At 38.4% G+C, this 119,881-nt stretch overlaps 1 long non-coding RNA gene across 1 annotated transcript; it reads left to right on the forward strand.

The window, feature by feature from the left end:
- The first annotated feature begins 14,533 nt into the window (after window positions 1–14,533).
- LOC140515693 (uncharacterized) lies at window positions 14,534–92,091 on the forward strand. The gene is made up of 13 exons (XR_011971156.1): window positions 14,534–14,991; window positions 38,607–38,768; window positions 44,057–44,433; window positions 58,475–58,749; window positions 59,678–59,738; window positions 61,158–61,290; window positions 62,083–62,170; window positions 74,398–76,616; window positions 82,265–82,319; window positions 82,797–82,912; window positions 83,863–83,917; window positions 86,480–86,529; window positions 87,480–92,091. It is a non-coding gene; the product is annotated as an uncharacterized lncRNA (long non-coding RNA).
- The last annotated feature ends 27,790 nt before the right edge of the window (window positions 92,092–119,881 follow it).

Below are 119,881 nucleotides of genomic sequence, written 5' to 3' on the forward strand. Positions count from 1 at the left end.
TAAAATCTATGACATTTTCACATGTATTTAAAGGAGAATAGAATTGCCATCTTCTCCAATGCGTAACTTTTCAAAGCCTTAGTAGCTTGTCTCTCAATTATCTTATTGTTCTCTGTAGTATACTAATTGCTCTCTGGATCTATTGGCCCTGCTCACTCTGAACAAGAAGGGGGATATTGGGATACATGTAGCCACAGTGATGGATCACTCTCCTGTCCTGCAGCCTGGAACTCTGCATTCAATTCAGTAAGCCCTCCTTAAGCACTTGGAGAGCAATGCACTCCAAAGGAGCTCCCTCACCTAGACTTTCCTCAGCTTTCTCTCACCTCCTCATGATTGGAGTATTCCAAGGTACCTGAGGTCCTCTTATTTTATATTGGTTGTAAGAGGCTCCAGCTCCCTTTGTCTACCCCAGTATAAAACTCCACTCCCACTGATGCCTGCGGACTATCTGGTAGCACAGCCTCATCTGGACAAGGTGGACTTCCTGGGAGCACCTCTGAATTGTGGTTTGTATGTTATTCAGTAGAGTTTATAATTAGAACAATTCAGTGTGAAAACATGTTCCTTAGAATCACTGATTTAACTAGCCCAAATGAACTTGGAAAGTCTCAGAGATCCTTGGTTACCATGGTTATTCCCATTCATGGGCCCCTTCAAAAGGCAAGATTTCAATGTGACTTTATTGTATTAGATGATGTCACTGTATGTTAGTGAATGGGGTATGGATTGGGGAGTCCATTGCCACAGGAAACTCCTTATACCAATACAGGTCGACACCTGCACCCCAGAGCAGGGGCTCACAGAACCAATGTGGGGCAAGAGGAGGACTGAATTAGACCTTGTTTTCAAGGCTGGCTCTCTCTCCACTACTCTATGTTGCCTTTCAGTTCCCTGTTAGGACATTAAAAATGAATTAATTATACCTTCCTTGTCCTGAATTCAGGAGCCATTCTTAAGCAAACCTGGTTTATCAATGACATTTTCAACCTGAGTATTTAAAAGCTGATATGACACAAGGAAGGCTATCCTTCCTTTCGTGTTCCCTGGCTTTTGTCATACTTAGGATACCCACTTTTTGGCCATTCATGGTCCTTGCACAGGCTTCCTCTTAATTCCCTCTCTCTTTTTTCTCTCCTATTTTCAGGATGGAGATTTTTTGTGATGACAGTGATAATGATAGAACAACTAGTATTTCTGTAACTCTCTGAAGTGGACAAAAGGCTTTTTCCACATCAAACTTCTGTAAGGTAGAGAATGCCTGCATTATTCCTGTTTTAGGTCACATAATTGTGACAATTTCTCTTAGCCCAGATTATCTGTTTTTCATGTATCCATTCTCCCCCCCCCCCCTGCCCCCCGCAATGTGTAGCATTTCTTGGCTGTTCCAGCAATGTCACTTACTTTCAGGGTCCCTTCTACTGCCCAGTGGACATGCTGTGGTTCAGCAGACTCCCCCCTGCAGATGAGGGCCATGACTCTTTCTTCTCAGGACAGGGAGCTGAGCCTGGGTTCCTGAAGCCTGTGCCAACAAGGCACAAGCCATGGTGAGGGAAGAGCTCTGAGTGTGGGCCTGATGGTGGGGGGAGGGGTAGTATCTATTGCATAAAAGATGGTAAAGGTTGGCTACCTGGGCATGAAGGTTTGTGTGCAGGGGTGAGAATCTGTGTCAGAAGATGGAGTTCCCTTCTAGGTGAGTCCCAGCTAGTCAGAGTTGGAAGGTACCCCAGAGGTCAACGGGCCCCCCCGAATCTGGATGGGAATCCCCTCAGCAACAGATCCAACAGAGGGTTACCTAGAACAGCCATTTCTTAAGCTTGGTGGAAGACACAAAGCTGGGGGCCAATGCAGGCAGAAGCTGGGGAAGTTCAAATCTGAAAATAGGGTTCCTGCCCTCAAGAAGAAGACTGTTTAATTAGATCTAAGACAAAAAAAAATACAAATACTGGGTTTAGAGTGAGCAAATCTAAGTTCAAATCTGAGCTCAATCACTTACTATCTATGTACCCTAAATCATTGCCCCTCTCTGCAACTCGGCCTCCTTCCCTAGTATGATAATTTTCTGGTAGATCAACTTGAGCGTCACTATATACCTCTAGACTTCAGAAGATAGCCACTTTCTCCCATGTGGTCATTCCATCCAGTGGGTCATAGGAGACCCATTCTCGTAACTTGCTTTGCTCCAAGAAATCTATTTCATAGTGGTCAATCTGGTGATGAACCTCCCAAAGCTTAGCTCAGCTCATCATCAACTCTCACACACACACACACAGACGTGCGCACGCCATTGGAAGAGGACATAAGTAGAGGCTGCTAAACCTACATAAAAAGTGGTTAAAAAGAAGCAAAGGAAATTCCAAGATCATTTTTAGTTGAAGAGCAATTATTTCAGTTGATAGGAAGTCCCTTCCTAAGTAATTAACATATTCAGCTTTATTAGACACAGGAGTTATTATTGGATTTCATTTTTTTCTGGTTCTCCCTTGCCTAGTCTCTTCCATTGTTCCCTTTCTCTATTTTTTTAAGCAGTAGCAATAAATTTTGAAGACTACTGCTTTCTAATGCATTTTAGGGTCTAGAAGTGTTATTCTCCTTTCCTGTTTTTTTTAATCATTTCCTTTGAATTCTATATCTTTTCTTTCCCCCCAAAATTTGGTTATTATTTTGTAGAGTTCCATATAGTATCCCTTTGAGAGTTTGGTTGGTATAACATTAAAATTGTAAATCAACTTTGGTAATATTGTCATTTTTGTTATATTGACATAGCTTGCTTCTGCTTACTGAATATTCCTTCAGGTAATTAAATTGTTGTGTTGTTTTTTTTTTTTTTAATATCCTTAAGGAACTGTTTGTAATTGATTCTATACAAGTGTTTTCTTTTTTAAATTTTTTCAGTCTATTAATTTATTTTTAATTTTCAACATTCACTTCCATGAGTTTTAGATTTTCTCCCCACTCCCTCCCCAAGACAGCATGCAATCTCTACACATACATTCCTATTAAATACATTTTCCCATTAGTTATATCACATAGAAGAATTATAATGAATGGGAGAAACCATGGGAAAGAAAAACAAAATAAAACAAAAAAAAATAGTCTGCTTCGCTCTGCATTCTGATTCTATAGTTCTTTCTCTGGATGTAGATGGCATTTTCCATTCATGAGTCCTTTGGAATTGTTTTAGGTCCTTGCATTACTGAGAAGGGCTAAATCTATCAAAATCAGTCATCACACACTGTGCCTTTTACTGTGTACAATATTCTCCTGGTTCTGCTCATTTCACTCAGCATCAGTTCATATAAATCTTTCCAGGTTTTTCTGAAGTCTGCCTGTTCATCATTTCTTATAGCACAATAGTATTCCATTACATTCATATACCACAACTTGTTCAGTCATTCTCCAGCTGATGGGCATCCCCTCAATTTCCAGTTCTTGGCCACTACAAAAAGAGGTGTCATACGTATTTTTGTGCATGTGGATCCTTTTCTCATTTTTATGATTTTTGGAATATAGCCCTAGAAGCAGTATAGAGTATGCACATTTTTATAGCCCTTTGGGCACAGTTCCAAATTGCTCTCCAGAATGGTTGGATCAGCTCACAGCTCCACCAACAATGCATTAGTGTTCCAACTTTCCCACACCTTCTCCAACATTTATCATTTTCTTGTTTTGTCATGTTAGCCAATCTGATAGGTATGATGTGGTACTTCAGAGTAGTTTTCATTTGCATCTCTCTAATCAATAGTGTTTTAGAGCATTTTTCATATGACTATAGATAGCTTTAATTTCTTCCTCTGAAAACTGCCTGTTCATATCCTTTGACAGTTTATCAATTGGGGAATGACTTGTATTCTTGTAAATTTGACTCAGTTCTCTATATATTTTAGAAATGAGTCCATTATCAGAGATACTAGTTGTAAAAATTCCTTCCCAGTTTTCTGCTTCTCTCCTAATCTTGGTTGCATTGGCTTTGTTTGTGCAAAACCTTTTCAATTTAATGTAATCAAAATTATCCATTTTGCATTTCATAATGTTCTCTATCTCTTGTTTGGTCATATTTTCCTCCATTCTCTACAAATTTGACAGATAAACTATTCCTTGCTCCCCTAATTTGTTTATAGTATCAGCCTTTGTATCTAAATTGTGCACCCATTTGGACTTTATTTTGATATACGGTGGCAGTCTGTGACATATTATTTTCCAGTTTTCCCAGTAGTTTTTGTCAAATTGTGAGTTCTTATCCCAGAAGCTGGGGTCTTTGGGTTTATCAAATAGTAGATTGCTATGATCACTGACTACTGTGTCTTGTGTACCTAACCTATTCCCTCTATTTCTTAACCAGTACCAAGTAGTTTTGATGATTGCTGCTTTGTAATACAATTTAAGATCTGGTATGGCTAGGTCACCTTCCCTAGCATTTCTTTTCATTAATTTCCTTGATATTCTGGACCTTTTAAACAAGTGTTTTCTGTGCTTCAGTAGATTGATGCCCAAATATTGTGTGTATTTTGTAGTTATTTTGAATGGTATAGCGGCCACCATGTCTAAACCAGGCCCCCTGCTCCTTTCTAATTCCCATTTATATGTAAGAATTCAAATATCCTCTGTTTTCTATGCAACTATCTCAAGATACTCTCTCCCTTAGTCCCAAATCCAATCAACTGCCAAATTTTGTCATTACTAATTCCACAATAACTTTTGCATCCATCTCATTCTCTCAACTTCTACAACCATCTCTTTATACTTGGACTATTGCCATAATGTTATCTTGCCTGGAACGAAGCCTCCACCTCACATCCCAGTCAATAGCCCTAAACCATGTTCCCTTCCCCCTCTTTCAAGATCCCCTTTATGTGTTGTCTTTCCCAGCTGGGATATAAGCTCTTTGAGGCCTGGGATTTTCTTGCTTGTATCTGTATCCTCAGGGGTCATGACATTACGTAACAAAGATTTAGCAATGATTTAGTGGTCCATCTCTCCTATCTCCTTCTTTTTTCCCCCCATCTATTATGTCTTCCTTTTTTATTCTGCCTTTTGGTGAGGTCTAGTCAAAAATAACCTTGAAGAATAGTATAGTACAATATTTGGATGAAATATAGTGATCCAGAAAGATAGTGAAGAATATTATATTGCACATTCTTTTGGTGACGTGCAGTGAACAAAAATGATACCAAGGCAGGTATTAAATTTTTAGTCTTTCATTTTGGGTCCAGATCTTAGCATTACACTCTAACTCATTGCTAACTGTACTTCTGGATTTTTGCTCATGTGGCAGCTCCTTCCTGATGAGAACAAAGAGGAATGAAATCCTTGATTTATGAAGTGAAATAAGTAATGAATTCCTTCAGTGTAAATAGAAATATAGACTCAGTCATCAACATCAAAGTAATCTGGTATTTTCTCCATCTTATCAAAAGTCCTCTGATATAAGATAAGTCTATATAGGAATGGAGACATCATTGAGCTGATTTGAAGCAATCAATCAATAAATATCTGGTAAATACCAGTTTTCTACATACTGAGGATACAAAAGAGGCAAAAGACAGTCCCTGTCCTCAAGGGACAATCTAATTGGGGAGATATATTCAAACAAATAGGTACAGATAAGCTATATATGGGATAAATAGGAAATAATTAATGGAGGAAAGGCACTGTAATTAAGGAGGGCTTGGGGAAGGCTTCCTGTAGAAGGTGGGGTGTTAGCTGGAACTTAAAGGAAGCCAGGGAGGTTATTGGTCGAAGTGGAAGAGGGAGAAGGTTCCAGGCATGGGGTGCATCCCAAGAGAATGTCCAGAGCAGAGGGATGGAGTGTCTTCCTGGTGGAACTGCCAGGATGCCTGTGTCACAGGATTGAAGAGTACTTGTTAGGGAAGGGAGTGAGGTATAAGAAGACCTGGAAAGATAGGAAGTGGCTAGGTTATGAAGGGTTTTGAATATCCAACAGAGCATTTCATATTTGATCATGGAATCAATAGGGAACTGTTGGAATTTATTGAGTAGGGGTAACATGATAGGACCTGGGCTTTTGAGAAATCACTTTAGTGATTGAATGAAGGATGGATTGGCATGGGGAGAGGCTTTAGGCGGGCAGACCAAGCAGCAGGCTATTTGATAATCCAGGCTATTGGTGATGAGGTCCTGTACTAGAAAGGTAACATCTGAGCAGAAAAGGGGGCATATATGAGCCATGATATAAAGGTGAAATCAACAGGATTTGGCAACAGCTTGAATATGGGAGAGAGGCAAGAGAATGAGGAATCTAGACTGCTAAGTTTTCACCCTGGGGCCTTGGTAGTATGGTGTTGCCCTTTATAGTAACAGGGAAGGTGGAGGAGAGGAGACAGTTTGGGGTAGGGTATAATGAGTTCCGTTTTGGGTATCTTTGTCTTTAAGATGTCTACTGGACATCCTGTGTCAGATGTCTGTTTGAAATGCAAGATTAAAGGTCAGTATTGTGTATTAAAGTTGTAGTATTTAAGTCCAAAATTTAAGAAAGGAAAAAAGACAAAATAATAATTTAAAAAGTGTATTTAATTAAAAAAAAAAACCCTTCCAGTCCTTTCAGACTCAATCACTAAGCATCCCTGCTGTACATTTTCATCAAATCACTATAAATATCAGCCTAGCAACCCAAATTTTCAGTTAATATGGTTACCTGGGAGTTTTCTATTTCTTTTTTTTTAGATACAATGTTGTGGTCACCTGGTCAGCTGGTTTTGTGTAGCTATTATTCTGTGTTTCCAGGGAGCACTCGTTTGTCAGTGGAGATGAGGACATTATGTGCAGAAATGACTGCTGTACATACATAAGATATCCATAAAGCTTCTGTGTAAAAGTAGAGGAAAAACAGATTAAATGAGGTGATCTCTAAGGCGGGGCTCCCCAGTCTAGGAGCCCAGTTTTGTTGTAGGGGGTTCTTTTTCAGTAAATAAGAAAAAAAAGACTGTTTAATGAAGGAAAGTGCTTTGTTGTGCACAGCTCAGACAGTTTATTTCTTTGTGTAACACTGGCACATCGCATGTAGCTATTTTGTGGATATAATTTATATAAAATGGCTTTGGACAAACCTAAAGAGATGAGTTTTGTGGAACTAGCAGATCCTGCTACGTGATTTCATCTCCGCCAGTTCTCAGAAAGAAGCATTTAGAAAAGTTTGCTGTCAGAGTAGATTCCTTGTGCTGGAAAAAGTTTGAATTGTGAATTGGTCATTTCCTCTCTAGATAAGAATATCTTGGGCCTTTGAACAGAGGGCATTCACTATAAACCCTATCTGGTATTAACTATCTCCCAGCATTCATCATTTCTTAAAATACAGTTTAAAAATTATTATGCGGGGAGTTAAAACCTCGAAAGGGAAAGAAAGCACTGAAGAGTTGGGGGGCATGGTGGGCACCTGGCCCAATGGGTATAGGAAGGGTCTTTAACATATTTTTCAAAGTAAAAGATGCAGCAACACATGTGCTCATTATCTTTTTGAACACTCCCAGAACTCACTTAGCCTCAGCTACACGTGAAAGCAACTGAGTACTTTATTTTCACTATTAGCAAATAAATGGGGTTGGGGGGAACTCTTCTCTAAACTGTAGTAACTTTGTCATCTTTAAAATCTATGACATTTTCACATGTTCTTAAAGGAGTATAGATAGATAGCCATCTTCAATGTGGAACTTTGCAAATTCTCAGTACCTTGTCTCTGTAGTATTTTATTGTTCTCTGAATCTGAAGTATATTAATTGCTCTGTGGCCCAATTGGCCCTGCTCACTCTGAACAAGAAGGGGGATGCTGGGACACATGCAGCCACAGTGATGGATTAACTCTCCTGTCCTACAGTCTGGGACTCTGCATTCAGTTCAATAAGCCCTCCTTAAGCTCTTAGAGGGCAAGGCACTCCAAAGGAGCTCCTTCTACCCAGCCTTTCCTCGACTTTCTCTCACCTCCTCATGATTGGGGTATTCCAAGGTACCTGAGGTCCTCTTATTTTATATTGGTTGTAAGAGGCTCCAGCTCCCTTTGTCTACCCCAGTATAAAACTCCACTCCCACTGATGCCTGCAGGCTGTCTGGTGGCACAGCCTCGTCTGGACAAGGTGGACTTCCTGGGAGCACCTCTGAATTGTGGTTTGTATGTTATTCAGTAGAGTTTATAATTAGAACAATTCAGTGTGAAAACGTGTTTCTTAGAATCACTGATTTAACTAGCCCAAATGAACTTGGAAAGTCTCAGAGATCCTTGGTTACCATGGTTATTCCCATTCATGGGCCTCTTCAAAGGCAAGATTTCAATGTGACTTTATTGTATTAGATGATGTCACTGTATGTTAGTGAATGGGGTATGGATTGGGGAGTCCATTGCCACAGGAAACTCCTTATACCAATACAGGTCGACACCTGCACCCCAGAGCAGGGGTTCACAGAACCATTGTGGGGCAAGAGGAGGACTGAATTAGATCTTGTTTTCAAGGCTGGCTCTCTCTCCACTACTCTATGTTGCCTTTCAGTTGCCTGTTAGGGACATTAAAAATGAATTAATTATATCTTCCTTGTCCTGAATTCAGGAGCCATTCTTAAGCAAACCTAACTTATCAATGATATTTTCATCTTGAGTATTTAAAAGTTGATATGACACAAGGAAGGCAGTGAGACACAGTGCCATCCTCAAGTGGGGAAGACCTGGGTTCAAGGCCTTGCTCAGACACTACTGGCTATGTGATCCTGGGCTAGGCCCTTAAACCTCTCAGTGTTCTCTGGTAACTCTATGATCCTGAAGTTGCAAACTTGTTGCCGAGTTATCCTTGCTTACTTACCTGGTCTGCCCTCTACTTTTCAGTCTTTATTTTTCACCTGGACTAAAATTTAATGATATTCTAAATCAGTTAGTATTGCTTAGTATGCCTTTACTGGATAAAGAAATGACTACTGTAAGGTAATTTTAATCTCAAAAACTGCTCTAGAAATTCAACTTATTGTTCTATACAAATACACAGTGGGTTAAAACTATTAATATGGTTTCATTTTCTCTTCCCATCCACCCATACTGCACACATTTTCCTTCTTTCTGTTCTTCGCTTTCTGCCCTTTCCCACAATTGTAGTCTGGAATTGTCTTTGAAGGAATGAGGTTTTTTTTTAAGTTCCCACAAAGTCAGATATCAGCAGGGTCTGTGAGAATTAGACAGTGAAGACCCTGAGAAGACTCTTTAAGTCATCACCTGCTCAGTGCTGGGGAAAATATCTTCAAATTATTTTGCCTGTAACATAACTGCCATGAAAGTCACTTCGTAACAGATGTTGATCAAGTGCCCAATCTTCATGCGTCAAATATTTTACCAATTTTGTAGATATTATTTCCTTTTTATTTTTTATAATATGCATTATAGAGAAATACTGTTGATTTTTGTGTTTATTTGGTAGTATTGGTCCATAGCAAGCAGTATAAGGAAATAAAAAGATATATGCGGTTCTTGCTACCATATAGTCTTTATTCTAGCAGAAACATATAATGTGCACATATTTTTTTTTATCAACTGTAGAATTGACTGTAAAAACAGCAAAGGGATAAATGAAGTTAGTGACAGGCAGGATCCAGGAGGGCTTCCATGAAGGATGACATTAAGGGCCAGGCCTTGAAGATTAAGTACAATCTCAGAGACAAGGGGAAGGCATGTTTCTCTGAAAATCAAACATTAATCTTGTGTTTTCTGTGACCTTATTCTATATTTCATATAACAACCTAAGCGTCTTCTTTGTCTCTCAAGAAGCTCATGGGTTAAAAAATTCAATTTTTCTCTCTCAAGATAGATGCCAAAATTTTGCCTTCCTATTGTTTTTTTAATTAAAGAAAAATTCTGAGCTAGGTTTAAGGTTCTCATAAACCACTTTAATTCCAGGTGAATATTATCTCAGCAACACCTGCAATGCACTGTGTACCAAGGAAACTTATCTCTCATCATTTTAGCTCCTGAGAAACTCTGTGATATGTCTGCTATCCTTGAGACCATATAAGCTGATCTAGTCCCATCTTTGCTTATCCTTGCCCAATAAAAGGTCATTTTAGCTCATTCTCAGGAGTAGTGGGCCTGGTCCTCTATCCATGGCCTCGGGATGCAACTGGGTCCCATAAACCAATAAAGAGAGAGGTGGTCTTGGTCCCACATGTGTGTAAACCTTTTTTATTTAATGTAACAAATCATAAATCCTCACACCCATGATGCTACCAGCTCTATAACCAATTTTGTTATTTCCTAACCTACCCTGTTCTGTTCTTTGTTCTATGCTTTAAAAAAGGAGCTAAGTCTCCATCTTGGAGTCTTTGACTTAACTGAGGCAGCCATTTATTTACTTTATTACTGGTTCATACTCTGCTAATAAACCATTATATTACCTGAAGAAAATGTGCCTTAGTCTACCTTTGTGGGACTTTCATTTGTTATACTCCGGAGACCTAAGGAAAAGAAAACTGGTTCTGAGAATATATCCCCCATCCTTATAAAATCTTGATACTGTGTAGGTTAGCAATGATTTTATATCTCTCCTCTCCTTCTCACCTTAACCCTTTGAAAAAGCCCCATACAGTTTTACTCTAACTCCCTTGTAAATTCTCTGTAATATGAATTTTCACCTTATCACTCAACTGAGACCACTGTTTCCAAAGTTAGCAATAGTGTTTTTCTTTTTAACATATATTATGATTACTTTTTATATCTCTAAAATTTCTTTCCATATCTGCCATCCTCTCCCAGAAGGCCATCCTATATAATATTAAAAAAACAGGAAGACAAACAGAAATTAATAAAACCAATCAAAACATCAAAAAAATCTATAAAAATATGCAATGTTCCATACTCATGGACCTTCTTCCCCCTACAAGAAGAATCGGTGATGGTGTCTTCTCAAATCTCTTCTTTTAAGGGTCATGTTTGTCCTATGCAAATTTGCCACATTAAGTTTTGATTTTTTGGTGTTTCTTTCCATTTATATTGCTGTAGTCATTATGTATATTGTTTTCTTTGCTTATATATTATATACCCAGCTGAATGTAGAATTTTAGAGAAGAGCAAGGAGAGATGAGAAGTTTTTCTTAAATGAGCAACACAATGAAATAGGAGAGAATAGAATGTGAAAGACAAGAGATCTCTTTAAGAACATTAGAGATATCAAGGGGACATTTCATGCAAAAATAGGCATGATAAAAGACAAAAATGTCAAAGACTTAACAGAAGTAGAAGAAATTAATAAGTGGCAAGAATATACAGATGAACTCTACAAGAACAATGTACACATCACTGATAACCACAATTGTGTAGAGTCAGACATCCTGGAGAATGAAGTCAAATGAGTTTTAGGAAACATTGCTAACAATAAGACTAGTGGAGGTGATAGAATTCCAGCTACGCTATTTAAAATTCTAAAAGATTATTCTGTTAAAGTGCTGCACTCAATATGCCAGCAAATTTGGAAAAACTCAAAAGTGGGCAGTAGGTTGGAAAAGATCAATTTATATACCAATCCTAAAGAAGGGCAATGCTAAGAAATTTTTAAATTACCAAACAAAAATACAAACCAAAAAATATGCTCATACTAGGATCTATGCCAGCAAGATAAGCTTAAGATTCTTCAACCTAGGTTTCAGCAATATATGGACCAAGAATTACCAGAAGAGTACACTGGTTTTTGAAGATGCAGAGGAAATAGAGAACAAACTGCCAACATTTGCTGGATTATGGAGAAAGCAAGGGAGTTCCTGAAAAACATCTACTTCTGCCTCATTCATTACACTAAAGCCTTTGTGTGGATCACAACAAAACGTGGCAAGTCCTCAAAGTGACGGGAGTACCAGATCATCTTACCTGTCTCCTGATGAACCTGTATTTTGGGCCAAGAAGCAACAGTTGGAACCAAACATGGAACAACTGATTGGCTTAAGATTGGAAAAGGGGTATGACAAGGCTGTATATTGTAACCTTACTCATTTAAGTTATGTGCAGGGTACATTATACAAAATACCAGCCTGTGTTAATCAAAAACCAGAAAGAGGGCTCCTGGGGGAAATATCAACAATCTCCGATAAGCTTAACATAAAAGAAAAAAAAACAACTAAGATCTTGGCAAATGGTCCCATTGTTAGTTCCTGACAAATAGAAGAAGACACTGAAGCAGTGTCAGGATTTATATTCCTGGACTCAAAGGTCACTGTAAAGGGTGACTACAGCCATGAAATGAAAAGATGTTCCATGGAAGGAAAGCTGTGGCAAATCTGGACAGCATACTAAAAAGCAGAGACATCACCTTCCCAACAATGATTCATATAGTCAAAGTTGTAGTTTTCCCAGTAATAATGCATGGCTCTGAGAGTTGGACTTTAAGCAAAGTCAAATTCCGTAGAATCAATGCTTTCAAAATGTGGTTATAGAAAAGACTTTTGAAAGTCTCTTGGATAGCAAGAACATCAAATGAATCAATTCTTCAAGAAACCAACTCAGACTATTCACTGTAAAGTCAAATACTGAAGCCGAAGCTTATATACTCTGGCCGTATGAGAAGACAGGACTCATTGGAAAAAATCCTGCTATTGGGATAGCTTGAAGGCAAAAGGAAAAGGGGATGACAGAGGATGAGATAAACAGTGTCAGGGGAACAACAAACATCAGGTTAGACAGACTTTAGGAGACAGTAGAGGATAGAATGTCCTAGCATGCTATGTATGGTCCATGGGGTCATGAAGAGTTTAACATGACTGAATGACTGAACAACTATTTTCTATAAGAAATGACAAGAGGGATGCTTTCAAAAAAAAAATGGGAAAAACTATATGACTGATGCATAGTGTGGGAAACAAAGGAAAAAGTTTTGTTTCCACAAGGTCAAAACTTACAGTGTGGAAACTTAGTCAGAACTGTGACCCAGTAGTCAGGTGAAGAAGGTCAGAAACTTGTGTGCAGGCTCGATGACCTGTTGGAGGGAAAGCCTATCAGAAAGGAGAACATGAAGTCGTTGTAAGGAGTCAACTAAAAATCCAATTGCGCCTGTTAATGATGTATGGTTGGTATGTAAAAAGATTGTGACCTGAAAGAGAACGGACTAATCCATCCTCTGATGGGGGGATCTGCCCTGCAAGAACTTTATAAAAATGCCCTCACTTGCGTATCTCTCTCCATCTCCCTCCCTCTCTCAAGTTTACCTTGGCCAAGTTCAATTCCTCTGAACTCTACTTAATTTCCTTGATACCTTTTTCTGTATGAAGTGTGTTTTTAACAATTGTGAAGTGAGAAGAACCAGGAGATTAATGAACAGAGTAAAAAGAAAGTTGCAATGATGGTCAACTGTGCAAGACTTGGCTACTCTGATCAATCCAACGACTAAGACAATTCCAAAGCATTCTAAAAAAGGCTAATCACCTCCAAAAAGAGAATGGTACCTGAAGAAAACTCCTTTTTTCCTGTTAGGAAGGAAATTCTTGTTCAGTCAAATCCAACTCTTTGTGACCCCACAAACCATACTATCAATGGAGTTTTCTTAGCAAAGACACAGGAGTGGCATACCATTTCCTTCTCCAGTGGATTAAGGCAAAGGATAAATGACATTCCCCGGATCAAGCAGCTAGTAAGTATCTGAGGAAGATTTTGAATTTGGGGTTTGCTGATTCCAGCGTTCTATTCACTGAACCATCTAGCTCCAGTTGTTATTCAGTTAGGTCCGACTCTTCATGACCCGATTTGGGGTTTTCCTGGAAAAGATACTGGAGTAATTTACCATTTCGTTCTCCAGCTCACTTGATAACTGAGGAAACTGAGGGAAACAGGGTCAAGTGACTTGCCCAGGGTCACATAGCTAGTAAATACGTGTCTGAGGTCATATCTGAACACAAGATGACTCTTCCTGATTCTAGGCATAGCACGCTATCTACTGCGAAATAAAGGCAAGACAATTCAAATGGGGGGGGGGGGGAGGGAGCCGAGGAGGGTGTTAGTGAGTGTACGCCCAGGCTTCAGGACACTTACCTCAATTCCCCACCCCACCTTCCCAGAAGTGCTGGAGATTTACTGTCGCGTGAGGTGGAGGGACCTCTGGGTCTTAGCCTACGGAGGGTAACGTTTGCAGTTTCAACTTTCCAGTCCCAGGAGCACTACTAATCACCCAGCTGAGTCCCGGCCGCCCGAGCCACCTCCGCTTTCGTGCAGTTCGCCCCATTTTCCGTATCCTGTCCACTTCCGGTCCCGCCCCGCTTGTGCCGCCGCACATCCTGTTTCCGGCGAGGGTGTTTCCGCATCCGTTTCCTGCGCGTTTCCGAGGCCTCCTGACATGTCCTTCCCCCATTAGGCCATGGGCCTGGTGGAGGAACTGGTGGCTGGACAGGTAAAGAGCTTCCCGTAGCTGCCTTAGAGTTGGAAAGGTCTGAGGAGCTGCTGCGGGGGAGGGGGCGGAGCGGGAGTGTGAGGCCCGGGGGAGGGTGGGGAAGGCCAGCTGCCTCCTGCTCCTAGAGCTGCTTCCAGAGGCCAGGGTCCAAGGCTCCTGCACCGGGTCTGCCCCTGCCCTTCCCCTCCCCCTCCCCCTCCCTCTCCCTCCCCCTCCCCTTCCTTTCCCTCCCCTCCTCCTCCCCTTCCTTTCCCTCCCCTCCTCCTCCCCTTCCTCCCACTCCCCTCCCCTCCCCTCCCCCTTCCCTCCCGTCCCATCCTCCCCCCAGTTCCTGGCTTGGAGAACTGCGTGACGTCAGCCGCCGCCTAGAAAGCAGGAAGCCCGCTGCGTGAGCACCGCCAGCGCTGCTCGACCGACTTTTGGGTCGCAGGCTGTCCGCCTGTCAGCCTCTGTCCCTTGCCGAAGGGATGAGGGGCCCCCCGGAGAGCTAGGCTGGGAATGCCGCGTGGCAGGAAAAGGCTCCCCCGGCCCGGAAAGGAGCCGAGAAGGGCCCGGCCGCCCGGTGGGGAAAGTAATCTGTAGCCTTGAGAGAGAAGGTAGCATTGGACTGCTGCAAGGGAGTGCCCCCGAAACATGGATGGTGAGGCAATGGCGAAATGCTGGGGAGTGGCGGCGGTGATCTGTGTTGCAAGAGGGGGAGGGTGTGGAAGCAGAGTGGGGAGGGCTCTGGAGCCCCAGGGATCTTCGGGCCTTATCTTTATCAGGCTTAGCTTTCCTCAGTGAGAGACAGTGCTGGCTCCGCTCGGACGACGGAGTTGGCCCTTGTTCAGGAAATGAAAGCAGCCGAGGACGTTCTGAGGGCTCCAGATCCCACTGAGCTTATGATCCTGAGATGGGCCAGGGAGGAGGGAAGGCCTGGGGTTGGGGGGGGGGGGGGTGTCGGAGGGCATGCATTGGGGGAAGGTGCAGTAGAGGTGGAGGAGGCCTTGACGTCTGTGCTGAGCACAGAGGCTGCAGGCTCCTCCTCAGGAACCCGGCTGCCCACTTTCAGTGTGAGCGTTGACCCCCAGGAAAGACGACAGATCAGGGCTTGATTTGCTGTTTTGTTGGTTGTGTAGACTGAAGAACTTAAGGTCAGCTGCTGATCAGTACAGATGAAACTAAAAGTGTGTCATGGGTACATTTTTCGGTACCTGGAGAGCTGGGTTGTTAGACCTTTGCCAGAACACCACTGACTCCATGAGGGGATCGTTCCTGTTACTGGCTTGTTTTCTTCGTTTATTCTCATCGCAAACTTGAAAGCAGCAAAGGGCTATCTAGGTTCTCAAATTAATTTCCAAAATGGCAGCATCTTCCCCATCAATTCGGCATTTAACTGCATCCCTACCCATACTTATTGTGGCATATTCTCATTGACCAAATTTGAGAAAGATCTTTTTCCATTATGGTTTGCTCACACCTGCTGATTTCCTAAGCTTAAATAAACACCAAGGTTTTTGTTGTTGTTTTTTGCCTTTGCCCGAGAGTGTGTTAGGCAGTAAAACAAAGGCAAAAATCATTCTTGACAGTTGATCAGCTGTCAGAAATATAGCCAAAGTCATTTTAACCATCATTACAACTTGAGGCCTCTCCGTTCTGGACACATAATCCCACCATTGGTCTCTTTTGGGATCCCAATTAAAAGTCTTTTCTCAAGAATTCTCTTTGTGTTTCTTTGTAAGATAAAGGTTGAACCCAGTTCTCTTAGGAAGTAATTTCTTAATCCCTTTTTTTTTTTTTTTTGCCTCTCCTCAGCCATTACAGCTCACAGTGCCTCCAAAGTGACAGTTGAACTCTGCCTCCTCAGAAAGTCCTCATGGAATGACAGTGAAAAAGCTAGTGGTCCATATTGCCTCATGAAGACAGGGTAATAGTAGCTTGACATCTCCCTTTGGAGGTTGAGCCCTAGACAGGGCTTGTGAGCTGGATCAGGGAGAATACATGGAACACCTTCTTCACGGCCAGATGTGGCTAGTACCTGTTAAACTTACACATATGTACACCTTGTCTCCCCCAGTTACAGTGTCAGCTGCTGAAGGGCAGAGCTGGTTTCCTTTTTTCAATTTTGTAATCTCATCACTTAGCTCATTGCCTGGCACATAGTTGGGGGAGCTAGGAAGTGAATCGGGTTGATTGGGGGGGCATCAAGGACTTACCTGGTTTGTGACCCTGGGCAAGTCATTCAAGTTCATTTTGCCTCAGTTTCCTCCACTGTAAAGTGGGTACAGTCACAGAACAGCACCTGCATCCATGGATTGTTGTCAGCATCAAATGGGAAGCTTGCAAAGCAGTTGGCCTGTACAGTTCCTGGCACATAGTAGGGGCCATCTGCCTAGTCAGTGTTTAATAAATGTCCATTGCTGGTATCTGTGGCGGAGGCTATTGAAGATTGTACCAGAAAGAAATGGGGAAAAAACTCCTTACTTTATTCGACTCAGCAGGTGATGAGTTTATTAGGGATGTTTCTGCTTGCTTTCACTAGCTTTTCCCTCCCAACAGGTGAGGTAAGTAGTAGCAGTGTCCTCATTTTGCTCCAAAGGTAAGTCTCCAACTCCCACTGGTAGCCATGGCATCTCAGGAGCCTGTGATGAGGTGTTTAGCAGCCAGGCAGCTTATGGACAGTTACCCTTGATTTCTCCTTACACACACACCTTCCCTCCAACTTGTGAAGGATTCATCTCTCTTTTCATGACAACTGACCATCACTGCTAGTGGAATAGGGGTGTGGTGAGCTGCCCCCTGAGTGCTTGTGATTGAGAAAACTGACAGCAGGCAGCACTTGGAAGGTGTGAACAGAGTAGGTGCGGTACTGGGTGAGTCCAGGTCTGTGAGTGTGTGACTGAGTAGTACAAAGGAGAATGTGAATTGGGCTGTTTGCACTTCAGGACTACAGGTAAGCATCCTGGAAGGGTTTTGAGATGGGGAACGCCTGGGTGCTGGGGCTAGTGGGCCTCCGATTCCAGTAAAGACTTCAGAGCCTCAAGCTTTCAAACTTCAGAGTTTGAATCTTGGGGCTTGAGCCCCAGACAGGGGTCTTGTGCTGGCTCAGGGAGAGGAGTGCTATGTCATGTCTGCCAAGGTGAGGCTTAGCCAGTCTCTGTTTGATTTATTATATGTGTACATCTCCCTTGATTACAGTGTAAGCCCTTGGAGGGCATTGTTGGTTTCTTTTTCTCTGCTAATCTATCAGTGCAGTGTTCAGCACATAGTCAGTGCTTCATAAATGATTGTGGATTGTGATTGATGGATTGAAGCCACTGCCCATAGCCACACTGCTAGGAATTGTGTTCCAATTGCGATCTCACACTGGGAAAGGCATGGTAGGTAATGGAAGCTGACTGGGGCGGAAGTAGGAGTCCCCCTTACAGTGTCCCCACCAGGGGCTCAGTAGGGCAGGCATTCTTATCCTTGTTTTTATAAGAACTAATGAGGGTTCCATCAGCTGTTTCTCTTTTTCTAAGCAGATCAGATAGCATTAGCTTTTGTGCTTTTAAACCTAATGACCACCCCTTCCTCTGGGCCCCTTCTTCTCTATACTTCCTTCCTTCCAGAGGAAGGGAAAAGATCTGAAATACGTCTGGGTGTTTGAGTGGACTGCAAGCTCCCCTTGAAGCAGCAGCTCCCAGTGGCAAACAAAAACCCTGTTGTGGTTGTGTTCTTCCTTGAGAATCATGGTTTCCAGTAATGGTAAGGGGATAGCAGCCAGTGGTCTTCCCTACTCAGACCTCACCTGTTGTGTTATATTCCAAAAGAGCTATCGAATGTCCAGGGTACTGCCTCCGGGATATACTCTATCCTGGATACTCTAAGCCTGGAACTTCTATTAAAGTAACCAGAGATGTTTAGCCTGAAAAAGGAAAACTTGTTATAGGCAACAGTGGGGCCTTAAACACTGAACAACTGTGTGCTCTTGGCTAAAGCACTTTGAACCTCAGATTTGCAAAAGACTTGCCTACTGTATAGACTCAAGTTTCACCTCTCATTCCAGCTCCATTGTATATAGTCTCGTCTACACAATGTAAACTTACTAAGACAAAGGACAATCTAAATTGTTTCAGATTTGTATAGCACACTGTTTCTTAGCAAACAGTAAATATGTTCTCTTCTTTCACACAAGCATATAATCCAGTGTAGCTGTGCAGTGACACTTATTCTCTTTTTGTCCCCAAATCTAAAAAGTTACCAAGTTTTATATTTATTCTCTTCACAGTGTTGCTGGCATGCCCTTTTCTGCTGTCATATACTCACTTCTTATCTGGATTATTATAGTAGCCTCTTAATTTGACCTCCTGACTCGAGTTCCCTTGCCCAATATGCCATCTATTTAGATACCAAGCAGATATTCCTGAAGCACTGGTTGATAGATGTACTCAGCAAAATCAGTTGCTTCTTACCGTGTCTAGAATGAAATATAGGCAACTTGCTTCCAAACCCTTTTTATCCTAGCTAGGACCTGCCTTGCTAGCCTTCTACATAATTCCTTTTACACACTGTGTGGTCTAGACAGATTTCAATTATGACACTTCATTTCCTATAGGCCTTTGTAAAGTATGTTTCTCATGCCTAGAAGGTATTCCATCCTCTCTTAATGTTAATAAAATCCCAGCTTTCCAGCATATCTCTTCAAATGCCAAATCTTACATGACGCAGGTCCTGGTTCCCCCTCAACTCTCTTTTGTTTCCCCTAATTACCTGGTCTATTCTTTTTTTGTATATGGTGAATTAAGGAGTGATATTCTTCACCCATTTGAGGAAAATGCCTGAGTTTATTTTTTTTTTGGTGGTCCAACACTTAGGACATGGAGAGACGCACCTATCTTTGTTAATGGCCTTTAAACATTCCCCCCTCCCCCCACATGAAAGAAAACAAGATGGTCTTTGCTGACATCTTTTGACCAAAATGGATATTGCACCATGTTGAAATTTGAATTTTAAAGGAAAGCTTTCACAGCTTATTTTAACATAAGACTTGGATATATCATACAGTTTTCCTCCACCATCTCATGTATTCCTTTCACCACCTATGATTACACTTACTTAATCCAGATTGTACTTTGGTTGAATTTTAGGTAGCTGGAAACCTTGTTTTGGGTAATCATAATAGGTATGGAATCCATTTTAACCTGTAATGAAAAGGGAGAGCCCTCAAATAATTTTAATTGCCAAGTTTGAACATTTCTACTTGTACAACATCTCTCCCCACACTTATTCTAAGGGTCAAGGAAATTAGCCTTCTTCTTGACCTTACTTCTCTTCCTTTGCAAACCTTTGATTCCTTCTGTTCCATGCCATGAATGCATTCCATTCTCATTTGTGACTTTTAGAAACTCCCACATTCCTAAAAAGCTGAGCTCAAATGTTAACTCTCCCATGACGAAGATTCTTTCTTTGGTGATAGTGTGAACTTTTTCCACTGACCTAACTTGCCAGTACATCCAACATAAACATAGCCATCTTATTCACAATTAGAAGAAAAGGTGACTCTGTTACCTTGTGATTGATTAGCTAATGGAGGTATTCTTATCTCAGACATGAAAATACCTTGCCTTCTCTTGGTCCTCTGCCTCTCCTGGGAGAATGGGGATGTGTGCTGCTCCATCTCTTACCTAATTGTCTCAGGTAACAGCTGTGACAGCAGCTCAGTAATGGTGGTATTTCTGCTCTACTTATGTCTGTAGTCCACAGTGGAGAAGGTCTGATGCCTGCTTAGGCTGAATATGGCAAGTGTCCTGTACCCAGCCCCTGCTCAATCTTTGCAATGAAATTTTTCTTGGATTTTCAGGAAATTCAGTGTCTATCAGTAAGAGTCTTTGCACAATTTACTCAACCCTGAGGAGGTACTCAGTAGGATTTTCCCTTTTGTCCTGTACAAAACTGGAAACAAAATTAGATTAGATCCTTTCAAACACATCAGCTGAAGTTTGTATACATTCCTGCCAGATAGTATCTGGCCTTGCCTCTGTGAGGGCATCCCGTGCCTTTGCAGCAGTCGTCCTTAGGCCATTTGACAGTCTTCTCCCTTTGTCTGACTCCAGGCCTTCTCTATTATCTAAGGAAGTCTCTTGCCTCTCCAACCCAAGTCTCCCAGGGTTGTTCTTCTGGGGGACATGGTTCCTGTCCAGAGAAAATACCAGTTTGAGCCCTATGGAATATAGATCCCACAGAGGGTAAAACTACTGCCTTACTCACAGATGAAATAGTGTCCTTGGACCAAACTGTAACAGTTTCTATAGGGATGCTTTTTGTGATTAGAATGGCACCTGCTTCTTTAAGCTTCTCATCCTCAGAGGATGGATAAGTCTGAAATTCCCAGGAATAACTTCCTAATCTCAATTCTTCAAGTTTATCTTCATCACCAAAATTCTCAGGCTGGAGATTCTTGCTCAACCCATTTTTTTCTTTTTTATTCCACAGTTATAGATGTAGGTCATGAGGAACACAATTTCTAAAGGTATTTTAGTTTCCTACCCAGGGACCAGTGTTAAAAAGTAACATCCGAAATTATCTGTAGCCTTACTGATCAGTACCAAAAGTACTATTTTGATCACTACAGAATCTGTTGAATCCTCAATCCCTGCAAATAAATGTCAAGGCTGTTTTTAATCTACCTCACTATTTTGTTGTTTATTCATTTTCATTTATGTCTCCTCTTTTTGACCTCATTAGGGGTTTTCTTAGCAAAGATAGTGGAATAATTTGCCATTTTCTTCTCCAGCTTCTTTTACAGATGAGGAAACTGAGGCAAACAGGGTTAAGTAACTTGCCCTAGGTCACACAGTTAATCAGTGTCTGAACCTTAATTTGAATGCAGGTCCTCCTGACTTCAGGCTTGGTTCTCAATTTGCTTTGCCATCTAGCTGTCTACTTCACCATTTTATAGGATTTAGCCTCTTGTCAAAGGCCCCTACACTTGCTCTATTTTATTACTCTCCAACTTCTTAGGGGAGTGTATTGTGGGGCATTGGGAGCATGACTCTACTTCTTGCCTGCATAAACTGGTATGATTTAAAGCCATTTGTTGAGCAGCCTGGTTTTCAGTTTTAGGGCAGAAGTTTTTGTTCTCAGGGGGTGCCCAAATGTGCCGGTAAGACATTTTGTAAAGGTATTTTCTAATGCCAATCCAGATAGTGTGTTAAAATCAAAGGATCCTTCTTGGGATCTGTGATATTTATCTTCTGATTTTAGTCCTGTCCAAACATTTTCACAAAGATTTTTAAACTGGGCCTTAGTTTATTTGGTTTCTTTGGAGGCCATCTTTTTCAAATTAGACAAAAGGCAACCCATAGAAATGTGTTGAGAAGAAATGGACTGACTAGATCTCATACTTTAGAGTAAAAAAAAAATTTAGCAGGAATAGTTGAACCAGAATCTGGAAGAAGTGCCAAAAGAAGAATGAATTTGGAACCAAATTTCTCCTCCAAATCAGAATTACTGAGACCAATTCAATGAAACAAGTTAAATGAAACCAATTCACTTTACTCAAAATGATTTTTTAATATTTCTCTTCAAAGCTTTGGTTTGATGGCAGCACTGTTAAATAATTAGGACAGTAAATGGAAAGAATGAGATCCCCAGATGATTTCTCACCTATCAATATGACACAAATTTGTTTTTACAACCAGAACTGCTCAGTGATCAATTTTAACCAGACCAGAAAAGGCATCTCTTAATAACCACTGCAGTGTTTTTTTTTAATCACATCAGAGCCACTGAGACATTTCCAAAATGTTTGACCAACTCCAAATGGCCATTTAGGCCATTCCAAATGATCTCATTTTAAACCATTCAATAATTGACCTTGATCACTCAGTGGTCAGCTTGAATTTCAGAGACAACAGTTGCAATTCTCAGACAAGTCTTTTGCTTATGTGCTTGCAGAAGAAAGGGGGGGAAATTGTATAAGATATTGAGGCAAAAAGGGGAAAAGGGCCTTGTTCTTTTAAAACCTAGAGTTTCTTCATTTGACCCTTGTTTTAGAAACCTGAATCATAGAGCCTTGTTCATCAGATATCTAAGCAACTGCTCGACTAAGTTTCCCCAAAGTTTCAACAGCCTAATTATTCAAATGTAAGAGCCAAATAATGAAAAAAAAAAAATTCAGAACAATACATAGGAATGCTGATGTGTCAGAGAACAACACCTGGAACTGAAATAATTTGAGAAGTATATTACATCATTAAGCAGAGGAGGAGATCCAGAAAAGGAGTGCCCCCCCCCCCCCCCCCCCAGTTTCTCTAAGTTACACATATAGGCTTCAAACAAAGGAACAAGAAAACAGTATCTGATTGGTCAGCACAGAGCTACTTTTCAGACAAGACACTCGAGTTACTTGAAATGTGTAGCTTGAGGATGCTCCTTGAATTCCTTACATCAATCCAGATCTGACTGGGTTTCAGGTCAACATAACCTAAGTCTTGCGTTAAGCATTAAAGAAATCTGGTCTCTAAGCAACAGGTCTGGTTTGTCAACCAGAAAGGGCTAGGTTCAAACAGTACAATAAAGTTTTCACACAGTACTCAGGGCACACAAAGAAGACAGATGCCTTTTTTTTCCTGTGATGCTGGACAACAGTCTTTATGGCTCAGCTGGGTTTTTCTCTGCAGTATCTAAGGTAAACACATTTTCCACATAAGAGAGCTTCTGAAATTGAAGCCTCAGTCTAGGGGTAGGGAACCTGTGGCCTCAAGGCTACATGTGGCCCTCTAGATCAAGTGTGGCCCTTTGACTGAATCCAAGCTTCACAGAACAAATCCCCGTAAAAGGATTTGTTCTGTAAAACTTGGACTCAGTGAACAGGCTGTACCTAAGGACCTAGAAGGCCACAGGTTCCTTACCCCTGCCCTGATTTTTATTACTGCCTATCTGCTTATGGTTTGCTAAATTTGTTATGGGAGAGTTCATGTGGTAGGTAACAGCTACTAAAAAGAGTTCTACCGCAGTGCAGAAATTATAGGAATAAAAGCCTAAATTTTTTTATGCTTAAGCATAAGTTCAGGAGGCAAAAAAATAATCTTGGGCTCCAAATGGGGTTTCTGAAAAGATTTTACAGAAAAAATTTATGTCAGACAGAGAAACTTTTTTTCTACATATTGCAATCTTATGTGTTCTTTTAGGCTATACAATTTAAAAGACAGATTTATAATACCAGGCTATTTTCAGTGTCATAAATATTGAAGAAACAGTTAAGCAGAGTCATAATCTCATACATCCCTTAAGGGAACAAACCTTGTTAAACAGACCATATAGGTCACTCATGTTACCAGAAGGATATCTTTGAGTTCCCCGGATGGGTAACTGTTTCCAAATATGTATTTACCACAACACAGAAATTATGGAGGTGAAAACTTAGGCTTTAATATTATGCTCAAGCATAGATTTAGACCTCAGAGGAAACTTGAACAGTTATTAGCATTCTGGCATGACTTTTTATATGTAGGCAAAATTATGTCAGAGAAATTATTTATATATGGTAATCTTGTACATTGCTCTTAGGCCGTAAAAGTCAAAGAGGAGACAAATCTATAATCCCATATTGAAGTATCCTTCAATATCATAAAAGTTCAACAAATTTAGTTAAACGGTCCTAATTTTCTATATCTCCTAAGGAAGCAAAATTTGTCAAAACTATAGGTAAACTAAGGTTACAGGTTGAACAGCATTACAACTCCAGGTAGTGAGGGACTGTTAGAGATTCTTCCCCAGGTTTCTTGTCTAAGAAATTAGTTTTAAGCTCTTAAGTAAATTTTCACATGCTGGTGGACAGGTTTTGTTCTGGTGAGGAAAAACAAACTTTCAATTAACTAAAAATTGCAGCAGAAGTGTCCCTGAGTCTAGAATAATAAAAGGAAAAATAAATTCCTATGACACAGATTAAACTAAATTGATAGGGTTGATTTGAGGGGAGGTTTACTTAGGAATCCTTGATGACCTTTTTGTCTTCTGATCTGAGGAATGTTTGAGACATTAAATAAATTTTCCCATCCCCTGAGACAGGGGCAGGTTTTAGCCAGGTCAGTAATTTCCCAACTAGGAAAAATGGTTCTTTCCTCCCCCCAAATAATAAAAATTAATAGAAGGAAATCAAAGATGAAAAAATATAACAAAGCCAAGCCAGGATAAACCTGTTGCACCTCAAAAATTTTAATAAAAATTTACATTAAAAAGTCCAGAATGTAACTGGGAAGAAACAAAATAGTGTCTCTAATTTTTTTCCTTAGGAAAAGAAAAATAATAGAATGCAACCAAAGTGTTTTGTAGAATAGTGAGGAAAAAAAAAAAAAAACTTCTGAAGTCAACCTGACCACAGAAACTGAATTACCAGACACTTTCCAAGTCTGGGAAGTAACCCCATGACTCAAGTGTCCTTGCCTGAGGTATTGTCCATTTGATCTTGAAGGCTAGGTAATATTTGAGAGAAAAAGAGATGGATGATCTTAGGATTCACCATACAAAACAAAGACAAAATGCCAAATAACAAAAAAAAAAATGGAGGTAAAGATCCTCCCTTCAAATTTTTCCAGGAAAAATTGTTAGCTTGTAAATACAAAATGTAAGCCAGGCTATGCAGAGAACAATTCCTATTTAAACTCCATTCCAAGCCATGACAAATATAGACAAACCTAAAAAAACAAGCCTTATAGAATTCAATCTATTAATAAACATTTATTAAGTACCTACTATGTGTCAGGCACTGTGCTACGCACTCTGGATTAAAAAAGGCAAAAGATAATTCTTGCCCTCAAGGAACTCACTCTCTAATGGGAGAGATATTTGTCATTCACTCACATCTGATTTCCTGACCCCATGGTTCATAGCATAGCCAGGCTCTTCTATATATCTTATATCTTCTATCCACCATCTCTTGAAGTCTGTCCAAGTTCACATTCATTGATTCTATGGCACTATCTATCCATCTCATCCTCTGCTGACCCCTATTCCTTTTCCCTTCAGTTTTTGTCAACATCAGGTTCTTTTCCAACGAATCCCATCTTCTCATTATGTGGCCCAAATATTTCAGCTTCAGTGTTTGACCTTCCAGTGAATAACCTGAATTAAATTCTTGAAGTATTGACTGATTTTATTTCCTTGCTGTCTAAAGGATGCTCAGAAGTCATCTCCAATTTGAAAGCATTGATTCTGCAGCACTCAGCTTTTCTTAAAGTTCAGCTCTCACAGCCATGTAATGCTACTGGCAAAGCTTTGACTATATGGACTTTTGTTGGCAAGGTAATGTTACTGATTTTAGTATGCTGTCTAGATTGAGAGAGACAACTTGCAGACAGATATATATACAAGATGAGCTATATGCAGAGTAATTAAGAAATAATTAATAGAAGGAAAGCAGTGAAATTAAGAGGGGTTAGGTAAATCTTGTAGAAGGTAGAATTTTAGTTGAGATTTAAAGGAAGTCAGGGAGGTCAGTAGTCCAAATGGAGGAAGAGCATATTCCAGGCAGAGGGGAAAGCCAGGGAAAATGCCCAGAGCTGAGAGATGGAGTGTCCTATTTATGATATAGCCAGGAGGCCAGTATCACTGGATTGAAGAGTATGTGGTGGGGACGAAGGTGTTAAAAAAGACTGAAAAGGTAGGAAGGGCTAGGTTATGAAGGACTTTGAATGCCAAACAAAGCATTTTGTATTTGCTCATAGAGGCAATAGGAAGTTAAAGGAGTTTATGGAGTAGTTGATGAAAGGTGACATGATTGGACCTGATCTTTAGAAAATCATTTTAATGGCCAAAAGGAGGATGGATTGGAGTGGGGAGAAACTCGAGGCTTGCAGATCCATCAGCAGGCTATTGCTGTAATTAAGGCATGAGGGTTAGTAAAACTTTAAAGTTAACATATCCACTTCATCTCAAAGTTATCAGAAACATTTGGTGTTCTGCTGGTCTTCTAGCACTTGTCTGAGATTTATATATCATAAGACCGAAAGGCCCTCACAACAAAGCCTAGGTGGCTTCCCCTGACTCAGTACACATTGTTAGGATGTGATTTTTGGTTAATATATACTACAATTTGTAAATTACGCCCCTTTGATCTTTGAGATGGTTGGTACACAACTTCTAGGTTCCCCCTTGGCAGTCTTACTTCCTGGCTACTTATAAACTTACTACACTGAAGGGGGGCTGGCAAAAAGAGTATAACAAGGTAGTTTTAACACACAGCCCCATTGATTACAATGATTTTTTTCTTCATTCGGCCTCTTTCCTTCTTATCCTAGATGCGTTAATGGTTTCTGTGCAAAAACTTTTCACTTTCAAGTAATGAGTTATCAATTTTATCCTTTATAATCACCTCTGTCTCTTATTTGGCTAAGAATACATTTTCTAACCACAATTGTGATAAGTATATCCTCCATTTCTCTTCTAATTTTTTTTATAGTATGATCTTTTATTTTTAAGGTCATGCATCTTTTTTAGAATGTATTGTGGAATGTGATGTAATATGTTGATCTAACCTTAGTTTTCTCCAGATTGTTTTTCAGTTTTCCTAGCAGTTTTTATTCATTAGGGAGTATTTCCCTAGTTAATTTGTTTTCCACTTTATCAAATACTAGGTAATTGAGTTCTGTTGTTTCTGAATCTCCCTTGTCTAGGCTGTTCCACTGATCTCTGGTCTTTATCCAGTACCAAATGATTTTGATGATGGCTGCTTTACAATATACTTCAAAATCAGGAAGCACTATTCCCTCTTTTTCCCTACCTTTTTTCATCATTTGCCTTGATATTTTAGATTTTTTGTTTCTTCAAATGAATTTTGTTATTATTTTATCTTGTTCTGTAAAGTATGCCCTTGGTAATGTGATTGTTATAGCATTAAAAGTACAAGGTAATGTTGGTAGTGTTGTCATTTTTATTATACTGCATGACCTCATTTTCTCTATTTCCTCTATTTCTTTAAGGAGCCCTTTGAGATTGAATCTGTACAACCTTTTTGTGTGTTTTGGAAGGTTGATCCTCAAACATTTTAAGCGTTTTGTAGTTTTTTGAAATATTTCCCATTTTATTATTACTTCTTGTGTTTTGTTGTTATTATATATAAATCCTTTTGATTTTTGAGGATTTATTTTATAGCCTGCAACCTTGATTAAGCTATTGTCTCAATTAGAATCTTTGATATTTCCTTGAGAGTTTCCAAGTATACCATGTCATCAGCAAACACAGACAACTTTGTTTCTTCTTTATCTAATTCTTTAAATTCCTATCTCTTGTCTTATTGCTGTTGTTAGCATTTCCAGAACCATATCAAATAGTAGTGGGGAGGGTGGACATTTTGCTTCATTCCCCTGTTTATTGGAAAATGTTCTCGTGTGTCTACATTGCATATGATGTTTGGTTTTGGTTTTAGATAGATGAATTTTATGATAAAAAAAGACCCCTCTGTGCCTATATCTTGTAATGTTATTAGCTTGAAGGAGTGTTATACTTTGTCAAAAGATTTTCCTGTATAGTTTGCTCCCTGACTCAATTGGCCCTGCTCACTCTGAATAAGAAAGAGGATGTTGGGATACATGCAGCCACATTGATGGATAATTCTCCTGTCCTGCAGCCTGGGACTCTGCATTCAGTTCAGTAAGCCCTCCTTAAGCACTTAGAAGGCAAGGCACTTCAAAGGAGCTCCCTCAACCTTTCCTCATCTTTCTCTCACCTCCTCATGATTGGAGTATTCCAAGGTACCTGAGGTCCTCTTATTTTATATTGGTTGTAAGAGGCTCCAGCTCCCTTTGTCTACCCCAGTATAAAACTCCACTCCCACTGATGCCTGCAGGCCGTCTGGTGGCACAGCCTCATCTGGACAAAGTGAACTTCCTGGGAGCACCTCTGAATTGTGGTTTGTATATTATTCAATAGAGTTTATAATTAGAACAATTCAATGTGAAAATGTGTTCCTTAGATTCACTGATTTAACTAGCCCAAATGAACTTGGAAAGTCTCAGAGATCCTTGGTTACCATGGTTATTCCCATTCATGGGCATCTTCAAAAGACATGATTTCAGTGTAATTTTGATGAAAGCATCAGTTTAGGCTAAAAGGAAAAGAAAGCTCCAATCCCCCAAACCTTTCAGTCTTTATTTTTCACCTGGATTAATATTTAATGATATTCTGTAATCAGCATTACCTCATGCCATAACTAGATAAAGGAATGAATTTGTTGTTATTATTCAGTCATGTCCAACTCCTTATGACCCCATTTGAGGTTTTCTTGGCAGATATAATGAAATGGTTTGCCATTTCCTTCTCTAGCTCATTTTACAAATGACAAACTGAGGCAGAATTAAGTGACTTGCCCAGGATCACACAGCTAATAAGTGTTTAAAGCCAGATTTGAGCTCAGGAAAATACATCTTCCTGTTGGTGGAGTTATGAACTAATCCAACCATCCTGGAGAGCAGTCCCCAAAGGGCTATTAAAATGTGCATACCCTTTGACCCAGCAATACCACTTCTAGGTCTTTATCCCAAAGAGATCATAAAAATGGGAAAAGGACCCACATGTACAAAAATATAAAAATATATGATATATAATATATACAAAAATAGCAGCTCTTTTTGTGATGACAGAATTGGAAATTGAAGAGATGCGCATCAATTAGGGAATGACTGAACAAGTTGTGGTATGTGACTGTAATGGAATACTATTGTGCTATAAGAAATGATGAGCAGACAGACCAGAAAAACTTGGAAAGACATATATGAACTGATGCTGAGTGAAGTGAGCAGAACCAAGAGAACATTGCACACAGTAATAGACACAGTGTGCGATGACTAATTTTGATAAACTTAGCCCTTCTCAGCAATGCAAGGATCTAGGACAACTCCAGAAGACTCATAATGGAAACTGCTCTCCACATCCAGAGAAAGAACTGTGGAGTCTGCAGATGGAGGCAGACTATCTGCTCTTTCTCTTTTTTTTTTGTTTTGTTTTGTTTCTTCTTTCTTATGGTTCCTCCCATTGATTCCAATTCTTCTTTACAAGGTGACTAATGTGAAAATATATTTAATAAGAATATATCTGTATTATATTCTGTATTATATATATAAAATGAGAATATATCTGTAGCCTAGATCAGTTTTTATACCATCTTGGAGAGGGGGGAGGGAAAGAAAGGGGAGAAAACTTAGAACTTAAAATCTTATGGAAGTGAATGTTGAAAATCAAAAATAAACAAATATATATTTTTTAAAAAAGATGCGTCTTCCTGATTTCAGGCCCAGCATTCTATCTACTGTGTCACTTAGCTGCCCATGAAGGGATGACTACTAAATGGTTATTTCGATCTAGAAAACTCCCATAGAAATGCAGTGCTTATGGTTCTATTTAAATATTCAGTGTGCAGAAACTGACTTAAAGTGGTTTTATTTTATCTTTCTACCCATCCATTCTGTAGGCATTTCTTGTGGTTCAATCCTTGGCACTGTGCCCATTTTTAACAGATGGAATCCCAATTTTGAAGCAAAGTGACTTTTTTTTACTTCCTAAAAGGTCAGATATCACCAGGGTTTGGGAGACTTATTGTCAGTGAAGATCCTGAATGATAATCTTCAAGACACCACCCCCTCTATGCTGAGGGAAAAAAAATCTACAAGTCATTTTATCCATCATATATGCCTTTAAAGCCATTTATTCAACAACAGATACTGATAAAGTACTCACTTAGTGCCTGAAATATTTTGCCCATTTTGTAGTTATTTTGAATGAAATTTCCACTATCGTTATTACCTCTTGCATTTTACTATAATATATGCAGTATGTAGAAATGGTGTTGATTTGTGTGGATTTATTTGGTATTTCCCTCATAGCAAGTAGTATAAGGAAATAAAAGATAAAACATGGATCTTGCTCTCTTGTACTCTTTAATCTAATAAAGGTATGATGTGTGTATATAACTTTATAAATCAAATGTAGAATTGTCTATGTGGAATGCTACATGAAGTTGGTGACAGTTAAGATCAGGGAAGGCTTCCATGAAGAGGTAACATTAAGGACCAGGTCTTGGAGGATGGGTAGAATTTCAGAGATAAGATGAAGGCATGCTTCAGAGACCTAAGAAAAGAACAAGTGATTCAGAGAGGATACAACCCTTTGTCTTGTATCCTTCATTTTCCAGTCCCCTGTATCCCAATGCTGATGACTTTTATAGCTTTCTTCTCAGCCCTCTTAGATTGTGAACTCCTTGAGGGCAAGAGCTGTTTTTTTTTTCCTTTATAGTTCTTGTGCTTAGCATAGTGAGTGACACATAGTAGGCACTTAATAAATATTGACTGATTACTGTAGCCTACTCTAAAGAAGCCTTTTCAAGTCCCAAGCCCAGGTACCAGAGCCCAAATGGATAGACAGAATTGTAAACTCCAGAGTGAAGGACATGGTAAGATTATTTATAATTGAATAGTGTTTTAAAGTTTAGAAAGCATTTTTCTAACAATCCTGCAATGGAGGAAGTATTATTAGCCACATTTACAGTTTAGGAAACTGACACTTATGGTCATAAAAGCAGTGTGTAATTTCTCCAAACAATAGTTACTCTACGTAACTGGCTGGTTTGTGTGGTACACTAAGACTTCCTCACCAGAAAATAGACCATTTACTGAGAGCTCATTCCTTCCCTACCCCATCTAACGTCCCTCCTTTCTAGTGTCTGATGAGTTACTAGCCCATATGCTTTCTAAGGCCAACCCTCTACATGTGTTTGACCCCATCTCTTCTGTCTTCCCCAACAGATTGCTCTCCACCATAATAATTTATTCTCATTCTCCCCATATACTATTCCTTTGCTACTATTTATAAACATGTTGAAGTATCCATCTTTATAAATTTTTTTTATAGAGACTGTCCTATGTCTTTCCTTCCCTTCTGAAGGAATATTTCATATCCCTTGAATAAAGTAAGTTCACTCTGTCCTTTTGGTGACCTCTCAAGGAACATAACATGCGCGAGTTGGCCATGTATTAATGTTTTGGGAACTAGCCACCCCGGGAACACATAGATAAAACTTGGAAGATTTGGCTAGTCTTCCTAGTATGTGATTAATTAACTTATATCTTGTGGCCCCCGTATGATATCTCCTTGATGGACAAAACCTGTATTCCCATGGCCATGTGCCTGACCAGCTTGGAACAGTGTGAGGAGCCGTTGGCAAAAAGCCTTCTTTGTCTAGGTCCCTACAAAGTCCTCCCCCTAGTGTAAGTCCTCGGAATCTCACCCATGGAGAGCCTGGACCCTTGTGCTCCCAATTCGGACCCTGAACGCTGTATCCCGGGATTCCCCAGCTGATGTAATTCAGGTGTTGGTGCCTCCCCGAACTGGTGATGTTTTCTTTTTCTGCTATACTGATTATTATTATACTTATTACTCTGTGCTTATTGTGTATTATCTGTTGTATTGGATGTAATTATAGACAGTCTATAATTAAACGACTTTCATTTTTAAAGCAGTGTGAGAGTGTTATTTACAGGAACGAATCTGAACCCCTAAAAATCACAAAACACCTTCTCAGCTAAACTTTTTGAAAAAGCCACTATACTTTTGCTTTCACTCCCTTGTAAAACCTCTACAATTTGACTTTTGACCTCATCATTTGACTGAGACCACTCCAAAGTTACCAGTGGTGTTTTTCTTTTAAAAATATATCTTATTTTTTAAATGTCACCACAATTTCTCCCAGGATCTTTCCATTTTTTCTCCCAGAATGCCATCCTATATAGCATAGTATTTTTTTAAAGAACAAAAATTAGTAAATTAGTAAAACTCAACCAAAACATCAAAAAAATCTATAAATATATGCAATGCTCTACACCCATGGGTCTTCTGCCCCTACAAAGGAGTAGGGGTTAGTGTCTTCTCAAATCTCTTCTTCATGGCCATGCTTACATAATTTCGCATTGTAACTAACTTGATTTTTGATGTTTCCATTTATTTTGTTCTAGTCGTTGTGTATATTGGGAATTTTGTGGAGGCTCTGCTTTTTAAAACTTTGTATCCATTAATTTAGATCTTTCCAGGTTTCTACATATTTATCACTTCTTACAGCACAGTAATATTCCATTCCATTTATGGATCCCAATTTGCTTAGCCATTCCCCAACTGACGAGCATATTTTGATGTGCATTTATTACTAATTTGCATCATCCTTTTTATGATTGTAGTTCATAAATTTTCAGGGAACTGTTCATATCCTTTAGCCATCTATCTATTGGGAAATAGCTTTTGGTTGTCTGTACAAACCCAAGTGAATTGGGCATGCAGTTACACTACTACAAGTGCACACACATGCACTCAAGTGTACAGAAATATCCGTCTATCTATATTTGCCCTACCTATTCACAGGGGACCCCATTCCCTTCCCTACACATCTGTGCATGCATGTATGTGTTTGTGTGTATATATGTCTTGATAATAGATGGCCATAGATAGATAATAGATCTTGAAAACCAAACTGTTACCTGAGAAATTTGATACAGATTTTTCCCTATTCAGCTTCTTCCCTTCTTATCCTAAGTACATTAAATCTGTGTGCAGAAAATTTTCAGTTTCATGTAATTAAACTTGTCTCTTATCTTTTGTAGTTGTGTCTATGTCTCATTTGCTTAAGAGTCAATCTACTACCCATAAATGTGAGAGGTATATGATTGATCTACTTCACTTCAGATTTTCTTTCTGTGGTATAATCTTTAATATTAAAGTTGTATCCATTTGGAGTTGATCATTGAATATAAAGTGAGACGTTGGTCTAAGCCTTACTTCAGCCAGAATGCTCTCCAATTTTCCTAGCAGTTTTTAATCGATTAGTAAATTCTGTTTCTTAATTATTTTTGTTTTTGAGTTTATCGATAAATTGGAAAGCAGGGAATGTAATTTTATCACTTAACATTGAATGTCATTCCTTTTTGTTCATACTTACTAAATTTTCAGTATGCACCAATTAGCTGCTGTTCCTTACTGGTTTGCTTTGAAAGAATTCTTAGGCAGCTTTATGCTACACAGCTGTACCGAACTGTCACAAACAAATAGAACTGCAGCCCCAGTGTGCTAATGAATTGTGCCCCTTCCAGATTTTTAGAGAAATTCAAAGTCTGCCAGAAGTTTTTGTTGGACTACCAAGGTGGGTTTTATGGAACTGCATTTCATAAAATGATCCTGGGGTCTCTGGGTGGAGGTGGGAGTAGAGTAAAGGACTATATGGGAAACAACCAGAAAAGATCTAAATTCATTTCACTAAATCATGCTGTAACTATATATGAGGTAACAACACCCACCCACCTACATCTGCACACATACACACATACACACACACACACACAGGAGGTTTCAGTTGTGTTGATTTTTTTTCTTTTTGTCTTTCCTTGGATAGTAAATATATGTATATAATATATGATATATATTTGTGTGTATATAATATGCACATATACATAAATATTTTTTCTAATATGAGAAGTCCAGAAGCAGAGTGAAGAGGTTTCTGTGGCATGGTAGAGAAAGGCTGGGGAGGAATGTGGCTTGAGGAGGAATAGATGTCCTCCTTAAAATGGAAGTTCTGGAAAGAACTGGCCAGCCAAAGGGAGAGACAGAGGGAACTCTCACTATGAGAAATCTGGTGGTGAAAGTAAGATGAAAACTTATAAGAGGTACACTAGCCAGGAAGGAAAATATTCTGAAGCCGAAACATTTTCACTGTTACAATTTGTATAAGCCTTTGACAAATCAAAGGTGGTGCAGTGGATAGAGCACTGGGCCTGGAGTCAGGAAGACTTATCTTTGTGAGTTCAAATATGGCCTTAGACACGAGTTCTGTGACCCTGGGCAAGTCACTTAAACCTGTTTGCCTCTATTTTCTCATCTATAGAAGGAGCTGGAGAAGGAAATGACAAACCATTCCAGTATCTTTGCCCAGAAAACTCCAAATGAGGTCACAAAGAGTCAGACATGACTGAAAAATGACTGAACAACTAAGAGATCAATTCATTTCTTTCTCCAGCCTATATTCTGTGAGTAGTAATAGCTATCCCACTGGGAACTCAACTGTCCAGTTCCAGTTGAGCAATGCCTCTTCTTTCTTTCCTCCCTCCCTCCCTCCCTCCCTTCCTTCCTCCCATACTTTCATTTATGATTTCTTGAAATATAACTCAAAACACAAACAATGATCAAATGAGGCTTGGGCTGTGACATGTTATTGACCAATCAGTGAAAACCAGAGTAATTCAAGTTGAAGGCATTGTCAAGTAGCTCCACGTGAATCTCATGGTTAAACCTTGTTATCTCTACCTTCACAAGATTTCATACATTCCCTTCTCTTCCCTCACACAACCATGTTCCTAGTTCAGGCCCTTGACTACTACAATAGCTTCCAGATAGGTCTCACTGCCTCAGGTTTCCTCTTTTCAATCTATCCTCCACACAGATGCCAAAGTAATTTTCCTAAAGTGTTGGTTTGATCATATTCACCTAGAATAATGAAGGACTATGAGAGCTTGCCATATGAGGATCACTTAAAAGTTCTGGAGGTATTTAGCCTGCAGAATATAAGACCAGGGGAGACAAAATAGCTCTGTTAAGGTTCTGTGCCAATAGTAGATTTTGGGAAGAGAACTTATTCTGTTGTGTCTGTTACGCTTTTTTGCCTTTCTTAGTGATGCCTCATTGATGAATACCAAATATCTCCTTTAATACCTCCCTTTACCCTGTTACAAAAGTCATAGGCTTTGGAATAGTTCCAGGAACTCACCCCTTTCTCTTTATCCTATCTAACAAGGCAGTAATAGGTGCTTGACAGATGTTAATTAAGATACAGTAGAACCTCGGTTTACAAATTTAATTCATTCTGAGATTCTGTTCATCATGCAATTTGTATTGCAAAATGAATATATTATAAAGAAAATAATGTAAAGTCAGATGATTGGTACCACATCCCCTAAATATTCATATAAAATAATTATTTATAATTTTAAGTAAGATTTTTATCCCTGAAATACAATAGTAATGATTAGTACATAATATAAACTAAAAATAAAGTAAATTAACCTGCACTTTATCTGAGAAAAGGCATGGCTGGCATGAGGGAGATGAGAGGGAGGAGGAGAAGGAAGGTTATTGCTGGGAAGGAGAATCTCCTTCTAAGAGAACAGTGGAGATTTCACTAAAAGTAAGACTAACACTACTGCCTTCACTTCTTTATGTTTTAGAATCCCTTTCATGTTTTGACTCACTGATTTTTTTTCTTTATATTTGCTTCTGACAAGGAATCTATCTAACGACTCTTGTTTTTGACCTTTTTTAAAAAAATTAATTTGTTTTCAATTTTCAACAATCACTTCCATAAGTTTTAAATTTTCTCCCCCTCCCTCCCTGAGATGGCATGCAATCTTATATGGGGTTAAAAAAAACCTCATTGCCCTAGTTGAGCCTCATTTCTTTGAGATTCCTTTGAGAGCCATTCAAGTCCAAACATGATGTTTGTACTGTGAATTTTTATTCGTCCTGCAAGACAAATTTTGCAAAAAATTTTTCTTCATACAGTGAAGCATACACAAACCAGGTTACTCATAAACTGAGGTTCTACTGTACTATTGTTGGTCTTTGGTTACTTAGAGAGAGCAATGATCATCAATTTATTGATTATTTCCTGGCTTAGTTGATGTCCAAAATGACACCACTATATTAGAGTCAAGTTTCAGTGTGTCCAATTGTGGCTGATCAGATCAATACAAGCTTGGAATGTTCTACCACAGGTTAGGCACAAATAGTCCATGTGAACATTTGGGGTGGATACTCTAAATTTGCACATCCTACATTTCCTTTGAGCTATTTCAATTTTGCTTTGCTCACGGAGCACAGCACCTTCTCTGATGTGGGCACGCCATGCAGAGCAGTCTTGTGCCAGCGACTCCTATGTCACACAAGCAATTCCAAAGTTCTTTTTTTTTTTTTTAGAATTAATGTATCATTAGTTTTCAACATTCACTTCCATAAGAGTTTTAGTTTTAAATTGTCTTCCCCTTCCTCTCCTTGCCCCCTCCCCAAGATGGTGTGCAAACTGATATTGGCTCTACTTAGACATTCATATTAAACATATTTTCACATTAGTCATGATGTAAAGAACTAATGTGAGCAGCCACAAGAAAGAAGAAACAAAACAAAAGGAGAGCAAATAGTATGCTTCCATCTGCATTCACATTTCAAAGTTCTTCAATACCAAAGTTCTTAAGAGAGACAATGAGTGTGAACCTGTATCACTTCTGACCACCATGTCAATGCTTGCCCCGTGTGAGTTCTCCATAAAATACTTTGAAACACTTTTTGGCAAATATATGTTTTGCATTCGAACAACATGGCCACCCATTGGAGTTGCGCTCTCTGAAGCAGGGTTTGAGTGCTTGGCAGAAAAAGAAAATGTCAATAGAGTAAGGTTTATTATATTCTATTGCACAAGATTCCCTCATGCTGGCTATGGGGATATATTGAGATAATTTGTACATACAAGATTATTGAAGTACCACCTAGGAAGCTCAGGGTAATTTGAGGGTGTCTGCCTGTGTACCTCAGTCTATGTCATACAGTGTGTCCTGAAAAGTTTTTTTCAGATAGAGTTTCAAAATCAAAGCCAAGGCATTTCTGTGAGAGTATAAATTCTGTAGAAGTTATGATTCTTGCTGTCAGGTTTTCAGGGAGACATATCAGATTAAGCTGTGTGTGTAAAGGATTTCCTTAAGTAGAGGAAGTAATCAGATATTTTTATTCTAAGGGGAAAAAATTGCTGCGAGTAGAGTAAGAAGCTAGGTAAGATAAACAAAGAGATGTAATTTTTATCTCATCTTTAATCTCTGCTCACTAAGACTCTGTATTCTCACCTGGGTTTAATGTCTTTTTGTCTGTGTAGGATTTGCAAGATTACCCTGTATTTTCTAGGTAGAAGAGCTGAGAAGCAGAGTGAGGTCTTAACCAGCCAGGACAACAAGACTTAGCTTAAAGGCACTACTTTTGTTGTGTTGTCTGTGTTTAAAGTTTAAAGGATAATTTAAGAAAAAGACTAATAAAAAATTTTTTTGTCCTTTGATTGTGGTCAGAATCAAGAGACACACAGGGAAGGGGTGGGGGCTTTCCCCCAGTTTATAAAAGTTTGCAGATTTGAAAGTAGAATCAAAGGAGGAATTTTTCTTTTGAACACTTCTTGAAGTCGTAACCCCTATCACTTTTTTTTGATGTGGTACTGCAACTGCTTGTCATAAGAGATAAGATCTCAGACCAAGCTCAGCACAAAATCTAGCTTTTTTAAAAAAATATTTATTTATTTTTGTTTTCAACGTTCATTTTCATAAGATTTCTGAGTTCCAAATTTTCTCCCCCTCCTTTTCCTTCCCCTTCCACAAGATGGCATACAATCTGATATAGGCTCTACTTAGACATTCATATTAAACATATTTTCACATTAGTCATGTTGTAAAGAATTAGAACCAATGGGAGGAACAAAGAAAGAAGAAACAAGCAAAAAGAGAGAGCAAATAGTCTGCTTTGATCTGCAGACTCCATAGTTCTTTCTCTGGAGGTGGACAGCATTTTCCATCATGAGTCTTTTGGAATTGTCTTAGATCCTTACATTACTAAGAAAAGCTAAGTATAATGAAGTTAGTCATTTCACAGTGTTGCTGTTACTGTGTACAATATTCTCCTGGTTCTGCTCATTTCATTCAGCATCAGTTCATCACTTCAAACCAGACAGTTTCTGGTCTGTCTACTCATCATTTCTTATGGCACAATAATATTCCATTACACAGAATCTAGCTTTTAAAGAGTGTACTTCAATCTGCACTCAGAGTTTGTTAGTTCTCTCTCTCTGGAGAGAGTCTTAGTGTGCAAGGGAGACTTTTAGGTCAGTTTAAGAATTCTTATACCTTATGAGGATTAAAAATAATAAAAACAGGATATGTAGCCAAAGAGGTTCCCTCACATGAGTCAGAGAAAGTATTGAAAGAAAAGGCAAATGTGATTTCTATTAGATGATACAAACCTTTCTCTCCCTCTGATCTCTCCACCTGGAGAAATGATGTCCCTAGGTTTGATGAGAATTCAGGAGCAGGGGGCGGAGCCAAGATGGCAGAGTAAAAAGACACACATACGCTAGCTCCAAACCCACAGCCCATAAAATATCTGTAAAGAAGAACTCCCAACAAATTCTGGAGCAGCAGAAGACACAGAACAACAGAGCGGACAAAATTTCTGTTCCAGAGAGCCCTGCAAACCTCTCACAAAAGGTCCGTCATGCCCTGGACCCGGAGGCAAGCCCAGCCTTGCCTTGGCCACGTGGCGCCGAGAGGAGCAGATCTGAGCAGGCTTCAGGGACCGAATCTCCAGCGGCCGTGCAGGTCCCTCCACCCACGGGCCCCAAAGGTTGGTGAGAGGGTCTTCTCGGCTTGCCGAGAGGGGAGTGGGGTCCCCCCATAACTCAGGCCCCCTCGGGAGGCAGCAGCGGAGGCGGCAGCAGACCGGGGCTCCCCAAGCAGGCAGGAGCTCAGATCCATTGTTGAAGGTCTCCACGTAACCCCCCCCCCCCCCCCGAGGGATCTGAGCCCTGTGTGGTGGCCTTGCCCTGACCTGAGCACCTGAACTTAATCTCACACTGAATAGCAGCCCCGCCCCTGTCGAAGCCCTGAGGCTGGGAAGCAGCTTTTGAATCTCAGACCCCAAGTGCTGGCTGGGTGGATCTGGAGGCAAAGTGGGTGTGAAGAGAATACTCAGAAGTCAAGTCACTGGCTGGGAGAATGCCCAGAAAAGGGAAAAAAAAATAAGACTATAGAAGGTTACTTTCTTAGTGAACAGGTATTTCCTCCCTTCCTTTCTGATGAGGAAGAACAATGCTTACCATCAGGGAGAATTCAGGAGCAGTAATACATCATTTTAGAGCAATATTTATGGGTTAATAATCCAGTCTGGAAAGATGAAACTAATTTGACGGTGATATTGCTCTCCCCAAGTGAATGATAAGCAGTCATAAAGGCAGCTAACAAGTTAACCTCAATAGAAGGGGGAATTCCCAATTGACCTTTACAAGATTCACAATGGGACCCCAATAATCCTGATGATTACAGCAGATTACAGCAGACCAGATGATTTTTACTTGAGGGTATGGATATTTGTGCAGCTTCCCCAGAAAACTAGATTAGGTTTCAGTAGATAGGACAAGTGGAGGATGAGAATCCTACTCATTTTTATAACAGGTTATGCAAAAGTGCTAAATTATATGGGAGACTAGACCCCTCTATTCTGAGAGATGCTTGGATCATTTACACTCATTTTGTTAATCAATCCCTATCTGAGATGTGAAAGTATTTCTATGAAAGGTGCCCAGCTTGGCATGAAATGGCCATAAAGTAGATTAAGGGAATTGCTCTCTATGTCTATGAAGCAAAGGCAACTGTGCAAAGGGACTAGATTGTTATGTAGCCTGTTTCAGCCCAAACAATTCTTTCAGGAGTAACTATACAAGTTATTCGAAAGGCTGTGTTGGAGATTATGTCTAAACTACCTTTCTTTTTCCTCAACATACTTTTAAAATGAACCCTTCTTTGTTGTGTTTGGCATGAGAGCATCTTGAGTTAGTACAGTCAAATTCTGCCTTAAAGACCCTTTTCTAATAACAAATTTTTGTTTCATAGGCTGAGGTCACACAAGATTTCTTGACAGATATATAGACAACTTTGATCAGTATAATTCAATGCAGGGAAATTGATATTCATTACTGTCACAGAATGACAGGATTTTAAAGTTGAAAGGTAATTAAGTGGCCACCTAATCCATTTCACACCCCAGAATGAAGTTCCATCACAACACACTTGGTAAGTGGTCATCTGGCCTCTGCTTGAAGCCCTCCAATAAATGGGAGAGAGCCAACAACTTACTGTGGAAGTCCATTGGAACCTTGAATGCAATACTCAACTTGGAGACAAAAAGATTTGAGTTTGAATCCTGCCCCAGACACTTACTAGCTATGACCCTGACCACATCTCTCAGCCTCAGTTTCTTCATCTCTAAAATGGGAATAATAGCACCTACCTTCCCAGATTGTTAGGATTAAAGGAAGTTTATATACACATACACACACATATATGTATATATATATGTACATACATGCACAACTTTGCAAACCTTAATGTGATATATAAATCCTAGCTACTATTATAATCACTTTTGGATAGCCTTAATTTTTCCATCATCCTTTTATTTATTTATTTTTAATGTTCATTAAATTTTTTAAATTCCAAATTCTCTCCCTCCTTCCTGTCTTTCCACCACCCACTGAAAAGGCAAGGAATATGATATTATACATGTGAAGTCATGTAAAACATTTCCATATTAGCCATGTTGTAAAAAAAGAAGGAAAACAACAAAAAGCAAGAAAACAGAGAAGGTGAAAAGAATATAATCTGCACTCAGAGTTCATTAGTTCTCTCTCTAGAGAGAGATAGCCTTTCTCATCATGGGTCCTTTGGAATTGTGTTATATCATTGCATTAATTACAGTTGCTGGGTCTTTCACAGTTGATCATTGTTACGATATTGTTGTAACTGTGTACAATGTTCTCCTGGTTCTGTTCACTTTATATAAATCATATTAAGTTTTCCCAGGTTTTCTGAAATTATCCTGCTAATCACTTCTTATGACACAAAAATATTCCATCACAATCATATGCCACAACTTGTTCAGCAACATTCTCCATTTGATGGGACAGTCTTAATTTTTAGAGAGATTATTCTTACATCAAGGTAAGTTTGCATCTTTGTAAGTTCTCATTCTTTCTAGTTCTGCCCTCTTGGGCTACATGAAATAAGCCTAATTCAATTCAAAGAATGAGAAGGTAGGGCTCATGGGAAGGAAAAGAAACCTATTAAGATGCTAAAATTGTTACAGTAAGGCAAGAAAGTATCCTTTAACATAGTCATTTACAATGGACCAAAAACTAGCATCATTTTTTCTGGATAATTAATGATTGATTTATTAATTAGGCTAGCAAATAATAGATTGATGATCAGTGGTCTATTTCAATAGCCAAAGATAAAACCATGGAGATCATCAAATGCTTAAATAACTTTTGGAAAGTGGGTGCTTGGACAGGTGGAGATCAACCCTGATTAGCGAGCAGTTAATGAGGAAGGGGATGGACAAGGAGGTGGACTAAAAGCCTTCAGCTCCTCCTGCTGAGAGCGTGGCTTGATCATGAGACTCAGCTACCTCCAGGTATCTGAACAAAGGCATCTAACTCCATGCAGACCACTCAAGACCACACATTGAACAATGGGGGGGAGATTTCAAGGGTATGACCCTAATGCTTTTAGGGCTGGAGTTCACCTAGATTAGATTCTCTTTACACTTTAATCAGAAGTAAGCTCTCCCAGTTGGGTGATGTTCCAGCCAATATTGAGGAGAATATCCCCAAAGATGAGGCCAATCTCTTCGTAAGCCCTGTCCTTCAGAGACTGAGGGACCTGCAGGGACTTTGAATGAAAAAATAGTAAGGAGAAAACTTTAATCCTAATTTTGTTAGTAATATAATAGAAAATATTTTCTCTCATTCCCCTCTTTGACTAGTTTGAGAGATGCAGTCTCCTCAGTGAAGCACTAACTGATATGACAAACCCTTCATCAAGGGTTTTAAACTATGGAGCTTATGATGGGAAATAGTGTGAAGGGAAGATGGAGAGATTGACCTAAGCATTGACAGAAGTCATGCAGGGGGGTGGCAGTCTCCATTGGCAAGGAGACCTTACAGATGAAAGGCACATAAGGAAAAAGTCTATAGTAAAAAAAATAAAAATTATCCATTTCATAGATCCATCAAATCTTAAGGCACAGACTCCCATGTAACTATCTGATCCTCTGGTGCTACCTTCTCATAGGTATGCTGGAATTGGTGCAACTTCAGAACAGCTTCTAGAAGTGTAGGTCACTTGTCGAGATCCCCTTTTCTGCTAAAATCTTTTACAAAATAGATCTTAATACATTTAAAGTTTGTTTTGCCAATAACCAGGTCAAGTAGTAAGAGTTAGCTCAAAACTTATTTTTGTACTATTAGAAAATTCTGGACCCAATTTTTATATTTGGTATGTATAATTACCTAATCTTAAAATTATTATTTTTTAAAAACAATTTTATGAAAATTCACATGTTCAATTTAGCTATTTATTTCATTCTCCTCTCAGGAGAATGAGACTCTGCTAAGGTTGAAATTCTTTTCATTAACACAAAACAGAAGAGTTATGATATTAATGGCATTAAATAATATAATTATATCCTGATTTCACAAGTCTTTATATCATTAACTAATTATCCTTATATCATTGTGAGAAAATTAAAGGATCTTATCTTATATAGTAATATATAAATTGTAACCCACAGATGACAAGGCTAAATACCCATTAACTTAGTTGTTTAACAATATAGAAAGGATTAAAATTCTAGGATAAATAGTGCAAATTATATATATGCATCTTCTTATAATTGCTCAGATGTATTGCAGTATTAGCTTATGTAATAAAGATCTAATATTGTGTTTCTGCTGATAACCTAAAATGATTATAGAAATTTGATATAAAAGAATAAAGACATAGTTACGCAGTAAGTAAAAATGTTAACATACCTTGAGGTCAGTTCTAGGCTAGAGTCATATAGAGATCATATTGCATTGAGCCATGGCTATATAGATAGATGGACCAGCATTTTTAAGGATCAAATGATGGTCTGAGAGAGTGACAGGGAGAGAGATAGATCCACTTTGTGGAGAATGCCAAAAGGGCCAGGCCATTGCCCAGGGATGAGGATGTAGAGGAATGTAAGATATAGAGTTACTGCTTTTCTTCATCCCATGTCATTGAGAGACCCCATGTTTTTGATCATGGTCCAGTTTGGGAAATGGTAGACTTTGATTGGTCAGTGTTAGCCCCTTTAAAGAATTTCTTTTGTGCTGAAAGTATTGATCTCGAGATGGAAAGATCAGATAGATACATGGACCAGCATTTTGGGGGATGGAATAATAGTCTGAGAAAATGACAAGGAGAGACCCAACTTCTAGAGCATGCATTAAGGGCAAAAATTTGCTGAGTGCTGATGATGGAGAGGCCTATAAGATACAGAGTTACCACTCTTCTTTAGGAGATTGCTCTGTGAATGATCAGAGAGGTGGATTCTTACAAGTGGCAAGGCTGTCTTTCAAAATCCCTGTAAGACTCAAAGGAGCAGTGGGACCAAGTCAGAGGCTCCTGGGACATTTCCCTGGATGAATTTCCTTTGAGTTGTGATCTCTTTCACTAACAAGAATCGGATGTTCTCAGGCAAAAGATGAAAAGAGAGGGAATCAGAGAACTTCTTCCAGAAGGACCAGGAGATGTCCACGAAGAAGGGAATAGTGATCAGATGAAGAATCAAGGGTGTCTTCTGATTCAAGCTCAATATCAAGGGAATCTCACTTAGGCCCAAAATACTTTGCATGTTGGGCAGGATGGAGTTGTCTTGTTGGTCACTCTATATGTCAGGTACCCTCCAATTCAAAATCAGGTTGCTAAGGAGTAGAAGGGAAATGATAGGTTGGTTTGGAGATCAGAGATGTTCTTAATTAAGTGAGGGATTTCAGTAAATTGGCCTTTCAGTGGGTGACTGTTGTTTTTCTTTTCTCCCTTCTTTTTCAGAATGTTGTTCTTTCCATTTTGGTTGCAAGATGTCAACAAAGACCATGATACTATATTTTTAAGTTTAAAAGTTGAAAGGAAATTGGATTTTTGAGCCAAGAACTTGGAAGATGAACATTCCCTTGGTTGTGAGGCCCTAAGTGGGGCCTTGCCCTCGATTGAGTCAGCTGGAATGGCAGAAGACAACCAGCACCCAAGGGGGACAAGTAGCCACTTCAGTAAATGACCATGTAACAATACCAAATTGTTCCTGGCTTGCAAATCAGAGTATCCCAGGGGTGTAATGTCCCATTGTGGGGACAGAAGACACATGAAGAAAGAATTGAAGAAGAGTAGTGTGGTGCCCTGAGACCTATATGTGGGGATCACCTTCCTGGGTAATGCAGATAGAAGGGCAAAGAAGGGTCATGAGTAGGGGCAGCTAGGTTAGTGCAGTGGATAGAACATTGGCATAGGAATCAGGAAGCCATGAGTTCCAATCTGTCTTCAGATAATTACTAGCTGTGTGACCCTGGGCAAGTCACTTAACTCCGATTGCCTCCAATAAACAAATGAATAAATAAAAATGAAGGGCCATGAAAAAAAATGTAGAAGTAGGCCAGTTGGATGGAGGCTTAAAATAAAGGCTGGTATCCAAGGTTATACTGATACCCATGGTCCACTTTGGCCAATGGTCAGATTGGGTAGGCCAGGCTGAGGCCCTTTGAAGTATTTGTTTTGTTCTGAAAATATTGATCTGGAAATGGAAAAATCAGTGTCTAGATAGATAGATGCAACAGCATTTTGGGGGAAGGAATAATGGTCTGCTAGAATAACAAGGAGAGAGAGATCTAATGCCTGTAGAATGCTTCAGGGGCCAGGGCTGAGGATGGAGAGACTTGTAGGATACAGAGTTACCACTCTTCTATAGGAGATTCCTCTGTGAATGATTAGAAAGTTGCATTCTTACAGGTGGCAAAGCTGGCTTTAGAAATCCTGTGAGCAGCACCCCAGAGCCACTGTGGAAAAAGCAGAGGCTCCTGGGATATTTCCCTAGATGGATTTCCTTTGATTTGGGATGTCTTTCATAAACTTGGATTTTTTTTTCCATTCAAAGCTACCTGTTCATCAGTTTGACTATCTATTGGGAAATTGCGTTTGGTGTTACAAACTGGAATCAGATCCTCATATATATTGAATGGAAGACCTTTATCAGAGAAACTGCCTACAAAGTTTGTTTTTTTTTTCTTGGTTAACACTCCCCTTCTAATTTCATCTACGTTAGGTAAAATGTACCAGATCTTTTAAGAATTTTACATAGTCATCATTGTCCATTTTATACTATGTGATCCTATTTATTTTTTGATTAGTCATTAATACTTCAATTCTTTGATCTGAAAAGTCATTTATTCCTAACTGCTGTTTTTTGGGTTAAGATGTGACCTTTTATATAGGGGTCATTTATCGATTTGGAGCTTATATTAGTATATTGTGAGATGTGCATCTAACTCTAATTTCTGACACATTTTCATCTAACTTTCTCATCACTTTTTGGCAAATAGTCTTTCCCTTGTAACTGTGATCAGCAGTATGCTATTGTGATTGTTTTCTGCTGCATGTTGTATAGCTAATCTGTTTGAATTACTGACCTCTCAATTTCTTCACTAGCACCAAGTCATTTTAATGATTTGTAGTGCAGTTTGAGATCTGGTACTGCTATGTTGTTTTCATTATACATGAAATTCTTGACTTTTTTCTTTCATGTGAAATTCATTATTGTTTTTCCTAGCTCTTTATAGTATTCCTCTGGTAGTTTGATTGTACGACAATGGATAAATAAATTAATTCAGGTACTATTGCTATTTTAAATTTATTTTTATTTTATATTTATTTTGTTATATTGACTGAACCTATTCATGAGCAATTACTATTTCTCCACTATGTAGCAATCTTTCTTTCTGCCAAGAGGATTTGTTAGTTGGATTCATATAGTTAAAGCTTGCGTCTTGGAGATTATACTCATAAATATTTTATACCTTTTGTAACAATTTCCAATACATCTTCTCTTTTTTGTTCTTCCTGCTAGATTTTTTGCAACAAAAAATATGCTGATAATTTATGTGGATTTATTTTATATTCTACAAATTTGCTAGTTTTATTTTTTCATTAATTTTTGGTTGACTTCTTGTGATTTTTATGTAAATTATCATATCATCTGCAAAAAGGGATACTTTTCTTTCCTCTTTGCCTATGCTCACCCCCACGATTCCTCTCTCTCTTTTCTTACCATACCACCTAGCATTTCCAGCCCTCGTTAAATAGTAGTAGTAAGAAAGGTCATCTTTGCTTTATTTATCATTTGATTGGGAAGATCCCTAGCTTTTTTCCAGTACAAGCCATTTTTGTTCTTGAATTAAGATAGACATCATTTTCTTTATTTAAAAAGGGCCTGTTTTTTACTGTGCTTTCTAGAAGATTGAGTAGAAATCGAGGATGGGAATTTTTCAAAAGACTTCTAATTGTCTAATAATAATAAAAAAAATTAGGGATAAAGGAGGAATATAAAGCAAGGGAATTCATTAATCCAGTGTTTAATAAATAGCAACACACAAGTTGGTTAGGAGAGAACTTTCTGCTTAATAAAAACTACTAGGAAAGTAGAAAACAGTCTGGGGGAAGTTAGGCTTAGATGAAGAATCTCTACCATCTTCAGCAAGAAATCATAAAAAGATATGTGACCTTAATAGTGAAGATTATTCAATAAAAATTACAAGAAGGAAAATTTATATGCCTTCACAGCTATAGGTAAATGAAGTAGTCTTAACTAAACAAGGGATAGAGGCAATTATAAATGACAAAATAGATGGCTTTTATTACATGAAACTGAAATGCTTCTGTACAAACAAAACCAATGCTTCTCAGATAAGAAGGAAAGTGATCAAAGAGGGGGAAACCCCTTACATAAAATTTCTCAGATAAGTGTTTTTTTAGGATATACAACCAACAGTTATAGCTATACATATAGATTATATATGTATTATATATATACACACATGTGTGCATGTGTGTTGTGTGTAAAAATAACAAGGAGGTTACTTGTGAGAATTCCCAGTATACACTAAAATATTTATAATAGAAAAACCAAGTCTTTCCCCACCATTTTCAGAATGGCTAAATAGATTGTAAGATGTCTATTTCACGCAATATACTATGTGGATACATCAAGGAAATTGGTGAATATATAGAAACATAGAAAGATTTCTAGTATCAGATGAAACCTGAAGTGAAAACAATAAAATAAAAAGTGACATAAAGAAAGCAACTCCAGTAAAGTAAAAAGAAAGAACAGCCATAAAACAATCAAAATCAAATTCTGCAGTTGTGGCATGGTTCCAAAGAAAAGATACCAGAAGACATCCTCCCCCTCCTCTTTTGCAGACATATCAGGTCCACTATTGTGGTACAGGGCATATATTTTTAGACATTTTGGATGTATTGTTGAATATTGTGAAATTTTCTTCTTTCTATTTTAGAACATATTGTTATATGGAAAGTCTCCCATGTCAGGTCCTGTTCAGGCACTGGATTGGTGCAGCTCACTACAATTCAGAACTTTTGAACCCAAGTGACCCACCAGCCTCAACTTTCCTTGCATCAAGGACTATGGGGGGTGGAGGGTGGGATGGAGCACCAGGCCTGGGCAACTTTACAAAGATATTATAAACAATAGTTGAATAGGGGAATATGACAAAATGACTGATATTAAACTTTTTTTAAAGGAAAAGGAAAGAAATAGTATGCTAGAGTTGAAAGAGTGATGGATATGGTCATGAGGTCTGAGGAAATATAGGTTTCAATCCCATCTCTCACACTTATCAGCTGGGAAATCAGGGTTATGTTACTGGACATTTCTGAGCCTCAGTTTCCTCAGCTTTAAACTAGAAATACATTCCAGGGAGGTTGCCAAGAGTCGATTGAGTTATGCCTAGACTTGAAGCTGTTAGTCCCACCCTCACTCACACTGGGGCAGGGCAGATCCCTGGGGACATCTGCATAAATCTCCCCTTTAATATATTAGACACAACCCTAAAGTCTTGGGGCAATGTCATGATTCAGGAGCTTTCGCTAGTGTGTTTTCCCCATGAACATCAGTTGATGTCATTTAGTTAACCTGATCTTCTTAATGTTCAGAGAAGTGTATTTAATGATATGGTAGAATTGGCACAAAGTTAATTCCAACCCTCAGAGTCACTCTCTTGTCCTCACAGAGTCCAGGAGAAAGTGGGCTCAAGAGCCAAAGGGTTAACAATCCTTGAAGTCCTTTTGCTGGATTCTCAAGATATTCTCTTTACTTAGGGTGTTAACTTTTCGGCTGGGCTCCTTGTAAAGCCTTTGCTCTGCTTGTGCTCGTGGGTTAATCTGCCCTCTCCTCCTGATGCAGAGTCTCACTGCTGCCTGCTGGGACGTTGTTAGGATGTTGTGAAAAGTCCAAATCCTCTGGTCCTATAGAGTGCACAAGGTCCTACTTTGCATAAGAGGAGGAGAAAGAGGAGACTGAGAGAATGCACCGCCTTACCCCTTCCCCAGGTGTTCCCTGTTGAAAGACTTGGCTGGAGGCTTCTACCAATGAACTGCTGGAAACTGAAACGCCCTGATCCCAAAGTAGCTCTGGGTTTCTCAAACCTGCCAGGGACTTGACTGCATTCCTCAACCCATCTGCATGAACTTCCTGTCACAGTAAAAATGCCAGAGATGATGCCCAGGTCTGGTCCACATCTAGTTCATACTTCTGGATTTCTCACTCAATTTCTATAGAGTCTTACTTGATAGAGGAAAGACTATGGTAAGGATAGACTGTAGATGGTGGGGAGATTGATTGACATAATCCACACCCAGTGTTACACATAGAGGAGGCTTTACTAGCTTTAAAGTGCTGGGTGACATCTACTGGTATCCTAGGGCTGTAAGGATTGGGAGCCACTTGTCTCAGACAGCCTTTGAAAGGAGGGAGGGCACTTATCCTTAGCCCATTTTACAGTCCAGAAGGTGGAGAGATGAAGTGACTTCTGAGGTGTACTGGTAAATATTTATCAACTGGCTCTCTAGGGGAAAAACTATCAAGCATGCTTAAGTTTAATCTTCTTTATTAACATTTCTATACTACTCTCTTAAGTCTAGACCATCAACAAAACAGTAAAGGTAGCCCACAATTTTAGCATTTCCTGTGCTTTCTTAGGTGGCAGAGAAGTATGAAAGGATCTCAGGAGAAAGGTCCTAAGCTTTGTCTGATATACTGCCAGGGAAGATGGCAAGGTGATGGCCTAGCTGTCTGCCTGGAGAGGAAGGAAAGCACAGCTTGGCATGGGGCTGGCTAAATGTATTGGGCTAGGTGACTTTGTGCTTGTTTACTCACCAAGGAGACTGGGCAGGGAGGATTCCAGCAGGGTAAAGATGAAGTCCCCAAAGGGATTTTCTCTGGAGGTTAGGGGAGTGAGTGCTGAGATGGGTGAAGGAAAGCACTTAGAGGTTGTGTGACTTAACCTTACCCCCATGGCCAGCCCCAAACCAACTCCCTTTCCAGGTTGGTCATTTCCCTTCTCTGGGACTGTTTTCCTCCCTCTGGGCAATAGGCATCATAATACTTGAATTTTCCAATTTGGAGTTAGGATGAGAGCTCTTACAGGGGTCTTGTGAAGGTCATAAGGGGCATGTGAAAGATTCTTTGTAATCCTTAAAGCACATGTGATCTGCTCAGCATTCCTTAACATTCAGAGATCATCTCGGGAAATTCAAGGTTTCCCTCATGCATTTGGCCTAGGGACAGACTTATGGGCACCTGGCTAGGAGGGGATCATTGAGTCATTGCATGAAATGATGGATTACATGTTTGTTGCTTTTCCTGAGTCAATTCTTGTAGCCATAGGTGGTTTGCATATCTTCTTTTATATATTCTTATGCAATTAGCTTCCATGTTTCTCTCTCTCTCTCTCTCTCTCTCTCTCTTTCTCTCTCTCTCCCTCTCCCTCTCCCTCTCTCTCCCCCTCCCTCTGTCTCTCATACCTATATATATATAGGTATGAGAGAGATACATATATACGCATATAAGTATGCATGTATGAGATTTGGGAAATGTCTGATATAGCCTGTAGTACCTAGGGATTTAGGTCTGTGACCAGTTCGCTGCACAGAGCAAAGAGGGAAAGAAGCCCCCTCCTCCTCCTGACTGATAGATTGTCATTGTACCAGTTTAATAAAGAGCTAGCATCAGAGCCAGCAACTCAGGATAAGATTTCCTTGGTAACAGAGAAGTCACCATGACAACCAGAGATAGGGCTCCACAGATACAGCTTCAACAACACAATTCTTCCTCAGCAGGGCCTCACTGCTGAAGGGTGGGGCTGCAGCCTAGAGCCCACACTGGGATCCAAACCTCCTCCAAAGACTTTGTCAGTATTCCCATGTCCTCCATTCTCACAAAACAAAGAAAAAAGAACTAGGATGTGGTGAAATCCACATGATTTGACACAGGAAGAGCACATTTAGCACTCCTCCCCCACCAGCCTCCGCATTTCCAGGAGAAGGGATGTACCATCTGACCTTTGGCTTCCTGACTGAGTCCTATGTTGGCTTTCCCTCTGCTGTAGAAATGTTGTCACATCTCCCTTCAATTGGTAGTAGGCATAGCTTCTGTATAGTCACTTCAGAAGGAAGAGAATGGGAGGTCGGCATTGAAAACAAGTTATTTTCTGTCTGGAGCAGCCCTAGGTGAGGGAGGCCCAAGATTGCAGAGACTGCTCAGATTGCCCTCTAGAATCTCACTTCTCTGAGCTGAGAATGACCATAAAATATGGTATGTGCTAATCCAGCCAAGACACTAAAGGAAAGTAGGATTAAGGGAAAAACTGGGCAGTAGGCTGTTGGGGGTGTAAACTCAGTTTTCACGTGGACAGTCTCGGGCAGGTAAAAGTGAGGACCTCTAAATCTCAGAGTTCTCACGAGGCCCCCTAGGGAACAGCTGGGGATTGAGGCGTGAAACACGGGCTATCTCATGCATTTCCACCTCTTCTCAGTGGGAAACTTGCTGGGGAGAGCATCCCACCCTTGAGATTGGTCTGTGGTCTGAGCACACCTGTTGTTAATTAGCTAGGGGCTGAGAGCACGCACGGTATTCATGTGTAAACTATGCGGCAGGAGATCTTAAGTAGGGACAGGAAAGCCTGAAGGCATTCTTCTTGCTGCCGGGGCCCTTGGAGGGAAGAGGGTCCCTCCCCTCTTCCGCTCCCATCCTCTTGCTGTATGATCCTTGCCCCTTGGGAGGAGGAGGATTCCTCTCTCCTGAGGAAGAATTTCACCCTGCATATGGATACGTAACTAAGACCCTGAATAAAGCCTAACCCTTGTTTGACTCTGGAAAGTCTCTTCTCTCAATACGTTTATCCGGTTGGCCACTGAAGACCAGTGAAAAGGTAAGAAGACTCAGGTAGCCCATCAGCCTCTAGGCCAAACAGTAGGCCATGTGTGCTGCCTCCCAATTCTAGCTTTTGGAACAGTTTCTGGCACATAGTAGGTGCTTAATAAATGTTTTTGATTCTTTGAAATCCAAAAGCAAAATTCTTCCCCCTTTATCAAGTGAATGGGTAGAATTTACAGGTAGAAAGATCTGGTGATGAGGGTAAGTGCTATTTCTGTGTCCCTCAAGTCACATGTCCCAAGCAGTCACCTATTGTGCCAACATCAACAGTCAACCTTGTGGACCAGCTTCACTGTTTCCTAAATCAGGACCCCTCTAGTTTCAAGGCATTTAGTTTCTTAGGAAATTAATAGGTCACCAACTGATTATAATTTCTTCTAACATGTGGGAATGACTATGAGAACATCCCAGTGAAGGAGGAAGTCCTAGACCTTCATTGAGTCATCCCCACTTATGGTCCCAACTTCTTGGTTCAGATCAATGCTATCCATTTCTCTCAGGGAAGGAAATCCCAGAAACACTTAAGAAATATCTGTTGGATTTTGTGATGAGGGATTGTTTTATCTATTTTATCTATATACCCAGAGCCTAGAACAGGTCCTCGACCAAGGCAGGTGATAAACGTGTGCTGACTGGTTTGAATTGAAATACATTACTCTAGTAATTAGCAGTACTTATCCTGAAGAGGTGGAGCCTTGTGGCCACTACATGACAGTATGGCCTGACTTAACAGAAGTTGCTCAAGCTCCCTTTGGAAGCATGCCAAAATTTGCTTTGGGGGCTCACCAATGAATCATTTTCTTTTCTTTTTTCTGTATTAGATATGCTGATTAAAAAAATCAAGAAAAATAAAGAATTAAAAATATGATGTTTCAAGGTTTTTCAGTTCTCTTTGGGTGTGGATAGTATTTTTCATCATGAATCCTTTGAAACTGTCTTGGCTCATTGTCTTGATTAGAGTAGCTAAGTCTTTCACAGTTAATCATCATTAAAATATTGCTGTTACTGCATATGTTGTTCTTCTAGTTCTGCCCATTTCAATTTGTATCAGTTCATATAAATCTCAGTTTTTTTCTGAAATCATCACCTTTGTCATTTCTTACAGCACAACAATATTCTATCACAATCATATACTATCTTCCTTAAAACTGATGGGCATCCCCAAATTTCCTATGCTTTGCCACCACAAAAAGAACTAATATATATATATACATATGTGTGTGTGTGTGTGTGTGTGTATATAATATATACATGTATGTATGTATGTATGTATGTACATAGCATATATGTCCTTTCCCTTTTTCTTTGATCTCTTTGTGATATAGACGTCCAGGTGATACTGCTGAGTCAAAGTGTATGCAGTTTTAAAGCCCTTTGACTACAATTCCAAATTGTTCTCCTAAATGGTTGGACAAGTTCACAAATCTATCAAGAATGCATTTCCAAATTCCCAGCAGCATTTGTCATTTTTCTTTTCTGTCACATTATGTAATCTGATAGGCTTGATGTGATACCTGAGGGTTTTTTTTTATTTTGATAATTGAAATAAGTCCTTCAAGCAAATGCCAAATGATCCTGGACAAGACCAACCTTTCTTAGGAAATGGGCCTTGTTCTCATAGTACGTATAGGGGAGCACACCACTCTTTCTTCAACATAGGCAAACTCCATATGGAGACCCATCCCTCCACTCCCTTACAAAAGGAAGGAAGAAATGGATGCCTGACATTTTGAGAAGGATGTCCCATAGGCATCTCAAAATCTACATGTTCATAAGAGAAGTCATTATCTTTTCTCTCAAACACATGCCTCTTCTGAACTTCTCTATTATCATCAGGGACAGCATAACCATTCAAGTCAACCAGGGCTGAAACCTCAGAGTCATCTCTAATAGGTGACCTTATAACTTATCTTTCTTGGAACCAAGACTGTACCTCATTTTATGGTCACCTTTCACTTTCCCTTTCTTTCCAATTTCAGGTCCCTTGGTTTTGACAATATAGGTACCTTACATTTTCTTTTGCTTTTTGAAATCTTTTCACTTTATTTTAATATTTGTTGTTGCATGAAATCACTGCTTTCTCTGTCTCCTTCACCTTGAACAGGTACTTGGGCAAATCATTTCCCTTGGGGGGGAGGGGCTCAGTTTGCTCATATTTGAAAATAGGATAGTGGTATTTACACTAACAACTTTACATAAATGTCTTGAAGCTAGTGCTTTAGAAATGTGAAAGTGCTAAAACAATGGGAACTGTTTTGGTTTTGTATGTGGTTGAACCAGACCTATGATTTCTACTGAGGCAGTTTGACTCTTGTGCTGAAACCTGCAGTCTTTTTTTAAAAATTCTAATTTACTTATTTATTTTTAGTTTTCAACATTCATTTCCACAAGATTTTGAGTTCCAAATTTTCTCCCCATCTCTCTCCTCCGTCTACCCCAAGATAGTATGCATTCTGATTACCACTTCCCCCAGTCTGTCCTTCCTTCTATAATAGTCATCCCTTCTCTTATCCCCATCCCCTCTATTTTCTTGGAGGACAAGATAGATTTCTATACCCCATTGCCTATATATCTTATTTCCCAGTAAAAACAATTTTTAACATTCATTTTTAAAACTTTGAGTTTTAACTTCTCTCCCTTCCTCAACCATCCCCACTGAGAAGACAGGAAATTTGATAGATGTTATACATGTGTAGTTATGCAAAAGACTTCTGTAAAAGTCATGCTGTGGAAGACTAACTCTATTTCCCTCCATCCTATCCTGCCACCCCCATTTATTCTATTCCCTCTTTTGATCCTATCTCTCCTCAAAAGTTTTTACTTCTAATTACACCCTCCTTTCCATTTGCACTTCCTTCTATCATCCTGACATCCCCCACTTATCCCCTTCTCTCCTACTTTCCTGTAATGTAAGATAGATTTTCATAGCAATTGAGTAAGCATATTATTCCCTCCTTAAACCAAATGTAATAAGAGTAAGGTTCATTTTTTCCCTCTCACCTTCTCTTCCTTCCCTTCCATTGAAAAAGCTTTATCATGTCTCTTTTATGTGAGAGAGGATTTGCCCCATTCTATTTTTCCCTTTCTCCTCCCAATATATTCCTCTCTCACATCTTAATTTTTTTTTAAGATATCATCCCTTTCTATTCAACTCAGCCTGTGCCCTCTGTCTATATGTATATAATTCCTCCAGTTGCCCTAGTACTGAGAAAAGTCTCAAGAGTTATAAATATTATCTTTCCATGTAGGAATGTAAACAGTTCAACTTTAGTAAGTCCCTTATGATTTCTCTTTCCTGTTTACCTTTTCATGCTTCTCTTGATTCTTGTGTTTGAAAGTCAAATTTTCTATTCAACTCTGGTCTTTTCATCAAGAATACTTGAAAGTCCTCTATTTCATTGAATGACCATTTTCCCCCTGAAGTATTATACTTAGTTTTGCTGGGTAGATGATTCTTGGTTTTAATCCTAGTTCCTTTGACTTCTGGAATACCATATTCCAAGCCCTTTGATCCCTTAATATAGAAGCTGCTAGATCTTGTGTCATCCTGATTGTATTTCCACAATACTCAAATTGTTCCTTTCTAGTTGCTTGCAATATTCTCTCCTTGACCTGGGAACTCTGGAATTTGGCTATAATATTCCTAGGAGTTTATCTTTTTGTATCTCTTTCAGGAGGTGATCGGCGGATCCTTTCAATATTTATTTTGCCCTCTGGTTCTAGAATATCAGGGCAGTTTTCCCTGACAATTTCTTGAAAGATGATGTCTAGGCTCTTTTTTTGATCATGGCTTTCAGGTAGTCCCATAGTTTTAAAATTTTCTCTCCTGGATGTATTTTCCAGGTCAGTTGTTTTTCCCATGAGATATTTCACATTGCTATTTTTTCATTCCTTTGGTTTTGTTTTATAATTTCTTGATTTTTTATAAAGTCATTAGCTTCCATCTGCTCCATTCTAATCTTTAAGGAATTATTTTCTTCAGTGAGCTTTTGGACCTCCTTTTCCATCTGGCCAATTCTGCTTTCTAGGGTACTGTTCTCTTCATTGGCTTTTTGGATCTCATTGTCATTTAGGTTAGTCTATTTTTACAGTGTTATTTTCTTCAGCATTTTTGGGTTTCCTTTAGCAAGCAGTTGACTCATTTTTCATAATTTTCTTACATCACTCTCATTTCTCTTCCCAAGTTTTGCTCTACTTCTCTTACTTGATTTTCAAAATCCTTTTTGAGCTCTTCCATGGCCTGAGACCAATTCATGTTTTCCTTTGAGGCTTTAGATGGAGGAGCTTTGACTTTGTTGTCTTGTGTTTGCATGTTTTGGTCTTCCTTGTCACCAAAGTAAGATTCTATAGTCTGATTCTTTTTCTGGTTTTTGCTCATTTCCCTAGATATTTACTTGACTTTTGAGCTCTTTGTCAAGGTAGATCTCTGCTTCCAGTGAGAGTGGGGGTGTACTTTCAGCCACTCGATTCACCCACAATCTGTGGGCCTAGGGCTCTAGAAACAGTTGCTGTCTCTGCCCCTGCTGCTGCTGTGGCTGCTGTGGGTTCCTCCACCCTCTTCCCCCTCTGCTGCCCTGGGACTGGGGCTGGACCACTCCACTCTCCTACAGTGGTTCCACAGGCTTTTTCCACTGTCCTTCCAATTTGTCCTCGGCGTTTTGGGATCCTGACGTCCGTAAACTGCCACAGGTATGAGATTCAGTCTCCCCAAAGCCTGCTCAGGTCCTGTCTGTGCTGGTGAGACCCATGCTGGACTGTGCCTTGCCTCCTGTGTGGCACAATAGATACTTCCCTGTGACCTTCCAGGCTGTCTTGGGCTGGAGATTTGCTTCACTCCATCCTTCTGCGGGTTCTACAGCTCCAGAATTTGTTTAGAGCCATTTTTTTTTTACAGTTATTTGGCTGGACTTGGGGGCAGCACCCTGGAAAGTGTGTGCTGTTACTCATGAAACCTGCAGTCCTACAGAGATGTTTGAAACACTGGAGTATGCGCTATAACTTCTTTTGTTAGGAAGATTAGAAAAGAAAAGCAAAGATACAGAATAGAAAACATTGAGACCAGTTGTTCAGTGAGGCCCATAAGGAAGTTAGAATATTAGGGCTAGGGGCAGCTTTTTGTCACTTTTATGTTAAAAAAATTAGAAAGTATAGGAATAAAGGATGATTCCTTTCCATTAATAGAGTTAACAGTATTTATCTAAAATCAAGATAGACAAAGCATCTATTGATATAATTATGTATTTTTCTTGTTTTTTGTTATTTATATGCCTTATATTATTTTGATAATTGTTGTTTTGTAAGATAATTTGAGATCTGATGTGGCTACCCCACTTCCTTCCTTCCCCCAACCCCCTCTACTTTCCCCAGAGCTTTTTGATCATGTGTATCTCCAGGTGAATTTTAGTAGACCTTTAATAGTTTGGTATGGTACTAAATCTGCAACTTATTTATGTCATTTTTATTAGATGAGCTTGACTCATGAGAAGCCACAATCTTTAATGAATAAAGAGCTAACTTTTCAGCTCTGAAGATTTAGCTAGTTTCAAGTCCTTTCTCTGATACACATTGACTATGTGACCATGAACAAGTCATTGAAACTCTTCGTGCCTTAGGCAACTCATTCCAGAGAAGGTATCAGATCTACATGAGTAGAAGGAGCTTCCTTCTTAGGGCTTTCCCTATAACAATGAAATCACAGGTCCAGTCTTTAGCCTATCCCTAGCACAGCACATCCTTGAACAATTAATTTGTCTAAAATTATTTGAGTCATCCTTTATTTTTGTAGAGCATGTTTTGTGGTTGTGTTCACATAATTCTTCAGCGTGGCTTTGCAGCAGACTCATATCTTTTATAAATTCTGTGGTTGTTTTGAATGTAATTGCTTGTTCCATCTCTGCTGGGTTTTGTTGTTAATATATGGATTTACTATTTTTTGTGGGTTTCTTTTATATACTGTTATCTTACTAAAATTTTACTTATTTCTTTTACTATTTTAGTTGACTCTTAGGTTCCCTAAAATATCACATCAACTATAAAATATGATAATTTTGTTTCTTCTTTACCTCTTTTCCCTCTTTTTTTCTCATGTCTTGTAATTTTTCCTAATCCAGTGGCTCCCTATTGCTTCCAGGATCAAACATGTGTTTGATCCTATCCTCTGTTTGGCACCCCTCTCCAATTCCCATGTCATGACCTGTGTTCCATTGACTCAATCAAGCCTTGCATCCAAATATGACATCACAGGTCTCATTCCCACTTTCCTTATGCCTTAGTCTCCTCCATCTACTCTTCAGTCCAGTGACACTGGCCTTTGGCTTTGGGCATTTTCTCTAACTGTCCTCTCTACCTGGAATGCCCTCCCCCCTCATCTCTGCTTCTTGGCTTCCCTTGCTTCCTTCAAGTCCCAACTAAAATTCCATCTTTTACAGGAAACTTTTCCAAAACCTTTTGAATTCTAATAACTTCCCTCTGTTCATTGTTTCCTACCTGTAGGAAGCTTGTTTGTACATATTTGTTTGCTTGTTATCTCCCCACTTAGATTGCAAACTCCTTAAGTACAGGGACTATCTTTTGCCTCCTTTTTCATCCCCAGTGCTTAGCATAATATCTGGCACATAGTATGTACTTAATAGATATTAATTGACTGATCTTCATCCTTTCTGTTATTAAAGAAAACCTGGTAATTTAGTTTTCCTTTAAAAAGCAATTAATTAATTGTTGGTTACGCCCAAATTTTATTAATTTCTTCTTTTATTATCAAAATTTTTATTTATATGCAGTTTTCCCCCTATTTGTTTCTTTTCCAGGTTTTTTCTTTTGGTCTTTTCATTGTCTCTTTTCTTAATTGTACCTAAGGATTGCTTTGTTTGAATCCTGCAAATTTTGGTATGTTGTGTCACTCTGTCAATTTATTTGATTAGATGATCTCCTCTTTTTCTGATTTGTCCTATGTCCTTCCTGATTTCCAGCTCTGTTCCAGTGCTTACCAAATATTGATTGACTGCTTGACTGCTTGGTTCTAAGGGGGCGCACCTTCCACATGTCACGACCTGTGTTTCATTGGCTGATCCAGTCTCGCCTCCCCTCGTGACGTCACAGGTCTCCTCCTTTCTGCGGTTTTCACCTAGGCTGGTGTTCTGAAGGCAGAAAAGGGACTGCGGGCAGCACCACCTCTGTCTGTCTCCTGCCACCTGACTCCTCCGCAGAGGCCTGCTTGATCCCCTGTGGGAGGTGTGTGTGGGAGGTAAGGCCCTGTGGGGCATCCCTTTTACTACCTCTTCAGAACTCCTAGAGTGGTGTACGTGTGCCGGGGTGGGGGGACTCCACCCAACCCTTAGACCAGAACTTTTTGAACTTCACCGTGCATGGATCGGTAAATGAATAAGCCCCAGCTTGTGCTAGTTTGTTGTGAGAGTTGGAGATCCTCCAGGAACGGCTCTAATGATTGGTCCCCCTCCCACCTTTGGTGCTCCCCTCCCCACCGCCACTGCACCTTTCCCACTTTGCCTCCACCACCACCCCCAGCCCCTTTATGGAGCGGAACCCAAAAGGTGTGACTATTGGGGTAGGGGAAAGAAGAGGCAGTCTGCAGAACACCTATTTATTATTATTTTTTACTTTTTTCATTGTCGTTCACTCTTTCATTCATTTATTATTATCCTGGACTCACCAAAAGCCCAATGAGATAAACATTTCCATATACATCATAAAACAGAAAAATGGGGTTGTCCATGCACCTGTTGATTTCTGTCATCTATAGCTTAGTTTAAAAAAAAATGTGCGTGCGTGTGTGTGTGTGTGCGTGTGTGTATTTAATCCGTATGTTTCAAAGCTCTTGCCAATGCTTCTTTCTGGCCTTCTTGCTCATCTGTGCATTTTTTTAGATATGCCTTAGCGACTGTCTTTTTTTGGTTGTTATTTTCTTTTTTTCCTTTCCCTCATCTCTGTCTTCCCTACCTCTCACATCCCACCTCATTAAAAAAAAAAAGGATAAGCCTTCATAACAAATATGCATAGTCAAGCAAAACAAATCCCCACTTTGGCTGTATCTGAAAATGTGTTTTATATATAGATTTCCTCATCTATCAAGATGTGGGTCCTGTGCTTCATCATCAGTCTTCTAGGATCTTAATTGGTCATTGAATTAATTAGAATTCTGACATCTTTCCAAGGGCAAACTTCACCTCTCACTGAACTGGATGCAGAGCTAATATGGCTTTGAGAGGCCAACAGGTATGGATAACTCCGCATCTTAAATACTTAAAAATGCACCAAAGTATGGTTATATATAGGACATCTAACCAATTTAAATGGACTGGGAAGAGTAATTGTCTTATTTTAAAGGTCTTTTTAAGAAAAGACTTCTTTTTTTACAAAGCATTTATTATCATTTCCTCTCGGTGGCACTCTCCCCACCCCTGCAGCAACAACGACAGCCAACAAAACCCTCACAATACATATGCACATTCTAGCAAAACCTATTCCCATCTTGACCTTGTCCAAATAGGCAGGTGTTTTTCTGGATTTTCAGTCTATCACCTCTCTGGCAGAAGATGGGTAGAATGATTCACCTATAGTCCTCTGGACTGCTTTAATTAGGACTCTAAAAACTTTTAAATTTTTTTCTCCATATATTGTTGTTGTCATTGTGTAAGTTGTTCTAGTTATGCTCATTTGTCTGTATCAGATCTTAAGAATTCTTCCCAGTTTTCTCTGACTCTGTTCATTTCTTATGGCACAAGAAAATATTAGCTGTCATTACAGTCATAGACCACAATTTGTTTAGTTATTTCACCATAGGTGAATATGTCCTTAGTTTCCAGTTTGGGGCTACTTCAAAAAGTGCTTCTATAAATATTTTTGTATGTGTGGGTCCTTTCCCTTTTCCTTTGTTCCCCATGTGGTCAAAGACCAGTAGTGGTACAGTTGGGCCACAATTAGTAACTTTTGGGACCCAATTATGACATGCTTCCAAGTATGTCTGGACCAATTTGCATCTCTACTAACAATGATTTCAGTGTGCCTATTTTCCTGCAGCTTCTGCAGCATTTGTCATTTTGTTCATTAATAGTCAATAAATGTTTATTAAGCACCTACTATGTGCCATCCATTGTGCTAAGCACTAGGGATATAAATATCAAAAAGAAAGACAGTCCCTGTCTCAGGGGTTTATAATCTAATGGAGGAAGATAACACACAAAATAAAACTGGGAAGTGTGTATGTGTGGGGGGGGGGGGCGGAGACAGAGAGAGGCAGACAGACAGACAGAGACAGAGAGAGAGAAAGAGGTTTTTCTTTTACTTGCCAGCCAGTCTGATGGGTGGGAGGTGAAACCTCAAATTTGCTTTAATTAGTTTTTGCTAATTGTTAATAACTTGGAGCATTTTATCATATGGTTATTGATTGCTAGGATGCTGCCCTTCTCTTGGCAGAGAAATCCAAGTTTAGTTACCCTTTCCAATAACAAAAAATGTCAGAGTCTCCTGGCAAAGCTCTTACCACTGATAGCTTAGATGTAAACCAGATTAAAGGAGTTTAGATGGCTCTCCCTGTTGGTGATCACACCAATTTGACCAATTTAGCTCCACTAATCACCATAGACAGATGACCAATATCAATCTTGATGAAATCTGTAATTTGCCAATCTCTAGAACAATATAAATGGTACTGATGAGGGCTGCAAGCAGGAGTGCAGGAGCTTCAAGACTGGAATTCCCTTCATGGTCCAAGAAGAATTCACAGACTCAAGCGATTGAAGTTGAAGTTTACCTTGTTGAAGTCAAGGTAAAGATTTATTACTCTTTTCATCAGGCAAGAGTTCTTAGGGAAACTGCAACCTTAGAGGGGTACAGGTAAAGTTTATATAGGATATTCCATAGTAAAACATGTGCTAAATATGCTAATTAGGTGATTCAGGGTGGGATTAGGGAGTGGTTAAGGAGCGGTTACTTCTGAAAGGAACATGCACTTTTGGTATCTACTGCACAGAGATTTTACCCAGAGTTCACTGGAAAATAACCCAAGGAGGGGAGGCTACATGGAGGTGTGGTTTTAGGCCTGAAACATCCCTAAGTCACCTAATGGTCAGGGCTGACTAAGGAATACCAGGCTGCTCTCATCAATGTCTTGTTAGACAAGATAATGTAAGGGAGTCTACGTATGCCTAAGTCTAGGATACACATGATTGATCAGTGAGTAGTAAATGTTTTGACCCAGTGCACAGCCCATTCAGCCAGTACACAGCTGGTTCAGACTAATAAATTCTATGGGTGCAGCTGGTTACTGTATCGGGAAGAGAGATAATGGTTGTTGCTGGGGCAGGCTGTCCTTGGGCTGGGGAGAAACTGCCTGTGATAGCATTTTGAGGCTAGGGAGAAATGTTATTTTTAAAGAGAAATGTGATTTTAGAATTGGGGCCCAAGCACATGCACCCAAGCACCCCATCAGTATCATTTATTTTGATGAGTGAATCTGGATAGTGGATGGTGCAAGCATCTTGTGTTACCAGATGGGGAATGGCTTTGATCACCAAAAAGATATTTTTCATTTTGCACAATTTGTACTTTGCCTCTTCAGTTGTGATGCAATGAACAGTAAAGTCACAGGCCAGATGAAAATGTTCACTAACCTATTCAATGCTGGTGACATCTTTGAAGCCAGCAGGGTAAGTCATGTCTGTGTGGACCTTGCAATCAGTCTTGATAAACCACTGGATGCGATTCTTCTTAGCCTGTTCTGTTAACCTTCTTAACCTGTTGGGGCATACTTGAGGTGGCTGCAGAAGATGATGAGTGGGAGGCACTCCCTCAGCTTGTTGGGAAACTATAAATGTTCTTAGATAAAACATGCCAGTCAACTTGTCCAGCATCTAGTTCTTGGGAGTGACCATGTACTTCAGGTGCTTCTTGGGCCCATGAGATATAACGGCAGCAACGTGAGGAAAAGTTTTGTCGTTATTTTTAATGAATTTATTGATTATTGCTATGATTTGTTCTTTGACACACACACGTATGTATAATAAAAATATTAATAATAATAGATAATTAGTTTCCAGTTAATTTTTAATCTATTATTCCTTTATTGAATTGAATTTGTATTGTATTTTATCTGAAAAGGATGCATTCAATATTTCTGCTTTTCTACACTTGTTTGTAAGGTTTTTATGTCCTAATGCATGGTCAGTTTTTGTGAAGGTGTCATGTACAGCTGAGAAAAATAGATACTCCTTTCTGTTCTCATTCTGTTTTCTCCAGAGGTCTATCATATTTAACTTTTCTAAAATTTTATTCATCTCCTTAATTTCTTTCTTCTTTATTTCATGGTTAGATTTATCTAGTTATCTCCTCTCCTCTCCTCCTCGCTCTTCTCCTCTCCTCTCCTCCCCTCCCCTCTCCTCTCCTCTCCTTTCATTTAACTTTTCCTTTAAAACTTTGGACACTATGCCTTTGGTACATATATGTTTAGTATTGATATTGCTTCATTGTCTATGGTGCCTTTTAACAAGACGTAGGTTACCTGATTAGCTCTTTTAGGTTAGGTCTTTTTTTTCTTTTTCTGAGATCATGATTGCTACCTGTGCTTTTTTTTTTTTTTACTTCAGCTGAAGCATAATATATTCTGCTCCAACCTCTTATTTTAAACTCTGTGTGGGTGTCCTTCAGTTCATGTAGCTCTTTCCATGTTTTTCTCTATTCATTACATTCATCACTTCTGACATCATAGTAATAGTCACATAGCACAATTTGTTTAGTCATTCCTCAGTTGATGGGCATCTACTTTGTTATCAATTCTTTGCTATCTCCAAAAGTGATACTATAAAAATTTTGGTTTATGTGGCAACTTTTGTTCTTAATTGAGGGTATGAGCCCAGTAACAGAATCTCTGAATCAAAGGATATGGATATTTTAATCACATGGGAGAAAGACAGAGAGAAAAATACAGAGTCAGAGGGAAATAAAGAAGAATGGAGAGGAAGAAGGTATAAACAGAAAGGAGGGAAAAGGGGGGGAGAGAAGGATGGAGCTGGAGAAAGATAGAAACATAAGGATGGAAAGGAAAAAGAAGAGAGAAAGACAGAGGGGAGAGAGAGACAGAGAAGGCTGAAGAAAGGAGAGAGAGTATAGAGGCAGGAAGGATAGAGAAGTAGAGAAAAATGGAGAGTAAGAGAGAGGGGACAGGGAGGAAAAGGACAGAAAGAAGGATGGAGGAAGAGAAAGAGGAAGTGGGAGAGAGATTGATAAAAGGACAGAGACAGACAGAAGGTGATGGAGATGGAGGGAGAAAGAAAGAAAAAGAGGAAAGAATGAGAGAAGTATGGAAAAGGAAGGAGATAGGGAAGGAGAGACAGAGAGAGAAAAAGAGGGAGGAAAAAGTGACAGGAAAACAGAGATAGAAGAAGGGAGGGAGAAGGAGAAGGAGAGGAAGAGAGAGAGAGTGAGAGAGAGAAATGGATACTAGAGAAAAGTAGAGAAAAGAGAGAAATACAGATGCTAATGGAGAGAAAAAGACAGAGAGATACCTTCAGAAGGATGGAGGGAGATTATGACAGACAGAAAAAAGAGATACAGGGAGAATGAAAAAGAAAGAGGTAGGGAAGGAGAAAGAGGGAGAGTGGGGAGGAGAGTCAGAGACAAGATTGGAGAGAGAGGCAATAAGATGCAGAAAGAAAGAATGAGACAGAAGTAGTAGGAGAAAGACAGAATGTTAAAGGGAAGGGAGAGAAAAAGGGAAGGAGAAAAGAATGGAGAGGGAGAGAAAGGAAAATGGAGAGAGAGACAGGAGAGAAAGAGCAAGATGGAGAGGGATAGACAGGACAGAGAGACTGAACAAGGATGGAAAAGGAAGGGAGAGGGGAGAGAGAGTGGGGAAAGGAGGTACACTTGTTTCTCAGTAGTTATTTCATTAAAATTATTTTTCAGAATTTACTTCAATACAACTGTTTTTCAAAACTGTCATCCCTTTATTTCTTCCTTGGTAACTTTATGGTGACTTAGGGGCATCAATAACATAGGCATACAATTATCTGCTCAAATACTATGTTACAATTTAACCTCTGTAGGTGGGTGCTATTTTAATCCCTTTCTGATGTTTATATTTGCAACTTTGTTAAAACTATTGTCTGCACTAGTGTCTTTGCTGATTTTCTATTATACCATCATACCATCGGCAAAAAGATCATTTGATCTCTTTACTACTCTTTATCTTTTATTTTTCTTTCTCGTCTTGTTTCTAGCATTTCCAGAACTCTGTATCAAATAATAGTGGGAAAAGTGAGCATCCTTACTTTGCTCCTGTTATTACAGAACAGGTTCTAGTGTATCCCATTGTACATGATACTTGCTTTAATTTTAGTTAGATACTTTTTTAGGATATTTAAAAAATATTTTTCAATCCATACTTTGTATGGTTAATATCAATGAACGTTGTACTTTGTCACAAACTTTTACTGAAACTCTTGAGATAATTATATGGTTTTGGATGTTTGTTTTTAATATGATTATGTTAATTTTTTATAATGTTGAACCATCCTAGCTTTGCTGATATAAATCCAAATTGGTCATAATGAATGATTTCTCAGATAACATCACTGTAGTTTGATTGGGTTTTTATTTAAAATTTTTGAATCAATATGCATTAATAACATTGGTCTGTAGATGGCTTGTGTTTTATTCTTCTCTTGTTTAGATATTGGGATCATATTTTTCTCATAAAAGGATTCTGGTATAGGATGCTTTCTTTCTCAGTTTGTGAGAAGAATTTGTTTAGTCTGGGCACTAATTGTTCTTTAAAAGTTTATGAGAATTCTCCTGTGAATCATTAAGGATCGAGTTGTCTCTCCACCTCCCTGCCCATTGCCTTCAGTAGTTCCTTTACAGCTAGCTTTATTGCCTTTTGGGGCAGCTAGGTGGTGCAGTGGATAGAGCACCAGTGCAGGAGTTAAGAGGATCTGAGTTCAAATCTCACCTCAGACATTTGACACTCACTAGCTGTGTGACCTTGGGCAAGTCACTTAATCCCAATTGCCTCATCCTGGATCATCTCCAGTCATCTTGATGAATATCTGGTCACTGGGTTCAGATGGCTCTGGAGGAGAAGTGAGGCTGGTGACCTGCACAGCCCTCCCTCACTCTGATGGCATGATCTTCTTTGGCAATGAAAGACGAACACATATACGCACACACACACATACTCACCTATTGCCTTTTCAGAGATTTGATTATTTAAAAACTCTGTTTGATCTTCTGATACTTAAGTATTAAATATTTTAGAAAGTATTCCTCTGTTTCTTTTTTCTTCTGTTTTGTTAGCATATAACTGTGAATAATAAATTTTGATTAATCTTTCAGTTTCTTCTGATTTTATTGTGATTTCCCTTGATTCTTTCCTAATTTGTTGAGTTGATGCCTGAAGGTATATTGATGAATGTATAGATTTACTAATTTTATAGCTTTTACAAGAAAAAAAAGTTTAAAAAAAAGTTTTAGTTTCATTTATAATTTCTAATTTTTTTGTTTCCAGTCTTTCTGTTTCTCTTCTAGTTTTAAATATCTCCTAGTTTCTGTTTAAGTTTCTTTATCTGTTGACTTTTTAATTTTTAAATGTATACTTACTTCATTAATTCTCTTTTTCTGTTTTCTGAATTTATATTTATAGTGATACGGCTTCTTTTTCCTAAAGGACTGCTTTGGATGCATACTAGAAATTTTCATATGCTGTTTTAGACAATATCATTTTATTTCACAGAATGATTTGTTTCTATGATTGTTTTCATCAACCCACTTATTGTTTAGGATTTCGTGATTAAGTCTATGTGTTTTTGTATTTGCTTTGTATCTGCTTCCTAAAGCAGTGGTTATTTTTATTATGTATAATCAGTAAAGGATATATTGACTATTTCTGCATTTCTATTTGTTTGTAATATCTCTGTTACCTAACACATGGTCAATTTTTATAATAATTTCATATGGTCCTGAAAAATGTTTCAATTCTTTTGTAGTCACATTTAGAGAAAATACTGTGTTTCTGTTCTAGTTTCCCCAGCAATTTGTTTAGTTCTTTATTTTATCTTTCGTGTATTTCTCTTTTAGACTCATAGAAAACTGGGAGAGGGATATTGAAGTATTCTGTCTCTGCTGTGTCACTGTCTGTGTTTTCTCATAGTTTATTTAATCTTTCCCTTATGAATTTGAATGCTAAGACATTTAAACATATAACTGTGCAATTTATTTTGATTTGTTGTCTATGGGTAATAGGTAAATTAATTAAAAGTGTCACAAGTTTAACTATACAGCTGAAAAAATAAGATCATTGGGTAAAAGCAAAGTCATTGGGATTGTTTAACAGTTATATGTGCTAAAATTATAAAAGGAAATATTCAATGGAATGAATACAGTCTGAGATATGTGGTTGAACAAGTAAAATTGTGTAGTCTGAGTAATTGGTTTGGAAGATTTCAAAAGAGAAATAAAGGCTAGAGAGAAAATATGAAAGGTAGATAAGAAAGTTTGGGGTCAAATCCTGTTCCTGAACAGTTGCTCTGGGTGCCCTTGTTCTGGTTTCAGACAATTTAAGCATGTTGAGAAGGTTTGGGGATGTTGAGAAAATTTTGACTTTATTTGAAAGTCAGTAGAAAAAAGTTATAGAAAACTATGAATAAATTGATAAGCTGTGGGTTCTTTCTAAGACTGCAGAATCCATATTTGAACTACATTAAATTATGTTCTTAAGTAAGATAATTGAGGTATATTAAAATTTAATATCAGACTGTCATTTTTATAATCTTTGGCAGTGGATTGGTTGGAAATACTGGACCCCATAATATGAAATGTTTGGAATGAATAGCCCTTGTGTAAAATACATTAACATTGTAAATTGAGATTCTAGGTAATACCATTTGGAAAATAGATCCAGGAATAATTGAATTTATTATGTTCTCATTTTAAGTGAAATGTGTTTCTCCTACTATAATGTTTATGTATGATATATCAGAATTTATTATACTATTTGGCATTAAGATAAATTGGGAAAATGAATGAATATAAAATTTTTGTTAACTGGGTGACCCCTAGGCAAATTACTTATGTCTGCTTGCTTCAGACTTAGTAATCTGTAAGGGAATAATAATAGCACCCACCTCCAAGAGTTGTGGTGAGAATCACACGATTGTAAAGTGCTTAACACAATGTCTGACGTAAGGTAAGCACTATATAAATGGTAACTATTATTATTTCTTTAATTAGGTATATTTGCTTCATACTTGGTAACTCTATACAGGTTTTGGATGTGATCAAAATAATATTCTATGTAAGGTATTTTGAAAATTTATTCAACTTAATAAGGTCACCTGATTGTTAATGGGATTGTTTCAAGTTTCAAATTGTTGTTTTGTTTTGTTTATGATATTGTTGTTTTTCAGTTTTTTTATATTGTGAAAACTGGTAAACATTTGTATCAGTTTTGTCAAGTAACTTTTCATAACCTGGATGTAATTAGAATATGAACTGAACAACTAAAAGAAGGTGGAAATTATTTGAAAACTATTATTTACAATTACAATTTAGGAAACTGGATATTTCTCACTTTTCCTATAGTTCTGACAAAGTTACAACTAAAAGTATTTGGCTATCACTTATGAAAGTTGTATGATTATTAACTAAGTTATTTGGGGTTATTGTCATAATGTTAAAACCTAAAATTGACTATTGATTACTGTGTGAGAAAATGTACAAAGAAAAGACTTTGTAGATTCCCCTTATTTTGTATACTTGCCAGGTTCTTAGAAACCATCTGTATGGGCAAGGTCATCAGTCCTAGTAAAATTTTATTGCTTATCGCATCTTCATGAGAGTGAAAATAACCATTTAGCCTCACACTGTGATTGGTGGAACTTTTTGTCATTTGAGGTAAAAGTTCTTGGACTGTAACTGATACCATTTGGAGTTTTGAATTCAGGTATGATAATCTGATGGATCGTTGAGTCAGTTATGCACCATCCAAGAGAAATGCCACAAGCTACTCAGAGAGAATGTGATCCTGAACTATGACAGGTCTGTGTCTGGGGATAACCTAAAGCTTGGCATAACCTAAAGTAGGATCCTTCTGGCTCAGTTTCCCCATTGTGTTACTTCCTTTTGAACAGGAATGTTTCCTGTCTGGCTATTGCTGAGTCTGGCTATGAGATGGAATTGTTACTATATGACTGGCTGTCAGTTCTGATTCTTACCTGAAGTCAAACAGAGCTAATGATACTTTATCTTGCTGTATGTGTATTGTCATTAAGGATCAGGTTTGATGCTGTTAGAATCATGTTCCTGTTTTTTTCTTTTGTAGCAAATTTCTATAATCAGAGCAAATGGTCAGTGGAAGATAGGAGTACAATGCAAGTATGTAAGATTTTACTGTTTTCAGTTTAAATGTGTAGTCATTCCATACCCCAAACAACTAAGTAACTTAGGGCTTGAACTTGTCATCTCTGCATGCTAATACATAGTCATGTGTAAGATTAAGACCCTGGGACAGCTCATTCTTTCTGAATGCTGTGGGAATAATTAGACAAAGGTAAAAGAAGCTTGTGAAACAAAGATACAAACACAATATTAAATCATTATTCCATAGACTAAGACTGGAATACATCTGATCTATTATAATAAAATGCATGTATGTAAGACCTGAGTTATTCAGCCTAGAATTATTGTCTTTTCTACATACTAAACAACTTAGCAAATGAATATTTGGCCTCATCATCTGCCTGTTACTAGATATATATTTCATAAAATAAGATCCTTAAATGTTTAAAATCATTTAAGAATAAATGGATATTGATGCAACACTTTATGGGAACAAGCTGCTATTCTATTAATTATTAAAACAAAATAAGAAACATCTTCAGTTTGGTTTGAAGAAAACAATTTCAGTGTAGTGTTTTTTGGAGCAAAATAACTTATAGGATATTTTGTGTTACATCAATGGAAAAATCTATTTTATTTAAGATTATTATTTAATGTGGAAATAACACATTTTTTGTAGAGTATGTTCTATGGTCCAAACATGCTCTATTATAAACAACCTATTTGACATGCACTATTTTGAAATTGATTAATTATGTGTATCTACACATCCCATCTGAAATCTTTTGCTACAATTGAATTTAACTTGGTAACTTTTATGTAAATTCATTTGTTTTTCATGGGTTATTTTCTTTTAAAAAAGTTTTTGTAAAATAGGTTTTTATGTGAGGATTAGATCCTTATCTGTCTCTGTTCCTCCTAAGGGGGCAATTGGATAATTGAATTGGAATTAATTTTAATTAAGTAATATTTAAATTTGGAGTTCTAAAATAACTAACAGTTAAAATAAAAATTGTAAAGTAAAAAAAATTTGAGTAAAATTTTGAGAAAACAAAATCAAATGAATATATATGTAATATGGAAGGGTTTAAGAGTTCTGCATTCTGTCATATTTAAATAGTTTATATTTGAATGTCTTATATCTATCGATGTAACAGTAACCCTTTAGCTTGTTGTTAGCTATGTTTATGTCGGGTACTGAGTTTAGATAAATATGTAAACAACATTTGTAGTATTTATAACTTAAATTCTCTGAAGTTTCAAGTGAACTATGGGCTTCTAATCTGATGTTCCCCTTATAGCTCTATCATTAATAAGATCAGAACTATAAAGGTTTGAACTGGTTTTCACAACATGTACTAGTTGTTGGAGAAGTAAATTTTGAGAGTCTGTGCCAACTCCTATTGAGATCTGTTTTTTAAGAGTAATATCTGAGGAGCCTCTACAAGTAACTTGAAACCAGAAAGGAAAATCCAATGAAGTGATGCCCTTGAGGACACAATATTCTCCATACTGCCCCAAGGAAAGATCTGCCAGGGACTGGATGACTGCATGGGACATCTGAGATCCAGGATGAAATGTGTTGAATGAATTGATATTGGAAAGGAGTACTTAATTGCAGGGTGACAATGTTAATTTTGTTAATATTGATATCCATTATTGATGGTCAATTATTATATTATAATTATTATGTTTATATTTTACTGATTGTTATATAATGTTATATTTAGTATATTGTAATTGTGTTATCATATAATATTGATTATTAATTATTGTTGTCCATGATATACAAAGTCCCTTTGGCTTTTATTTTCTGTATCTGTATACTATATCTATATCTGTATCTGTATATTTTCTTGATGTTGTATAAATTTTCCTTTTGCACTAGTCTCTGATCTTGAACATTCTTACTATGACTTATATTGTGCTTGGTTAATGATCCTAATCCCATTTTGTTATTGATTCTATTCTGTGTCATTCCAGAGATGCAACAGTGGCCAAGGTCCCTTGTTAGCTTTATATCTGTTGACCTTTAACCCTGTGAAGTGTTTCTCTCTGTTGGCCTTTGAAGACCTTTCCCAGATAGTATCCATGGTAATGTTTTACTGCGTGTATTCTCTGTGGTCATCAGCGTACTCAGGGATTGCCTTTGACTGACAAAAGGAATGTTAAGGGTCTCTTGAACTTGTCCTTTCGAATTGCCATACTTTCCAGAAACACTGGAAGCGGAGCATGCAAGAGTCCCTGAATGTGTCAAGGATGAAGCCCTGTCCTCCCTCCTCCAAGTTGACATAATTTGTTGTTTAAACCCCAAGCTGGACTCCCTGTGTGTCCTTGGGAGGCACCAGTCAGTCTGCATTAGACTGAGAAACTGCTTGTGCAGCTGGAACCCTTGTAGATAAGCAGACCATCCTATCTTCACAGTCTAGCAGTTCCCAAGGGAAAACGATGCCACTTTTGCCATCTCAGTTATTCATTATTTCTCTTCCCCTGCCAGTCCCATTTAGGAGGAGATTTTTGTTTCCTCTGTCTTCCTTTGTTGTAGTTTCATAAATTAAGCTTCTATTTGGATTGTGAACTCTTTGCACTTGCTGAGAGTTTTACATGCATATTCGTTTCTCTTGTAATAAATCTAGTTGTGATGCAATGTCTCATGGACTTGTGATACAGTTTTGGTTAACATTTCCAAACCTGGAGGACTGAGAGAAGTCCTATCTTTTCTAGCCAGGATGAAGCCACCAATGTCCTTCAAAACTTGGAGAATTGAAGGGGTCTGGTGAAATATTATTATTTGGGCCCCTTTCCAGGTTGGGAAATAATTAAAAGGGGAGCAAATTGATTTCCATCCCACTGTTGGCATAAGAAAGGCTTTTTCTTTTTATGTGTATGAGTGTATGTGCATGAGTTAGCGTAAAGCAAGCTGCTCTTTCCCCTCATGGTTTGATCAGCTGGGAGAGTGTGGTAATAGCAGCATGCTTATTTTTATTCTTATTAGTGGCAGTCAATGACAGTACCTCTTCAGTTTGTTTAGGGAAGGAGTGATGGAGGGAGGGAGGGAGGAGAGAGAGAGAGAGAGAGAGAGAGAGAGAGAGAGAGAGAGAGAGAGAGAGAGAGAGAGAACACTAGAATAAGCAAAAGTAATGTGCTAAAGGAAATTCCTTTGGGGAGAAGCTCCTTGAAGCATGGGATAAGGAAGTACTTCTAACTAAGGCAGGGATGAAAAAGATAAGCCAACCAATTAGGTTTTGTAATATCTGGTGTAAAACGGGAAAATTTAGCTGGTCAATTATTCTGGCCTGAGTTCAGAACTTTTGATTATTGTAAGGTGAAAGATTTACTTCCAGCTCTGTAAGGAAATTCTTTGTTAGTTTTATTGACATGTCAGAGAGTCAACAAATAAATTTAGGTTGTTTTGTCATGTCTATTATATAGGCTTTGCTAACCCAGGAGCAATTAATATTCCCCCAACTGCTTAGATCTGTGTTTCTGAGATTAGGGTTTGTAATTGTATTCATATAGTTCATGAATGTCTCTTGATAGGTAGATTCCCATATCTTTTATAAGGTGTGCAGTTATTTTGAATGTCCTCTCTCTATCCACCTCTTCCTGCTGTGTTTTAATGACAATAAATTTCTTTTGGGGTCTATGTTTTAAATCCAGATATTGTTTTATGTTAGTATCAGGCTTATAATTTCTTATATTGTGATTTTGGGAACCATCATATTGGAAATGCTGTCAATTTGAAATATGGTACCTAGAGTGTAATACATTTGTTGGATGTTGGCTCATCTTTTGATTTGAATGCTCTCATTTTATAACTTTGAACTATTTCTTATTAGAAACTTTTTTTTTTTTTGGAACACGGAGTGCCATTCTGGGTGGCGATTGTTTTAATATTTAAATAAATATGTTCTGTTTTGTCAAAGTTAACTGGATTGCTTAAGAAATCTCTTTTTGTGGATTTTCTACCCTGATAAGGATCCTAAATCCTACTCTGTGAAAGGAAGAGCCATGGGAATTAGTATGCTATTGAGTGCTTTATAAAATGTCCCCTGTGACTAGAAGTGACATGGGACATTATCTTGCAGAGGGGCAATGCCCTTCCTGCCTTAGTAGCCTAGTTAATATCAACTCATAGCCTCCTTAATACCAATAGATGCTGCTTTCAAAGGGTTTTGCTTTTTAATCTATACAATGCTGTAAGACATCCAGTATAATAATGTTGATTTTTTAAAAAATTTCTGGGTTATGAGTGAACTGCTATGTATTTTCTTTGTATACAATATTTCATAATGTGAATATTCTCCTTATTCTTAATTGATCTTTGCATCAGTATATGTTTAAACTAGAAAAGTAAAATGATGAACATGTGCTTTTGGATAGATCTTGTATGTATTTAATAAGTAATAAAGATAAATGTTTTATTCTTATTTGTTGTAAACCAACTGTTACTGTAACAGGAAAAACAACAACTGTATTCTGTTCTAAGCTTTAAGCAGTGAATGTAAAAGACTGGTGGTTTGGAAAGGTAATGGCAAGAGCATCTTGACTCAGTTTTCCCACTGTTATTTCCTTTTTGAATAGGAATATTTTCCACCTAGTTGGTTCTGGACTTGGCTGTGATACCCTTTGAATAATGTGGAACTCTGTTCCTTGATTGGCTGTTCCAAAAAGTATCTATGACTTTTATCTGAAATCAAACAGCAAAGGGAATTTTCTTCTGACTCACCTATGATAGTTGAGTGTGTATCTTACCTTTGCCTTGTTTAGGTATTAGAACTATATTTGTCTCATAAGAAGATTCATGTTTAGTGCTTTTTTTCCTCTCAGTTTTTGAGAAGGATTTGTGAATTTTTTTCTTTTCCCTAAAATATAATTTTTCTTGTTTTGTTTAATAATTCAATGGTTGTTTTTACTTTCAGTTTTATTTCACCTTTAATGTTCAGAATTTCTATTTTGATTTTTAATTTATATTGTAAAATTTTTGGTTTGGGGTATTTTTTTTAGTTGACTACTTTCTTGATCTGCTCTTTTCTCATAAAAAAAGAATAAATGAGTCTTTAGAAGTAGAAAATTTATCCTAAGCACTATGTTGGCTGTCTCCTACAAATTTTGTTTTGTTGTCATTATCTTTAATGAAATTATTATTTCTATGATGCGTTATTTCACCCATCCAGGATTATATTATTCAGTTTGCAGTTAATTTTTAATCTATGGTTTAAAGACCAGTTATTGATTTTATTGCATTATGGTCAGAAAAATATTCATTTAATTATATCTGCTTTTCTGCAATTATTTATGATGTTTATATGCCCAAATACATGATTACTTTTTGAAAGTGCCATGCACACCTGAGAAATAGGTATAATCTTTTCTCATCCCATTCTGTCTCTGAAGAGATAGAACCATATCTAAGTTTTCCAATATTTTATTCATCTCTGTAACTTCTTTCTTTTTTATTTTATGATTATTTTATTTTATTTTATGGTTAGCTTGATCTAGTTCTAACAGATTCTCCATCTTTTTGGCAAACTCTTTGAGACAGGTACCATATGTTTACCAGTAGGGGTAATCTATATCATCGACCCTTGGCAATGAGTCACTTAACCCACCATCTAGTAAGTCACTCTTTTCTCTTCCTGATTGCTTTTCTAGTGTTATACTTCAGAGCTACTTGGTTTAGAGTTTCTAGTAACACTTAGTTCATCTGTTTAATTTTCTCAACCTGTTCTTTATTTTTGTTGGAAGAGATTAATTTTCTCTTTCAGTATCAATACTGTTCTTTTCCCCTTATTTCTTAAGTAACAATTCCTCTAAATCTCACAAGAGTATGTTTTTAATTTCCTCCTTTGGTGGCTCTGGCTTCAAGAAAGTCAGAGATCCTCTAGTCATTTGAAGCATGGGGTTTAAATTTTGGTCCTTGCCCCCTTTGGTGGAAGCAGTAGGTGACCAGCCAGGTGGTATGACATAACCCTGCTAGAGAAGACGCAACTACCAAGAGTTCTAGTCCCAGTCATGGTCAGTAGCTCATGAATCTAATGAAGAAAGTAGGATTTCCTGTTTCTTGTTCACATTCCTTAGCCCTGGTCAGTGATTTACGGACCAAGGAGCCAAGAGGTTCCCTACCACTGAAATGTGAAGTTTAATGACCCAGCTGTGACTTTCTCCAGAGCAGACAGCAGTGGCAGCAGAGCTTTCTATACCATTCAGGAGACTTAGTCTTAGTGTTTGTTATTGGCTTAAAAATACAGATTGATTGATTGATTCTTAGCCTAGTCTCTCTCTACTCCTTCCTGATCATATTCCAATGTGACACTTTTAACAGGAATCCATAAGCATTGTCACTTGTAGCATGTAATGCATCCACTAAAATGATTTGCTGCTACATATGCTAAGTAGAGTGGCCACAATACTAATTGGACTTGCACTTTCCAATTCTAGCAATCAAACATGCTTTCTCAACAGTGGGCAAATGTTAGTTTCTACTTTCTATTACAATAATAACCTTAACCCCAGTAAGAATAAACTACTAATCTAATTTTCTCTAGTTTCTCAGTAAGCATGTCTTGCAGTGGTACTCAGTGACAAGGTTCAATCTCTGCCCAGCCAGAGGCCATGTGTCTCCCTGTAAGGTATTTGCCAGGTAAGTAAGCAGATTTCCTGTAGTCAATCAGCAGTGCCCTCATTGAATCCAGAGGATGCTGGAGTCTTGAGTACTGGGAATGCAGGAGCCCAACTTAGTGGGAAGCCAAGGGTATGTTAAAGGCTGGGAACATTGGTGGCCTTCTTAGAGTTGTAACTATGGGCACTAGCTGATTACACCCAAATTCTGCTTGGTGGCCAAGGACCTAATTTGGTTATCAGTTAATTTGATTGATACCTGACAAAATAAGCTCATGACAAGGTTATTTTAAAAATATCTATCCATGACCTGTCCTTCCTGGAGTGGGAGAGTCCCATATCTTTAACTGTAGCTTATGCACACAGGCATGTTCTTTGCCAACTATACATACTTATATATGTATGCCAACTATATATGTTTATATTACTGGAGCAAAAACAAACACCTGAAAGCTTCACCCCAAAATGATGGTCTAATGCAAAATGATGTCACTTATGTCAAGGCCAAAAAACTGACTGTGGTCCCTGACTTCATTTCTATAGAGTCATTCAATGATAGATACAATTGGGGCTTCATAATTCATACAGCTATAGCTCCAAGGTCTTTTAATATAAATTAAGTAGATAATGTCTGAAATCTTAATGGGGAACCTCTAGGTCTGCTGAGAACAGAATTAGAGTTATAACCACTGTATTTAATTTTTCTCCAACTTGTTTTTTTTGTTCTTTGTGCCCTTCCCCTCATTCTTGTATGTGTTGAAAGTAAGAAGGCAAAATAGACATTGCAATGGAAAAGGATGTCCTAGGTCATTGGAGTCAAAGGTCAACCATGGACCAATTTCTCTTTTTTTTTTCCTATGAGTCCCTTAAGGTTAAAGTTATGCCTTCACTTCTTTGTCCTCAGGAGCACTCCCAGGAAAAGCTTAGCTATCTAACTCCTATGTACAAATGTCCTGTCAAAGCCAGCACTGTTACCTTTGAAAAGTGAGTTCCCTTCAGGTTCTCCATGTTTATGCCTGTGGATCTCTTAAAGTTAACATGATTTCTACATTTATGAGTTTAGGATTATTCCAGTGAAGAGCTGTGCAATCTCCTTTTTCTGGACAAATGCCATTTTGAAAAGCTCACTGTTATTTCAGAAAGGTAAGTTTCCAGAATTGAATTTGCTTAAGAGATTTATAGAGGTGGGGGGTGGGGGCATCAGTCAGGGCAACCCAAAGCTGGTGTCTCCTGATGGGCCAATGAAATGTTTCCACTGCACTCCTGACACATCTTTCTTTGCAATTATTCTTATGTATCTGTACCAGTGTAAATAATAACTCATTTGTATAAAGAAATCTGTACATTTTGGGTCACTTTTGAGCCTCTGAGTAAACTGTGAGATTAGAATTTTTTTTATCCCGATGTTGCAGGGAGAGACCAGCAGATAACATGGGATAAGTAATGTGGTTACTTTGATAGGTCTGGTAAGTGGAGGAGTTGGGAGGTAAAATCCAGGCTTCCTGACCTTACAGGCCAGGTTGTGACCACCAAGAAAATTGGAACACTGGATGCCAAGCATAATTTTTCCTCCCCCACCGCATATATGTATATTCATTCTTGCCGTGCTTGACTTCTCTAAAAATTCATGATCCCCATAAGTAGAACTATGGGTCTTTTCAAAGGCCTTCTATTTGGAATACCCTTATTGAACAAATGAGAAAAGTGAGGCCTTTGGGTTTTCCAATGCCTCACCCATAGAATGTGAGTGAAGTGCAAATTAGACCTTCCAGGTCAGCTGACCTCTGATGTAGGCCTCTGGATGCTGCCATGAGTGTGCCTCTACTTAGACAGGTTTGATTCTTTGTTATAATTTTCATTGTCTTGACTCCATTAAAAGGAGACAGCAGGAAACTAAACTACAATTAGTTGAGATGTCATTGAGCTGGGACAATGCGCAGGGCAACCCATACAGTCTTGTCATCTCTTTTCCACTAAATGCTGAAAACTACAATTCATTTATGGATTTTCCATTCCAAAGACTACACTAACCTGGAAAATTTAAGTAGTCTTCATCATGTTTAATATTGTAATCATATTGCTTAGCCTTTGAAAGGTAAGACTTTTCCCTTTCTTTTTCTCTTGAGGAAAGTGGATAATGATTGCTCTTGGGGCTGGAATTTGGCACAGCCTATGAATTCTCCTTTAATGTGATAAACAAATTACATTCTTATACTCCAGGCATGCCAGGTCTTTTCCTTTCTGTTCATGATGAATCACAGTAACAAATACAAGTAAAATACCAGTAGTAATACTTCTAAATACAGAAACAGAAACAGCCACCAAAAATATCTTTTCTGGAATACAGGGTATGTATGTTATCTCCTTTGATTCAACAACAGACCTCTGATTCCCGTGCTTTTGATAGTCAAATTGACAGAGGAGTTGTGTTGCTAATTGATGGATTTGGGTGTGTGTATATATGTATAATATATGTATGCATTTTTCCCCTCTTTTTTGTATTTTCTTTATACCATTTTATTTTCCTCCATACTACTTGTATTCAAAAATGGCAAAATAAATACAATTACCAGGGGCAGAAGTTCTTGCTGTCTTGCTTCAGATTCTGGAGCCTCTCTCAAATGTCACTTCATCCTTCTTTTTACCTCTATTGAGAGGTAAAAGGCATTGGCCTTAAGGTCAACTTTATTTCCCTGTTTATTGGTTGTAGGACTATTCACTGGAAGAGATAAGGAGTATTTTTCTTGTGGACAAATATCATTTTGACAAGCTCACTGTTTCTTTTCAAAGGTGGATTTCCAGATTTGCATTTGTTTCATAAATTTGAGTAGGTTAGGTCTGGGGGCCGAAGCCAGGGAAAGACAGAGTTATCTTCTGATGGACCTTTGAAATAGTTCCCCTGGACTTTTGACATCTTCCCCTGAAAGTGCTCATGGGCATCTGTAATAAGAAAAAGAGGATCTTCATTGTATGCAGCAAGCTCTATATTTTGTGTGCCTGTTGAACCTCAGAGCAAACTATGAGATTGGTCGTTGTTTTGCTCTAGTTTTTTAAGTCAAAGAGCTGAGGAGGACTAAGGCCACATGACTTGACCTCTGGTTCACATGTTGTTGACATGTCTGGTAAGTGGATGAATAGAGATATGAAGTCCAGGTTTCTTGACCATGAAGGTCAGGATGGGGCTTCTTAGCAATTTGGGGCCCTGCTAGGTCAGCCATTTATTTTTCCTCCACTGCCATCCTTTACTTCCCTAAATATTCAGAATCAACATAGGGAGAACTATTGGTCTTTTAAGGGTCCATTTGCTTGAAAACCCTTTATCAGATGAATGAGGGAAGTGAGGCCCTCAGAGTTTTCACAGGTCTCATCAGTAGAATCTGTCTTGCATATACTCATTTGCTTGGCTGACTCTATTTGGAGCCCACTAGACAATACTTTAAGTATGCCTCTACCTCAGTCATATTTTATTCTTGTCATTTGTCTTCTTCTGGCCCTACCAAATGGAGTCAGCAGGACAAAAAATTGCAAGTAGTTGGACTACCAGACAGCTAGGATGATGCATGGGGCCACCCCTGCAGTCAATCTTGCCATCTCTTTTCCTCTAATTTCCCAAGGTTTAACACCATTTCTGATCTTTCCTTTCTAGGATCGAGATACGCTGAAAGATCTGAGAATTGGTCTTCTTGTTCACAAATGTTCAACCATCTTTCCTTCAAAATATAAGTCTCTTCAATTCTTCCTTAGTTTGAGAAAATTGAATGATTGAATGCCTTTGGAGATGGCATTTGGCCTTTCCAGTGAGGTCTGCCATAACGTGATAGACAGATTCCATTCTTCTCATTACCAGCTCTTTTCCTTTCTGTTCAGAATTAATCACAATGACAACAACAAAAACAGCCCTAATAAGAATTTCAACTATCCGATCACAAATGAGCACAGCAAATGTCATTGAAGAAGGTAGCAGACCTTTGATTCTGGTGCTCTTTTTAGTGCAATTGATGGAGAAATTAAGTGATGCTTAAACATGGCAAGTTGCTCAGGCCAGGATGACACACTTCATATGTGCCTAAGGAAGGATTGTTCTTCAGACCTTCCTGGCAGCAAGTCCAAGACTTAAAGGTGTTTGGCTGTTTGCCATCATTTTTATTCCCATGTTTCATTTCCTTTCACCACCATCATCCTTGGCTTGCTTGGGTGTTGATCTTCCCCAAGATCTCAGGTCTTGATCTGTTGATACCAAAGTGATGGAAATGGGAGTATATTCCCCCCTCCTTTTTGTATTTTCCTTCTGCCATTTCCTTTTCCTTTATCCTATAGGTATTCAAGGGTGGCAAAATAAGTGCACATTTCCTAGGGCAAAGTTCCTACTGGTTAGGATCAGATATTGGGGCCTCCCCACGAAGTTAGATTCTCCTTTTGGCCTTTAAATGCCTTAAGGTTAACCTTATTTCTCTGTTGATTGATTCTAGGTTTCTTTCCAGGAAGAACTGAGCAATCTTCCTCTTTTGGGCAAATTTCATTTTGACAAACTCATTGTTTTTTTTTGGAAGTGAGTTTCCAGATTTGTATTTGTTTCAGGGTATTTACCTTCTGATGAACCTTTGAAATAGTTTCCCTGAACTCCTAACACATCTTTCCTTGGAAGTGCTCATGCACATCTCTAATAAGAAAAAGAAGTGCTCACTTGTGTTAGCAATGAACTTGACTCACAAAAAGGTATCAAGTAAAATTTATTAAAATGGAGTTCAGAGGAATTGAATGCCTTCGCCAAGGTGAACTCCACCCTTCTTCAGAAAGGTGGAGCGAGAGGGCAAGATATGGAAGTGAAGGCATTTTTATAAAGTTCATGCAGGATAGATCATCCCATCAGAGGACGGATTGTTCCATTCTCTTTCAGGTCACAACCTTGGACATGCCTATTTATATCATTAACAAATGCAGTTGGATTTTCTCCTTTCTGATAGGCTTTCCCTCAAACTTGTCAGGCTTTCTTTTTAGTTTCTGATCTTCTTCATCTGACTCTGCTAGGTCACAAGTCAACTTTCCCTTTTGGAAGTTTTGACCTTGTGGAAATGAAACTTCCTTTGTTTCCCACACTTGTAAGCAACAAGGTTTACATTTTCTGTTACTTTTGAGCCTCAGAGAAAACTGTGAGATTGGTGGTTTTCTTGCTCTGATTTTGTAGGTCGTCAACCTGATGATGAATCTGGTCACATGCATTGATGCTTTTGACATGACTGATAAGTGGAGGAGTTGAGATGTAAAGTCCAGGCTTCCTTACTATGTAGGTCAGGATGGAGCCTTTTAGCGATTGGGGCCCTGCTGGCCAGCCATTCATTCCCTCCTCCCCACTATATATATTTATTCTTGTCAGGCCTCACTTCCCTGTAAATTCAGTGTCCATGTAGCTAGAAGGCCTCTTCAAAGGTCTTCTATTTGACAGCCCCTTAGTAGACAAGTGAGGAGAATGAGGCCCTCAGGCTTGGTCAAGGCCTAATTAAATGAATGTGAGGGACATGCACATTGGCCCCTCTGCTTGGCAGAGCCCAGATGGAGGCCACAGGACAGAGCCATTCCTCTACACCGGTCACTTTGTTATTCCTTATAATTTCTGTTCTCCAGGCTCTGTAGAATGGGGTCAGCAGGACAATAAATTACAAGTAAGTGGGATGCCAGATAGCTTGAAGATGTGCAGGGCCTCCCACACATTCAGTCTTGTCATCTCTTTTCCTCTAATTCCCCAAGGCTTAAAATCATTTCTTTACTTATCCTTTATGAGATGGAGATCCCTGGAAAATATGAGAATTTATGGTTCACAAATGTCCTCAGACAACCATCCCTCTTCCCTTTTATACATGAGTCTCTTAGATTTCTGTGTTTTTTAGCAAAGATGGATGATGGTTGCCCTTGGGGTTGACACTGGGTCTTGTCTAAGGGGTCTGCTATAATGTGATGCACAGATTCTATTCTTCTTCCCACTCCAGGTGTGCCAGATGTTTTTCTTTTTGTTCAGGATTAATCACAATAACAACAACAACAAAAACAGCTATAATAATAACTTCCCCTACCAAATCAGAAACAAAGATGGCAAATATTGAAGGAGTACAGTGTGTGAATGTTATCTCCTTTGAGCCAACAACAGACCTCTGACTCCAATACTCTTGGTAGTCCAGTTGACTGAGGAATTAAATGATGCTTAGTGACAAGTCTCGGGCATATATATTTTTCCTTCCTTTTTATATTTCTGTTTTGATATTTCATTTTCCTTCATTGTACATGTATTCAAGGGTGGCAAAGAAACATACATTGCTAGTGACAAAAGTTCTTGCAGGCTTGGTTCAGACTCTGGGGCCTTCTTCAAATGTCACTTTTGCCTTTCTTTTGACTCTCAGTATCTTAGGATTAATCTTATTTCTCTCTTGATTGGTTCTAGAGTTATTCCCAGGAAAAGCTCAGTAGTCTTCCTCCTATGGAGGAATTTCTTTTTGACAAGCTCACTGTTTCTTTCCAAAGGTGAGTTTCCAGATGGACATTTATTTCAGGCATTTAAGTAGGTTAGGTCTAGAGGCTCATGTCAGGGAAAGTCAGGGAGTTTACCTCTTGATGGATCTGTGAAACAGTTCCCCTAGCCTTTTGACATCTTCCCCTGAAAGGGCTCATGGACATTTGTAACAACAAAAAAGAAAAGAAGTAGAAAGAGAACTTCTTTTGTGAAGAAGCTCTATAATTTGTGCTTTTTGATTCCCAGAACAAACTGTGAGATTGGTGATTTTCTTTCTCTGATTTTGCAGATCAGATAGCTGAGGAAGAGTGAGATCACATGACTTGGCACTCTTGACATGACTGGTAAGTGGCTGAGTTGAGATGTGAAGTCCAGGCTTCCTGACTATGCAGGTCAGGATGGAGCCTTTTAGTGGTTGGGCCCCTGCTCGTCGGTCATTCATTTTTCCTCCTCTGCCACCTTTGTATTCATTTTTGCCATCCTTGACTTCCTTAAAAATTCATTGTTCACATATGTAGAACTATAGAATTTTTCAGGGACCCTTTCCTTGAAAACCCCTTCTCTGTCAAATGAGGGAAGTGAGGCTCACAAGATTTTCAAAGACACAGTTGATAAAATGTGTCTGACATATGCATTTGGTCCTGTGCTTTTACTGCTTTTAGTGTGCAGTCAGATTTCATTCTTCCTTATCATTTCCATTGTTTTGACTTCATGGAATGAAAACATCAAGAAAACAAATTGCAAGTAGCTGGGATGTTACAGAGTTCGGACAATGTACAGGGCTACCCACACGGTCAGTCTTGCCATTTCTTTTCCTCTAGGTCCTGGAGGCTTCACTTCATTTTTGGACTTCCCACCCTTAAGACTGTGTTAACCTGGAAGATTTCAGAAGTCACCCTCATGTTCTTACTTTAGCCATCCCACTTGACTTTGGAAGGTAAGTCTCTCCAGTTTCTTTTTTTTTTTGAGAAAGAATGATCATTGCCTTTGGGGCTGGAATTTGGCCCAGTCGTTGTGCTGTGCCTTAATGGGATGGACAAATAATGTTCTTTCACTCCAGACATATCAGGTATTTTGCTTTCTCTTCATGATTAATCACAATAGTAAATACAACAAAAAGAATAATAATCATATATTTATATACAAAAACAGAAACAACCACCAAAAATATCTTTTATGGAATACAGTGTATGTGTACTCTCGTGTCTGACCCAACAAGGGACCTCTGATTCCCATGCTCTTGGTGATCCAGTTGACAGAGGAATTAAACAATGCTAAGTGATAGACTTTGGTATACACACATGTTCCTTCCTTTTTGTATTTTTCTGATGTCATTTTATTTTCTTTCATCCTACTTATATTCAAGGGTGGCATAATATATGTTGCTGGTGATTAAAGTTCTTGCAGGCTTGGTTCAGATTCTGAGTCCTCCCCCAAATGTCACTTTCTCCTTCTTGCCACCTCTCCACTTACCTCTTGAGAAATAAAAACCTCTCAATGCCTTAAGGTTAACCTTATTTCTCTGTTGATTGGTTCTAGGGTTATTCCCAGGAAGAGCTAAGCAACCTTCCCCTTGTGGACAAATTCTATTTTGACAAAGTCACTGTTTCTTTTCAAAGGTGACTTTCCAGATTTGCTATTGTTTCAGAAATTTGAGTAGGTTAGGTCTGGGGTCTAAGTCAGGGAAAGCCAAATAGTTTATCTCCTGATGGACCTTTGAAGTAGTTCCCCTGCGCTCCTGGCACATCTTTCCTTGGAAGTGCTCGTGAACATCAGTAATAATAAAAAGAAGTACTTCCTTGTATGCAGCAAACTCTACAATGTGTGTATCTGTTGAGCCTTAGAGCAAAATGGGAGATTGGTGGTTTTCTTGCTCTGATTTTGCAGGTCAGAGAGCTGAGGAGGAGTGTGGTCACGTGACTTGGCCTTCTTGATATGTCTGGTAAGTGGATGAGTTCAGATGTAAAGTCCATGCTTCTTGACCCTGCATGTCAGGATGGGGCCTCTTAGCATTTGGAGCACCTGCAGTTCAGCCATTTCTTTTTTCATCCCCTGACATATATGTATCCATTCTTGCCATCCTATACTACCCTAAAAGTTCAGAGTCCACATAGTTAAAACTCTAGGCCTTTTCAGGGGCCTTTTACTTAAAAGCCCTTTATCAGATGAGTGAGGCTCACAGGGTTTTTAAAGACATAATCCAAAGAATGTGTCTGACATATACACTACATCTCCTGATATATACACTAGATGCAGGCCAATAGACACTGCCTTGAGCGTGCCTCTACCTGGGTCATTCTTTATTCTTTACTTTCATTTCCATTCTCCTGGTTCCATCCAGTGAAATCTGCCAGAGAAGAAGTTACAAGAGTTGGGATGCCAGAGAGCTAGGAGATGTGCAGGACCACCCATACAGCTTGTTTTTCCAACTCTTTTCCTCTTATTCCCACTCAGTCTTGCCTTATCTTTTCCTCTACCCTTCCAGTGGCATCACATCCTTCTGCATTTCTTATTCCTAGGATTGTACTGCCCTAAATGATTTGAGGAGTCACCCTCTTGTTTACAAATTTCCTCATGTAATCATCCCTCTTCTTTTTCAAAGGTCAGTCTCTTCAGATCCTTTTGCTTTTGGGAGAAACGGAGGAAGGTTGCCATTGGGGGTGGTGTTTGGCTTTGACTAAATGCTCCTCCATAATGTAATGGACAGATTCTATCCTTGCACTCCAGGTGTTTCAGGACTATTCCTTTCTGTTCAGGATCAGTCACAAGAAAAAAAAGCAATGAAAACCACAAAAATATCTCCAACTAAAAAAAACAGAAACAACTACAAGAAATATCTCCTTTGACCCAGCAGCAGACTTCTGATTTTGATGCTCTTTGTAGTCCAGATGGCAGAAGAATTAAGTGATGCTAAGACATGGAATGGGACTTTGCCAGGATGACACATCTTAGCTAGGATTCCTGATTGACTTTTCCATTTCTATGTCCAAATCTCTAAGACATTTTGCTGTTGACCATCACTGTTCCTCCTACGGTTCATTTTGTTCTTGGTTTTTGAAAAGAAAATTTATTTAGGCATTAAAAAAAGGTTTTTGTTCTGAATTCTCTCTCACTTTTTCCCCATCCATTTTGGTCACAAGGAATATGTTACCAGTTATACATGTGAAATCATGCAAAACATATTTCTCTATTAGTCATGTTGCAAAAATAAAGCAAGAAAAATAATGAAAGTCAGAATATTATGATTCCATACTCATTCAGACTCCATCCATTGTTTCTCTGAAGGTGGAAAGCATTTTTTATCATGAGTTCTTTGGACTTGTTTTGTATTATTGTATTACTGAGAATAGTTAAGTCATTCACAGTCAATCATCATACAGTGTTGCTGTTACTATGTACAGTGTTCCCCTGGTTTAGCTCATTTCACTTTGCACCAGTTCATGTAAGTATTTCAAAGTTTTTATAAAAGCATCCTATTTTAGATTTCTTGTAGCACAGTAGTATTCTGTTACATTCATATACCACCACTTGTTCAGCCTTCCATGGTTGATAGACATCCCCTCAATTTCCAATGCTTTGCCACCACAAAAAGAGCTGCTCTGAATATTTTTGTACAAATAGTTCCTTACCCCCCTCTTTTTTGAAAAAAATCTCTTTGGGATACAGAGTATCCCAAATACAAGTAGTGGTATTTTTCTATGTCATATTTCCAAATTGCTTTCCAGAATGGTTAAATCAGTTTACAACTCTACCAACACTGCTTTAGTGTTCCTCTTTCCCACATCCCCTCTAACATTTGTCCTTTTCCTTTTCTGTAATATCAGCTGATCTGATAGATGTGAAGTGGTACCTCAGAGTTGTTTTAATTTGCTTTTTCCTAATCAACAGTGATTTAGAGGATTTTTCATATGACTAGTCCTGCTTGTCAGTCACTGTTGGGGGAGGCTTCATCCAGTCTGCAGCTTTTGTGTTTCCTGCTGTTTCTCAAGTACTAAAGTCATCTACTACCTGTTAGCTAGCATCTACTATCAGTTGGAGAGTAACTGAGATGCTATGTCCCATCTCCTTTTGCTGATCACTTATCTTTAGCTCATTATGAAAGTTATCTTTATCTCATTCGAGTTATCTCATTATGAAGGTTATCAATAAAAGTTGGTTCCATCTCTAGTGCTCAGCCTCTCAATGTGTTGCTACTTTTATGTACTTTTAATAAACTCCTTTTTATTATCTTTTTCCTGAATTTTACCTTGTTAATATGGGGATAAACCCAAATAATTTTCTTTTTTACCAAATAGAGAGCCATAACTAAACATAACTATCACTGTGGGTGGTCCTACTCCACCCCCATGTCCCAACCTGCAGCCACACATTGCCTGATAGTGGATGCATCCTGGCAGTTAGTTAAGCTGTGAAGTGGCAGAGAATTAAGCTCCCCAAAACCTAGCACATAAAAAGGAGAAATAGGTTCCCAAATCTAAATTTCAATTTTTTTTCCTTTGTGCAGAAAGCAGGGAAGGCAGAAGAAAAAGTCAAAGGTCCACCAGGAAGAGGCTGGTAAATAAAAATGTCATGCCTGCATTTGCATGGGAATACTAGTACTCATAAAGGAATGGGAGGAGTGAGCTTTCTGGGGACTTCAGGGTAGCCAAGTTATAACAGCTCAGGAAACACCTTGCCAGATATACCCACAATAGAGCGAGGTATAGATAGGTAGGGACTGGGGGAAATTATGGGAAAAAAAGAAAAAAAGTATTTTAGTCAGATAAAGGATGGGACCTTAGGTATTGAACTCAGTCAGATGGGCATTCTAAATAGGATTAGAAGATCTCTAGGCTAGACAAACCAGGGATTTCCAGTGCTGTTGAGAGAGGCCTTGATACAGCAATTGGGAGAGATGACTATGTAAGTACTAGGAATACCTTTTGGGAAGGCTAAAGTAGAACTTTCAAGTCTTTTAAACATGAACATAAAAAAGAACAATCCTTGTCTCCCTTTCTGACTATTGCCAAGTTGGAGGGGCAAACAAGAGAAAGAAGAAAAAATATTCAGCAAAGTGATGATTATTTCTATAGATAGTCTAGGATAGGATTGGCAAGGGAAGTTTCTGGTTACGAGTATGAAAGAAACAAGATAGGTGCAGTTGTGAAGGGCTTTAATCTCAGCTTGAAAGAATGAAGACATAAAGTTTAATCAAATTAGGAATAAGAGGAAATGGGTAGGAAATTAAGAAAAGTTATAGTCTCATTCGCACTGATTGTATGAATAAAAGGAAAGGGTTGTGGAAATTTGGGAGGAAGGGTTGATCTCATTCAGAGAAGAAGGATGTGAGAAACTATTTGATTACTCTTCATGATATGGAAAATATAGAAATATATTTGCATCATTGAACTACTTAGGGATATCAAACGATTAGCAGGGTATATTTTAGTCCTTATGTGAGTAAAATTCATTGATTATGTCATTACTACATAATAGAGGTTATGTTTGTAATTTCTGTGTTTCAGAAAAGTCTCGCGAATCCTAAAAGAAGGATGAAAATACAAGACTGTCGCTTCAAATCTTTGGCAGTAGCTAGCCCTATAATTTGAAGAGCTAGCAGTAAATGACACCTGGACAAATTGCTATTTACACATTACCATTAGTGATTATAAATCCAGATTTGATTTGTTCCTGAAACTAAATCATCCTCTGGTCTCATTTATAGTGAAAATGTGTTACCCTATCAGGATAATTGTGATAAATCAGAAAGTAATTGGCAAAAAAAGCAACTGTTCTTTGGCATTAAGGGAAAAGAAAAAAATGCTAGAAAATACGTGGATCAGGAAAACTTGAGTCCAAAAAATCCAGTCTCAGCAATTAATCCAGTCTCAGAAATGTATTGATTGTGTGTCTTCACCTCTCTTTACCTTAGTTTCCCCATCTGTAAAGGGGCAAATGAAATAATAGAAATCATATCCCAGGGTTGCTACAAGGACCATGATTGTAAAGTGTTTACCACTGTGCCTGGCATATGGCAAGCACTATATAAATTGTAATGATTGTTTATCGATCCATTCTTGATAACTTTTTACCAGGTTTTAGATATAATCAGTATAAAATGCTAAAAAATCCACAGTGAAATGAAGTGATTTTTATGTGAAAGGATTCAGAGATGCATTCCAATTCATATTATTTGGCATCCTATAAAATGGTATCTGCAAATTCTGTTATGTTTTAAAAATCCCTAATATTGTTTATATTGTTATTGTGTTTCTAAATTTCTTTGTATTGTGGAAGCTTGGAAACTATTGTATAAGATATGCTGACAATTTCTTGTCATCTGGCTCCTTTGAAATCATTACTTAAGTCATAAGTGGTTATTGTTATAATGTAAAAACCTGCCAAGTATTTAATTGGGTATATTTTGAAAGGGAAAATTGATAATTACTGTATGGGAAAAGGTACAAAGAAAAGACCTTTAAAATTTCCTTATTTTAAACTTCAGGGACTTCTTGAGATCATCTGCTTTGGCAAGCTCATAAAATCTTAGCAAAGAGCTTGCTAGTATTGTGAAATTCCTAAACAATCAACTGTTTTTCTGAGAAAATGGGATCCCCTCTTCTCCTTGTAAAAATGGGTGAGAAATGTTCAAGCCTGATTATAATAAAGAGTGAGTTTCATCTAAGGTTAGTTGCCTCTCACTTGTGAAGATTATGAAATTATGACTGGAATAGTACATATTGAAGTTAGATCTTTAGCTGAATTATTCTTAACAAACTCCAATCTTAAAGATTTATTTTTGCCTCAAGGGGTGAATGTTGAATATATTAAGGGATGGATCTCCAGGGTTAGTCTGGAGATTGACAGCAATTGACCAGTATTTTCCTGGAGTTTTGAGTGAATTTTCATATATTCACTGTCTCTGAAATTCCAGAATCTAATTATTTTCTTGGTTTCTAAAGATTGATGGTTATACCAGGATGAGTTTAAATTGGAGAGGAAAAAGAAAAGGAAGGAAAGGTTGCTGAATAAATTTTTAAAGGCCTGGTAATCTTTTTATTATTGTAACACCATGAGAGAAATAATAGCAACTGTATCTAACCCTAAACTGTGATTAATGAAACTTGCTATTTGAAGTGAAATCTCATGGGATTTAATCTGATATAATCCTAAATTTACATTTCAGTTATGATTGTCTGCACTGTCATGAGGCCAATAGACCATCATTTTCAAGGAGGATGCAATGTGATGCCCAAAGGGAGTGCAGTCTGGGAACTACTATAAATATATATATATATATATATATATATATATATATATATATATATATATATATATATATATATATATATATATATATATATATATATACACACACACACACACATATATATATATACATGTATATATATACGTATATATATATGTATATATATATGTGTATATATATATATATGTATGTATATATACACTATACACTATATATTAAGGGAATAACATTGGTATGCACCAAGGGACAGTCCTCTTGACTTATTTTCCCCATGGTTCTATTCCTTTTTTAAACAGACATATTTTCTATCTGGTTAATGTTGAGCCTAACTAGGACTTTGTTATATTGAGAGAAATGATTCTTTGTCTCATATTAATAGCCAAGTATTAAAATTGGAGAAACCTCAGCTTTTTTTCCCTGTCCTACTTCCTTGTCCAATCTCTCAAAGACAGGGCTAATGGAAGATGGGATTAACATTCTCCTCATTCTGGGTATTACAGCTCCATCCAACTATATCAGGCTTAGGTGGGGGATATAAATTATTCATCTTGATTGTCCAAAGGCTAGGGGTGGTCTAAGTATAGGAATAGTCTCTATAGGGATAATCTCTCTATCCAACAGTGAAATGATGTCACTCTTTGCTCCTCACTGGAGTGAGCTCACTTCTCTTTGTAAAGTCCACATCTCATTAATTGTTAACCAATCAGAGTTGATTGCTACCCTCAGGAACACTATTTTTCCAAGGGCATATAAACTGTGAGCCCCTGCCTTGCTTGTATTTGGCAGTCCAGAGTGCCACTCACCTTTTATTAAAATGCTGGCATTATTAATAAAATGACTAAGTACCCAGAAATTAGGTCTCTTGAACTTTTTAAACATCACAGTATGATTGGCTGTTCTTAAAACCTAATTATGACCTATTTGAAATCAAATAGAGCTAAGAATGCTCTATCCTGGTTGTATTTGTCCTTCCTTCTTGAAGAGGACCATGACATCAGTGAGATGATGACATGACTTGCAGTTGACTTAGATTTGAGTGAGTGAGGGCTGAATATCCTGGTATACCTTTGGTGAGGCTTAGGCCTAGAGGACCCATTTTGATGCTGGTATAACTCTTTCCCTCCTTGTCATAGAAAGTTTCTATTTGGACAGGCAAGCAGTGGAAATTTGTAATTGCAATACTAAATCTCTTAATTATTTGATGAATACTAAAATATCTGATTGTTTATAATAAGCTGCAAGTGGGAAATATCTTAATGTTTTTTTAAATCTGAATTTGTAGTCATTCTGTATCCTAAGCAACTATGCAAATTGTTACTTGAACTTGTCATCTACCTACTAATACTTATATATTTATGTATGACATTAACTCTCTCATTCTTTCAGAATCCTATGGGAATAATTAGACAAAGATAAAGAAGAAACAAAGATATGAATATGTTAATTTGTGTGGTTAAATTTGGAAATCTCTGCTTTTTTTTGGTTTAAGGAAGAGAATTTCATTGTAATCAGATACCTTAATAGAGAGTAACTTATGAAATATTTTGTGTTATCTCAGTGGGAAATCTGATTTTCCTTATGTTTGTTATTTATTTAAACCTGCAACATTCTATTTTTTTAAAATTGAATCATTTTATTTGATTTCAGTGTTCGACAATCACTTCCATTATCTTAGATTTTTTTCCTACTCTCTCCCTTTATTGCCCCCTCCCTCTCCACTCCCTCCCCGAGACAGTGTACAATCTTATACAGGTTCTACACATACATTACTATTAAATGCATGTTGCACAGAAAAATTACAATGAATGGGGGAAACCATAAAACAAAACAGAACATAACATAATACAAAAGAAAATGGTCTCTTTCTGTCTGCGATCCAATTCCATAGTTCTTTCTTTGGATGTGAAAGGTGTTTTGCCTCGAGTCCACTGGAAATTTTTAAGTTCATGCATTTCAATGAAGTACTAAGTCTACCAGAAAAATTCCTCTCACACTGTGTGTACAAAGTTCTCCTGGTTCTGCTCCTTTCACTCAGTATAAGTTCATACAATTCTTTCCAGGCTTCTCTGAAGTGTTCCTGTTCATTGTTTCTCATAGCAAAATAGTATTCCATTACATTCATATACCACAACTTGTTCAGCCATTCCCCAATTGATGGGCATCCCCTTGATTTCCAGTTTTTGGGCACCACAAAAAGAGCTGCTATAAATATTTTTGTACAAGTGGGACCCTTTCCCATTTTTATGATCTCTTTGGGATAGAGTCCCAGAAGCCACGTTGCTGGGTCAAAGGGTATGCACATTTTTGTAGCCCTTTGGGCATAGTTCCAAATTGCACTCCACAATGGTTGGATCAGCTCACAGCTCCACCAACAATGAATTAATGTTCCAACTCTCCCACATCTTCTCCACCATTTATCATCTTCCTGTTTTGTCATGTTAGCCAATCTGATAGGTGTGATGTGGTACCTCAGAGTTGTTTTTATTTGCATCTCTCTAGTCAGTAGTGATTTAGAGCATTTTTTCATATGACTATAGATAGCTTTAATTTCTTCCTCTGAAAATTCCCTGTTCATATCCTTTGACCATTTATCAAATGGGGAATGACTTGTATTCTTGTACATTTGACTCAGTTCTCTAAATATTTTAGAAATGAGGCCTTTATCTCAGACAGTAGTTGCAAAAATTCTTTCCCAGTTTTCTGCTTCCCTCCTAATCTTGATTGCATTGGGTTTGTTTGTGCAAAAACTTTTCAATGTAATGTAATCAAAATCATTTTCACTTCATAATGTTCTCTATCTCTTGTTGGGTCAAAAATGTCTCCATTCTCCATAAATCTGACAAATACACTGTTTCTTGCTCCCCTGATTTGTTTATAGTATCAGTTTTTATACCTAGACCCTGTACACATTTGAACTTTATTCTTGTGTACAGTGTCAGGCATTGGTCTATGCCTAGTTTCTGCCATACTGTTATCCAGTTTTCCCAGCAATTTTTGTCAAACAGTGAGTTCTTATCCCAGAACCTGGGGTCCTTGGGTTTATCAAACAGTAGATTGCTATATTCATTGCCCACTGTGTTTTGAGTATCTAACTTACTCCACTCGTCTACCACTCTGTTTCTTAGCCAATACCAAGTAGTTTTGATGATTGTTGCTTTATAATACAATTTGAGATCTGGTAGGGTTAGGCCACCTTCCCTAGCATTTCTTTTCATCAGTTCCCTTGATATTCTGGACCTTTAGCTCTTCCAGATGAATTCTGATATTCTTTTTTCTAGCTTTAGAAAATAATTTTCTGGTAGTTTGATTGGTATGGCACTGAATAAGAAAATTAATTTTGGTAGAATTGTCATATTTATTATATTAGTTCGGCCTACCCACAAGTAACTGACGTTTTTCCACTTACTTAGATCTGACTTTATTTGTTCAAATAGTGTTTTGTAATTGTATTCATATAGTCCCCGGGTTTGTTTTGGTAGGTAGACTCCCAGATATTTTATAGTGTCTATCTTAGCTTTAAATGGGATTTCTCCTTCTATCTCTTCCTGTTTGGCTTTGTTAGTAATATATAGAAATGCAGATGATTTATGTGAGTTTATTTTGTAACCTGCAACTTTGCCAAAGTTGCTTAATATTTAAAATAGTTTTTTACTTGTATCTCTGGGATCCTCTAAGTATATCATCATATCGTCTGCAAAGAGTGATAACTTAGTTTCTTCTTTGCCTGTTCTAATTCCTTCAATTTCTTTTTCTTCTCTTATTGCTACAGCTAACATGTCTAATACCATATTGAATAATGGTGGTGATAATGGACATCCTTGTTTCACTTCTGATCTTATTGTAAATGCATCTAGCTTCTCCCCATTACGTATAATGCTTGATGATGGTTTTACATAGATACTGCTTATTATTTTATGGAAAGTTCCATTTATTCCTATGCTTTCCAGTGTTTTCAGTAGGAATGGGTGTTGTATTTTGTCAAAAGCTTTTTCTGCATCTATTGAGATAATCATGTGGTTTCTGTTAGTTTTGTTGTTGATATGATCAATAATGCTTATAGTTTTTCTAATATTGAACCAGCCCTGCATTCCTGGTATAAATCCTACCTGATCATAATGTATTCTTCTTGTTTTAAGTGGCTGTATTCTTTTTGCTAATATCTTATTTAAATTTTTTGCATTTATATTCATTAGAGAAATTGGTCTATAATTTTTTTCCTCTGTTTTGACTCTTCCTTTTCTCTGTTTTGGCTTTTCCTGTGACATTTTATTTTAAAAAATTCACAGCTAGCAGTTGTAATGTAATAATTTTTCCAAAAAATGCCAAAAAGACCAGTGTAAAGCATCATTTCATTAAACACAAACTTTATTTTCATGATGCATTGCACCAATGTTTTTGCAATGATCTTGATGCACAAAGAATTTTACATTGCATCTTTGAACATAGAAATTGTATACACTAAAATAAGATGACTACCACAAAGTAATGGCTTAAATTCCAACAGAGATTTTTTTCTCCTTAACAAAATTCACCATTTTCTGTGTTTGTTAAAAGTCAGTACTCAAGAATTTCAACTTAGTTGTAGGACAAGCAAATTGGAATTTTTAAAAAGAAAACTTTAAGTTGAATAATGTTATGGAAGCATTAAGACCAAAAACTTGAGAAACCAAAACCAGTCATTTTGTTTGATGTACTATCTGGTCACTGGATTCAGATGCCTCCAGAGGAGAAATGAGGCTGGTGACCTTGCACAGCCCTCCCTCAGTCAAAACAAAGTGAAGTGCAAGTCATGTCATCATTTCTCTGATGGCATGGTCTTCTTTGGCAACGAAAGATGAACACAACAACTTAATGTCAACATCATGAATGGGTCTGCTCATTAATGGGAGTTTGATTGTCAGTATAAACCAGGAAGATACTCTCATTCAGACTAAATTTTTTGATATATGCACATAAATGGCAATGAGAGTTTTCTTTCACTAGCTTCTGAACTGACCAAGGGAAAAATCCAGAAGGAGCAATAGATGGGGGGAAGAAGAAACTGAGAAGATGGAATGGAGAAATTTTTCTTTTTATAAGAAAATAAAGTTAACTCCCTTCATCTGGTCTAAAATCCCTATCATTAAGTTTTTCTTTTAAATCATGTGACACATCAAAGAAGTCAGGTTCAGAAATGACAAGAATTTAGGTTTGTTATTTAATCTGGGATTAAAACCTATGTATAGAGCATGTCCTGGAGTTCATGCAAACTACTCAAGAGCTACCTTAAAATGTTTCCTTTGCTTAAAGGGCTTCTAAGAGAAGTAGTTAGTGTTTGTGTAATATCAGAGTAATAAAGTGACCTTTCTTTAATATAGTTAATGATATTCATTTAAATTCAAGAGAAAAAATTATACATAGTAGACAAATTTTAAGGATCTTTCAAAAATATTATGTGTAACCTAGAAATGTCCATTATCATCATTACTATTGTTGACCTGAAAACTTTGTTAAGAAAAGGCAATAGGCTAATGCATACATTTTATGATTTAATTAATTAATTGATCAATTCCCTATTAAAGACAACGGTAACATAATGCATTATGGAGCCAGAAATGTTCTGGCTACCCAGTGCAGAAATCTTCTGGCTTATATACATTTTGCCGTGAGAAAGGAACTCTCCTAGTTGAACAAATCATAAATTTAGTAAGACAAGACAATTAACAAAGTAATGTTGGTCAGGCCTTGGGATTCCAGCTGGGTAAACATATGTCTCGGTGATAAAGAAGGAAATCCCACCACTAGTAAGTGGCAGGCTTCCTGCCCTAAACAGATAACTGACATAGGAAAGGGTAAATATTAAGATATGGAAAATGTCCCATTATTTAAGATAGTGTCTTAGGTTAAAGGTCTCTTAAGGAATGTTAAGTCAGCCTTGGCTGGCTTTGTTGACATAGGAGGAGGCATTCTCTGAGTTTGCTTCAGAGAGAACAAAGAGATTATTCCAAAATTTTATATTAAACATTATCATTCCCTCTTTTTGGTCAAAGGCAAGCCGAAGGCTTTGCCTGTAGACCAACAAAGATATGGAAAAAAAAACCCTCTAAATAACCAGTAGTGTGAGAGTTTACTCTTCATGCAAGTCTGGTCCAGGCTCTTGGGAAAGTTGTCTATGTCTGATGGCATCTTCTTCAGGCCTCTTCAAAATTGGAGGGCATGATCCACACAGGAGCAGGAGCAACAGAGGTGACAGATGGATCCAAGAGTCTATACAGAAAACTTGACAGGGTCTCCCAGAAAACATGGTTTGATAATTGAAATGAAGCAATACAACATAGTTAACATGGCTAAAGGCACTTAGCAATAGTTCAGTTTCCCAGCCATGCAGGGCTAGGTTCAAACAACACAGTGAAGTTTTTTTACAGTTCACAAATTGCATTTTTACATTGTCAGGTACAGATTAAAACTTAGATGGCTCACAATAGACTAGTTTTGAAAGGGAGATTTACATGTCACCAATATAAACAAGAATATTAAACATGAACCATACAAATCAATGCAATTATTATTTCAATGTTAATTAACATTAAATTCCTTGTATCCCAGTAATCCATTCTTAATTTTCATTTAAACAAAACTTTGAATCCCAGATTTCTCATGTAGTTATCTGATACCTAGATATCCTTTCTTTAACAACAGGTTTTATTCTTAGAATAGTTCAAAAAGAAAATTCTGCCTTTCTGGTTCAAGTCTAGAAGTTCCTAGATACTTCTGACAATATAAATTAGTACAATTACTTAAAATTTGTTCTCCATTTTTGAAATTTCATAAAATTTCGGTTCACATTATTTACTGTTTCTATCTTCACCTAACTCTTGTACCTGAAATAAGAATCTTTCAAAATGTGAGTGTTCAACTATATAATGAACTCATCTGCCTTTTAACTTATTGGACAGATATTTTAACGGAGAATATATAATTTCATTTACTTTACTACTATCCTATACAAATTTTATGCAAAAATCCAAATTTGAGATCTTATTATCAAAAGCATGACAAATTTTAGAAGTCAATCAGATCCATTTGCATATGATTCTTAGAAGAATCAGGCTGATCCTGTTGTTTTTCCTCGAAATTTGTTACTCTATTTAATTAGACATCTATCACATTACATCTTTGTCTTATTACCTGATCTAATCATTTCCTTGATGTTATGTCTATATTATATTTATTTATTTGGCCAGGAATATAGGTTAAAGTTGCAAGCTATTCATTCCTGCACCCCATTATAATAACTCAGAGATGCTCCAAATTCCATTTATTATTTGATAGACTTAGTATTGTACTTACAGAACTTCTTAATCATAAAGATTTGCTATAAAAGAAAAAGAGGGACAATGTTAACAGAAGGAAAGAATCTCCTTAGTTCTAGTTGATTCCAAGAATAAGCCATTATCTGACATGTAATCGTGAGGTTACCAGGTGCTGAAAGCCAGGCTTAGAGGTAATCAGGTGGGGAATTTCCTTTATCAGAAAGGAAATAACACATTTGGAAAAGAAAGTTAGGAAGATCCTACCTAGGCCGTGTCCAAGGTCGTCTTCAAAACCTTTCCAAGCATCCACCATTAGCCTGCAGCACATGTCAATTGGCTTTATGATAACTTAGACAAGTATTCTTGTAATCAGAACTTCAAACAATAGTAAATTGCAGTCCCAGTCTTATACAGCAAATAAATATTGGCTGGTATCCCTCAGATAAAATACTTCTTCACACTTTAAACTATCTGAAACTGACACAAAAGTATCCAGAACAACTATCTAGGAGCAAGAGGGGTTTGGATAACCCATATTTATTCCCAAATCTTATCTACCTTTCATAGTTTCAATCAGAACTTAATTTGTCTTTCCAAATCTCTCAATCCTATTCTTCCACTTGCTTTTACATTTTAACCATAAGACAAGATAGCTCATAAGTTATTACTTTTTACTAGCATAACTGTACTGGAATCTCATTCCAGCTTAAACAAAACAAAGAGGTTAATGACTAAATTTATAGTTTGATGGAATTATGTCTGTTTCATAAGTTGTTATTCTTCCCTAATTCTACTCACTCTGGAAGAATGAGATACTTCAGGAATTAAATCTTTTACATAATAAATTCAAATGCAAACTTTAACTCTGACGTAGGCCATAGAATGACTACAAATTCAGATCAAAACAGCTTAATTTAACAGCATATTATTTTGAAGTTTTAGCAGGCCTTCTAAGAATCACACATGATTTTTCAAAACATTTCTTCTAAAAGTATTTCCCTTCTTAAAAAAACAGTTTAAAATTTATTCTAATGTTCACTAAACTCTTATGAAGAAAATTAGTTGGAAACTTTTAAAATGCTTAATCTTTCTTTTTTTTTTCTTAAGCAAAAATAAACCTTTAAAACTGGAATTCATTAAAGCTGAGTTGTTACAAAAATGTTCTTAAGTAATATGAATTTCCAAAGTATTATAACAAACTGAATTCTTAATTACTGCAGTATTCTTAGATATAAGAGACTGACTCACAGAAAAACACTGTTGCTTTTTAAATCATTTTTTTAACAATGGGAGCATCTTAAGGTGAGTCTTAAGTAGTTTACAAAAATTTCTGCATATGTTCTAATTTCAGATAAAAATAATATTAGATTTTCCAGTAAGATTACAAAAAGGTTCACATGTTTTGTTGGTCACTTGTTATTGACCATAGAAATTTGCTATAGAAGGAAAAAGCAGGAACATATGACATATTTGGTATCATATGACAGGATAAAACATCCCCTACTCTGTTTGAATTCAGATAAGAGTGAAATTCTCCAATCATGCAGTATCTGTTTCATAGCCAGGCTCAGGAATAGACAGGTGAGAAACATTCCTTTTTAAAGGAACACAGTAGGGAAACTGAGCCAGGAGGATCCCATCCTAGATTGAGTCTAGAATTGTTCCCTTGGTGTTTAGTCAGATGAGAAATATTCCTTTGTGGCATGTCTCAGATACTGATTTAATGCAGACAACTGTACCCAGATTCATACTCAAAACCAAAAATAGTTATGGTCCCAAATGCCTTTTACCTTAAACAGCAAGTTTCAGTAATCACAGCTTAGAGTCAGATAACAGTTATTTTCACTCTTATGGAGTTACAACAAGCAATAAAGATTTACCAGGACACACACACATAAGGGATTCCATTTAACATCTTTCCTTCTCAGATTTAAAACTTGTCCTGATGTAAAAGTCAATTATTATTACAACTTCTATGCAAGTAATATTCATTATTTAGAATTTACATTAACCAACCAAATTCCTTTACTAGGACTGATGATCTTACCCACAGGAATGGGAGGACTGTTCTGAATGAACAGAAGGAATTTAAATAGAGTTCACTCCATTCCCTCCTTTCCATACGTAGGAATCATTTAACAATTTTAGGTTTCAACATTCAAACAGTAATCCCAAATAACTTAGTTAACAATCCTACAACTTCATAGAAGATAGCCAAATTGTTAAGCTTTAACTTTTTTTTTTAACAGATAAAGGTGAAAATACCTGATTTTCTAAATGGCAATTACAAAACATTATAAGACAAAGTTAGCAGGAGTGATAAAGTAACATAACTGGTGTTACACAATTTTCCCAACATCTTTTAGTTTCAACAAAATTCAAATTAAAAATTGCTTTGTCTAACACTATTTCTAGATTGCAGTGGTCACTCAATTTTCACAATCTAAGAGAAATTCAGAAATACAATCCTAGAAATAGTTTTAACACAACAATAACTACAGATGGTATAATCTGCATTTCCAGAAATTATTGATCTTATTACTTTTAGCAATTAAAACCACTTCAAAGGTAACAATTACATTTGAGAGATAATAATGTTGTATGTAACATATACCAGTCATTACGTTAAGCATTTTACAATCATTTTATCATTTTGATCCCATAACAACAAGCATAATTATTTTTACAAATCAGAAAATGGGTCAAACAGAAATAAAATACTTTTTGCAACTGAACAGAGAAGTGAAGCTTACCAAGAGCAGAGAAACTGATGTCCCAGTGGTGACTTTCGCAGGCAGAGTAGAGAATGCTCACTACAGGCCAGATTCATCCATCTCCCCCAACCCCCCACAGCGGCAGAATTTACTGAGCCCCTAAGGCGATATGCAGGTGCTGGGACAGGGTGGGCGGAATTAGGACCTAGAAAGATGGGCTACTCACAATCTTAGGAGTAATTTCAAATGATCAGTTCCCAAAATATTTCTGATTAATTACACAACATACAAATCTGCTAAAATGATTTTACCTAAGATGATCTAACTTTCCATTGTAATTCCAGGTTGGCCAGACCAGAATGACAAGGAAAAGTCTCAAAGTTTTGTTTGTTAATTTATTTCCCTAGCTGCAGCCCTTGAAGTCTGGCTGCTTGCACTTAAATCTTACAAGATAACACACTCATTCACAGCACACATGATACGCACAAGGACATACACCAACAGACAAATTAACAACAGGACAAATACAAACGGTAGCTCACAAAAAACAACCCAGAGAGAGAAGGCAATCAGAAGCTTGCTAAAAATCCCCATCATGAATTGGCTATTATCATTCTGAGGAAAGGCTTTGCAAGAATCCAAGGTCTGATAATAAAGGGGAATCCTGCAGCCTTTGCTCAGAGTACCCCTGCGGTCTTTGGAGGGGTGGGGAGCCTTGGTGCCTCAAAGTTTCTGACTGTCTTAAAGGAACAGACCCCATGGGAATAGGTTCAGGCCTCTAGTTCTTAGGTGGATTGTAACTGTCCTCTTCAGGACCAGAGCCCTTACGGGAAAGCGGGGAGGGGGAATGGGGAGGAGAGAGGCAGCAGAGGCTTGAACAGAGGCTGCCTTCCTCAGGTCTAAGGTAGGGGAAGGCGAGGGGGAAAGATTGCATTTAGGTGCCATCGGTTTCCCCAGATCAGAGGCCTTCAAGGGGAGGGGGAGGGAAGAAAGGGGTGAAGAATAAGACGGAGGGAGTGAAGGGAAGGACAGACTGGAGCCCTTGAAGAAGAAAGGATTTTTGCCAGGACACGGCTAGGTGCTGAAGCAGCTCCCAACCCTACAGGGAAGAGGCTGCCTGTCTTTTGTTCTCGCTCAGCTAAGTCAGCAAGCCCAGGATGAAACGTCCTCGCTGCTGGCTAGTTGTTTTGTTGGCCTTTAAGCTTAAAGTAACTTTGACCGGTCCAAAAGAGCCCTGTGGTGGCCAACGTAATTTAGGGCTATCTTCAGTTGATTGACACTAGTGCTAGGAATACCTGTGATCATCAGGTTGGTAACGGCTTGACATACAAGAAACAGGGGTCTTGTCAGCCGGATTTCTACTTCTAGTTTTTTTTTTTTTTTTGACTGACCCATAGCTAGCTGATTACCCAAGATCGATCTTCAGAGGAGACCTAATTAATACAGAGGCGTTTTCACGCAGAGTGGTCTCTGTCCTGCAGTTATCTTTAAAGGGAATTTTTGAGTCCTTCGGAAGCTGGAAATGGAAGGACTTACCCCGACCCCGTCAAGGCCCAGGACTCTAGGAAAAACAGTTCCTATTGGCGCCGGAGTCCTGGCATTGGCGAGATGAGGCAATGTCCATTCGGTTCCTCAGTTCCAATCCACGTTTGGGCGCCATAACTGTTGACCTGAAAACTTTGTTAAGAAAAGGCAACAGGCTAATGCATACATTTTATGATTTAATTAATTAATTGATCAATTCCCTATTAAAGACAATGGTAACATAATGCATTATGGAGCCAGAAATGTTCTGGCTACCCAGTGCAGAAATCTTCTGGCTTATATACATTTTGCCGTGAGAAAGGAACTCTCCTAGTTGAACAAATCATAAATTTAGTAAGACAAGACAATTAACAAAGTAATGTTGGTCAGGCCTTGGGATTCCAGCTGGGTAAACATATGTCTCGGTGATAAAGAAGGAAATCCCACCACTAGTAAGTGGCAGGCTTCCTGCCCTAAACAGATAACTGACATAGGAAAGGGTAAATATTAAGATATGGAAAATGTCCCATTATTTAAGATAGTGTCTTAGGTTAAAGGTCTCTTAAGGAATGTTAAGTCAGCCTTGGCTGGCTTTGTTGACATAGGAGGAGGCATTCTCTGAGTTTGCTTCAGAGAGAACAAAGAGATTATTCCAAAATTTTATATTAAACATTATCACTATTTAACATAGGGCTAGAAAACCTAGCTGTTGCAACAACACAAGAAGGAACCAATAGAATGAGTATAGGCAAAAATGAAAGAAAAGAAGCCCTTTTTGTAGGTGATATGATAATTTACTTAAACATGGTTAAAAATTAAACATATTTTATATTTACACATTCAGTCTCAAGTCTTGTGTTGTTTGTTACCTTTGGACTTAAATAAGTTTCTTTTAAGCAAATTCATTTGTGTAACTGTTGAGCCTAGGATAAAAAGCATCTACTTATAATAGTATTGGTAGTTATGTATTCATATATAGGATAAGATCTTTAAAGTATTTCCTACTCCTATGAGGGAATTACCAGGCATGAAAAATTTTGAGAAAGCAACAAGATCAGATGATTATATATGTAGGACTTGAACATGCTGTAATAATAAGTTCTAACAATTTGGTTCAAGAATTTATATATAAAATTACATTGATAATTATAAAGGAGAAAGTTAGAAAAAGTAAGTGGCATGGAATAACTGAAAGATTCTGAAGTTTCACGTGGATTACGTGTTTCTAATTTGATGTTCTCATAGGTCGATTGTTAATAAGGCCAGAATCATAAGTCTTGAGCAGATTTTTCAGCACATGAACTAGTTTTTGGAAAAATCACATTTAAGAGGTTATATTGAATTGTATGGAGTCTGGTTATTGACACATTTGAATAGAATTACCTAGGATTCTCTGCAAGTGTCTTGGAACCAGAGAAGCAAATCCACTAGAAAGAGGTCACTTCAGAGCTGCCCTAGGAATGAGATCTTTTCCTGAATGTCCAAGGTGTGAGAGATGATCTCTGAGGATATCTCAGGAGTGAAGCCTCCTCAAAGAGTTAATTGATTCTTGTCCCGTTGAAACATTTGCAGCAGGTTGACCTTGTAAAGAAATATTTTCAACACATTCTGTACTTTCCCAGATGTCCCCCCACCTTGTTTTTAGGCACGTAGCAGAGAGGAATAACACCTCCCTCCCTTTTTTCTTTTTTTTCCCTAAAACTGTTTACTCTTGCAAAAACTTCCCATCTGTCCTTGTCTCCAGGCAAATTTGTGAAACTGTCTTTATTCTCTGTTGCTGGGGTAGATTACTGTGAATAGATTGTGCCCTCAGGGCTTGCACCAATGAGCCCTGAGGAAGGGGGCTAGGGAGGAAGGGATTGTGGTTAGGACCTATATAATCTGCTGAGCTGAACATACCTCTGTTCTCTTCAGTTGGCACTATCTTTTGGGCACTCTGAGGGAGCCCTTTCTTGAGAATGTCAATTAAAGAACTATTCTTTTGCTAATATCTCTGAGTCTCTGATTCATTGATAAGGATCTCTGTACTGTACACAAGGGAAGATGTTGTCAAGGACCAGAAAGCTACATAGGACATCTGGGATTCAAGATGAAATGTGCTGATTAACTGAACATTGGAAGTGGGTTACAAGAAGAAATGATATTATTTAAAATAGATGATCATTGTTTATTATTTTGGTCTTTTGTTTCATGCTTAATGTTTACTGAGTTTTCTTGATGATCTTGCTGATATGTAAATCTCTCCTCTAAAATTAGTACATGGTGAGCCCTCAAAATAACTTGATCTGTAACCTGCCTTAGTTGACATACAGAGCTTATTTAACAAGGTTTGTCTCCTTGGGGCATATATGAGATCATGATTCTGTACCTAAGTTTATTTGACTTTATGACATGGTGAAAACATTGGATTATGATTTGTGATGCTCATGGTCACAGCACACGTGTTTCTTATTGTAAGGCCCCTAGCTTATAGCTACTGATGCTTGCTGATTGTTATGGCACAAATAGCAGAGAATAGGATGTTGCAATTAAGAATAAAGGAGTGAGATGAAGTCACTTGTGCAGCTGTACCATATATATGGTTAGCACCCAATGGGGGAATTATAGTAAGTTATGCTGACTCAATGACCCATTTTTCCCAGTTCTGCTTGTCAATCACTGTTGGGACAGGCATCAGCCAGTCTGCAGCTTTTGTATTATTACAAGCTATCCCCCACATATCAAGTCACCTGGGGAGGAGTTGAGATGCAATGACCCATCCCCTTTTGCTAACTCGAACCTATCTGAAAGGTCTTTATCTTGTTATGACAGTTATCAATAAAAGCTGGCTCTACCTTGAATCCCTGTCTTGTGTCTTAGTAATCAACTAGTGTAATGCTAATGAAGTTAAAGATCTTCCCCATCCATTAATGGCCTACCCATTAAGGGAAGCTTGATTAGGGGAGATTTTTTTTTGTTGGAAGGCCCACACCTTTTGTTAATTTCTAATGAGGTACTGGTTCTCAAGGGTTGTGATGCCCTCTGGCTCTGAAAAGTGTATAAATACTCTGAGGTGAGGTTTTGTTTTGGGGCTTACTCATTGAAAATGTTTGTTTGGCTAGATGAGACTCTGGGCAGCTGCTAAGGAGCCCCCTGACTTTCACAACCCAGATGTTGGTGATTCTCTCTGTGGTTACTATGTATGTATATAATGGTCAGACAGTTGGTTCTGTCTGTTGATCTGTGATACATGTATTGCTTATGGTTAGACAGTTGGAAGCCCTGTCTGTTGGTCTTTATTTCTCTGTACATATTTTCTCTGAAGTTCAGGGTGCTGATTTTCCCCCTAAACTAAGTGAATGATATATGTGCTTGATTAAAGTGATTATTGACTCCTCAAAAGTTGGCTTTCCTTTTAGAAAAGCAGATCCAAGAGCCTGTAGAACAGGCCCTCCTGTGTATGTCATGGGTCCTTGCTGTTACATTATGGCATAGTCTTGGCAGGATCTGCAAACTAAAATGAAAGTATAGGGGCTGGGATAATTGTTCATTTTTTCCCAGTTGTGGTGTGCCAGGCCTAGAGGCCTGAGGGCTACCTGAGTCTTCTTACCTCTATCCCGAGGTCTTCGGTTGGCCAAACCGGATGCTCGTATGAGAGAAAGGACGTTCCAGAGTCGAACAAGGGTTGAGCTTTATTTCAGGGTCTAGTTACAAGTGCAGGGGAATTCTTCCTTAAGAGGGAGCGAAGAATCTCCCAAGGAGGCAAAGATCTTACAATAAGAGATTGGAAGTAGAAGTATAAGTGGGGAGAGAGGGGGAGGGGAGAGAAGAGAGAGGAAAAGCGGAGCCTTGTTGTCCTCACCGCTCCACGCCCCTCTGCCCAAGAGAGCTTTCAGGCTTTCCTGATCCTACTTAAACCCTCCAGCAGCATAGTTTGCATCTGAATACCGTGCTGTTAGATAACAATAGTGTGCCCAGATCCGGGACAATCTCGAGGGCGGGGAGAGCTCTCTCCCATCACGTTTCTCACGGGAAGAGGCGGAAATACACGAGATAGCTCGGTTCACCTCGATTCCCAGTCGTTTCCTGGGGGGTCTCGTTAGAACTCTAAGATTTAGAAGTTCCCACCTTTACCCCCCCGAGACTGTCCACCTGGAATTGAGCTTCCATCCCCAACAGTGGTGGCTATGGTTCTGTGGCACCCCAGGAGTGCCCTGGGATTGTTTGCAGAGTCCAGGCTGGAGCAGGAGAGGAAAACTGTGCAGACCGACCCAGCAGGAGCAGACAATTTCTAGTGTGCTGACCTTGGAGAGGAGAGTCTTGCAATGGGTGTGGACCCAGGCAGGAGCTGAAAGCAGCTAAGTCCTCCTGGAAGAGGAGGAACCCAGGAGCTCTGAGTTCAGTACCAGGGTAAGATGGGAACTGCATAGCAAGGCAATGAGTGTGCTTTTTTGCAGTATTTTCCTTGGACAGTTTCAGACCTAGGGGGTTGAATTGCCTATGGTGAGTGAAGGAAAATGCCACGTATCCCCAAGGATCCCACCCTGATGGCTTTGTTGCTCAGCTGCCCCTCAGGACTTGGAAGCAGAGACTGGAGCATTGTTAAGACTGGAACTTGGCTCACTAGAGTCTACACTTGAGATAGCCTGCAATGGTAGTGTGGGGAGAAGGACACATCCCCAAGAAGGACTTTATTTGGACATTTTGTTTAGACTGAGGAAGGAGGAGCTGGTTGCTTACTCCCCAAAGATTGACACCCAAAAATGATGTTATATATTCTGCCAATATAAAATTCATGATGTGTTTATTTTGTGGGAATTATGTAGTATTTAAGTAAGAAATGTTAATGCCTATTCAGACACAAGTTGCCCATGTAATGGATGTGAAAAATCTTGGGGCCCAATGTAATGCTACTGAGAATTAAAGATCTTTCCCACCCATTAATGGGCCTGCCCATTAAGAGAAGTTTGATTAGGGGAGTATATATATACTCTGAGGTAAGGTTTTGTTTACTCATTGGAAATGTTTGTCAGGCCAGGTGAGACTCTGGGCAGCCACTAAGAAGCTCCCCCCCACACCCCCTTTGAAAACCCAGATGTTGGTGCTTCTCTCTCTGGTAACTATATATGTACGTAATGGCCAGATAGTTGGATCTGCCTGTTGGTCTATGATGTATGAATGGCTTATGGTCAGACAGTTGGAAGCCCTGTCTGTTTTTGGAAGTCCTCTCTGAATTTGAGAGTGCTGACTTTTCCTCCTGAACTAAGTGAATGATATATGTGCTTGATTAAAGCGATTGTTGACCACTCAAAAGTTGCCTTTCCTTTTAGAAAATCAGGTCTAAGAACCTGTATAACAGGCCCTCCTGTGTATGTCAAGATCCTTGCTGTTACAGTTAGTCAACATGTTGCTTAGTAAGTGCACTTTTAATAAACTCCTTTTAATTCTCTTTTTCCTGAATTTTTCCTCAATAATTAGGGTGAAAGCCCAAAAAAATATTTTTCTTTCAAATAGGACACTATCTTCTCTGTCACCTGCAGGAATAGTTAGTTTTCTGAAGGTGAGTCAAATTGATAAAGGAAAATCTCCAGGGCAAGCTCTACAAACCACTGGCAGGAATTGCCTTGGGGTGGGGGGGAGCCACAATTAGATACATCAAGAATTTTCACTTTGTGAGGAATACAGAGAACAGAGAGATACTAGATAATTGTAGGGTTCTTGAACCAGATAATGGGGGATTAGAGCAGAGAGCAAGAATAGATAACATAGTGAGAGAAATTCCCGCTGGAAAGGGGTGCAAAAAATGAAATAAAAAAACCTAATAAACAGGGCTAGTTAAATGGCAAGAGAGGAAATATAAATTGACTTGGCTAAGAGGGAAAAAGAGGGGAGTAACTAAATAATTACCTAAAAGAAGGAAAGAAAATTGAATTTCTAACCACAGGAAATGGGAGAGAGTGTGAGGGGGAAAGTTGCCAGTTAGAACAGATCCATCTTTAAAAAAAAGGCTAAACTAAAGTAGATGAAGAGACACATAAAACTGTGTTTACATCAGAAGAGAGGAGCAAAATCTTGACTTCGAAAAAAAAAAAACTATCAGAGACAAATGGAAAAAATAATATGAACCTAAATTTCATAGCTTTAAAAGTGAATGGGTCAAACAAACAAACAAAAAGGGAGAGAGTGAATAGGAAAATAAAAGTCTACAATCTGTGGCTTACAAGAAGCAAATTTAAGAAACAAAGACATACACAAAATGAAGTTGAAGGGATTGGGAAAAAAATTTACTATACATCTCGTGAATCCAAAAAGCAGAAGCTACAATCATGCTCTCTGACAAATATAAAACTAATTCAAAATAAAAAAGAGATAAATAAGAATACTATATGATGCTAAAAGGAGCCAGAAACAAACTAATATTAGTAATAAAAGTAAATGCTTCAGTTTTCTTAGCATTCAGATTCAGAAAGCAAATGTTAACTGAGCTACAAGAACATATAGATGGTAACACAATAGTAATGGGAGAATTCTGTACCCCTTTCTCATTTATGGGTAAGTCCAACAGAAAGCAAACAAAATGGAAAGTACAGAAGTGAGCAAATTACTGGAGAATTTAGAGATAATAAACATCTAATGTTTTCTGAATGGGATTGCAAAGATTATACCTATTTCTCAGCACCTTATAATACTTTCAAAAAAACTGACCATCAAGAGCAGAGCCAAGATGGCAGAGTAGAAGCTATAGCTCTCCCCCCAAACCCCTCAAAAAACCTGCAAAAAATTACTCTAAACAAATTCTAGAGCAGCAGAAGCCACAAAAGGACAGATTGAAGCAAATTTCCAGCCCAAGACAATCTGGAAGATCAATGGTAAGGGTCTATTGCATCAGGTTGGGAGTGGAGCACAGTTTGGCATGGGCTGTGCAAGGTGCAGGCAGAGTTGGACCAGGCCTTAGGGGACTGAATTGCTTGTGGCTGCTGCAGTTTCCAGACTTCTCAACCCATAAACACCAATGACAGCTTCGATAGTCTCTGGGAAGAGTTACCTGGCTCAGAGGGGAGTGTGGTCTGACTCTGGATCCAGACCCAGACCTAGGGCGGCAGCAGCCACTGCTGAAGCAGAGACTGCTTCTGGAGCCCTACACTTAACATAGAGTGTTTTTGGTCAAGTAATTGGCTGGGAAAATGAGTAAATGGGGAAAAAGAAACAGACTATAGATTCTTACTTTCTCTGTGAATAGGTATTTTCTTACATCATTGGTGATGAAGAAGATCAAAACATAGAACCAGAAGAAGACAACAAAGTCAAAGCTCCTGCATCCAAAGCCTACAAGAAAAATATAAATTTGTCTCAGGCCATGGAAGAACTCAAAAAGGATTTTGAAAATCAAGTAAGAGAAATAGAGGAAAAATTGGGAAGAAAAATGAGAGTGATGCAAGAAAATCATGAAAAATGAGTCAATAGCTTGCTAAAGAAAACCACCTCAAAATGCTGAAGGAAATAACAGCTTTCAAATTAGACTAACCCAAATGGCAAAAGAGATCCAAAAAGCCAATGAGGAGAAGAATGCTTTTAAAAAACAGAATAGGTTAAATGGAAAAAAGATGTCCAAAAGCTCACTGAAGAAAATAATTCCTTAAAAATTAGAATGAAACAGATGGAAGCTAATAACTTTATGATAAATAAAGAAATTATAAAAGAAAACCAAAAGAATGAAAAATAGAAGACAATGTGAAGTATCTCATTGGAAAAAAACTGCCCTGGAAAATAGATCCAGGAAAGATAATTTAAAAATTATTGGACTACTTGAAAACCATGATTAAAAAAGAGCCTAGATATCATCTTTCAAGAAATTATCAAGGAAAACTGCCCAGATATTCCAGAACTCCAGAGAGTAAAATAGAAATGGAAGTAATCCACTGATCACCTCCTGAAATAGATCCCAAAAGGAAAACTCCTAGGAATATTGTAGCCAAATTCCAGAGTTCCCAGGTCAGGGAGAAAATATTACAAGCAGCTAGAAAGAAACAATTCAAGTATTGTGGAAACCCAATCAAGAAAACACAAGATTTAGCAACTTATACACTAAGGGATCAGAGGGCTTGGAATATAATATTCCAGAAGTCAAAAGAGATAGGATTAAAATCAAGAATCACCTATTCAGCAAAACTGAGTATAATCCTTCAGGGGAAAAAATGGAACTTTGGTGAAATAAAGGACTTCCAAGTATTCTTGTTGAAAAGAGCTGAATAGAAAATTTGACTTTCAAATACAAGAATCAAGAGAAGCATTGTTTCTTCTGTTTTTTCATTCTTTTGGTTTTATTTCATAATTTCTTTGATGTCTATTACTGTATACAATGTTCTGCTTGTGTTCACTTTACATCAGTTCATATAAGTCTTCAAAGGTCTTTCTGAAAGCATCCTGCTCAATATTTCTTATAGTATATTAGTATTCTATCACAATCATATAACATAAATTGTTCAACCATTTCTCAGTTGATGGGAATCCCCTCAATTTCCAATTCTTTGCCACCACAGAAAGACCAGTTAAAAGCTCCACCAATAATACATGAGTGTACCCATTTTCCCACATGCCCTCCAGCATTTTTCACATTCTTGCTAACCACCCCTACCATTTTTCAGGCAGGGTAACTGAGACCTCCTTAGGAGAAGAAAAGGGGCGGGTCTGATATTAGAATCCATATCCAGGCTTTTCCATTACACTTTTTTAATGTTAGTCTTGACTTTGGGCCAAATATTTCCTGCCATTTATCCCAGTTTGGTTGCTGGGCCTGGACTGTTAGGCACGTTTGTTTGCTTCATTGCTGCATAAAAGGCATGTTTGTACCAGATGCCTAGGGTAAACCCAGCCACCCTGCTGGAGAGAGCCGAGGAGACAGTAGCTTGTCAGGGACAATACAAAATAATGTCAAAACAAATTCTAAAGAAGCAGAACATACGAAAGGACAGGGTAAAAACAATTTCCTAGCCCTAGGCAACTTAGAAGGTGGACTGGAAATGTCTGTCCAACTGAGGCAAGAGTGAAGTACAGTCCAGTGCAGACTAGGCCCCAGCAAACCCAAGAGTAGGCCTTGGGAGCAACTGAATCAGCAGTGGCAGCAGCTTCTTCCAGAGTCTTAGCTTACTGATGGTAAGGGGGGTAGGACAACTGATCAGAAGGAGATTACAGGGGTCCCTTTGCTGGAATAAGGAGCAGAACTCTGTTGCATTGCCCGTACTTGGATTCAGGTCACAGTACTGGGTGGCAGTGCTGGAGTAAGGAAGAGCATTTGCACACCAGAGCTTGGGGACACAGGGGAGTGGGGATCCTTGTCACAGTTCTAGGGCAGTAAAGAATGCTTGTCATAGCCCTTAGCATAGGCCAGGAGAGTCACAAACATGCCTCTTTTTAGATCATACCACTTGAAAGCTTACAGACCCTCAGAAGCAGTTCTGAAAACTGCTGCACAAAATCTGGAAGCTTGGGAAAGGGCACTCCCTCCTTGTAAGCCCACTTTAGTATAGAATTAAAAATCAAGAATTTAGCTGGAAAAATGAGCAAAAAAACAAAAAAAATTTCTGATTATAGAAAGTCATTATGGTGAAAAGGAAGGTCAAAACACACACTCAAAAGAAGACAACAAAGTCAAAACAGCTACATCCAAAGTCTCAATAAAAACATATTGATAGTAGGATATTAAATATCAAGTAAGAGGTAGAGGAAAAATTGGGAAGAGAAATGAGAGTGATGCAAGAAAATCATGAAAAAAGAGTCCACAACTTGGCAAAAGAGGCACAAAAAATACTGAAGAAAATAATACTTTAAAAATGGAGTAGGCCAAATGGTAAAAGATGTATAAAAATACTGTGAGAAGAAGAATGCCTTCAAAAGCAGAACTGGCCAAATGGAAACAATATATACAATAGTTCACTGAGAAGAACTCCTCACAAAGCAGAATTGGTGAGATGGAAAAAGAGACACAAATGGTCATTGAAGAAAATAATTCCTTAAAAATTAGAATTGGGCAAGTGGAAGCTAATGACTTTATGAGACATCAAGAAACAATAAAACAAAATCAAAAGAATGAAAAAAAATAGAAGAAAATTGCCCGGGGCGACTCCCGGGCCTTCGCCTTCTACTTACCTATCCCTGGTCCTCGGACGTCTCCGGCCCTCCTCCTGGTTCGGGGGAGGGAATTCCTTCTCCCTGTTGGGGAAGGGGAATAAACAGGCAGAGCACCCGAAAGGAGTTGCAGCCAGCAAGCTTTATTCCGTTTCTCTCTCTTTCCAGCTCTCATGGTCAGCCCCTTTTATTATCCCCTGTCTCCTCCCCCGTACCTCCCATGGGTGGGCGAGCTCCTCCCAAGTGCCTCCCCGTGGGTGGAGCCAGCCTGTTACCAGGGCCATCCCAGTACCTCGTGGCTTGCTAGACCAGCTAGCCTGCCACGTAAGCAGGTTCGGACCCTCAGGCGTCTCACGGTCCTCACGGGGGACCCCGGTCCAGAGCTGTCCCCCAACAGAAAATGTGGGCTATTTCATTAGAAAAACAACTAGCAGAGATAACTTTAAAATTATTGAACTACCTGAAAATCATGGTCAAAAGAAGAGCCTAGATATTATCTTTCAAGAAATTATCAAGCAAAACTACCCTGATACTTAATACTAGACTGTAAAATAGACATGGAAAGAATCCATCAATCACCTCCTGAGAGATGTCCCAAGATGAAACCTCCCAGGGATATTCTAACTAAATTCAGAGCTCCCAGGTCAAGGAGGAAATATTGCAAGTAGCCAAAAAGAAACAATTCAAATATTGTGGAGCCATAGTCAGGCCGAGACAAAATTTAGCAGTTTCTATGTTAAAGAATTGGAGGGCTTGGAATATTATTTTTAGAAGGCGAAGTATCTAGGATTACAACCTACCTGGCAAAACTGATTATGATCATTCAGGGGGAAAATGAACGTTAAATGAAAGAAGACTTTCAGGCATTCCTAACGAAAATATCAGAGCTGAATAGAAATTTTGACTTTCAAATAGAAAATTCAAGAGAAGCATAAAAAGTTAAACAGAAAAGAGAAATCATAAGCGTTTCAATAAAGTTAAACTGTTTACATTCCCACCTGGGAAAATTATCCTTGTAACATTCTCATTGCTAGGGCAGTTAGAAGGAATATATATAGAAGACATATTTGTGAGTTGAATATGATGTTATAATTATCTAAATAAATAAAATTAAAGGATGAAAAAGAGGAATGTACTTGGAGAAGAGGGGAAGAGTGGTAGAATGGGATAACTTATATCATAAAATAAGCATGAAAGAGCTTTTAGAGTGGAGAAGATGGGAGGCATGGAAGAGGGAGCAAGCGAACCTTACTCTCATCAGAATTGGCTCAAAAAGGGAATAGCATATGCACTTAATTGGGTATAGAAATCTATGTTACTTCACAGAAAAGTAGGAGGGGAAGGGGATAATAGAAGAGGGGGTAATATAAGGGAGGTTGGATTGGAGTAAGTAAAAGACAGAAACAAAACATTCTCAAGGATGGACTAGGTGAAATGAGAGAGAGTAGAATAAATGGGAATATAGGATGGAGGGAAATGCACAGTAATCATAACTGTGAAAAAAATTATAGGAAATTTCTCTAATAAAGACCTTATTTCTGAAATATATAGAAGACTGAGTCAAATTTATAGAAAAGAGCCATTCCTTAATTGATAAATGGTCATAGGATATGAACAGGCAGTTTTCAGACAAAAACATCAAAGCTATCTATAATTATATAAAAATGTTCTAAATCACTATTGATTAAAGAAATGCAAATTAAAAGAACTCTGATCTACCACAACACACTTATCAAATTGTCTTTTCCATCCTCTTCTGGGTTGTTAGAGGTCACTCTGACTTCCCCTATTGTAAGGGCTTATCTACCTCTGATAGCCTTCCATTAAGGTGCTCTCCAAGCTCTGACATTATCTTCTTCATGTCACCTCCTAGCCCAGACATTTTCTGTGTGTTCTCAGGTCTCTACAAGCCCTGACATGTCATGTTCTAAGGTGTCACCTTTGTGATATGCAAGGATTTGGTGTCTTTTGAGTGCACTGTATGTTATTGAAAATTACCTGGTTATGTGCCTTAGCAATGCAGTAGTTTACAAAGACAGGGAGGCCCTTAAAAATCCTCTCTAATTAATCCTTTAATGTTATGAATAAAATAAATACTGTATCTGGGGCTGCTGTTGGGAGTGCTGGGGCACCTGGAGCTGATGAGTCAGCAGAGGAGGTGGCAGAACCTGGGTCTGTTGGGGAGGTGGAGGTTGAGGTTGCTGATGGGGGTAACTGTTGGGGCTGCCAGGGATAGGGCTGGGACTACTGCAGGTGGACTTGGTGATCTGGCCCCTTGGGGCAGGTTCAGGCCCCAGGGCTAAGGGGAGGGAGGGCTCCCAGAGAGGTGTAGTGAGGTTGACCCCAGCACCCACCAGGTCTGTGCTATTTTCTCTACCTCTTGATTAACATGCCATATAGGCTTAACATGTTTTTATTACACCTCCACCTGAACACAATGACCCTTGTGCATCTTGGGCCCATGGAACATCAGCACAGGCTCACCTTCTTGGACAGAGGCAGGTAGGTGACCAGCTTAAGTAGGTGTTTGGCACATATTTTTGGTTGGTGAGCAGCACCTGGGGCACTTCCTTCTCTGATGTCTGACTGGAGCACTCAGGTACTCCTAGACTGACTGGATGGCATTCAGGACTGTTTAGAAGGCAGGCAGAGCTGACTGTAAAACCAACTTCTTTCTTTTCCCATCTCTACAGCACTTGGGTAACCATGGGCTGGCTCAACCACAGGCTAATTACCGTCTGGATGACTGGCTCCTGTCTTCTCTGGTCCCTGAGTGGAGTGTTGTGGATTGAAGAGGCAGTAGGGAAAGTCAGAGACCAGTGTTCTAGACTCAGGATGAAAGGGCAGGTTAGGTCCAGGTTCCCAAAGTACTGCCTCCTTGGCTCTCTTCAGTACCATGGTTAGATTTGCAGGGATAGCTGGTCCAGACATGACTCTTAAGCAATAATTAAACAAAGGAGCCCTCCTAATAGCCCAAGGCCTGCAACAAACCTGGTAAAAAGGGCAGGTAAGATTTGGCCCCAAGTCATGAATAATTCATTAATAGAGTATAATGGAAAAGCCTGGATGTGGATTTTAATGTCAGACCCAACCTTGTTCATCCTCTACCTAAGCTTCAGTTACCCTACTATCTGCAAAATGGAAGGGGTGGTTAGCAAAAATGTGAAAAATGTTGGAGGGGATGTGGAAAAATAGGTACACTAGTGCACTGTTGGTGGAGTTGTTAATTGGTCCATTGATTCTGGAGAACAATTAGGAACTATGAGCAAAGGGATATAAAACTGTGCACACCCTTTGACCCAGCAATACTACTACTAGGTTTGTATGCCAAAGAAAGAAAAAAAAATCAAAAAGAACCTCTATGTACAAATATATTTATAGCAGCTCTTTTTGCAATGGCAAAGCACTGGAAATTAAGGGAATGACCAGCAATTGAGAAATGAATGAACAAGGTGTGCTACATGATTGCAATGAAGAGTATTGTGCTATAAGAAATGATGAGCAATTTTGTCTGAGATGGAAACCTGGTCCACATTGAACTTTTCAATCCATGTGGAGCAGAAGAACCTCATGTCAATTAGGCATCACTGTTCTTCCAGAGGAAAAAGTTTCTTGGGGGAAAATTCTTCCTTGATTCCCTCAGTGCATAAGCCTGTCCATTTGGGATCTGGACAAAATGTTCAGGTATCTCTTTCTACACAGGACACACAAAATTTTTCTAATAGTTCCTGTACTATTGGTGATATCCAAGTTCAATAATTCAGAGACCTAGGTTTCTAGTGAGAGATTAAGCAAAATGGCTCCTGATGAGAGAGGAGGGTATAATCTTTGGTCCCAGGAGGAGCAATGCAAAGAGACTATTGGCAAAATATAAGACAGCAAGGGATCCTGGTAGGCAGTAGAACTTACCAAAAGGGTAGTAAATTATACTGATTGTTAGTGGGCAATTAATACTTTGTGTGTTTTCAACATTTATTTATGTGATTCTATGAGACTTTTGTATTTTCTGTGGGGTAGAATAAAGAATATCCTATAGATGATCAGTGTGATGTTACCTTGAGTGTTTATTCAGGAGCTGAGGATCCTATTACCCATGTCAATCAAATGGGGAATGCCAGGATTGAACATGTATAATCTATATCAAATTGCTTATTGTCTTAAGGAGTAGGGAGGTGAAGGAGGGAGACAGAAAACTTAGAACTCAAAAGTTTTAACAAATGAATAAATGGGGAAAAATAAAATATTATTAAAAAAGAAATGAAGAGCAAAATGTTTTCAGAAAGACCTGTTGAAGATTTATATGAACTGATGCAAAGTGAACATTGCACGCAGTAGCAGCAATATTGCAACAATGATCAACTATGAAAGACTTAGCTGCTCTAATGGATACAATGATCTACAACAATTTTAAAGGACTCATGAAGAAAAATTCTGTTCACATTCAGAGCTAAAGTTGATGAACTCTGAGTGCAGATTGAAGTATATTTTTCCTCTTTATTTTTCTTGATTTTTTTGTGTAACATGCCTCATATGAAAATCTAATTTGCATCATTTCACATTTATAATTGGTATCATCTTCCTTGCCTATGACTAGAGGAGAAGCCTGAGAGATGGAGAGAATTTGGAACTAAAAGCACAAAATATCAATATTAAAAATAAATTAATTTTTTCTATTCCTAGAGTCTCTAATTTGGTTATATATGATCTTTTATAGTCAGTTCATGTATCTATTTGAAGTTTATCATAGTGTGAGGTATTGGTCCAAACACAATTTCCAACAGACAATCTAGTTTTTCTAGAAGGTTTTGTAAAAACCTGAGTCCTTTCCCCAGGGGCTTTAGATTTATCAATCACTTTGCTGCTGTGATTTCTTTCTGCTGCATATTATATATCTGATCTGTTTCACTTACAAACCCCTCAGTTGCTTGGTATTAACCAATACCAAGCTGTTTTAATGATTACATTTTGTAGTAAAGTACTAATAGACTCCCTTACTTGTTACATTTTTTTTCATTGTTAGCCTTCATATTTCTTATCTTCTTGTTGGAGACATATAAAAATGCTTATGAGTTTATTTTATATCTCACAATTCTGCTAAATTAACAAATTGTTTCAATGAAATTTTCATTTGTCTCTAGGTGCATAGGTTCCCAAAGTGGGTGATACTGCCCACTGGAAGGATAGGGAGTAGTAGCCTTTGGTGCATTGAATAAAAATAAGAGAGTGGTGGAAGCATAAGAAAAGAAACAAAGACGAGAAAGTTTTGAAAAACTTCGAACATTTTTCATCTGTCTTTAACTAAGTTGTAGTGATTACATTATTTTCCAAATAAACACACAAAATACAAATTATAATGGATTAATTGGCAAGTAAGTCTGCCAAAGGCCTTAACAAGCAAGTGTTGGCAAGTGAGCATGTCTCGCATTGTTGGGAAGTCCAGCATACATGGGCAGGAATATGTGGATGTAATGACTGGTTTACAATACAGTACTATATGGTTACATGATGTAATATTACATCTCTAAAATTTCAATGCAGGAAAAGAAACCTCACAAACTTACAATAAATTATTAAATTTAAAATGTGTCATTTAAATATATTTTCTTCTTTTTTAATGATACAAATTAAAAAAAACAATGCAGAGTTAAAGAAAGTAGATTTCCAGGGGCTATTGAGGAATTTTATTTTTGAAAAAGAGGTGGTAGGACAAATAAGTTTGGGAACCTTTGCTGTAGGGTTTTCTAAGTAAATCAACATATCATCAACAAAAAGTGAATCTTTTCGTTCTTCTTTGCCTATGCTTGCTCTCTTTATTTTTCATGTTTTATTGCAACAGTTAGCTTTTCTACCACTATATTAAATAGTAATGAGGATAATGGGCATCTGGGCATCCTTAGTGGACATGTATTTTTTTTTTTAAGTCTTTGACATTTCTGCACTATGTATAATTTTTTCTCTTGGACTTAGATATTGTTCACTATATGAAAGAAAGGTTATTTGATTGCTTTCTACAGTAATAAAAATGTTGAATTTTGTCAAAAGCTTTTTCATCTATTGACATAGTCAAATGGTTTTAGTTATTTATATTATTATCATGATTTATTGTATTCAATCTTTGTGATACTGAACTAATTCTACATTCCTGGCATAAACTCAACCTCCTCATGATAGTCATTTAAATATGATGTTGTAACTTACTAATATTTTATTTAAAAGTTTTGTGGCCATGTTTATCAGGGATATTGTTCTATTATTTTCTTTCTCAAGATTGTCTCCCCTTCATTTAAGGATAATTTTTTTATGCTTATTAATTTGTAGTTTTCAACATCCATTTCCATAAAACTTTGAGTTCCAAATTTTCTCCCCATCTCTCCCCTCCTCCCTACCCCCAAACGCTGTGCATTCTGATTACTCCTTCCACTAATCTACCCTCCCTTCTATCAAACTCTATGCTTCCCTTATCCTCATCTTCTCTCTGTTCTTGCAGGGCTTTTTGAACCTCTTTTGCCAATTGAGTTAGCCTATTTTTCAGGGTGTTACTTTCTTCAGCATTTTTTTGGGTCTCCTTTAGCAGGGTGCTGACCTGCTGTTCATACTTTGCTTGCATGTCTTTCATTGCTCTTCCCAATTTTTCCTCCACCTCTCTAACATGATTTTCAAAATTTTTTGAGCTCTTTTTGAGCTCTTCCATGGTCTGAGCCCATTGGGTGGGCTGGGATACAGAAGCCCTGACTTCTGTGTCTTTCCCTGATGGTGAGCATTGTTCTTCCTCATCAGAAAGGAAGGGAGGAATTATCTGTTCACCAAGAAAGTAATCTTCTATAGTCTTGTTTTTTTCCCTTTTCTGGGCATTTTCCCAGCCAGTGACTTGACTTCTGAATATCCTCTTCACACCCACTTTGCCTCCAGATCCTCCCAGCCAGCACTTGGGGTCTGAGACTCAAATGCTGCTTCCCAGCCTCAGGGCTTTGGGTGGGGGCAGAGCTGCTATTCAGTGTGATATCAAGTTGAGGTGCTCAGGTCAGGGCAGGGCCGCCTCACTGGGCTCAGTTGCCTTAGGGGGTTTATGCAGAGACCTTCAACAATGGATCTGGGCTCCTGCCTGCTTGGGGAGCCCCGGTCTGCTCCCACCTCTGCTGGTGCCTCCCAAGGGGGCCTGAGTCATGGGGGCTCCCCACTCCCCTCTCGACCCACCAAAGAGACCCTCTCACTGACCCTTGTCACCTGTGGGTGGAGGGACCCACGTGGCTGCTGGAGATTCTGTCCCTGAAGCCTGCTCGGATCTGCTCCTCTCGGCGCTGGGAGGCCAATGCAGGGCTGGGCTCTGCTCCGCATCCGCGGCGCGAAAAACCTTTTGTGAGAGGTTTTCAGACTCTCTAGAACAGAAATCTCATCTGCTCCGCTGTTCTGTGGCTTCTGCTGCTCCAGAATTTATTGGCAGTTCTTTTTTACAGATATTTTATGGGCTGTGGGTTCAGAGCTAGCGTATTTGTGTGTTTCTACTCCGCCATCTTGGCTCCGCCTCCTAGAGTCATTTTTTACAGGTTTTTTATGGGTTATGGTGAGGGGCAGCTTCTACGTTTCCATCTTTCTACTCCTCCATCTTGGCTCCATCCCTATGGATAGATGTTTTTATGATACATATTTGTATCATTGAAGGATTGGAAGGATGGCTGTTTTTAATATTATGGTAAATAGTATGTGTAATATCAAAATGTCTGAAAAGGTAAACAGCAAAGAGAAGTCATAAGGGACTTACTAAAGTTGAACTGTTTTCATTCCTACATGGAAAGACAATATTTATAACTCTTGAAACTTTTCACTATCTGGGTAATTGGTGGGATTACACACACACACACACACACACACACACACACAGATACAGAGCACAGAGTGAATTGAATAGGATGGGATCATATTTTAAAAAAATGAAATCAAGCAGTGAGAGAGGGGATAAGCAGGGTGGGGGGGATGATGGAAGGGAGGGCTGTGGGAGGAGGAAGTAATTTGAAGTCAACACTCTTGGGGAGGGACAGGATCAAAAGAGAGAATAGAAGCAATGGGGGGCAGGATAGGATGGAGGGAAATATAGTTAGTCTTATACAACACGACTATTATGGAAGTCATTTGCAAAACTACACAGATTTGGCCTATATTGAATTGCTTGCCTTCCCAAAGGGAATGGGTGGGGAGGGAGGGATGAAGAGAAGTTGGAACTCAAAGTTTTAGGAACAACTCTTGAGCACTGTTCTTGCCACTAGGAAATAAGAAATACAGGTAAAAGGGTATAGAAAGTTATCTGGCCCTACAGGACAAAAGAGAAGATGGGGACAAGGGAAGGGAGGGATGATAGAAGAGAGGGCAGATTGGTGATAGGGGCAATTAGAAAGTTTGGTGTTTTGGGGTGGGGGGAGGGGACAAATGGGGAGAAAATTTGGAGCCCAAAATTTTGTTAAAATGAATGTTAAAAGTTAAATAAACAAATTTAAAAAAAAAAGAAAAGAAAAAGAGACCTATACCCAGAAAGACACACACGCACAGAGAATTATTTAAAGGGATGTCAGTAAATCATTGAAACAATTCCTGTTTGCAGTACTTAATTTATTCCTCAGTTATGAACTCGAGAAGGGATCCTGTCATTAAAGTATAACTCTTCTTCCTAGGTTGCCTGTCCTTACACTATTGGCATGGAAATGGGAAGCTCAAGCAAATGTTAACTCACGTTGTTAATTGTTTGTATTTTGTTTTTTGCCCACCTATTATTTGAGATTTCACTGTTGTCTGCATTCAGGACTGTTTTTTATTTGTGCTTTCTGACCCAGTGACTGTTTTTATTGCATTACATAAATTCTATAAAGGATACATTTACTATTTCTGCCTTGTTACATTTCTTTACAATAGTTCTGTGCCCAAATTCATAGTCAGTTTTTCTAAAAGGACTATGAGATGCTGAGATATGTGTGTAATCCTTGTTGTCCCATTTAGAAAATATCATAAATTCTTTAGTTTTCAATTTTCCAGCA

This window comes from Notamacropus eugenii, chromosome X (genome assembly GCF_028372415.1).
Source record: "Notamacropus eugenii isolate mMacEug1 chromosome X, mMacEug1.pri_v2, whole genome shotgun sequence".
In the NCBI taxonomy this organism is placed as follows: domain Eukaryota; kingdom Metazoa; phylum Chordata; class Mammalia; order Diprotodontia; family Macropodidae; genus Notamacropus; species Notamacropus eugenii.